Here is a 144,179-nt window from a genome sequence, read left to right as displayed (position 1 = left end):
AGGTGCTAGTAACTGAGTGATTATTAGTACCTGGGATTTTATCTTTCCTGTGTGGTTTATAAGAATTAATGAGTATTGCATATTTGATTTATATTTAGCGCTTTTTTTTCCTTTTTTTTTTAAAGACAGGATTGTTTATGTATGTACATAATTATTTGGATGGCTAAACAAGGTGTACTCGACTGTTTATAAATTTGGAAACAAAAGTCAGTTAGGCAGACATTAACGGTTCTAGCATAGGTTTCTCATTCCACTGAAATCAAATGATCTTGATTTTGTTTTCAATAGATGTTGGATAATTCCAGATAGTGCTGTTTTCTCTAGCATCTCCTACCGTCTGTTCATAAAGATACACTCATATGTCCATGAAATGCCATAGAAAAGCAATTCAACTTCTTATAAAGTTGCACATGATCTGAACTTGTCATGTCTTGTTCCTCTTTCCCTGCCCTTTTACTTGCAGCGACTTTTCAGCAAAGGTTATCTTTCTTGACTTTCTCTTAAGAAACACTTTCCTGCTGTTTCCATCCTCAGTGTCTCTGAAAGAGCCACTTCTGCCACAATCTGCTATGAATCAGCTGCATAATTATGTTCAGTAAAAAGATAATATATACACCTGCTATTTTCCATTTTCCCTAACTGTGTTGTACTCAGTGATGCTTAACCATCCTCCATTGCAGGCCTGCTAAGAAGTGTATATATTTTGTACGTACTGGGGCTGCTTAACACATTTCTAAATTGACCTGGAACTTTTCTGGTCTTCATAAACAGGAAATAACAATTTTTTACTTTTCTGCTCAGCTTCTGAAAGAGGACAGTTTGGCCTGGTAATTACAGACAGGAGAAATACAATGGGCCAATGTTCACAAAGTCTCTAATACATGCCTAACTTAACGTCGTTACAACTTCTGTCTGTCTAATGGATCACGATGAAGGGTTTAGTAATGCAGTATGTAGGTATGTAAAAGAGCATAAGACTGGTCTGCTGAGTAAGATCAAAACTTCATCTAGCTCAGGATTTGTCCCCTGACAGTTACCAATTATAGATGCACAGGGGAAGGCATAAGAACCTGCAAGCAGGTTGTGACATACTTCCCAGGAATGCTGAATGCTTGCAGCTTCAGGTCTTCCTGGGCCAAAAGTGCATCTTCGTGTTTAACAGTCACTGATTTACTCCTTCTTTTTCTTTATAACTCTAACCAGTAAACTTCCCAGAAACACGGGATTTTACATCTCAGCCCCATGTGGTCTGGAAACTCAGTTTCTTTTTTCATTTTGAAACTGTGCACTAGCTTCATTTGAAGTACCTTAATGCTTGTCTTGGAGGAGAAATAAAAAATAATTTCCTATTCATATTCTTCATACATTGTGATTCTGAAGATCTTCAGCAATTTATCCATCAGCTATTTTCCATGATAAAGCATACTGCCCTACTGAATTGCTTGAAATGCTCCATACCTTTGATCATACTTGTCATTCTCTTACTGCCTTCTTCTAGTTAGTCGTACTGAGCTGCCTGACCATTACTAATTATGAGTGTTATGCAGATGATGAGAAATGAAAAATAAAAGCAATCAAGATATTAAAAAAACGTAGAAATTATGGGAAAAATGCTCATCTTCTAAAGCCAATTACTGGCTATCCAATTTAAAAGTCAATGTTCATCTACTTCAACACTACCGAATAAACTTTACCCACATTAATAACAAGCAAGGATTGCTGCTTGGTGTATCTAGACCAACACAGAATATGGGGTCACCTTCCAAAGGTATTTGTCTACCAGCAATTTTATACTATACAGTAACTTGATGACTCATGATTACCTGACACATACTGTTTTATTACTTAATGTACCATGGGAATTAATTTGCTGAATAAGAAGATGCAGTTCTACAAATTCATTTTAACAGCACTCTTCATAAGGACTTTATATTATTCAAAAGGTTCATAAAGTTTTTGAAGTCTTCAGACAAACATGCATTTTACTACTGGCACTTCAAGCTTCAAAGAGTGGCTAATATAACTATTTTGTCTTTCCCCAGATAGGGCATGGAGAAAAACCTTAAGAATATTGTCGAGTTGTATTTCACTGGCTGCTACAAGGTTTCTATGCATGAAGCATGCCATTGACATCACTCACTCACAATATATGGTCTGAAGCAATCAGACTAAGAAAATCTGGAGATAAAAGTAGGAAAGCAGCAGGGGGACTAGAGTGAGTGAAGCAAAACATATCAATCTGTGGAAGATGCCTGACTGCTTCCAATTGTACTGTCATGATCTTCTGATTTATCCTCCAGGGAGGAAGGATTGCAATTATACTGTACCAACAGGTACAAAAATGGAAGGAAAAATACATCTTGAGCATAGCTAAAGATTTGTCAGTTTTATACAAAATCTCCTTTGGGGCCTTCTTAAACCTGTGTTAGAATCAAAATAAAATTCAACCAAGCTTGTTTTATATGGTTCACAAACGTTAAAAAGCACTGAGTTTGTATAGACTTAAAAGCCCAAATGCATATGGATGAATATGCACTGCTCTGGGCTCAAATATTAGGAACACAAACACTAACTGTAATTGGGAGGTTTGGGAGTGAATTAAATAATAAATACTGTAGTGTTTACCACTGAAGAGGTCTGATTCTTATCTGCGTTAGTAAAGAGTGTATCAAGAATAATGCCAAGAAACAAATATAATTGCATAAATTTTATGCTAGTGTTGGAGAAGTCATGCTCTCTGTGTTCTAAGTACCTAATAAATTTTCTTCAGAAATCTTCTCTGACCTAGGAAATTATTGCTATTTTACTAAGAAGATAATAAAGTAGAAGTAAGCTGAGTGATTTGCATAAGTAATAATAGCATGTCAATGGTGAGAGTTAGTAAAAAGGCACAAGGAATCCCAGTGCTGTAAGTGGCACTCAGAATCTGTTGCCAGGAAAAGGAGAAAAAAAAAAATCCTGCCAAAATTAGTCTGTGATAATTTTTAGAGAACTGTAATTCCAATCAAACTTATCAGTCTCTAGTCAAAAAGTGAAAATAATTTGAATGGACTTTTAGAAGAAATGAAAATTTGTATTTTGCTTAATCTTAAAAATTCATTCTACTTTTTCCGCTTGAACAAGAAAACACAGAAAAAATATCCAATTCAAAACCAGAGTGAAGGAAACCTCTTTGTTAGAAACATCAACTGAAAACACCTTTTAAAATTTGAAATGATTGAAAACTTCTAACCAAAAGAATAATTTGTTTTCAATCCAGATTTTTTTAATACATCTATTTGCCCAAAAAATCATGGGGGATTCCCATGGCAAATTTCTGAGCATTTCTACCTTTGAACAATTCACTAATTCGATTAAATCCATTTCCTCTACAGTTATCCAAAACATGTCTTTGTGTCTTCCACCAAGGGTATTTGAATTACACCATTTTCAGCTTTTCTATGTGGTCTGCTTCTGTGCACATTTTGAGCCAGACCTCCATCAACCCTCGGTCTTCGGTCTATTCTTAAACAAAGACATCATGCAAGACTGGGTGTCTCCTTGCTAAATCCCACGGCATATCTTTTCCATTCATATGGTAAATGGCCAGTTGCTGGTGAGTCTGACCTTAAGAGAACCCCATCCTGCCAGGAGGGATCACAGTCATGATTTCTACTGTTCCTTTTGGCTATACCTTGCTGTCTTCATCTGCAGCTTGATTTTCTGGATGGCAATAGTGAGGACATGGTCCTGCGATTACTTCTTGAATGTGTATGGGCTCTTCTGCTCAGAGCTTCAGCCCTCAGGCTTGCAGAGACGACTGAAGGTTTCCCAGTGACTGGTCGGTGAACCTGGTCGTGGCAGTCGGCTTGAACCCACACTTATCTGATTTATCTCTAATGTCACCCTATCAAAATGCCTCACAGAGCTGGATGGTTTCAGACTTTTAAAGACAAAACTACTTAGCTTTTCTTAAGGCATTTTGCTTATTTCTATCTTGTGAATAGGAGCAGGTATAAAACACAGATGAGTCTGAAGGTTTAAGGGGAGAAAGATGTGCCAGATCCTGATGATTTCAAAAGGAATGCCACTGGATCTGAAACAGCTTCAAATAATAACCAGAATAAGGGATTCAGAAGTAAACTGTGGTCCTTTTGAAAAGGAAGACCCATAAGAAACTAGGTATACAAAGAATGCACCTGAGAGGAAAGCCTTGCTGAAAGCAGTTCTTGCTGCAGCTACTAAGAATCTGTGATTATAATTATATCTTCTGTGGAACCTTGTGCTCCCGTTAATTGGACACACCAAGACATTTCTCAGAATGAGTTGTTTAAAGCACAGCTCCTATCTCTCAGTGTAGTGCAGTCAAAATAAAACCTTCCAAACAACCCTTTCAACTTTCACTGTCATCACCTGCCAATGTGACTCTTTGAAAGGGTTTTTGTTTTAGTAGCTGCTTGAGATGAAAGGAGCATAGTCATATCCACAGATAAAACTCCTGTGATGAATCTCTGTTGCCATTTGGGCAAGAAGGAGTGCTTTTCTTCCCAAGATTTTATTGATTGTTTGTGAACTCATTGATAAAACAGGCTGTGTGCCTTGCTGCAAAATGCTGCCAGCTCTGCATGCCGTCTGGTTTAACAATGAATCCAATACTAAATGTCCTATTTATGACAGGAGCCTTATGAAAAGCCATGATTTTAAAATAACAAATGGTACTTTTGTACATCATTTTACTGAGGAGATGTTATTCAAAGGAGACAGGAATTAGAGTAGTAATGCTATTTATTTTTTAAATCTAGCAAACATATTTTGTAAGTTCATCAGTGGGAAGTCAAAAAAGCAAATTAAGTTAAGCCTAAAATCATGGGGAAAAGGCAATCCAGGTTACACAGTCCTGCCTGGAAAGAGAATTATGTATTCTTTTATCTGATATCAAAGACAGAGAAATTAAAAATCTGAAACTTCATAAGATCCTAGCTGGAATTAATCAATAGGATTCCGAACATTCCAAGTATCACCTTGTATTAGTGAGGCTTAGCTATGTGCATTGGAGTACCGTTAATCTGGAAATACCAGCTAAATTTAGAGTTACCTGCAGTCACAAGCAGGAAAGTGCAGTGACTTGTGATCAGCATTTGTCCTCATGTTTGCTCTGAGTGATGGAGGCAAGTCAGCATAAGCATGCACACTCGGATAATCAGTTACCTGACAGGGCTTTGGATGATGAAAAGCCTTTTCTCTGTCTCCAGAGAGCACAATGCTTATTTCAGACATTTCCTGGAAGACAAAGGGATGGAAGAAGAGCCTCTAGATTACACTGGGATGACAGAGATCTGCTAATAAAAATGTAAAGGTCAAAAGGCTCCATCCTCCTCTGGTGTAAGCCAGCGTAACTTCAACTATGACACCCGCTTATACCTGCTGAGGATCTTGATTACCAAGGTAGTTTCTGTGTCTTTTTTGCTTTGCTTGTCACACAGCACAAAGGCCATGCAGAAGCCGCACAAGCAGAGTTAGGTTCTAGATAAAAGCATATGCTGTTCACACACCAAGTATAGTACTCAAGGTGTAGTTAGTAGGCATTTTTCTGGCAGTTTAGAGAAAAAAAACCCTAAACACCAACAACCCTCAAGCTCAACAACAACAGCAAGGACCACTGCATGGCTTACATAGCATTTGAAGGGCACTAACAGGTAAACATTGGTCACATATTTGGTTTTGAGTAGTTTAGACCATCACCACTTCTAAGGATGGGTGCAGGGGGGACCTGAAGGTGGAGCTGACACTTGTATGACATATCTAGAAGAAATAAGATAACATCCTTGTGAATTTGATAGTCTTTGGTAATTGATTATATATATAACCAAGTGAATCACACTTCTCTCAAGTATGTACTTTCATAATTTAAGTGGCGACAAAGCCTCCCTGAAGCTGTGTGTGACATTTCGTGGTTTCTCACTGACATTCACTCACATTTATGTTTTATTTCACATTTATTTTTCAAATTCTTGTAATGGAGAGCACCACTAAAGAGATGATATGTAAGAAAAGAAAAAGGAACAAAAAATAAAAACAAAAATGTGTCCTTCCATTGTTATGTGAATGACATTCAAATGTATTTTTTTCAAATCCTGGCATGCTGCTTTCTTGATAAATGATCAGAATTCATTCTGGAATGGACAGAAAGTCAATTGATTTTGCTCAAATCTGTCTTCAACTGAATTGCTGTTGATTGGTACATGACATAAGTACAGAAGGGGATTTCCCCATACTTGCATTATGATGGACTGAAACCCAAAACTTGCCTTGTTAAGGCTTGCTGCTGTTGTTTCAAAGTGGGGTTTTTTTATACTATTATTTGAAGGATGTAACAAATGAAGTGTTCATTAGCTGCAGGTGATTGGAGGTCATTACTCCTACTTTCATTACAAGCAGGTCTGATTAGTGCAGGGCTTTTTGTGTTGGCCTTCCTGCCAGTGGATGCCCTCTCCAGCAGCTTGGAATTCGCTGGCCAGACTAAATTGCTGATCGTATCACTGCTGTGCTGCCATCCTCATAGTGCCTCTGTGTTTGACAGTAACCAGTTGCCATGGAAATAATTGTGGTGTCACAAATTCAGTGTTATGATTTCAATAGACGATCATGTAAAGTGAAAGAAATGGTCTGCAAGAGTAGCTAACACAAACAGCAAAGGAAACAGTAAAAACATATCCAAGAGGACAATACTGTCTGGTAACTGTCTGTAAGGTTTTTCTGACTAGTCTTTCAGGTAGATTTTTCAGGTTAGATTCCTTTTCTTCAATATTTCTGTTGATGGGAACTCCTTGCTCTCTGCCACATTTTCTATTAATCCTTAGGCAGTTAGATATTCAGTGAAGTGACAGCAGCATTCCACAACAGCAGGTATCTAGGGCTAGACAAAGTGCACCAGACAGCATCTCATTTGTATTCTGCCCCACTTATGGTCGAGACACTGCTTACATGAAGCACTGGTACGTAGCCATGGCCCTTCTATCATTCAACACATGCTAAAAAGTCATGTGCATCAGACATGGAGGGAGGTGACAAGGTGTTTTTCCACCAGCCACTGCACCTGGCATTACTTGTTGGATCACAGAGATCTCATTTCTTTGTCTCTCTGTCCTTTTTTTGTTAGATTTATTGGAACATTCCTCATTTGAGCTATATTCATGGAAAAGCTCTGCACAGACATTGGTTGTTATATATGGAAAAGCTTCTCATCTACAAAGAGACCCAAAATATATGTTAATGCTGTAAATCAGTTTATGAAAATCTCCATATTCTGCAGCTAGACTTTGTCCATGTTTAAGGTTTCTCACCCAGCTTGAGCATATTGTTTCTGAGGGCATTTTCTGAGGTTTTGATCTTTAACTATGGTAGGGTAACCAGAAGTCCCAGGTTAGATGGGAAAGATCAAGAACGCTGGAAATTATCCATCCCTTTCAAAAACTCTGAAAATTTACATTTTGGCCCAGATTTTTGCTAAGAGAAACAGTACTTTCCTTGTTTCCACCCTTTGAGATGGTGAATAAATTGTTCCTAGAAAGTTGCAGTAGACAGAAACTTTGACTCTCTACTGGATCTAATATAGCTCAACATATTGCTGTTTTACTTGCCTGGTCGTAGGCGGGAGTTATCCCAATTTCCTGATGATGAATGCTTCCTGCCTGAGCCTGTCCTGATAGAATATTTGGAGTCAAGTAAGAGCCATAAACTTGCATGAAGGCATAAAGACATAAAACATATAGTATTTATAGCAGACCTATTATAGATTACTAGCCAGGAAGTCTATTAAGGGATACAAAATAGGTTTCCCCATGCTTTATTTAATAATCTGTAAAATGAGAGTATTAATATCTCCCTACCTCATAAACATATTGTGAGGGTAAATACATTCATGGCTTCAAGTTATTTACACGGGTGTCCTGGGACAACACAGTAACTATATAGTATTTAGGGGGGGATGGTGGTGGTGAGTTTTCTTCACTTTCACTAAACTAAACTAATTAATTCCTGGCTTAATGACATTGACTCCAAAGCAGCAAATTTTGCCACAGAATTTTAACAGTTTCAAAACAAGTCTTCGAAGGTTTCTCTTGTGCTGCTCACAATACCTCAAACCTATAGGTTAAGTTGCATTTGAAATGTGTCCAGGGTGTCCCCAGCACATACCAGCATACTCTGTTTTCCTCATGTTTGGGTCAGAGCCATTCTCTCCTGCTTTGTGGATCTGTTTGAAATAATCAACTTTCTCCTTGGGAGCATTTGCATGCAAGAATTAGTTTTCTCATGCATGGAGAGTGTTTTTCATTTCTGAGAGAAATTCAAGGAAAGAATGAGGAATGTTTTGATTTATGCAAAGCTGTGAATGTTTTTGGAATTAATTTTTAAATCTAGCTACAACCGGCTTACACTGATATAATTTGTTCTAGGCCTTGTCTACACAGAAATGTTAAACTAGTTTTAAAAAAGTGACTAAGTAACATTAGGATTCTAATCCCAACACTAATCTTGGGCATAATCACAAGAAAATTAATATGGGATACATAAAGATTTGCAGACTAGTACCACAATCAATGTAAATAAAACTGGGTGGGGGTTTTTGGTAGAAAATAGGCCTTGTCAGACCAACTAGATATTGGGGGTTTTTATGGTATTACAAGTATGGTTGTCAAAGATAAGTGTTGGTACAACAGCTGGGCTGTGATTCAAAACAAGATTTAGGAATGCTGTAGGACGGAAATGGCTGAAAGTTAGGGCCTTAGCTCTGTAAATCAAACTTTCAAGGCACAGGTACATCTATACCTTGCATGGGAAAGAGCTAAATTCTTACCAGTAGGAATCCCAAACTCCACACATTGATTTTGGGAATGTTAAAGAAAATTCTGTTGAAAAGTAAACACCTGAAACTCAAAGGAAGATATTGAAAAAGAGAGATCTCCAGTAGCCTTCTGAGGGCAAATGACATAAGGCTGCCTTTGGAGAAGGTGAGAGGCTTTACTGGGGTGAGTCAAGACAGGAATTCCTCTTGCCTTGGAATAGCCTTCTCAGTCCCCTGACGACAGGGAAAGAAAGGGAGGAAAAGAGCATCACTTGCGTTGGTTCCTCTGTGAGGCACGTTATGTACTTCAGGCCATGGCAAAGGACATCCGAGGCTGCTTCACGCTGAGAGTCATCTGGGATAGTGCTGGAGAACCATGTGCAGCAGAGTAAGGCATAGCGAGGGAGCCTGTCTCATCCATGTTGCCTTTGGAGAGCATGCTCTGGAGTGAATTATCACCATCTCTGTGCCTGGATATGGGAGAAAGCTAACTGGAGAGGTCCAAAACCGACGAGGAGTGAACTAAAAAATAAGCAGCGTAGACAGATGATAGGACATCCAAGTATCACACTCCCTCCCTCCTACTTTTTATTTAGTATTATAGATGTACCAATATAAACAATCTATAGTAACGCCTGAACAGATGCAGAAGCAATGACATTTCTGTCTCTCTCCTGTCTTCGTGACAAGAGTAGCTGTTTAGACTCCATCCAAGAAGCTGTCCACAAGGCACCACTATTTTGATAAGAATTCAGTGCAGTCCAAGCAAGTTAGTTACTGTCTGAACAGAAACCATTAGGGGTTTTTTGGCCAATTTAGGCAAAAGATTGCTTGCTGTTTTCACACCAAATGGCACGAGTTGGGCAAGGGGTGCATTTCAGAGGATCTTGGAGGACTTGGAAAAGTTGGCTGAATTCTAGGGGACTGCTGTCCTGAACTACAGGTTATAAATGACACATTAGGTATCTGATCATTTCACCGAACATCTATCTCCTTGCTGTGTCTCAGACATTTGATGTAGTCCTGTGTGACATTCTGATAACAAAATTATCACTATACAAAAATCAGTGAAGATCTCTTAAAGGGATTAAAACTAACTCAGTTTGGCAAGTGACAGCTTGCCAAAACTACAGCCTTTGTGCAAGGGAGAGATGCTTCTGATTATTTATTTTTAAGCTTTGATGTTATCTCTGCTTTTTCATGTATTTCACCATTTTTTAGTGGAAGATTCTGTTTTGCAGGCATTTTGGGGTTGTTGTTGTTCAGAAATGTAGGGGAAATATTTTTACAACAAAAATCCATGTAAGTATAAAAACTATCCAAGCCTTGAAACTAGAAGACTTTTATTCATCCAGTTTTCATCTTCTTTCTTTTTTTTTTTTCCCCCCTCTCTCCCCCCCCCCTCCCCCATGCCCCCCACCGCTCCCAAATTTGAGATTTCAGCATGTTGGTCTATTTCAGGAAAGGAGAAAAAAACCCATGAAATCCTGAAGGTTTTGCAATATGGAAGAATCATTTGCCATCCAGCTCTAATTAAAAACTTTCTCTAATTAAATCTTACTTAATTGACAGATCTCAAAAAAATGTAATAATGAATCATCATACTATGGAGCTAGTCCCAGTGCAATCTGTTCTTGAGCAAATGCTATACAACATCCTTATCTGCAGTCCTGAGAGAGTATAGTCATTGCTAGTAAAATTTACAGATGACAGGAATGGGTGGTGTAGTAAATAATGAGGATGATTAATTTCTATGAACAAATTTGGTAATTCCTTGAGCAGTTATTTTCATTGGAAACACATGAAAGATACACATTTAGGAAAGAAGTAGGTAGGTCATGAATGCAGACTGGCGGGCAGTACTTGAAATGCTGAAATAGTCAGAACTGTTGTGGTAGCAAAGCAGCTTAACGTGAGCTCTCTGTGTGATGCTGTAGCTAACAGGGCAAAACAGCTTTGGTGCGTGCATAAAGACAGAATATCAAATAGGCATGTGACATTGATATCTCCTCCTGAAGATATTGCAATGCAGTAGCTAGGCCTTGTGTCCATACTGCAGGCAAAGTGATGTAAACTTAGGTGGTTCAGAAAGGAGCCACAAAGATGCTACTAGTTCTGGAAAGATGATTGTATAATGAAAGACTGAAGAGTTTAAGGAGTTTACTAATCATTTATCCAAAAGCTGCTAAGTTGATTATTGATACAACTAAAAATCAAAGGATATCAGGCTGTAGCTCGTTCTTAGTCTAGCAGAAATAGGTGTAATGAGATTTCACTTTTGGAAGCTGAAGTAAGAAAAGTCTGGGCTAGAAAAAAAGTCACAATTTTTTAACACTGAATGCAAATTACAACTGGACTGATATTTCCTGGAGTATAGTGGCTTCTCTAGCTTTTAAAGTCTTTAACCCAAGGCCAGATGCTTGCTAAAATGTAACTGCAGAGAGGTTAATGTGGTGTATAAACAGTTTTAGGATGTGCTTTCAAAACACAATAAAATGTCTGTAGGACCTCTGTGTCCCAGGCAGGATGGGATCCATCAGGGGCCTTCCCCCTGCCCCCATTTTGTCCTCTCTAATTTTTCTTCCTTTTGTGTCATCAATACTGATCGTTTGGCTGCAGGGTGAGGCAGATGAGCTCACTGATCTGGCTGGAAACTAACCTAAAAACAACAAAAAAGCAAACCCAGTGACTGAAATGGCATGTTCAGAGAAGTGAGCAACCTGAGACAACATCTACCTACATAGGCCTTTCTAAACCGGCTCCTTTCCTTGCTCAAACGTCTCAAAGAGAGATGCTGTTTGGTCTTGTCCCTGCCGTCTCAGACAAAATGTCCCATGGAAAGGTTCACAGTCTGTGTCTCACTTAAGGCACAAAAAGAACAGGGCAACACAGTCCAGACAACAGCTGTAAGAGGATTTACTACCTTCCATTAGGCAGTGTGGAGCCCAGAGGGTAACTGGACCATGAAAGACCTGCATCCCAGAATACTTCCTTGCTAGAGGTTTCTACCATCTCTGGACTGGGACTTTTTTTTTCTTTTTCTGAAATGCAGCAGTTTGTCTTTGTATATTGTGTTGCTGAGGGCAGGGAGAAGAGAGAGGTCTTGCTGCTTTCCTGACTTAAGAAAAGATGATAGCCTCTGCTAAACAAGCACTTACAAACTCAGCCAAGCTGAAGTGCCTGTACTTCAGGCATGGAAGTAAACCTTTAACTCACTAGGGAATGTTTTTGCCAGAAAACTTAAATGAATGTGGTATTTATACAGCTAAGTGGGGTTTTTTTAGATCTCTTTCATGAAGTTAGGAAGATAGATTGATAGCTATGATATTATTTTGAATTTTACCCTAAATTGATTAGATCCAAACTAATATACCAATTTTGGATGTCTATGTACAGCAGCCATGGGGGATTAGGACAGAGGTCCAGAATCTGTCTTTTCTAATACAAGAACTGGGGGGTATCAGGTGAACTAACAGGTGGCAGGTTCAAAACAAAGACAGTGGTTCATCATGCAAGTTTACTAAAGATGTGGCACTCCTTCCTGCAGGTTACGAATGCCAAAGGTTGACATGGGTTCAGACAGATACATTTGTGTAATAAAATTCCAGTGAAGGCAATTTAGTATTAAGAAATCATTTCTGGTTCAGGAAGCCCCTAAGCAGCAAAGTGCTGGATGTTAGAGGAATACTAACATATTCCCAAGGCATACTCTTGGAAAACCATATGTTTGCCTCAGTCCTGTGCTCTTCTGTAGGCATCCCCTACTACGTCCTGCCAGAAGCAGAACGCTACACTTGGTGAAACTTTACTCTGACTCTTAAGCTCATCTGGTAAAAACTATGTGATTCTATGGATATACATTCAGCATCTTACCCTGACTGCAGGAATTTATCATTTGAGGAGGTGGTTCTTGATATCGGCCTATCATTTCTCACTATCATCTTTAATTTGACATTCCATCATAGTTCGTTTGCAACCAGCATCAGCTGTTCAAACTCCTCACATTCAACTACAAATTCCTTGCGACCACTTGTATCGAAAAGGCTTCCAAAAGTATACGTGGAATTTGCTACAAGAATTTTCTTCCCAAAGGAGTGGCTCTAAGTTTTTGGCTAGATTTTCCGAGACCTTGTGATGCCCTGCAGTTTGCCTTACAAGTGCAGCACACTTGTCACATGACAGTATTGCACAACTGAACTGGAAAGAGAAAAATACTGGCTCATTCATGTGGTCTGGAATTAAATCCATCAATGTTATTCAAAGTGATAAGCAGAGCTTACATGTACAGTAAATCAGCCAGCACAGCATGATAAATTCTGCTTCCCTCTCTGTCAAAGGATTTTTGAATCACAATTGAAATATTTTTCCATGTTCAAAGTCTGGATATGGAAGATAGATATGGAAGCTAAAAAACCCCAGGCTTGGCTTACACTCTAACTTAAGTGACAGTGTGGTTTTAAATGCATTAAGGGTTTTGTCTACTTGGGAATCTTTTATTCTAAAATAAGGTATTTCTAAACAACTTGAAGCACAGATCTCATTATTTAAGAGTGCATTAAACTGAACAAGGAAAAAAAAAACAAAACCAAACAGACATTTCTGGAATAGGAGTATCTACAAAGAGACAGTTTCTTACGAGAAAGCTATTCTGGTCAAATTTCCCATGTAGACAGACCTTTAATTAATTCACTGTAAAACCATGTGTGGAAACTCTCATTCTGATTTAAGCTCAAATTATATCAGTTTAATTTGTTTCCTTAAATTGACAAGTGTAAATGATATAAGTAATTTTAATCTGGATACTAGTACATTTCAACATTTCAGCTTACTTGGCTTTAACATCAATTTTGGGGCTTGTCAATATTTGCAGTTATACAGGTTTCATTTGAGGTATCAACATATTTAGGCAAACCAGTGCAAGAGATTATGCAGCAAGCTCTTATTCTCATCTGCCCAAGTATCACTTGATTGCAGCTACGTTTAAACTGAAGAAGAAAAAGGCACTTTTGCCAGAAAGAAAGTGTCCATGTAGGCATCTGTATTATTTTCAATAGAGCTGTGCAAGTCTGTATGTAGACTATCTCTCACTTACACTTGTTCATCTCTTATCTGTGGATAAAATACATGAAGGTCTAACCTCAGCTGTCTGCTTTTTCTTGGATTTAAGTGATACATATTCAAAAAAGATGTTCCATCAGATCTAGTGTAGGACAGGACTGGTTAGCAGGGCATGGACAGCTGAGGGCAGAAACTTCAAATGCTCCGTTTCACTAGGGGAGGTGAATGAGTAATGAGTAATTCTGCATTTTGTACATCTTTAGCAGAGCAAAATTCAGATCTACAGTTATGACAACAACATGCCAGCAACACATAAACCTTTCCACCTGGTTCTCACTCCACTTTAGATCAGTACACAGGGTAGTCCAGGCCACTCAGTACATCAGATGCTCTCCTTGCCGCATGAGGTAACTTTTTTAACACGGAAATCCTAATGCTTGATGTTATTTATGGGTCATCATGATAATTAGTATTTTCCTGCTGAACTGCTTCAAATGTACTCTATGAAACCCACGTAGTCAAAACATTGCTGTACACCTCTGATTTCAATGCAGACATGCAGGCTCATGCTCTAATATTCTGCTTGCTCCTCTCTTGTGTGAGGATGTTACAAATGAACCTTCTCCCCCGATAAGAAAAAAGATACTAGCAATTACAATGGGGTTTGAGTAGGGGAGTGAGGAATATAAATGAGCAGAAAGGTGCCAAGATATCAAGACTAAACCATCTGGCTTAGTGATAGTTGTAAAGTGAATTTTTAATGTGGTGGCTTGGGTTTTTTTGGTCCTGATTTGAATAGGATCTGTTTTCATGTCCTGTGTAGCATAAACCTCCTTCAAAAAGGTCAAGTCAGACTAAATGAAACATTATTAAGAGAGTCTGTATTTTTCTTCCTTGAAATTACTTTATCGCAAACACTTATACAATCCAATTGCTAGTTAAAAAGAGAGAGAGAAAGAGAGAAAAAGAAAAAGAGAGACAAGGCAGAAAGAAAGGACATTACTTTCTTTTCACACGTGGGTCTTTGCTTTTGTTTTGTAATGAATTCCTGCATTTCTGCAGTCGCACTCAGGAGAATGCTGGAAGGTTACTTCCCATAATGAACACAATCTGGTACGTGAAGGGCACATCTGCAAACGCTGCTGTGAATCTGAAAGGTGAAAGCCAAGTGAGAGGCATGAGGGATGGTGAATGAAGGGAAGGAGATGAAGGTGGGAGAGACAAGGCTTACCAAGTGAAAAAAGGCACAGGCTGCTAAAAAGGTAGTGGGACAGTAGGTTTCTCTATGAAAGATCAGTTGTATTGTTATACAGAAGGTTTTTATTATGGCTGTGCAGAGATTTGGTGCAAGAGCTTCTGGCTTCTTCTGCTTGCTTTCACTTAGAGCCATGTATCCTGCCTCCCTTGAGACTTTCTTCCAGCTCTGTATTGCAGCCAGTTCAATTACAATCCTGCTGAATGGTATTATTTATTTTTGAGAGTGCCACAATTATCAGCAGGAAATCACAGGAATAAGCAAGTGTCATTAATTGCTGTGATCTTGAGGCTGGATGGTCTTGGATGCAGACTGCATAACAAAGACAATGTAAGATGTTTAAGCACAGAGTTTTAGTTGCTTTCTCCTTCTGTGATATTGTCTATGACACAAGAAAATAACTTTTAAGGTTTGGTTACTCTAACGCCTTTGATAAACTCACAGTATACCTGGAGATTTTTCTTTTATTATTCAGATGAAGAAAGTCCTTTTTTTTCTTTTTTTGTGGCTGGGCTGATAAGTCTTGCTGTCTAGTCATGTTCTTACATTGCCATGAGGCATTAAAATAATCAGTGCATTTCTTCTATATGTGAGTTTATTCATTACATTTGTGCTCTACAAATATTTTAGCATGCAGTTTTTCCTAGAAGGAAAGGTAAATTGATAACTTTTAAGCAAATATCAGATAATAACAGCTAGTTTTCAACTCATAAATGTTACCATCTACAATATGCTTCCAGCAGTTACACTTATTCATCCAAAGACCAGAGACAATACCTTGTGACCCATCAGTCAACAAGAGAAACAATGCAGCATAACTGTCCTTTTTTTATTTCCACTACTGAATGTTGTCAAAAAACTGCCCATGATCCACCTATATGTGAGAAATTATTTGCCAGAAATACTTAGCAATAAATTAAGATAAATATATCTGAGAAACTCATAAACTGCTAATGAAAAATCCACCAGCAAAACCATAAGCTAACTGTGCCCCTATTAAAAACTAGATGCTTAACTTCAATGTAGAGTCCATGTGTGTGTAGATCTTCTACATTAGGAATGGCGGGTAGCCATAAACTGTCCCCCCTCTATAACTTCTATTAAGATTTTTTTTGAAGAAAGAAGAGTTTCTTTTTCTTCTCTCTACTATTTCAATGAAGATATCATTTAAGGAAACACATTTTTTTTTTCTTAAAATGTTATGTAAATCTTCATGTTTCGAAAGAAAACAACAATCAAGCTTCATAAGCAAAATGTTATATTAGCAGTAAACTTCACAGTAGTCTGCATAATAGTGAGTCAGGTGCTCAGTTTGATCCAGATTTTTAGAATTCAGTCTTCTTTTACTAAATGAAATATCTAAAATTATGGCCAAGATCAGTAAAAAGGAGATCTGCCTTTAAAGGTAAATGTCGTGGTAAAGCAAACTATCTGAAAGAGGAGAAATAAATTGAAATATTTTTGGTCAAAGAGACTAACTCAACCTATTTCCTTGGTATGGAAAGATAAATGCGATAGAGCATGTTACTGTAGTTTAATGGGTTACTGTGGTTTAGGGAGTTCAGTCTAATGCGTTTTACTTCAGCACAGTCAGGATGGGCTAAAACCATATACATTGTCAGTTGCCAGGGCTTGACTATTGAGTGACAATTTGCTGTGTAGTGATACCACAATCAGCTACTGTCATTAGCAATCACTAGCTATCAGTGCCTTCTATCTTTTAGTGTTTGCATTGAGAGAAATGGCAAAAACATTAATTGACTTAAATTAAATCAGATTTTTATTCTATAGGTGAAATTTGTCACTGGGCAGTCTGACAAATTCCAAGGTGTTGATATACCTCTGTGTATTAAAATGTCAAAATAAGTTTTATGATGTGTGCAGACCTTATTCTCAATTTTTGTACAAGAGCAAACTATATCCAAAGGCTGCGTTCTTCCACAGCCTTGAGAACTACGCTTACACTGAGACTCATGACACAAGTTCAGCAGTGTAAAAGTCAGGTGTTTATCTAAGCTCAATACTTCCGTCTCTAGTAGATGGAGAGCAAATAACTATTCCAGAAGCTGATTCATCCCCAGCTATCCTAAGAAATCAGTATGATGTGCAAAAGCATATCACAATACATGCTGTTGCTAACAATATTCTAATGCTGACATAAAGTGGTTAGCATTAAACAGAATAAAATCATTGCTTTTCCCCTTGTCTGAATATAAAAAATTACTGAGTTTTGAGACTTAAGGAAATTTCATGAGGATGAAACTTCTGCTTATATAGACTTTCATAAGCTTAGTTGTAATAAATTATCTTAAAGCTGGAATTGAACAACATTTTTCTTTCCCCAAAGGTTAGTGATTTGTAGTTGAGTCACAACAGTATTGGTGTTTAAAAAAACGGTTTTTAAAAAACAATGTATTAAGAATAATTTTTTCTGATGAAGCTGTTGTAATATTGGAGAGACTGTGTTTTCCGCTGTGCTTGGTCGCTTTTTTAAAATTGGCTTTTTCCATGAATGAAAACCTAATTTCTAAAATGCAGACAAACAATATAGTCCTTCTTCCTCCACTCTCACCCTGCTTTTCAATGCTGCCTTCATCTAAGAATCTTCTTTGTCAGGTCCTGTGTCAAATCACGGGCTGACACTACACCATGTCTTCCATTAACCTAATGCCTAACAACAGTACTCTAAATCTGAAAATAGACTGTAGCAGTAGCTGTTGCCTGCTGTTACACAGCTATCAACAGGAAAATTTTTCCATAAGACATGCGGTAGTGGGCTTTAGTATATTTCTGAGTTTTTATAGTACAGAAACACTGTCTACCCAAAATATAACCCAGCGTTTGAATGCATGGACCATGAAACAGTTCATGGTAAATTCACAACATAAAATCCTTTTGTATGCATGATTTACACCTTGGATCTCAATGTGTTTTTCAAAGGAGATTAGTAAAGAATTGATGCAGAGAAACTAAGGGAAAACCAGTCAAGTGCTCACTTATGCTTGATTTTTCTGATAACCCCACAGAGACACCTAGAACTGCAATTCCTGTTGTCTCTCAGCACAATGAGAATGGTACTGCCAGTATATCATATCAAACTTAAGTGTGAAAAATGACTGTTCTGAATGCCTTCGACTCAGGGCTAAGCACAAAAAAGGCCTCCATAGGAGAGGGTAATTCAGGTGCCTTCATCAAAAACATACCTCCTCAGATGATGAGCTGAGCTCTGGAAGTGTCCAGGCAGCAAGCTTTCTTTGGGAGTCAGCCCCATCTCAGTGGACTCAGCTGGAATCTTCCCATTTATAACAGGGTTGGGGTAAACCTTCAGGATGAAGAAATAACTATTAAAATGCAGAAGGGCCCAACTCTGCTGTCAGCAGTGTGTTTCTCTTACTACAAGCAGCATTCCTTTCCCAAAGTGAGAAAGTCCCCTGTTTACTCAAGTTTAGCAGTGATCCATGAACTAATCTGCCACTGATTTTATATAAAATACCCTTACAGATGGTTGTGTTTGGTAACATTTTAAATATACTTTATTAACTGTGAATTTAATTTAAATCCCTGCACAATGCAATAAATGACAAATAAAACTAATTTATAGAAAATATATTCTCTTTCCATCTGAAGGAGGATGTCACCTAATCGTTTTTACATTTAAGGTGAGTAAGGAGGGCAGACAGATAAAGAATAGTCAAATAAATATTCCTGCATTAAGACAGAAATGTTTCCACCTACATCTGTTAACTGTGAAAATGGCACCTAGGTGCTACAAAATAGCTTTTTCTCATCTGTATATTGTCTTTGCTGGCATCGGATATACCTCACCTCCCCTTCATTTCAGCTTAACATTACTTGCTTATGCATGCATAGCATGTGCAAGTGTGAAAAAAATAACTTCTTCTCTTGTAGAAGCTTAAGGTGGATAAATCTTTGATGTACACTGGTAAGCTATTCTAATCTTTGCAGGCACTGTATGAGATATCAACTCTTTAATATTCATTCCTCTTGGAAAGCTGCGCAATTGATCTCATGAAGATCTAAGTAAATCTGGGATTTACTGCTAGAATAAATTGATACACATCTTTTAAAAGATACTTATAATAATCAGAATGCCTCCATAATAGGCATAACTGCATTATGACATCTTAAAAAGTAGCATATTTATCATCAAATATTTTAAAATTAGTGTGCAGAATATTTCTGCGTTCTTCCAGTTTAGAGTACACCATCAAGGCAACAAACATGGAACAGATCCTCAATTGATGAAAACTGACAGACTTCCAGGACTTTGATACTATTATTTTTTTCATTTTGGAACTTTATTGGAATTTAAAATAACCATTAATGATACCATATTTCACTTATTATTTAACTGTAGAGACGGAGACTGAAATTCTAATGCATCTCATTATCTTTTAAGTTTCTTCTGCATTTTGCTCAATTAGGCGAAAGAAACAAACATATTTAGTAGCTTTCACCTTTACTGCTAAAGCGTTTGTACAAGAGCAATACTGAAACAATGTGCAAGCTTTAGTTTAATCAGAGCTACCAAAACATTATGAAAACATAACTCCCAAGATCATTTTTCTGATACAATTTTCCCCTCCCAAAATTAGACAAATACACTTCTTTAAGGAGTGCAACGCATCATCACAAATGGTTACAAACGGAGTAGCGAAATATGACTTAATATGCTGTCTTTTTCAATTACTATATGCAGATGATTTGGTCCATGTAATGGCATGTAACAACATTTTTACTACAAGCAAAACAAGCCTTTAGCCCTCCTTTATCAAAACCATTGGTGGCTGTTTTTCTCAAATGTTGTGTATAGTATATGTTACAGGAAATCAAAATGTCTGGTTAGGAACTTCTCTGATACATACTGATATACTGCCTAGCACAATGAGGTCTTCGATTCAGAAATGGGTACAACTATAATAGATAAGCAATGAAAGATAATAAACAGTAGGAACTGTAATTGTTAGTGTTTATTATTAATGCAGAAACTGCCTCAAAAATATTCAGCCATCTCACTTGCATCCTCTTGTACCAATTGATCCTCTGCCATTCTTTCTTTGACAATTAGGCAAGGGTATGTAACAAATTAGGATGAATTCCAGCTCTGCCCACATTATTTGATTGGTTCCTCCCATTCTCATTCAGTGTTTTATACACTCTTGATGAGGGAGTTGGAATTCATGCATCTGGCCCCGTAGCCTGGATAAATACAGCAGCAGCCCTCAAAGGCCTATTCTGAGTGAGAAAGACAGACATTTAAAAAAAAAAAAAACCAACAACAACAAAAAACCCCTCATGACAGTATGTGTTCAGTTTATACAGTAACTGTATGAGCGTAAATGTCAGGGATTTTTTTTCCTTTCTGACTTTGCTTTGCTTGTACTCACAAACCTTTCTGGCAGGGTGGGTCATTTCCTAAATAATCTCAGCAACCCAGAACCAATGGTATCCTCAACCAGATCACACCCTGCTGGTCCCTTTCACATCAAAACTTTGAGGCTTTCTGGTTCATTATCATTTACAGTTTCTCCACGACACATACAGCATTATTGCCAGTCAAGCCAGACTGTATGTCTTTTGATTTCGTTTGCATTCCTGGCTTGCTCAAGCTGGTCTTATTGAGATCACTGAAGAACATCATTTCCTTATTTAAATAGGATTTGCATTTCTCAGGCTTCTTAAACAGCCTCTCTTTTGAACATTGCTTTTTGAAGATTTGCCCTGACGTTCCTACCAAGCAAGCCTACAAAAGAGCATTGTGGGCTCCGAATGTCCTTTGCGCTGTTAGCCTAGTGGAGGGCATTATGACATGTGGGGTAAATAAAAGTTAACAGAGATAACAAGGACCTTAATACAGGGAAGCATTAAGATCTCTAGAGCAGCTCTACTGTAAAATCTCCATGACAGTCCTGGGTTTCTATCAAGCTAGAGCAGCTGCAGCACATTGCTGATGATGTTAGTTCAAAATACAGTAGTGGTAAGTCCAGGCAAACATACACCCAAACAAAGGTCAATTTATTAGTGCTTTTACATAAGCTCTCAAGGTGGTTAGACTCCAGCCCTGTGCTCTAGGATTTCCCTCTGAATTGAGTTTCCTTTCTATATAGGGCTGACTGATATGGCTGGGATCCAAAACACCTTGAAATCAATGTGAGTGAGTGAAACTTCACACAAAGGATTACTTATTAACTTAAACACAGTTTCAGAACACCAGGTGCTCAGATGAAGATACACAGTCAGATTCAAACTAACTGCTGCTTCCATCAGTAGATCTACCCAGATATAACCAGATATAAGCTGGAGTCCTGGGCCAAAACATTTAGAATTCTACATGAATTCTGTTCATTCAGAATATTGAGTTCCAGGAGTTGAATCAATCCACAGAAAGTAGGTCACCCCTGTAGCTGAAAGTGCTGGGAGCTCTGTGCTTAGCTCAGGTCTTGCCTAATTGCCCAAACTAGGAACTATAACTGTGTCTGATCCATCACATATGTCGTTATCTCTTCAAGCCTTATTTTCCCCATAGAGATAATTTGGGGAATGAAGTCCATAACTATTAGGCAATTCTTTATTTCCAGGACTGCATGACCCACTTTGATCTTGTAGGTTAGTAAGTGGTGGAAGAAGAGATGAGGTATTAACTTTATAGTTTCTCAGACAACCTCAGAAATTAAACTATTGTCTGGTATTATCATATATCTTTGTAATTCCTTTGTACTTGTGAACCCCAGGTCAGAAACTAGCACACTATGAAGTGTTCAGCAATTTCCATACCATAAATCCTGCTAAGGATGAAAGATTCTCTTCTGAGTATTACTGTCCAATTTCTGTAACATCAGGATTAGCTTATTTAGGTAAGCTACTAAGTCTGTGGCTGTTTAACCAAAAATTAACCTCAGAGTTTTGGGAAAAATCTCTGAGTAACAGCTATTTCCAGAAATGCAGGATTACTTGCTTTTTGTGGCAACGCTATCTGCACTGAAAATTCCTCCCATTACTACTTCTTTGGATAGCAGTGAACAATACTTGGACCAGATCCAAATCATATGCAGCACTGAGCATCAGTGATAATTTTTATGGGAAATACCTTTAAATATGGTATTTGATTCCTAATGAAAGAGCAAGTTCTTGGGGTTTGTCAGGTACTGATTTTTTTCTATGAAAAAGGACAAAAGTAAAAAAGCTGATTTTGAAAATAAAACACTGGATCAAGAAAACTTTGAAAACATGCGAGTTCATACACTAAAACATAGAAAAACAACCACCTGAATATTCTGAGTATATTGACAACCGAAGACAAAAAAAATTTGGTTGAGACCATAACATTTTCAGTAAAAATTTAATTTTATTAAAATAGGTATTTCTTGGGAACGTTCCTATCTGACAAAAACAAAAATGAGAACAAACCCAAAACAAACAAAAGCTTATAAAATACTTAAAATGCTATTTTAAGTCCCTAATCAAAAGTTGCATAAATACCACAAAAATAACTGTACTGTGTGGCTTATTCATACGTTGTCGGAAACCTACCTAGCCCTGTAGAGAAACTGGCCCCCTAAAAGACATTAAATAACAATCTACCAATTTACCAATCTCAAGTTGATGTTATGCACATTGTACCTGTATTTCCAAAAATAAAGGGGTCATGCACTTTCTTCTTTAAAAGGGCACATGGAGATTCTTAATGAAAAGCTGCTGAGAATCCAAAGCAGTTAAAGGCAACTGTGACTAGAGGAAACCAATTTGTAACCATTGGTTTCACAGCAGGCTGTCATCTCTCTGCCTCTATTCATTTGCTTGTTTTCTGGTTCAGTAAAAACTCTGTTCTACTATTATGATTTGATGGCATGGTAATCTTTATAAACCTACTAGATTTTTCTGGAATATATTTAAGAAAAATAAATGTATAGGGGCTGGTGGCATACTCCTTAATTAAGATTCCCCGCGCGTACGGGCAGGCACGTGTTTGGAATCCAAACCCATTCATGCTTCCTACTCATAAAAAAGGCTCTGGTTGGAGGTAAGAAGCTGATGATAATGTTTCCTAATACCCCACATTTTAATTAAAAAAAAAAAAATCCAAGCTGGAAGTATTTTAATACAGATTTTAAATCTCAGATGTGTCAGTGACTCTCAGAGTGATAATGAAGAGTTTTGCTGCTGCAATTGCATGGTCTGGAGCGAAACGCAGGGTGACTCGGGGTTGTGAATTCAGGCTACAGTAGCAAGGGGTGAGGGGATGTGGCTGGACCACTTCTCACAGCGGTTCCCCTGTAACCTTCAAGGAAGTTAACTTCTGGAAGTGAGAGCTCACAAAGACACACAGTCACAAGCCTAGAAATGCCACCAAAATTGGATTTGCCAGGAGAAATGTGCTGTTTTCCAGAGGTTAAGTGAAAGTGCTGTGACAGATATATACTCTAATTAACAAGGATGGTGCAGTTTCTACTTCTTTTTCTTTCTTCCATTCAGGATAAATACTATGCCAGGACAGAGATGAGAAAAAAGAAAAAGGAGCAGAAATGAAAACATCACAACTGCCCAGCAAAAGTAACTTTAGTAGCAAAACCTATGGCAAACTCCCATGAGTATAATTGTACATGAAAGGGAAAACAGTAAAAAACATTCTCTATGTCCTTATCCCTTCTTCTTTGACACAATAAAGCCAAAATTTTCCCTAAGAAGCTTCCAGTGGGATGGGGGGCATTAATCTAGATTAGTGACTACTGGATTTTGTTAGCATTTCTTAGGTACTGGGTGTTGTAAGTCGTTTAAAGTCCGTATTCTTACAGAATAAAGGAGATGCATTCAATTGTGAACAAGCCGACGGCTCAGGCTGGCACTCCGCTGGCTGTTTCAGCAGTGTTAGCTACCTTCCACCTTCTTTCCCAGGGAAAGGCCTTAGGTAAGTAGGCAGGAATATATAGAGAAGCTTTTCTCACACTTGTTCATGCTCTTCCTAAGTTGGAAGCCTAGGTCTGAGGAAGAAAGATAGTTAACAACATCACAAAATATTTCCTAAAATTTTTAATCTATCCTTGCAAGCCTATTAGCTTGTGAGAACATTTTATCGTGCCTTGCCCACATCTCCAGAAATCGCTGTTTGTGAAATCAAACAGATCACTTTGGCTGATTGCACAGTAAATCAGTGGCACAGCATTACTTACATACCATTCATTGCATACTTTAAAATGTCAACCTCATTTTCTCTATGAGACAAACAACACAATAGTCTCCAAAAATGTCAAGTTTGGCTTGTTTTTCATGCCTCTGCCTTCACAGTGAATGGACAAACAACCTGGTCACACACAAGCCCCTCCCTCAGAATGTCCTGAAAGTGTCAGCAGTTTTCCCAGAAATAATGTTAAAAGCTGCGTGATGTTATTGATCTACTTAGACAATGCCAAAAGCCATAAACATCAATTAAAAAAAACCCCTAGTCATGGTACATGAAAGCTAAAAGAAGAGAAAATAACATCTACATATTATTCCATATCAGCCATACAAGCACCCAATAAATTTTTGAAGCCTTATGTCAATCTCTGATCCACTGATTCCATTACTGTTTTGAATAACATGGACCTGTTGGTAAAAAGCAAGCATAAAGCCTGCGCAGCTCATAGGCCCATTGAAGTAAATTTTTACAGCAGTGAATATCACCAACTGAATGTTCAGCCTGTGAAAGCAACCAGAAAAAAACAAAATTGAAAACCTAAGCAGATTCCTACTTTATTTACAACATTACAAATGTCTTTTTTTCTTGCTATAATTCAATTTACAATTGGCCTTAGGGAGAAAATCAACATGACCAAATTACATCTGGCAATACTAAAACAAATTTTAAAGACATTTTCTGGATATATGCCAATCCATTCATAGAAGAAAAAGAGAAAACAGTGAAAGAAACAGATATGGAAGTAGCAAAAAGCTTTTGGGAGACACTATTGCTTGTACTCTGATCTTTGCTCACTCAGGCCAGATGCTGAAGGGAAGTTTTGGAGAATCTTCCCCTCCCAGAAAGGATTTTGCAGCTAAAAGACTCTGAACCACGCTCCAGAGGAGAAATCACCTGAAGCTTTATTTCAATGCCTTTCCCTACCTGCTAAGATACCAACCACAGCTTCAATACCAGTAGTAATAATTTGTCCCCAACCACCTTGACATTTCGTGTATGTAAAATCATCTGGACTGACTGTCACTGTACACTGAGCCACAAAAGGAAACTGAACATCAACATGAATGCTGAGGGTTTCATGTCATGGGTAATATCAGAATCTGCATCAGAAAAAATAGTTCTTCGGTCCTCTCTGTGCTTTATCCCTTTCCCTTTACTGTTTACTTTCCCTTTACTGTTTATTTAGCTACCTGCACTGGTGACGTCACTTTATTAATAGGGTTTCATCACTGAAAATTAACACAATATTAGGAAATGACTAAACATTTTTTCCAGGTACAACTCATTCCCTGTAAAAAGAGAAGGTCAAAATTCAGGAAACCTCAACCCATGTTCCTTTGACTGCCCTATTCCTTCTGAGCGTTGGGAGAACTGCTCCAACTGCAACTTTCTAACAGCTCTTCAGTTTTTTTGCTCCCTCATTTACCTTCTAGTCAGTAAATCTATTATTGGTAAAATGCATTGGCCTGGGATAAGCTTATTCCCGTTATCAACATTTGCCCTATTCTAAAAAGGATTTAAATGGTGACTAATAGCATTTGTCTTAATCATTTTTGCAATTAACTGTGCAAACCTATCTAGGCGAAAGATACAGAAATAATTAAAGTGGACATTTACATTCTTTTTCATTTTTCTTCTTTTCTTCCTTCCCGTTATCTTTGGCAAGGCATTCCAAGGCTGCAAATACTTTTTTCCTGAAAAAATTCAAAGGTAAAAAAACATTTTCAGAAAGTACTCTGGGAAAATTTTGCAGGCTATAAGCCTCTTTTCAGTTATGCTACAGCATCTTTGTGCAACTCAAGGCATCTTTATTAAGCCCAGTCTTTACTGTAAATAGGAATAAGATCCAAAGTCTCTTATATAGTCAATTATTAATCACTATTCAACTTTTTTATTTGTTTGCATTGCCTAAGTGTCTGAGTCACAGGTCAAGATCCCACTCTACTATGTTCTGTACAGACATGGGGATTTAGGCATATGCTTTTGGGTGCCTGCCAAATGGTTGATGATTCCTATAACCTAGAAACAGATAATGATTTTGCAAGAATAATGGAATGGCTTGTAGCTGTTCAGTCAGCCACACTTGCACTCCACAACCTACATAAGAGCGAAGATGAGTTGCTGGCTGAAATGTGCAAGGGCAGCCAGCTTGGCCCCACACCTGAGGATGCCCAGGTACGGCAAGGGCAGGGAGAAGGATGTCACGAGGCCACTCACCCAGGCGCCCTTCACGCTGCTGGCAGACCGGTAGGAATGAGGACCCACCCGAGGAGCTATAGGCAAAGCCTGTTTGGGAGGTCTTTGTTTCACCCTTTCCCACTGTGCAGCTGCAATGTGGAGACCGTGCCCTAGGTTTTTAGAGAATCAGTCATCAGTCACCAGAGAAGATGGTTGCTCTTCACATAAGATATTGGATGGAAACCTGGCTTTACCCTTTATGCCAAAGCCTGGATCAACGGCAGGGTAGTTTGGTTCTGCAAGGGGAATCCATGGGTGTATTCTCAAAGAGGAATTGAAGCCTATAACACCACGCTTCCCAGAGGTTTACCTGCACTGCTGAGATGAGAAAGAGGTCTCCAGCAGGGGGTTCAGGGAATAACACTGACTTGAACTCCTTCAGGCAACAGTCCAGACTACCTTTCTCTTTACTTATTATGGAAAGGAGCCTAGGGAGATTAACCTCACTGGGCTATCGTTAGCTTTTGTGTATCTCTCCCTAAAGCTTTACAACAGAAGTTAGCTTAAGCTAATAAATATTTTCCCTCTCCATTAACTGTGACACAGAATTACCAGATCCTCCTCTCCCGTACATTTTTGTTACTTACAGTCCTTTGTAGGAGGAAAGCTGTGCGTGTGAGCACATCTCTAGTCAAAAAGGGGCTTGATCTCTCAGCACACTAACAAAATTCTTGAAAGAGCTGTCTTCCACAGGTTGTGCTTTTGGGAACTGATGAATTAAATAATAAAAAAAAAAGTCTTCTCTCACCTTTCTTCTGGAGGTGTGAAGGTCTTGGCATACTTAGCTAGGACAGTTCTACTGTTTATCTCCTTGGCATTAATTTGTACAAATACATTAAAAATCAAACAAAAAAACCCCAACAAATCTCCTTTTTGTCCTATTAGAAAAGCTCATCTTCTCAATGCAGTCAATGTCAGCAGCAAATCCATAAAAAGTAACAATATATAAAACATGTCATAGATTTGGCTCCAACAGTTTAATTAATTTAGTCCATTTGGGAGTAGATGACAAGGCTTTTTCTTCAGAAACCTTCATTGATTCCTTTTAAACAGTGCTGACACAAGTGGAAGTAATTCAAATTAATGACAGACAAAGTTTACTTTGGGTCAAGATTCCTTAAGCAGTTCAGGCTATAATCAGTATTAATCCACACAGATGTAACACTTGTATTAAATATAAACAGAGTTGAGAGGTGGTTTTAGTGAGAAATTAAAATAATGAGGAAGAACTTCCATTCTTTCCTTCCACTTCTCTTAATGTTCACATGATCAGTTGTCTGACCTATTCTCTGTGTGATGATAGAAAAAAACTCCACAACTTTCCCAAAGATACTGCAGAGGAGTCTGTGAAGAGGAGATCAAAACTTGGAGGATATGTAAATAGCCTAAATTATTTATTAGAAACTGCTCTGTGCCTGGAATTGAGAAAGATAAGTCATTTCAGAGAAAATAAGAATCACACTTCCTTTGATTATGATGATAATTAATAGTTATTTGCATTATGGTAACAAAGTGGGTTTATTTGTGCACACACAAAAAATAGGTTTGCCCCAAATCTTAAGCCTCTATTAATAAATATATCAAATTACATTTGTTTGTTGACACAGAATTATTTCATTCGTTTTCCAAGGATGAAAATGAAAACAGCTCCTCAGCTGACATTTGACAGAAAACATTAGTAGATGGGAGAAAGACCAACTGCACTGCAGCCTATTTTATACCCTCATTCCTCACCAGCACCTAACAACCAAAGATAAGTGCCTTAGCATGACGCTCCTGCCCAGACTGGCAGAACTGAAGTCATTAGCAGCTTTGACACTTAACTGACCACCCACTTAAGCTCCGGAGTGGACCCTTCATTGAGACGAACAGGACAGGTCAGTGCTCCCTTGGACCTGTGGCCTTCCCTTATGCAGACCTAGGAGGACAGCACCCCCGCTGAGCGCGTTTGAGCAGGTACCACCACACGGATGTCAACTGCGACTGCAGTGATTTGGAAGAGACATTAAAAAAGTACTTTATAGTTTTAAGGATAGTTTGATAAACAGATTTCCTAAGAAAACTACAGTACCTTTGTTATTTGATGTTTTTTAAAAGTGCAAAAACTCTGTCAGGAGCTGAGCTTGAGCTGGGAGAGAAATTGGACTAGCTGACCTCTCAAGGTCCCTGAAATACTGTTTCTGATTCACAAACAGAGAAAAATGAATTCTGCCCATGGAAGGAAAGCTTAAATTGTGAAGAAATTTACATAGGAAGGAGAGGATTTAAAGCTTTGCAGAAGGATTAAAATTTGCTATGAGCTCCAGCATGAAAGTGGTACTGTTAAGTGAAAACCTTTATACAGTTAAACAGCACCCTTGTCCTTCAAAGAAATACCATTTACAGATAAGAGACACAGTCTTCCAGATCAGAGCAAAGGTCACTTTCATGGTGAATTTGAATGAAGATTTAGATTTGCCTTTGGATTTTCATTTCTTATTGTACCTACCTGTTTCTCCACTTTCATGGGGGATGATTTCTTTACAAGACTATTGCATTAAGAAAACGTGCTTGAAAAGGTTAAGGCAGGCCAGTGATAGTGCACAGAGCAATAGGAAGCACTCAGAATTTGAAGTGAGTCAGAGAAATCTCAGCTGTGCACCAAGAAGAATAACATATTGCTGAGATAAATTCCCTTGCTCACACCAGGTAGCACTATCATCCTTCATTACATACACGGGCCACAGTTTGCAAAGTGGGTAGCGATTCCAGTTGCCTGCATTTCTGTCACTTTGGCTGACCTAGATTTGAAAGAGGAAGGAGGGGGGAGTGAGGAGTGGATATCCAGACCTTAGAGTAAATGTCCTGGGATCAAACTTTTGCAAGTCTGGTGCAGAACTATTTTGGGTTGAACAACATAAAGCCGATGCATTAAAGAACACTGCCACCAGATAATTAAAGTTACATCTTTTTAGCTGGCCTAGAAGTTGGTCTTAGACTGACTTCACCTATTGTGATAGAAAAATAAAACCAAGGCCTGTACAAGAACAGATGACCCAACAGATTACCTCAGTTAAGCCACACCAGGATCTGAGGGAACAGCACATGTGAAAATAAGTTGGCTACCAAATACTTGTGTCACCTTTGTCTTCCAGGTTCAAATTACTTTTTTTCTCATTTATTAAGTCATATATAGCCATGTTTATTGGGAAAGCCTTCAGCATGACACTGGAGCAAGGCTAAACCGCCTCCATAATAAGATACCTTCCTCCACGAAGCTCTTGTCAGATAAATCATGTTGTCCCCAGTTCAAAACTGTAAAAGATGAATCTGCCTTATTGTTTGCCATAATTCAAAATGCAGACATGCCCTCAAATTATGCTAAAGCTTTAAGGCTTACCACAAAAGATTCATAGCATAATCTGAATATTCAAGTACTGGTACACCTCTCTCACAGACTTGCTGCATAGGAAATGTTAGGATCAGGGAACGTAGCCAACAATGCCAGCCATCACACACTCTCTTAAAGTGCTGCAGCAAGTCATGAGAATTCATGAGGAGAGCTGTTTAAAAAAATATATTCTCTCTCTCATGGGAAAATTTTTATTTGTCATCACCCCCCCCAATCTTTAAATATTTGTCCCAAATCAAGATGTTGCTCGTAAGATCTGTGACATTTTCTTTAACAAAACCACCAGTTTTTGCAAGGGTAATCAGTAATTTTGTTCCTTTAAAAAAACCCACAACATTTTGTTGGAATATGAATTTTCTGCATAGAATAGGTTTGGTAGGGGCAAAAAAAGAAGAATAGAACTAAGACTGACCCTTCCCCTTCTTCAGCTACAGCCAGGATTTGGAAGCTTCACACTCTCCTGTACTTCTTTAAAAGAAAGGATAAAAATAGCCCTAATGAGCAGCTCTGTAACTACAAACAGCAAGTATCTCAGTCAGAAAGAAATGTCACTGTTAAGCTTTCAGTGGTTGTTATATATAACAGCAATTTAAAAACATATAGTGTAAAAATGATGAAAGCTACCTTGACAGGGGTGCTTTTAAATCTGCAAGATTTATGGCAATATGAAATAAATATTTAGCATGTTGATTTTACATGCAAGAAGGAGTCAAATGCATGCTATTACCAACATCTTTCCTCCCTCCCCCACTACTGTCTTCGAGGCAGTGAAACACACCTCATCATTGTACATATTCTGTTATTCCTTTGTGCCTGGAGACACTCATATGAATCATTATTTAAGAATAAATAAATAAAATCTGGCGGATTAATTGTGTGGCATAGAAGAGTTCAAATAGAATTGAAAGACTATTCTCATCACCAGGTACGTTGTGTAGTAGGCAACGGTTTCAAATATTAAATAAAGCTGGAGACAAGGGAACAAATATTCCTTGTGAATAGGTACGGAGTTAATTGAAGGCTGCCCTATTGTTCTACCACTGTAATCCAAAACACACCTGCAAGGACTTCCTTCCTTTTTCGATTCACATACACAACCATTTGTGGGGAGGAAAAAAAAGAAGAAAAAAAATAAAAGAAAGTAAAATGAATGGAAGGGAGGAAAGATGAGAATAAGAGAAGAATCTTGTTTTTTCCCATCATCTAAAAAGAGTTAATCAAAGTAAAATGTGTGTTGCAATATCAAGGGGGGGAGGGGAAACGAGCTTAAGAGATTAAGTGCATAAATGGAATGGAATTTAGCCACATGCCATTACAGTCAGTAATAGAGATTTTTTTTTTCCTCCCCCAAACAAATATCACAAATAGAACCAAACAGTAAGGGATAATTTGGGGTGGTAGTTCTGAAGTCCTCTATTCAATGTCAAGAGAATGCATGAACAGTGATGCATGCTATCTGGCTGAGAAAAGGGAATTCTAAAGTAGGCTCCGTTCTTCATGGCCAGACAATTTCTTTTTTGTGTTCTGCCAGAACTCTAATTGTAAAGCCCTTTTCAATTGCACCAATCAGCCATGTCTTTCAAGTTGGCTCCCCCCATTCTATTATTCAGCTGACAAGCAGTTATAAAAAGAGAGGGTTTTTTCCACATAGGCAGAAGCTATAGGAAGATAAGTGATGCCAGCTACATTTAAATTTTAAAACCAGATTCTTTCATAAAATTGTAGGTTGCTGCCATTCACTTCTTATTTTATCAACTGGGAACTGGAAACACTTTCTCCCCTTAAACAATAATAAAAGGAGATAAGCTAGTGAAATACCTCTAAGTAGGAGTACAGACAAAACAGAATGCCATAAGAAAGGGACATATTTTAGCCAGCCCAGAATAAAAGGACTGTAGAATATTTCATGCCATGGAAAAAAATGAATGCCCAATTTTAGAGAACTAGATATCACACGTTTTCATGATTGATAAAAAGCTGAGGCTTCTGAGACTGGTATTGCAGGCAAATAATGGCACATAGTTCATATCTGAAAAAAAAAAAAAACATGGAGGAAAAAGAAGTGTTGTGTGGAACATGTTTATTTTAGTTACATGGAGTCATATCATACCTTTTTTGTTACAAAGGTGTCTGAATTTTCTGAAGCCAGATCCTTCTCTTATCCTGAATTAGTAAATGACTCGTTTGGTTTCAGTGGTCTTGAGATAGGCTCCAGCAAAGAGCAAAAAAAGCAAACAGAAACTGCCACTGTGATTTACAACTTCGTGTGTGTAATATTCTTCCACACAGTATTCCTGGATTATGGACTGTCCAGAGAGGTTTGCAAGACAGAGCTCCATGAGAATAAAATAAAAAGGAAGATTAAAGGAGTTATCTCCTGTTTTCAACCTTCCAAGGTAAGATCAGCTGCTTCAGACAACCTTTGGATACTTGAAAATTTTAGATTGGCCATTCTGCTGACATGAGAGAAAACATATTGGGTTTTCTGCATTAGTTTAATGGAGAAGAAAGGAAGTTCAATGGGAATGACTAAAGATATTCCATGATTAAGAAGTAGCATCAGAGTACATTGGAAAGGGTTTTCAGTAAAGGAATTAACAAAATGTAAGGAAATGCAACTGTTGGGCCCCATATGTGAAACAAGAAATGCATTGAAAGGAGACAAAAGGCCTTCTCCAGTCTGGAAAGAGAGCAGAATTCAGGCAGACCATCCAGGGAGACACATTCTAGACAGTATAGTTACCAACAAGCTATAGGTGTCATATGACCAGTCGTAGTACACAAACCAAAGGAGTAGACACAGTTGAGAAGTGATGAGGTATCGTGGAAACCAAAAGTCTGAATAAAAACAAAACTCAAAATAGAGACCAAGTTGTCAAGGAGCAGCTAGTAAAGACTGTACCCTAAGCAAAGAAAATCTTTGGATAAATGCTCTCAATATTTTCTTCACTTTCTTAAAAAAAAAAAAAAAATCAGTATAAGGGGGGAAAATCTAAAAGGTTCAAGGACCTTAGAGTTCCAGTACACCAGATGAATAGTTCAGTTACAAAATTCTCCAAACATAGTGTCAAATATTTTTTTTTATAATAAGAGTATGCAATACCAGTATGCATTCCCTCAAAGAAGAAAAACAAAACTAAAACAGCCAAACCCCTTAAAAACCCAAATGGACAAAAAAAAAAAAAGTTTACATTCTTGTATTTCCAGAGTTAGCTTGCTGAATGATGGTAAAGCCAAAGAGAAATTAATAATTCATCCAAGACTGAAGTAGGTCAGTGCAGACTCAAGAGCATAAGGTTCCTAGTGCATCCTTCAACCACTAGACATTAATTCTTTGACAAAGCTGTCACTATGCAATTAGCCAGAATAGTCTTACTTGCTACTTTTTATTAAAAATTGGTTTGAAATGTCTTCCTGCAACTCTCCCCTTTCATTTTATCCAAGCAGAATATGTGTCTATCACATAAGCTGTTATCGGACCAGACAGAGAAATAGAAAATTGTATTCTATGGGTAAAGAACTCAAGTCGGATACATTACAAATTTAGAAAACAGCCAGGCATGATTGATTGACTGGTTATTCATCTGAACCCCCTAGGAAATGCAACATCACTTTATCAGCATGCTCTCATTTCAGGAGTACTATGGCTCTTGGTTTAAGTGAGCTATTTTTCCTTGAGAGTTGTTTTTTTTTTTTTTTAAGCAGAATTTTCTTATACTGAGGCAGAGCCCCAGCAGAAATTAGCCTGCAGGACTCCATGGCTCTATTTTGCTTCTCAGCATTTCCCAGAGGGCTGTTTACATGGTTTCTAGTTAGCTTTCCATATTATTTTTAGGTGCTTAGAACAACTATTTATCTGTATGCATCAGTGAAGAGTCCAAGTATCTGATTGGACTTGTGGACTTCATTAAGCAGAGAAGCACCTGAAAAGTAGCTGGTTCAGCATGTCAGTCTCACCTTGCCCTTCCAGGACTAGAGACCCAACTGAGAACCTGTAGTGGCACAAAACATGAGCTCATAAAGAGCAAAAAGCCTACAGGAGAGAAGGTGTCTTTTCTCAAGGCTTTTCTTCACTTAACCATCCCACTCAGGACTGCAGCATCAGCTTAATGCCTGCCACGTTTTTTGAAGTTTTCTAAGATTGTGAAGCATCTTTCTTTGCATGTGTAGTTTTATGTACCTGTGATGGTTTGACACTCAGTATGTGCTGCACCACATCATGAAAGGTCCTTAACGGGACTGCTGAAATATAAAGGTAGTACAATAGATTAAATCTTGTCAGTACACCAGTTCAGGTACACGAGATATCTTATGCCAATTGACAGATGATAAGCACAAAAATTTTTTGTGTTTGTGAATGAAAAGCTACTAGGGAGAGGGATTAAAATCTGTCTGTTAAAGAAAATTAGACCAGAAATCAGAATATAAATCTCAAAAGATGGAAAACTGCTTAATGAACTGTCTATATGTCATTAAAATCCAATTTTCATTTCTCTAGCTGTGGCTTTCTAGGACCATCTTGCTAAAAAACACACAGCAAGGAAGGACACAGCACTGTCACAGTTTCTGAGACTCGTGTCCTAGCTCATCCTATACCTACTTGTGTGAGTGGCAGGTGAGGGACGCTCTGGAGGAGGGTTCTCACCATTTTTGCACCTGAGCCCCCTCAGTGCAGCTTCATACCACCCTGGAGCCAGCAGAGCCAAGCGACCACATCACAGAGCCAGGGAAACACATTGCCCCTCACTGTTAATAAACTCGTTCCTCATCTGAGAGGCTTCCTTCATGGCTTGGGAACAACAGCTACAACAGCTCCCAGACCAGCAATTCCCAGAAGAATTTTCACTTGTTAGTGGAAAAAGAAGGAATTCATAGGAGCTGGTAGGAGAGCAAACCTGACAAATTTTAACTTTATTTCACTATTGCTGTCAGACTGAAGGGGAGGTATGTTATAGTTGGAAAAGGACCAGAAAGCTTAAGAGAATAAGATACAAGCCATCCATCAATAGCAGATATGGAACAACCCATCCACAAGAGAAGTGATCAGTATAATTTGATTTGTTGTCTGAATGATATGGAAATATTTCCCCAGATACATTTAATGACGTAGATATTTTTGCTCCCTATAAAAACATGCAATGCTTTCTACAATCCCGCTTACGATCCACCATTGGCTGTAGCAATGACTTCCACAAGGAAATCACGAGCTGCGTGAAAAAGTATTTCTGTTAACTGCTTGTGAATGCCATTGGGTAACCTTTGCTTATACTTTGAAAAAAACCAGATGAGTAAAAGGTCAAGATCTGCCTTTTTACACTTACTTTGTATATATTATAGTGTTTCCTCATCCATTTCCTCTGACAGATTTTTAAAGTTCTCTCTTGACAGGCAAATCAGTATTTTCATACAATCTCAACAAAATTAGATTCACGACAGCCTTCTTAATACTGACTAACAAGCACGCTAACCATGCTAATGCATTTCAAGCAAGCGCATGTGACTATTTTGTAGTCCAGAAGCATTAAGACAGGGCCACAGATAGCATTATTTGCTATATCCTGGGCCCATTTTCTTCTTCACAGCCTATAAATACCGTGCCTGTCAAACCCTGGCAGTGTGGTAGCATGGTATCAGGATTTCTCTACAATGAGCAATTGAATGTCATTTGAAAGTGGTGTATTTTAATTAGCATGATTCTAGACACCACCAGCCATCTTAAAACTGCACAAAGTAGTTGTGACCAAATTGTGTTTGGTCAGTATTCAAGAAAAAAAAAAAAAAAAAGAAAATAAGTTTTGTAGGAACTATGTGCTCTACCTAAAATTAACATTTTGCTAGATTTTTTTTGTTATGAATTTGTCACGAATACTCAATGACATTTCTGTCATGTCTACAAACTTTTTTTTTTTTTTGAAAAACTGTACTAGCTGTTTATGCTTGTCCTTAGTGTTAATGTAACTATCTTTGTCTACACACAGTGCTATAAACTGTTTATAAACATGGAAAGGGAGCCAATAGGAGCCCTTACCATTTAGGTCACTGCTGCCGAGTTAAGCCAATGCTATGAACTTTTGAAGTTTCCAGCCTCAGAGTGGCACAGGCCATGTTTTAATGAGCATCCATAGTAATAACGGAATCTGATATATGCAAACAAATAATGCTTAATAAAACAATTGCATCATGCATGAGAAACAGCTGTGGCAGCAAATACTCTGTGGTTACTTGTGCAATAAGGAAGGTTTAAGAAAGAAGAATTAGGCACAAAATGTTCAGTAGGTCTCCATTATTTCTTCCTTTTTCTATAGCATAACTTGAATATTGTAAACCTAAAATCATTTCACAATGGCATCTGGTACATTTCAGTTTGTGGATGACATTTAAAAAAAGAAGTTAATTTGTACTGTACCACAGTAATACAGTACTGAGTATTCTTTTTGTGCGTGTATATACATACATATATGCATGAACAGTGGATGCTATCATTATGAATGCTTTCAGTCGATCTATTTTCTTTCAGTAAATTCTAAGCTAAACATATGGACACATATAAACACTATGAAAAGAAAAATTGCAGAGCAATATAAATCTCTGCCAACACTCATTGAAGGCAATGAAGGGGCTGTTTGGAAGCGCTTTATCCCAAGGCAGAGCAGCCTGTGCAGCAGACCCAGAACTCAGATTCACAGGGTAGCCAGGACTGCACACTGGGAAGATCCCCAATAAAACTAGGTCTTGGCTTCCAACTCTGTAGCACCACATGTGAATGCTTTCAGCAGTGAATGCCAACAGGTCATCTAACCCCCGAGATGGAGAAAACATTCAGTCTCGAAGAGCTAGCACAGGCTTTAAACATGCACCATGTGGAACAAAGTACACAACTGACACCCAGGAAGCCACAGGGTAGCTGCAGAGCCCAAGGAGTGTTTTTATTTTGGTGGCACATTGATATGGGGTGAGAAGTGCTTTGGTATCTCAGATTTTGACTTGTGGAGACTTTGAACTTTTGTGAGCATAAATCAATCTTAATTTAAAAAAGTATACATTCCATCAAATTAAATATCACATTCTTCCACCACTAAGTGGACTAAATTAACTGCAAATCTTTTCATATGAAGGAGAGAAATAGGGTATGAGCACCCAACCTATTTTAGCTATCTTCTCAACAGTACTGGTAACATTGATTGTATTGACTAGACTTCTAAGGTGACTACCTCAGATGAATATTACCCTCTATGTCTTTACCTCTTGACAAGCAGAATTGTAATTTCTTTACAGTTGTGATCTAAGTCATATAATAACATGCCACATAGTGCCAGGGACATGTTATAATGAAGGACTGTTAAAAATGTTTTAAAGTAATTTCCTGCTCAAATATATATAGTATTTGACTTGTCAAGGAGTTTTCTTTCAAAATTATTTTAAAAGGAAAATGCAGTTTCCGTCAAAATGTGCTGATACTCCAAAGGCAGGAAAATAGACCCAGTTCAGATGAAACAAAGACTTTGGTTTGTCAAACTGAACCAATGTGTGTTATATGTTCAACTTTGGACTCTGCCAATTTCTGGTGACAAGATGCTCTATGGAAGCTGCTGTTTGGATGCCTCATGCCTATGGTCTCTCCTGCAGCCTGACCTTGGCTGACCTGCATTTCCTATGGCATACCACACAATTGTTCTCCTGGGGCCCATTAGGAGACAGTAAGACTTCCCTTGATTCTGTTTTCACCTAGATTTGCCTACTCTCTCATTCGTCTCATTTGTCTGTGCCCCAAACTAGGAAAGCTCTCATCTTGATTGTGTAATTTTTTACACCATGATGAACAAAGCCATCTTTTCTGTTTCCTACTTTCTATAAATAAGAACTAATGTTCCTTCTTCTCAGTGTGCATTAGTTTACCTTTGCTTTTGCTGTCCTAATATTTCTCTCTGTAATCCTGATTTCAGCTTGTTGCTTCTCCAAACAGCTAATCAACCAAGCAGCAAGGGAAGAGCAGAGGTGGTATTGCTGGTCTCAGACGTTGATGAGCCTCTGCTGCATATTCAAGTTCTCCTGCGATCACAGCAAAGGACTCCCAGTCCCAATAACTCATAGCGGTTCCTAAGGATCAAGATGACCCATGGATGAGCTTAGAAAAGGGTTTCAGCATCAAGAATTTTCCATATGGCATCTTTTGAAGACCCTCCATACCCTGCCATTCATTAATTTATCTTCCTTTAGGGATAGGTGGGAAGCAGAATGAAGTCCTGGATCTCACATAATATAAGGCATGAAGTCATTCCTTTTGACATCATTTTTTCTGCAGTGGAGAAAAAACCCCATTCATTGCCTTCTCACACTGTGGCAGTAATATGGGGCAATATGCATGGCTCATTTCTTCCTCCTCTGGACAAGCTGTACCTTGCTTCGCAACACAAAGGCAAAGGGAAGTCTGTTCTTGAATTAAGAAATTAGAAATGTGGTAATTTAATCAAGCATCTCATTCAGGAAGAATGTTTCAACAAGGAAAGCAATCCTGGAAATGAAAATTTTGAAGATATTTCACAGAGCAACTACCAATGACTGGTAGGATCTCTGAAAACTGCTGTTGCACTCAAGTTAAGGGCTGCCATTTGTTGGTTTTTTCCTCCCACTCATGCAGTCAGCAGTAGTACTCTATAGCTGCATCACTATAGTACTGACATATGTAAAGCATGGAAAAAAAAATAGAATACAGAGAAGAGGAAGCTTGCCTTGAAATTATTTGGTAAATGAGATACCAAGGTAGAACAAAAAAATCATGTTTTCTTGACCTGTGCTTTGAACAATACATATACACACTTAATTAAGCAATTTATCCTCAATTGTCCTCCAAATTTCCTTAGTACAGCACACAAGTTCTATGCCTCAATTCCTCAACACATGGTAGGAGGAAACAAAAAATATTGTTACATCACAGGGTGCAGTTTATCAGTGCTTAAATGAGAGGATACAAGCTGTATTAGAAGTGAGCATTAGTATGTACTAGGTTACACAGCCCTGTATGGAATAAAAATCTTTCCATACACTTGAAAAGGCTTGAAAATTAAGATAAACAAAGTTTGAGTTAAAGTACTGTGCAAAGCTTAAGGTTTCAGGTCTAAATGACTTCGAGGCCAATACCTAGGAATGAGCCAAGAAAAAAGAACAGCTGACAGAGAGCTATTGGCAAAAGAGAGAATAACTTATGTTTTCTATGGCTAAGGAAAACTTCTCATGACATACAAGGCAAAAGAGAATATATGATAGATCCTTGAGGGATAACCTTTCCAAGACTTGTTGTGGAGAAAATAGGGTGAAAGTGTCACTGTTCTTGGGAACAGAAAAATTTACTGTTGTTCTCCAACTTTGCTTATAAAAGGCTTATGAGTCCCATACATTTTTTTTTTAGTCTAGTACTGGGGATCACTAGTCTAACCAAAGCAACATCTGACTGGGAGCAGTTTAGTACCCACTGCTGTAAAGCATCATATTACTAAAGCTAATTAGGAAGTAATTTTGTTTCAGAGAAAAATAAGTAAGGGTTTTTCTTCAATTTTATTTTAAAGCTTTGAAAGATATTTAAAAGGGAATAATGGGGTTTTATTTTTTAAAAGTGTCCTTCTTTCTTCTTAATTTGTTTTCCAGAAATTAAAAAAAATTAGTTTGATATTGAAAAAAGAATAGATTTCTCACAAGCTTCTGTGCAGTTGCAAAAATGTCTTTCTTTTAAAGAAAAACTTCAAGTAATTTAATTCTATGATTCAGACTATGGATGAGAAAAAAAAACAATACACCAAAATACTCAGTAATTTACATATTTCTTTTCATAGGAAGACTATCATTGGAATGCAAATAAATTAAATACATGTTTGATAATCACAACAAGAGTACTTTAAAATTCATTAATGCTTAGGGTCTAGAGAATTGGCATCAAGGCACTTTCCAAAGATTCACGTTACCAGAGCTCTTCCAAACTGGCACATCTTGCTTAGAACAAGGAAGTATTAAGATGAAATCACTGCTTAGTTTTGAAAAAAACCCCAAACTTGTATGTATAGGAGGGGCTGAGAGTGGGGAAAAAAAAGAATAGAGGTATGACCTTACCTTTTGTCATAGTGATGGGAGAATCTTAAATGTAATCACTTCATAATAAAAAAGGAAGAGAGCTTCATTTCAACCTTTAAGTTTTAATTTGCCCTTTTTTGTATGCAAGGCAAGAAGAAAAAAACCCTTTGCTCCCCAAAATGTAAAGTCAGCATAAATACACTGAGATTTGAAGATAAGATTCTCTCAGGCTTTGTCTAGGAAAATAAAAGGATTTTCTAAAACTTCACTTCACTGCAAAATTGAGTGCTTTGGACTTAGCTCTCTTCATGCTAAAAGAAGGTCCTAGCTTTTATGTGTGAAGTGAAGGCAAATCCCAGCTAAAGGGTATGAAAGTACAAAACTTGCTAGTCTCTTGTGTCTATTTTATTTCTCACCAAGAACTTTTTTCATTTTTACTTTTCCCTCCAAAAAACCCTAATTTCATTTTTTACCTCAAGAGTTCCACACATATGGATCCTAGTAGAGGAGGGCAACATATCTCTGAATACACCAAACTCAGCCTGATTTTATGTATTTTGCATTTTGAGATAAAGTTGAAATGTTGACTTACAGCTACAGTGCATTCATGTTAAACTAAATAGCTTTCTATTCCTGTTTTCCCTTGGCCATGAGGCATATTAAAAAAAATGAGAACTTTTGAAAAGAAAAATAGGAATATTTGTCTAAATATTTCTGGCATTGAATTCCGTTTCATCCCAGTTGGTGGAGCATTTCCAGCAGTTTTGCAGGACCTTTTGGAAACTGGATAGAAGTTCACAGTACTCCTCAGATGAAGGGGTAATGCCACTGCATTACTGCATTACTTCAGGGACCTAGTTGCTGTGAACCTGTGCCATGACTATGCACACATACTAAATTCATCCAGTCTGTTCAAAGGACAAGCATTTAAACTAAGCTGCATTTACCCCATTGGTTATCATCACCACCTACCTTAGTCACTTTTTCCAGACAACTTTGTTCTCTTTTAGATTAAAGAGATACCATTTTAAAAGCAATACTCCCTGGTACGTTATGCTGCAGTTCAGCTTCATTTTTCAGTGTGTCCTGACATTTCCCATGATTTTCATGTTTGTGATTAGAGCAATGCTATGAAGAATACAGGCAAGGGCAGGATATCCAACTAAAGTCAGAGTTATGATGTTTAAGGCGAAAGCAAAATTCAGAGGTCAATATAATCCAGGTGAAAATAGTAATTTCCATCCTTGATTCTAGAAGAGGAATATTACATGCTACTGGTCAAGTACTATATTGGTTAAACACATCTAGTGCATCAAGTACCTGGAGAACAGTAATGGGGTACAGAGATCTAAAAACTCAGGGAGAAATGAATTCGACAACTCTGAAACAAGGAACAAGTAGAATAGAAAAACATTTTGAAAAGCAAATTACAGACCAAGACAAACTGAAAGCAGAGTAAACCACAATATGGGTTTACCAAGAACTAGCCTGATTGCTTTCTAATAGCTGCCAGTGTAAGGAGCACTTTTCACCACTCACTCTGGCTGAGCAATGCCTCACTCCGCCTGGCACTGAAACTCTTCTGATCAATTAGTAAAGCACTTCAGCTCACTTAACTGGCACATAACTCCTTTTCTAGGGGATGAGGAAAAAAAATTAAGCTTTCTGAGAGTTTAGCAAACAGTCAGCTGGTTCTTCAGCCAGATGTATCAGAGCTGAAGTAAGCAGCAAGTATTTGCAACTGCAAAAGGAAAGCAAAGCAGGATGCCACCATTCCGTAGCCACAAACCTGAGATAAACCAACTGATTTCGGGGGGGGGGGGGGGGGGGGGGCGGGCGTGTGTGTGTAGAATAGATCTAATCTTGCTGGGTTTCAATAAAATATTTGATATGCAAAATTAGTTCAAAGGAAAAATAGCACAAGAGTTAACAGGCAGATAATGAAGAAGCAAGCGAGGAGACAGCAATGGTTGCAATTTAGCTCACTGGGCTAGTTTCAAACACACAAACAGGTAGGGGAAGGAGGTATCTTTTCATCACTGCATGCACAGCTCTTCAGGCTGTTCTTACAGTGGTGGTTGTTACTTCGCCCGAGGCAAATCTCCAGGTGACAAGGGAGGAGCTGCTCATAAAGGCAGTTGGCAAACCAGGAAGATGCGGAGCATTTCTCTTGGCCAGGATGATGTTTCTGTAGCTGCTACAGGAGTTAGAGAAAAAGAGTGTGCGGGGAGTCCCTGAGAGAGCCTATTTGTCTTTAAATGCATATGCTAAAAGAAGGGGCTGGACTAGCTTACAGTTCCTTTTCTATAATGCTGTGTCTATGCACTCTGAAACATCTCAATAATATGATTTGAGCCATTTACCTCAAGAGAACTCAACCTTAATAAACTTGGAGTATATTACTGTATCTGTTCTATTGATTTTTTTTTTTTAACTCCTATACCATGCATGTCTATTGTGCAACATGTGATGTTTAACTCCTATATTGCTGAAAATTTGTGGGCAGAGGGTAGAAACAAAGTAACAAGAAAAAATAAAAGAAAGAACAGTGAGACTGAGATGGCTCTCTCCAATACAGCTGTACAGTATAACCAGGTTTCTTAAGAGCAAGTCCAGTATGACTGTGAGCAGAGTCCTTCTACAACATTGAAGTTTAACTTATACAGTTCTTGACTGCAGAGAAAAGTCTCCTTCTCAGATGACCTTCCAGGTCTAGGAAGAGATGTTAGTGAGGTTTTTTGCATTAGCTGTGTTGGTGCTGTATTTGGCACCAGTAGCATTGCTTCAAAGGACGCAGTCCAGTTACTCCTGAGAGCACAAACACATGCCCCACCGAGAGTTCATCTCTATTTCTGCCAGTGCTCCTGCAGACGTGGAGGCCAATGCTTTGGGGAGGCCCTTTGCTTTTGTTTGCGCCGACACCATCTTAAACACATGCATCCAAAGATCCTCGTCTTGAAGAAAGTAACTGTATGAATCTCCCTGTAGAGCTCAAGTACTGAGCAGCAACACAGGAAGCTTGAAGTGACGCAGAGGGCAGGGAATGGAGGAGTCAGAAGTAGAATCGCTTAGTGATGTCAGCACCTTAATGGAAAGCTGATTGCAAAGCAGAAAAACTCCTGGTTAACAGAGCCAGATAACTTCATTTCAAGACAAGTAGCATATGAACGCAGTGAACTTTAGGGCAAACTAACCACTGTTAACACCTTGTCAATGAAGCCTTTACTTTGTAGGTGCCTTACATTAGGAAGAGAACTGTAATGCCTTGGCAAGCAGAGACCTGAAGGCAACAGAGGAATACATGAAGATAAGTATCCAGATGACACATGATTACATGAACTAAAGGCTAGATCCTTAACTGGAATAAGTCATCAAAACTATAACAGACTAGCCTAAAGACTTTAACCTTCTGGTTCCTGAAATAAGGGATTGCAATATGAAGCCATGGTGTTGCCATGGGCCTTAAAAAAATTTCTGTTGTGGGACTTGAGCCACAGAGTGGAGTCATGAGCCCAACAGCACCGCTGGCAAAAAAAAGTCAAAGGCATGGAAAGAAGCATCAGCAGGAGAAATATTTAAAAAAACTGTCTATACATAACACCAAGAATTAATATTCTTACCAAGGACTGAACTTCTCAGATAAACTGTGAGCTGCAACCTGTGTGAAAACAAGCTGCTTATGTAGCCTGATTCAAAAGTCTCAAACTAGGCAGACATTGACCATTGGCCCAACAAAATTTGACAGGCAATAAGACAGAGGCTTCAGTTACAGATCATAGAGCTGAACATTTTTTCAGTACTTAAAAGGCCAACACTAACATGGACTGCTTCATATATCAGCCAGCATGCTACAGCTTTTTATTCTGGATTTAATTATTTTTGCTTCCAAAATAAATAATAAAGTCTAGTAAAATTTAAAAAGTCTGTTTTTGCTCACAATTGTTAAGTGGGATAAGAAAAAAAGTGCTCATTCATGACTAATGCTGTTATTTCCATGTTATTTCTAGAGGTTCAGGCTTCAGTCCTGACTTTCAGTCAAGAGAAAGTTATCAGGCAGAATGTAGTATAATTCAGAGCTTAAATTCCCTGTAAAATATTTTTAAAGGAGATCTCAGATTTTCATATCTGAAGGTCTATCTTTAAATGCAATAAAGTCTTTTTTAGCCAGCCAAGTATCATAAATATTCAAAAGCTTCAGTTTGAACATTACACATAATTGACGTTACAGAAATCTGTTTCCACTGGCATGACATCAGAGAGTGTCAGATTGGGAAATCAAGAGGATGAGCTTCACACTTGCCAATTTGTGCTGTTAATCTGTGTTGAAAATTTTTCTTAAATTCCAGCAACACCACCCCTTCCCCCAATCCCATCACAATCTCTAGGATGAAAAAGAAAGGCTGTTGGCCCACATCTGTCTACTACCTAAGAACAGGCAGCTATTGTTAAAGCTTTTTTTTCATTGTTTATAATCTTGTTTCTTACATTCTGCTTTAGGGTCATCAGTTATGCCACAAGATTGTGGAAACAGGCATAATGCCAGTTGTATACAGCAGTATATGATTGTATAATTTCCACACCCTCCCGTCAAGGAGGAGAAACTTAAGGGAAGTTAGATGTTCTTCTCTAAGGCAATTTATTTTATGTCAGCTTAGTGACAGTCCTCATCACTGTTTCTTCTGTTTTGATGATTAATGTAGCAACAGAGCATTTCTATTAAATTAGCCAAAAAACCCAGAGAAGCTGAACCATCAGTCCCCATAATTTCCATGAGCAGCACCCATGATACCAAGACTGCAGTTGAAGATGTGCACACCAAACAGTACATGTACTGCGGCTCATAGTCAGTGATCTGGACTGCACAACTGATGGCTATAACCAGTTCAGCAAAAAATGAAGGCTTCCTTCCCACTGTTAAACAATACTTGAAGAAATGACAGAGATGTGCAGATCTGGTGCCCTAGTCCCCAGCCTCACAGCTCACTCCAAGGAGTCCAACTGTTTTCTTCCTCTCTTCTTCATTGTCTCCCACTAACCTCTGGGCACTGCAGTATTTCCATCACGCACCACACCATGGTACCAGTGCTCCTGCCCCCTTTCCCAGCATGACCCAGCTCTGCTCAGTCCCTCACAGGCACACAAGGAACCAGACAGTTTTGTCTGGCCCACCTGCAGCCCAGGGAAGCAGAGAGCAGGCAGAGGTGTGCCCCATCACGGCAAGGGCCAGAGTATCCCAGGGCAGATGCATTACTATCCTCTGGGGTCTTCCCCTCCTGAAAGCTGGGAGAAAGCCAGATAAAAGTAGTTTAACTGAGGGGTATATGAAGTGATGAATAGATTTATCTTTAAAAAATAAAAAACTTTTAAAAAATAAAAAAGCATCTGCTTAACCCCTAGCAGAAGCCAAATGCTATAACCTCTTGTATCAATATCCACGTAACCACTTTTTAAGCCCCCAAATCCTTGGCTGTGTTCCACACACTACAAGCACAGCTTGGGTACAAAAAGTTTGCAAACCAATGACAGTGAGTTCTCTCCACAAAAGTGGGCTAATACAGCCCAACCAGATGTGGTTGGAGGACAGAAAGCCTGCAAAGCAGATGACCTTCAGCAGACCTGCTTGGCTGAACTTGCTGCAATAGTGTTTCAGGACCACAGCAGGTATTTACTCACAGTAGCTTGAGCTCTCCCAACTCCAGAACGAGCAGAAGATGACTTAGTCACTTTGCCTTACAGCCTGGTCAAGTAGTCACACTTAGAGCACCATGCTGCTAAGCAGGATGACAAATAATTTAATACAGACCATTTCAACCACTGAGCTGAGAGACAATAAATAAGTGGGCCCTGAAAACAGTATTGATTTTTCTATACACTAAGTACAATTGATGAAAAAAAGCCTAGCTATATTTAAGTTTGTTTTAAATAATGTACTCCATACATTATTATAAAATACTTGCTTGTAGCTGTAATATTTATTTGAAATATTTCTTTTAAGATTCTCCAAAACACTTAGGACAAACAGAAAGTTCTCTTGAAGCCTGTCAGAAGTCAAGCTTTGTCTTTTGTACTGCCATAAAAAAAAAAATCTTTCCACATCATATGGTATAGTCCCCCAGACTGCATTAAAAAAAAATAAAAATCCCACAGGATCCAAAGCTGCCTACAGGAATTCTTACACCTACTACACTCTGCAGCCAACCCTATATACAGTACAGCAGCTGCATAAGGAAACACAGCAACATCACGCAGCAGGAGCACCAGACATGAAAAATGCCTTGCCCAAATTATGCTGAAAGGGGAAGAAAAAACCCAAACCCCAACAACTCACAACCAAAACCCCCCCACAAACACAAAATATTTGCTACTCCCTGTAACAGGTCTTTAGGCTGATCTCTAGCCCCAGACTACCACTACTACCTTAACTAACAATCATTCAAATTAGCTTAATTTTCACAAAATCAACCAAAAGTTTCAGGCAGTCTGAAAAAAACAGACAAAAAAATCCTACCATTCACATCGAGTGTGAACAAGAACAAATTCAAAGGACAAGAGACTCCACTCTCTCTACCTTTGCTTAGGCAAGACCATCTGCAATGTCTACTTCCCCCCACTGGCCTCTAAGCTCCTTAATTTGCTGTCAGTTGTTATTTAAGTCTTTCAGCTGGGTTTGTGCCTGGCAACTGATTCTTCACACCTGCATGCTGCTTCCCACATTATTAAGAGGCCACACTATTTTTCGTTGACTACTTACTCAACAAGGGTAAAAATATCAGAATATGGCCTAAAGCAAACACAGAGTAACCGAGTACTTACTCCTCATCTTGTTTACTAATGCTTATTGTGATGATTTCTGTTACATATTCATGAAATATTAGGCAGTGATAGTACACTCATTGTACTAACCACTACATAAAGACATAAAATGAAAACATCTTTACTGAAAAAAAAAAAAAAGAAACAACAACAAAGACAGCTGAAAAATCTTTGTCCTGGTTGGCACACTATCAGTGCCAAATCTCAAAGCATCAAGAATTGCTTAAATTCCCAGCTGTTACAGCAGAAAAGCACATGAGACAAGCAGAAGATTAATAGAAGTTAGAATAAAAGAACATAAAAGAGAAAATGCAAAGTCAGAATGTGGTATGTGCCAATACGAACAAAATTAGAGTAATAATTTGGATAGGTTATAGGCCAGAGATAAAAGCCCGATAAAATCCCAGAAAACCAGAATACTGAGAAAGCTATTTGAAATTAAAAAGCAACATGAATCAAAACTGGATGAATTACATTTGTATAATATTATCGGATTGATTAAATTTTTAGTACGTAGAATAGTGTGGTAAGAAAAAGAGATACAATAACTATAAAGCATTTGTACAGCCATAAACAAAACAACTGATGAGCCTGATGTGAATTTCTTCCTTTATTTGATCTGTTTATTATCACTATAATGATAAGGTTTTTTATACTGTTATTTAAGAAACTGTTCAGAAATTATTCCAGTTTTGATGGTAAATGTACTTATGCCTACGTCAATGTTGAAATTATTTGCCTAAGACAGTTCAGCTGAATATTGAATTAATTTACTCTACAATTGCTTTGCCTGAAATACCAGTATACTCCCAGTTATATTTGTTAGCAGTCAGGTTTGCAAGAAGTGTGGTTTTTAAATGAATTATAGAGAATATGAATAATCAGCAAATTTGGCTCTAATAAATGTAAATATTTGCATCCCAAACCATTTTCATTTATTCATATTAAAACAGTATCACATGATTTACCAATTCAACCAATGCCAACCACACACTTCAGATTCTGAATATGAAATAACCATAACTGTTCTTCAAACCTTCAGTAGCCTATCAATTATTTGCAAATTATTTTCATAGAATAAATATATTAAAACTAGTTGTAGAGTGTCCAGAGATAATTCACAAACATAAAAAAGAAGCCTAATTTGTCATTATCAATTATTTGCTCCAACTTTTTCTGTCAGCTTTAGCTAACATGAAGCAGTAATATTAGTAAGAATGAGATTTGTAATATTGTTTTCTTCCTGTGTAAATCAGGAAGCATCACAAGAAGCATCCTATATCAAAATGCTATAACTTTCCATTCACTTCTAATTCAGCTCTTTGATATGGTGGCACAAGTTCAGAATAATGCTGACTGTTAATGACCTCTGTGATATAAAACTTAGGCATAACTTGAGCAATCTTTTGGTTTAACCTAGGGAGGATAGGTATCTGAGTCACAGCCAGGGACCAGCAACTGACCACACTGGCAGGCAGCTTAACAAGAAAGCTCATGCTTCACTGTTAAGAAAAAGGACTGTAGTGGGAGATTTTCCCAAAATTGTCACAGCAGATACAAGATTCTGTATGACATAGTTCATCTGTCCTGATACTTCTATGCTTATCATCAATGTATGATGAGTTCTTTATTGTGACTGGTGTTTATATGGATGTGCATGGAGGAGTAGTACTGTGGCTATTTTTACTTTTATCAGTAATTTTTGAGGTGCTTAAAGAATTTTGGTTCCATTGCAGATAATGAAAGACAGCATGTTCCTGCCTGGAGGGATTTCAGGTCTTCGGATCAGACTTGTGAGGTTCACTACAGACTGGAGGTCACACAAGCAGTCCTCTCGTGGGCAAAGGGGAAGGTCAGTGTCAGTTCCTCATACTCAGGCAAGCAGAGGGACTGTGCTGCTGGCAACACTTCTCCAGGTGGGTGGGCTGGGCAAGGCAGGACGTGAGGGCACGTCTGCTTTCCCCTATGCACCCATTCTGGGCTGCTGCCCTGGGCTGATCTATCTATTTATCTATCTGCAAATATATAGTTAATAAATAGGAGGTACATGGATGACGGTTATGACCATGAAACAGTTTCAGCATTACATTATTGTGTGGTTCCTCCTTGACGGCAGTTCTCAACACAACAGTATTTGTGGTGCTAAGGAACAGATCACTGTGGACAGTCTTCCTTTTAAGGGAAGGCTAATGGATACAAAGCTGAAGACAACTGCTTATCAAGCTGATGCACAGTATGCAGCTATCTCAAACTGAGTCACTATTTGCTGCAAAGTGTGAAGACTCCAAGGATTATATAATAGAAGGAGTTAGAGTACAGTAGCTCTGAATATAAGCTCTGAATAAGAGCATTTTTGCTTTTACAGGAAGCATTTTCATCAACTAGCTATTAATGTTTAAATACAGTAATTGGAAAAAAAATCCCTCTTGGTTGATCTCCATTCATCTGGCTTTTTTCTTCAAGAAATAGTTCTTTTGGAATCTCATTAAGTCACATGAACAACTGCACCAAGTTGTTATGGCAACTGGAATTTTAAAAGTAAATTAATTTTGCCACAAGGTGTTACTAAGACCAGGTAAGGATGGCCTTGAATAATAATAGCTCCTTATTGTTTGGAGAGGATATTCTATCTCAAAATTTAACACTGGGCTTTGCTTAAGACAACACTCTTTTTTATTAGTACATCTACAATCTTTAGAACAAATGGACAAGAAATTATTTCAGTTTTGCTATAAATTCTTAATCTGGACTTTCTAGTCAGCAGAATCATCTTTTAATAACAGGGATTCTACACTTGATGCTTAAGTAATTTGTAGTGTGCTTAGTAAAAGCAGACAAGATCAGTTTTCCAAACTGGCATAAATCTAGAGCAACCCTGCTGATTTCACTGTTAGTGTAAATGTATAAATGAGAAACAAAAAAACCCCAAACTCAAGCTCGTAATATTTAAAGGAGGAGTTTATCTTGTAGTGTGAAAAAGCTTCCCAGTCCTTGATCTATTCCAGAGTGATGTCTGCTGTATCCACTTGCTGATATTGGACTTCCACTTCCCTTACTTGAGTAGTCTAATACTTTCTCCAAGCAATACTCTCTTAGGAAGTACTGGAATAAAATGAGGACAGAAATGTAATCACAGTTAACAATGCACTTAATAAAATAGGCCTTTTGTAAATTTTAATTTTGCAGGACATTGGAGCCTGCTGAGACACAGTAACTGTCTTCAGTAAGTGATAGTTCTGACTGTAGCATTTCTATCCCAGTGGACGTGCCACCAGAGAGGACGCAGCTTGCCTCTCAGATCCAGGCTGATGTCTTAGTTCTGCAGCTTGGTCTTGCAAACATTCTCCCTGGCAAAAAGAAGGTGACATCTCACACTGCATAGCAATCCTGGTTTGAGGCTCTCCTGCTCCCTGCCTCTTATTTCTGCCATTTTGTAATGACAGAGCATGCCAGCAATGGGATCATGAAACTGATTCTGTGAAATTTAAAAAAAAAAAAAAAAAGTATGTATATACATATATTTTTTTACATTTTTTTAAAAAGTGGGACTGCTATTTTGATTAGCCCTCTGCATAACTGTTATGGGGGTATTACAGAAAGAACTGACCTACCCCCAAAGGCCAGAGAAGCGTCTTGAGAGCCTTGTCTCTCTGTCAGTAAATGAGAGAAGCAGGCACCTCCAAACAGCAATTATGAATACTACATTATACAACTGACACTTCAATCAAGTGCTCCGAATCATCTCTTAAAAGCACCAATTTCCTTTCAATAAACATACAAAGCCATTGCCAAGACTTCCAGAGAGCAAATCTCACTTCATCCTCTCTGCTTATCAATTCCTCTTTGAGGTGTATAGCACTCTTGGGAGTGTTACAGGGACAAATATTTTAGGCATTGTGAGTTGCTGAGGTACTGCCATAGTGGAGAGAAAGTGCTGTGAGGTACGTCTACACTGACACTTGGGATTAGGCCTGAAGATCTCCCTCAGCCCATCTATGCGAATGACCAGTCTTGGCTCCACAGAGTGACAAAGATCTTACAAACACAGGAATCCACATTCAGATGGGGAATGTTTTTTTCCATCTTGCTTTGCAAATGGCTGAGGTAGACAATGGAGAAAAATGCTTCAAATCTGTCAAGATACAGGTTTCACTTAATTAGGAGAAAGGATGGCATTGTGCTTTCTCCACCCAGGAATACTCTGATATGGGTTCCTGCTAGATGTACTATTCGTAACTTTGGCCTCTTGGGTTTTAATTCTTTTCCTTCCCCACAGACTGAATAATTTAGCTTTTGGGGTTTTTTACTTTTTTTTTGGTCTTCTTCTGAAACATTGGAGATGAGCCACAGCTGGAAACAGGCTGTAGGTTCATGTCCTGGTGCTCCTATTAGAACGTCTCAGATCTTGGGATTAAAGCAATCACCACTTTGAGTGGAAGGAAAGAATGTCTCCCTGAGGTCAGATAGGTGGGGACTGCTGCTTTTCTCTTTTGGCCTCCATTGTAGCAGGGATATGACTTCCCTTTTAGCATCAGCTGGAAGGTTTCTTTAATAAAACATTTACTAGTAAGGTTCTTAATTCTGCCTCATCTTCTTCTGTGGCAAAGTTGTGGATTTTAGTCTTTTACTTCAGGACTAATGCTTCCTACAGGCTACAGGTGAATATTTTGAAGTCTAATGTGTTGGTGCTGTGTCACGTAAAAGAGGGTCCTTCTAAAGTAGGCATTTACTGAAATTATTTCTTCCCATCCCAAGGAAGCAGATTCAGTGACCTGCAAGGCTCTGTCTAGTCCAATGCTCATATGTCCCAGCTGGTGATAGAAAAATGTCCAATATCACTCTGAGTTCGTATTTTATCATTGGAAATGCTTATGTATTGTGATTTTCAACCAAGATGTTAACATTGATGCCCTGAATATTTTTGATGGGGACTTCAACATTGAGGGGCTCAATTTAATTTCAAGGTTTAGATGCTTATTCTAAATTGCTAGAAACTGAACCTGGAAATAATTGAAAATTAATACTTTGATATAAAGAAACTGTTAAGTTTATGCTGGTGTAGGGAATAAGTCTGCATAAATGATCAGCTTGATGTTTAATTTCATTTCAATCAATGAATGTTCACTAATGAAGTTTATGCACTTGAGAAGGAAGCCTGACATAAGGTAACCAGATTGTTGCAGCAGAAATGACTCCAGGTCTGGTCCAACTCTAGTTAAAACCAGTGGAAACTTTCCAAATGGGAGTTGGATGAGACCACTATAGTGTAAATCTAGACTGAAGTCAGCAGACTTATTTTGGGTTCACACAGTTAAAAGTTAGACTAGAACTTTGTCCCCAGTGTTTAAGAGCCACAGTGGAAGGCAGGCACTGATTATTCACTTTAGGTGGAGTTTTGCTCTGTAACAGTGATTCACAGATATCCTTCTTAGTCATTAGGGGACCTCAACATTGGTGCAAGCATACTTCCCTCAGTGCTTGCTTAGGCAGTCAGTGTGGCAGTGACTAATTTCCTTTGTGAGCCTGGGTCTTACTGCTGTCAGCAGGGAACTGTGGAAAAGCAGCAAAATTATAGAAGTTAACTTTTGTACAGATAACAAGTTATAAATGCAAAAGATTGAACTCCACAGAAAGCAGTCACTTGGGGAAGCTCTGGCCAGTCCCACTTTACCATAGGAAGAACAATCTATCAAAAAAAAACCCCAGCAAAACTATATGGGAGAAAATTTATTACATGTTTTAAGCAGGAAGTAATAAAGTAAACAATATAAATAGAGCAGATAAGCAAAGAACAGTCTCAGACTAACCACGGCACTTTAGTAAATCCCATTAGACAACTGTTTTCACCTTTAAGTAACTGAGTGTTTTAAAAGCCTGGCCCTCAAGCAGTCAAGTTTTATTGGAAGTGAATGGGACTTGGGCTTTTAGATTACTCAGGATTTCTCAGAAATTCCACCCACCATGCTTATCTTTGGAAAAAGTTTAAAGGTTTGCAGGAAGCCCTATAAATCAAGGAAAACTCAGAGTAACTAATGTGGAACTTCAGCACACAGCAAAAGAAATTGTATTAGATATCCCCAAAGGAAGAGACTTAGAGGAAAAGCTTAATGTATAAATGCTCTCAAAAACCTCTTAAGACATATATTTAACTGTGATGTTACAATTAAACTCATGAAACTTAACTTTATGCCTGTAAACAGCATGTTCAGCACTCAAGCATGAGAGGAGAAAGGCAAGTCAGTGCACTGTTTTGATTTTCTCTGGTATTCTTGGAAGTAAGCTGTTTCAGACCCAGCTTCATTCTTCCTAACTCCAGAAACTTAATGGGCTGCCTACATATGCAATCTTGTCACTATAGTTTCTCCTTAACATTAACAGAGTGGGGGTTAATTGCACATCTCCATCTTTTCCATTTGCTATACAAGCAAATGGCTATACAGCATAGCTGCACTATGCTCCTGTGATAGGTTCCACAAATAAGTAACCACAGGTGTGTTGGATGAGTTCATGCTGAAGTTAAATATATAAGGAAATATATTATTATATCATAAGAACTACCATCTGGAAGTCATCATTATAGGAATTTCAATTATTTGACATAGCAAATTTAAACATAATACTGTGTTTTGCTCATATACTTAATAGTTTACTAGAAGACCTAAAAATCTCTCTCTTAGTGGAGTGGAAAAACTCAGAAATTTGGAAGTCCCACTGTAAGACCCAACATAAGGGACTTTTGTAAATAACACAGACATGTTCATACACATATTTGAAATGAAATGCACTACAACAATGAATTTCAAATGTTGAATTTAACAGGCATTAATATAAACTTATCTACTAATAGTTAATATCTACTATTAACTTACTCTTAACTCATTTAGCCACTGAAATATTTTCCTCTGGGTTGGGTGTAATTGCTCTTTTAAGACCTAGTATTATCCAACACCTTTTATACACTACTTGCTCAACACTGATGTTGAAATTTCTGTAAGTTTTCATTTAAACACCTGAATATGGCCTTACACATGGTTTTCTATTGGGATAATACTTGCAGTCGTCTTTGGCTTTCCGTGGCTGGGTGGTTTATGTTCCTTCAGTATCCTACTGATCAAGTGTCCATGAGATTCATACTTTGCCAATTTTTGTAAGTTCTTGTCTTATGGTCATAAATGCATTATGCATGATATACCAAAGATTATAAGCTACAAAGAGGATTTCTTTATTCAGGACATGCATGTACTCCCAAGGACATGACTTTTTCAGAGAAAACAGTTTGAACCTGAGACAGTCTCTGGGTTATAATGTACTGGTCACAGGAGGTCTTAGCCTCTGCATGCCACTCTTTGTTGTTTATTCCACATACATAATCTTTCTAAATAGAGAATTTATTAGAATTAGACCTTAAGAAATTTAGACGCAAGGAAACTGCTTGCGTGCTGTAAAGCTCAGGTTGCAGGAGCAAAAATCATAAGGCTGACTTAGATGCCAGGCACTTACTATACACTGCATGCAGGGATGTCAAGATCTTCCACAGGGGTTCACAGCTGCTAACATGCTGAGTGCTAGTACTCTTCAGCCAGCCTGCTGGAAGACCTGAAGAAAGAATGTATTTCAAAAAACATTTCCTGCTTGGACCTTGTGCTTATCTGATAGTTGCAGCTGGCTGCCTTTAAGACACTGGGATTCAGTGTGATGGCAGGGCTTAGATATCATTTCTCTTAATACTCCACTAGCAGAAGTGTTGCCTAGGTTGCAACAGTGGCAAGAATACTTGCTAAAAAAATGCAACTCTCCCAGCTGAGTCCCCAAATTAAGGAATTAAATGAACATGCATCATCCCTTTTGAGGGTCTGGGTCATTGTGCAGCCTGGAATGCAAGAGTCAGGGACCCAGAATATCAGGCAGAAGGGAGTCTGACTTTATGCTGGCAGCTGATGTCCTCCGGATACTTTCAGAAGCTCACACTCCCTGGATGTGCACCACTGTTTTTCCTCAGCACTACAAACATCGACACCTAGAGATTTCTTATACTTCTATGTACAGAATTCCCGATTTCCCCCTAGAGGGCACTTCAGGATATATCTGAACTACAATCTCTTTAATGACTGCAGCTCATTTAGACCTCTCCAAATGGCTTCAAATTTGCTGTCTCAGATAATGGTGAGAGTGGAGCTACAGCAGCAGTAGGTAACTGTATGTGGGTTGTAAAATGATCCAGGGAGAAAGGCAGATAATAAGGAAGTTAGTCTAGTCTAAACCATGATTTATCAGTACTTGACCCACTAGTGCAAAGGACAGGTTCCAGCAGGGCTGTCCACAGCTGACGTCAATCCTAGACACCTGCATGTGGTCTGGGACATCTCCTGAGCTTCCAGGTGTTACCCCTACAGATAAGCCTAACGTGACACTCTTGTCAGGAGGACAGTAAGATCCCCTGTACCTCTTACGAGACTTAGATAATAAGATTCTGAAGTTAGGTAGATAAAAAGCAAATTTGGAAGAAAATAATTTTAAAAAGGAAGCAGAACACTAGGGGACCAGAAGGATCACAATTATAAATGTGTGCAGATGGGGCCAGGGAGACAGTACTTTAGACAGATATATCACAATCATTTGGTAAAACTGCAGAACAAAGAATATAGGACCTGCTACATTAACTGAATTAACAGAGGCCCCATTCTGCTCATCTGGAGAAAGCTGAAAAGTTCTTGACAAGAGTAGAAAAAAATAAGATGTGGCTAGAAATAGCTTTTTTACTTTCTTCTCAAATTTTTATCTGATTGACATAATTCACATGGGAATGATATCCATGCTTTATATATAAAATGACTGCAGAAATTATATCATTTTACCAGGATGTACAACACATACCCATTGAGCACTATACAACACCTAATGTAAATGGGAAGTGGGGACACTACACTACCAAAGATACTTCAAACCAATTCCTCAACCTGGAAAAGATATAGTAAATCACAACTGATTTACGTCAGCTGAAGAGTCAGCCGTTTGGAAGGGAAGAGAACAACAGGGTAATTAATGATGGCCCCAGCTGTGGGTTCTACATATTAATTGATGATAGCTTTTCACACCTTTTGGATGTTCTCATACCAGTGCTCTTTAATTAATTAGAAAATGGAGAGATGGAATCTTCTGGTTTGTTATCAGCTAAATTAATTCAGAAAGTCGTTTGTTTTGGTTGTTGGTTTTCTTTTTCTGAACACCCCCTTCCCCCTCCTTGCAAAATGTGTTTCTAAGACTGGTGGAACTACAGGTGGAGTTTTCAATGCTCTGTCCACTGCAGAATGTTTCTAATATACACCAGAAAACAAACTTGTAGAAAATGCAAGGTCATATGTGTTAGTAATTCAAGACGTTTAAGCAGTTTCAGTTGCTAAATAATTATCTGCCTTGGAAGAATTTGTGAATTATTGGAAATTGTTGCTTGATTGGATAATTGACTATTACCATTTAATTTTAGTGTACTCACACTGGAAGCAATCAAATACACTTCAGGTAGGGGGGTGGAAGAAAGGCAGGAAAAGAAGAATAATTTAAAAAACTCCCCACAAGCTGCTTAGTCTTAATATTGCATACAAGACTACTGCCTATGGGAGATAAAAATAGTACATGGTCATATTATTAAGAATTGTATTATAATGTGTTGGCACCAAAGAGTGTGCTTAACCTTGCCTGGACAACTTTAGTTTGTCATTTCTTGACTTTGGAGTATCTTACTTTTGCGTATGCATAGGATTGATGTGAATGTGGAAGGTTAAAGATAGTACCATCTCCCTGCCTGTTCTGCCCAATGAAATAAATAAAAACCAATGCAATGCAATTATGTCTTTCCCCTACGTGATGGGCTTTTGGGAGTTCTGTAAGGCAGTGTGTGATATAATGTATCCATGGAAAACCTCAGCCCTTGGGGACCTCACCTTGACTGGTCAGCAGGGAGAGTGAGGAAGAGTAAACAAAGATCTTCCACTCCCTGCTTTATAACTTAACAATAGCTAAGCTTATAGGCACTTGTGTGTTCAAAACACTTTGTAAGCAAGTTTTGCTAGGTAATGGAAATGTCTTATCCTCTATTTACCACTGGAAAATTATGAAGAAGAAAGACAAGGGGACTGGCTCAGGTATCTGAGTAAGCCAGTAGTACAAGCAGAAATGGAAACCAAACCCTAGTATAGTCCTCTATTCGCAAAGCCATATTTGCTTATCTAAATATTTGTATATACGTTTAACTAACCAGGATATCTTTTATTTTCTTTCTAGTTTGAGTTGTGTTCTTTTCCGTAACTTTGTTTAAATAAAATGACAGAGTCCTTTGTACCCTAAGAAATATCTAAAATAACAGGTTGGGGTTGGTTTGATATTAAAATGTATCTCATATTGTGCTGATTAGTCTTTGCATCTATATGTATATGAGTATCCATCATGCCAAAAATTTCCTTTTGTCTTTTCATATTAGAAGTTTTTTGAAACAGTTTGTGCTTTATGATGTGCATAACATGTTGCAGTAATTTAGCGTAACATTAATAAAGATAAGGACTTTATATGTAGAGATATAACAAATAACTCATATTTTACCGTTACCATTCAAAGCCTTGGACCTCAATGCAATTGTTCCTTTCCTCATTACTCTTCCCCCCCTTCAAAAAAAGATACCCTTAAAAACATCTTTTAACAGGATGGAACAAGGAACTTGTAAAAGGAATGAAGACAAAAGGTATTCACAATAAAGCTCTATTATATGCAGATGATGTACTTCTGTTGATAAAAGGCCTTGAAGAATCTATGACTATCAAAGCTGGTGAAAGAATTCAGTTGTATTTTATGATAATACATTAACCAACTATAATCAAGTGTTTCCTTTTTATTTTTCTTTTTGTTAGCTGTGTTAGCTGAGAAATGGGAATGTCCGCTAAAAAATACATGAAGTCATGAAAATAAAATCAAAGTTAACTTGATAGTTTAAAATTAATGTGGTACCATAATAAAAATACAGAAACACCTAAAGGATTATTTTGAACTTTTATGAAAGAGTAAACTGGTTCTCACAAATCAACTGAGTTGGGGGGTTTTTGGCCAGGATGATATTAATTCATTGCAATGTATGAATAAGAATTAAACATCAACTATAAAAAGAAATCAAAATCTCAGTGGCCCACACTGAGTTTATTTAAGCATTAGTACACTAGGTATTGCGCACAGGAGCCAGAAACATGGCTCAATAAGAGCAGAATTTTAGAGTTAATTCACATACAAAAAGATTATAGACTGATCACAACAATGGAATGAAGAACGACATATTAAGAAACAGAAAAGACGTGAATATCTTTCTGTGTTGCGAACAGCAGTTTTGTGCTGAGATCATTTAGACTGAGTTTGCAGTTTTATTGTATTTTCTAATCTATTATTTATTTGGGATTCATTTTGCAGCGTTCAGTTCCTCTACCCCTTGGGCTTCTCCCATCTAAATTAGATCTGTGTGACATGTCATCTGGTTAAAGCCTCCACTGCAACATGGAAATAACTTTTTTTTCCCATGACAGAAATTAAAATAATTTCCATTTAAGGAAAGTGAAATTAATGTCCCTTCCAGGCCTCTTCATAACAATATAAGAAAATGGACATTTTCAAATCTTGGAGTTGAATTTATACTTCAGAACCATAAAAGATTTGGACTTGAATTCACTATTCAGAATCCTCCAACTCTGACTACTTCAGATATGACTCTTACTCAGAGCTCTGTTAAATTTAAGGCTGGGAGATATCTGAAATAACTTTTTAGTCCAACTTCTGACTGACATGGTAACTGGAATGTCACCCAAGAATTTAATCGCTGAGTAAGGTTTTGTAGAGCGTAAAAGTAAGATGGTGACCAATCTTGTTTGCTCTGAGACATGTACACCTTTTCAGAGGTCCAAAGTGTGCACTTGCTACATTTTTACTTAAGGCTTAAAGAGATTTGATGAATGTTTGCATAGATCCCACCTCGCTATTTTGCATAGTATGAGGAAAGGCACACCCAACATTGTCCTATGGGAAACACTGAAGAAAAATGGACCAGAAAAAAAGAAGAAATTCCTAATATCACTACAGGAAGTTATTATTTCTTACAGATTACAGTCCTGGTAGGGGTGATGTTCCTTCTTAACAAGGTCACCACCATGATTTGAATATTTCCAGTGGCTGTTTCAGTAATATGGAAAGCGGGAAACAACCGTAGCTGTTGACGGCAAAGTAATGAGAATACTAATGAGCTTATTACTGAATTTTCTAAAGATCACAGAATCACAGAATTGTATAGGTTGGAAAAGACCTTTAAGATCATTGAGTCCAACCATAAACCTAATGCTACCAAGACCACCACTATACCATGTCCCTAAGCACCTCATCCAAACTTCTTTTAAATACTTCCAGGGATGGCGACTCAACCACTTCCCTGGGCAGCCTGCTCCAATGCTTGATAACCCTTTCAGTGAAGTAAAATTTCCTAATATCCAATCTAAACCTCCTCTGGTGCAACTTGAGGCCATTTCCTCTTGTCCTATCACTTGTTACCTGCAAGAAGAGACTGACCCCCACCTCGCTACAACCTCCTTTCAGGTAGTTGTAGAGAGCGATAAGGTCTCCCGTCAGCCTCCTTTTCTCCAGGCTAAACAACCTCAGTTCCCTCAGCCGCTCCTCATCAGACTTCTGCTCTAGACCCTTCACCAGCTTCGTTGCCCTTCTCTGGACACACTCCAGCACCTCAATGTCTCTCTTGTAGTGAGGGGCCCAACACTGAACACAGTATTCGAGGTGCGGCCTCACCAGTGCCGAGTACAGGGGCAGGATCACTTCCCTAGTCCTGCTGGCCACACTATTTTTGATACAAGCCAGGATGCCATTGGCTTTCTTGGCCACCTGGGCACACTGCTGGCTCATATTCAGGCGGCTGTCAACCAACACCTCCAGGTCTTTTTCCACCAGGCAGCTTTCCAGCCACTCTTCCCCAACCCTGTAGCATTGCATGGGGTTGCTGTGGCCCAAGTGCAGGACCTTGCACTTGGCCTTGTTAAACCTCATACAATTGACCTCGGCCCATCGATCCAGCCTGTCCAGGTCCCTCTGCAGAGCCTTCCTACCCTCAAGCAGATCAACACTGCTGCCCAGCTTAGTGTCATCTGCAAACTTACTGAGGGTGCACTTGATCCCTTCATCCAGATCATTGATAAAGATATTTAACAGGACTGGCCTCAACACAGAGCCCTGGGGAACACCACTTGTGACCAGCTGCCAACTGGAGTCAACTCCATTCACCACCACTCTTTGGGCCCGGCCATCCAGCCAGTTCTTTACCCAGCGAAGAGTACACCCGTCCAAGCCCTGAGCAGCCAGTTTCTCCAGGAGAATGCTGTGGGAAACCGTGTCAAAGGCTTTACTGAAGTCTAGACAGACAACATCCACAGCCTTTCCCTCATCCACTAGGTGGGTCACCTTGTTGTAGAAGAAGATCAGGTTGGTCAAGCAGGACCTGCCTTTCCTGAACCCATGCTGGCTGGGCTTGATCCCTTGGTTATTCTCTACATGCCATGTGATAGCACTCAGGATGATCTGCTCCATCAGCTTCCCCGGTACCAATGTGCCTAGGACTCCATTTTATGAGGCCAAGACAGTTATGAAAGAGGATCCATGCTGACATTTGTAAGCAATCTCCTTTGTCTGATTGAGTCGAATGCTTGACACAGGTACTGACCTTTTAGGAAGACCAGATTAAGAGTCCCTCAAGGCCGAGCACTTAGAGCATGCTCCCCATGCATGCTCATTCTCACTCTCTGTCACACTCATATTTGCTCCTTCCCTCTCAGCAGGACAGGGGATACCATGTAGTTGATTAAAATTAGAACAACATCCTCTAATCGCAGGTGATGCTGCTGTAGCCATTAATACCTTACAATACCCTGTTAGGTTTTCCTTGTCTTTTTGCATTTAGCGTAGTCTGTAGGACTATGTTCATTTTCACCGTGTGTCCCTAATGGCTGTGCTCCACCTCCGCCAAGGTGCGATGGAGTGACCCCATAGCCATTGCATGGCTCAGGCTGACGTCTCCTATCCGGGCAGATGCCACCTGATCCTGCCACCACACCACTGTGGGGCTCTGAACTCTTCAGATCGTATAAACCAAACAGCCCTGCCTACAGGGAGATGAAAGATTTTGTGCAGGCTATTTTTTTTTTTCCTTTTAATTTTTTGTATGAATATTTTCACACTTGAAAAACTAAGGGCTTGATCCGGAAAGATGCTGAACAGCCTGGCTGCGTGCCAGTAGAGCATGTGCCGTGGAGAGAGAGGAGAGAAATTTCCCACCTCTTCCTGCAAAGTGGCTGACCCCAATGGAAATGAAGGTTGCACAGTGCCTAACATGATCAGGCTTGAAATACTGAAAGGTTGACTGAAAAGTAAAAGAAACGGTGATTTGCCCACAGTGGATGTGTGAGTAGAGTACGGGCAGCTGAAGTTTTAGACATATTCAGTGTATGTCACTCGCATGTTGCAGCACATATATGTCACTGTCTTGCAAAAATTAAAACAAGCCACTGCCAACAACAACAGAAAGGAGATAATTTCCCAGAGGAAAATATTCCCTAAGCAAAGATGAAATATTGTTATTTATATAATACATAGGAATAAGAAGCAAAACATACTCCCATTTGATCTTTGGCAATACTTTATTAATTATTAACATACATGCACACATATACATCTTCCCAAGTTGGTGTTCTTTCCTTCTAATAATTTTTCACCTTTTCCTATGCCATTTTGCAAACAGGGAATTATTGCCCACAGCATATGCCTGGGGAGATGTTTATATTTTCCCATTATTCTGGTTATGGGTTGGAGCCAAAAGTATTTGTTGTTTTGAAGAGGAATCCCATGCATTTGAAGATGTGCATTACTATTACAGGAAAATTACAATAATGGTAACAGTACTTCCCTCAGTCTGTGTTTTTCCTGTGCCATGTGTGTGTGCCATTGACTCCCGCTACTGATCCCCACCATCCCCTCTGTCTCCCTTAGCTGTAACTGTCTCCCAGGGTCTCTCTCAGGAGTGAACCATGTCATGAGCAAAGATACATCTCAGCTGCGTGTTCCCAGACACAGTTTAACTCCCCCTTCCCACCCATACGTTGTGATCTGCTGTGCCCTGCGTGGGGACCAGCCACGTCTCCGTCTCACTCCCTAGGAGACAAGGCAGCTGCAGAATCTGCCTGAGGGGTTCCCCACTTACACTAACCTGGGCAGGGTTTGTCCACTCAGGAGTGATGATGTGAGATGCTCGATGTCACCTGTCAGCTCAGGGCTTTCAAAAGCAGCAATATTTCTGCTCTCTTCCACCTCTGCCCTTCTCCTTCGCCCAGCTTTCTTTCCAGTTCTGTAGCAGCCCTGGAGGTTTTCTGATCCCCTGCTGAGATAATTCAGCTTGCTAACCTTGCAAACAGCTATTTCCTTCCATTTTTTGCAGCTCCAGCTGCCCGCCAGCGCAGTGATGGGAACCCATTCCCTGCTGGGTCAGACAGACACCAGTGCTGGGGTGCAAAGGGGAGAGATCCTGCAGCAGAGAGCAGGGGCAGCGGGTGACCTGAGAAAGAGGCAGAGGCGTTGCACCCGTTCAGCAGCAGCGAGCTGCTGTGTTTTCCACCCTGTCCCATCTGGCCTAGATACGCATTCTGCACACCATCCTGTGGGATCTGCATCTCATTCAGGGTGTCCAGATCTTAAATTAAAATTCCAAATGAGGTTGCACTTTGGAATTTAAACATGAAGATGGAAGATTGTGTCACCTTAGTGGAAATGGCAGGGGCCTTCTTTCTGTTTTATATTGCTTCTCTTACACTAATTGGAGGAAAATCTGGGTGCCTTCCAGAAGAGCAATAAGCAACGGAACTAATATTTGTCATGTTCTCATCCTCTCCACAGGGAGAAATCTATGTGCAAGGGAATGGTTTGTCTGAATTTTTAAAAACTATTTATACATGAACTCATATCCAGGCATACAAACATGTATTTATTTTCTCTTAAGGGAGACAAGGTCAAAAAAAAAGAAGCTTGGGATAATTACAATGCAAAGTGATGAAGCTGACAATGATGCTGCGTATGCCTCTGAAAGTTTTTCTGCTGCCTTGGGATAGTTCTCCTGGAGCATCCTTCACTGAAGCTGCAGGAAAGAACATGTGCTGTAGAACAAACTCATTTGAAAGTCACCAGAAACTCCAGTCTGCATGTACTGCATGGCTGCTGTGCCAGCTGCAATTACTTTACCTCTTTAAATAGTTCGCTTACTGAGAAGTTGATTTTTACAAGCACAGGCCTTCCACGCTACTATTAGGACTACCAGACATCCTACATAATAGGGGGTTTCCCATATTCCAGTTGGAAGACCCATATCCTTTACTGAAATAATTTCGGATATCACTTTACTCATATTTTTGGCAGATCCAAGCAGTGATACATAGGAGTAATTCAGGTCACAGTGTCGTGGGGCTGACTGTGGGCATGACAGCTTGGCCTCCTCCCCAGCAGCAGGATGATGTTAATGGAGAGCAGCAGCATCTTGCTGGTCCTCCTCCTTTCTCCCAACACCACTGCTCTCCAGGCCAGGTTCCCCCAACCCTGATTCTCTCCACCTGTGCAAGCTTTCATTCTCCTCTAGTTTCTCATCCAAGGACTTGTAATGGTGTGTCAGCAAGCTTCTGAGTGCAGGAGGCAGTAAGCAATAGGTGGGGGCAAACAGGAGGAGGGTCCTGAAAAAGTCTTGTTATGGCCAGACAAAGCTTAGTGACAACCCTGCAGGTGAGGAGCTGGAACAGTCGCCATTGATCAAAATCTGATTTTATCACATTCTCCAAATCTTCTTTTTTTTCAGGTTGTTTTTTTGTTTTTTTTAATAGAGGTAGCAAACTGTGGATCATGTGCCATTGATGGTATGAGACTTATCTTCAAAGTAATGAATATCCCAGCACACAGACAGGACCTGTCATTCCCAACAGAGTTATCTGCTAACAGAGCTATTCTTGGTGCAGCCCGGTACCTGGCAGAGTCTGTGAATCCCTGCTTTGCATTTCTGGATGCACCTGTCCACCCCGGTGGAGATCAGTATTCTGTAGCTGCAGGCGTTGCATGGGTGAACAGTGAGAGACACTGCTGGAAACTTTTGCAGTCTCAGCTGCTAATATCTGTTGATGGTGGGAGCTCATGAAAACTTTGTCTCGGCTTAGTCATGCCCAAGAAGATGTGGCCACTTTTCAATAAAGTTGTAATGTGTTCATACCTGAAAAATAGCTAAAGACCTTTATTATTTTTATATTACAGCAACAAATGGCTAAAAAATTGTATCTTTTTTAAAAACAGAAAGCCACCTTTGGCCAAAGACCAAGCATGGGAAGTTTCATGCCAAAGGGTAAATGATCTGGAGATTTATTATACAGCACGGCCAGCTCTTGTGGTTCTTTATTGCATATTATCCAATATTAATGTTTTTCTCTTAAATTCTTAGATCAGTAAGTGAAAAATTCTGCTCTCATTTTTAAAATAAGTTTGTACTCCTTGGCTAAACAGAAAACATCAACGGAGTAGATAAAGCCCAAAGGTTATTACTACATTAGTAACTCATACTTCTTCAGTTTCATTTTGATCCATTGCTTTAGGCTGGTATTAAAATATTTTTTACTGAAATGGAATGAAAAAGTAAGGACTGTATACTGAAGTCTCAAAAGTAAGAGAAATGCAGGTTACTTGCATTCCTTTCTTCTAGACTTGCTTTATTTCCAAAGTCAAAACATGAAGACAATGCAACTGCTGTTCTTGTACACTAACTGTAACACTCAAAAGCTACGGAGGAGACAAAACAAGTCTTTTTCTTTTTATAACCCAGTCCAGCTAAGCCATAACAGGAAAAAAATAACACCTTACATGCTGGATGCCTTACATCTTGCTACTGGGGGTATTACAAAATAAGCTCTGTCTGGAAACCACTCCACTCTACATTGGTATGTTCATGCTTTGGGGATAAATATTTTTAAACATGAAAAACACTGCACTTTAAATGAAATTGTTTTCAGGTCATTATTTCTTGTTCTTTTTTTACACAGGTATTTAACTTTTGAAATCAGATGGGATGTAAAAACTTTTTCTCCCACAAATATAATTGAAGCACACCAATAAACACCTTGGGTTTGGCCTTTTTTCTAGAGCTACTGAATGTTCAATAAACTGAACAACAAATGCTATTAGTATTAAGTGGCTAATAAAGTCTGATTTATGTACTCATGTTAATAATAATCTGCTTGTGGAGTATGCATACTTCCCTATTAGCAACTTACTTAGAACATGATTTCCAAGAATATTGCATTGCTTTAAAGAAATAATAGCCTGGCTGTGGTTTAGGCTTTACTGGTAAATGGATAAAGTGATCAGTGGCTTAATTAGCATGAACATCATCTATTTCACTGCTTAAAAGCTGCAGAGGAAGAGGAAGCTCCAGAGATTTTTCCACTGTGAAGTAAGTCAAAACCAAACATGAAGGGATTTTTATACATATGCTTTACCTGTATTTCTTTTTCTTGGAAGAGTTCAACAAGGAGATCATATATAAATTATTCTGAAACTGCTTTGAGAAATGTACTCATAAGTTGAGAGTCACTATGAACATATTTGAAAACACTGTCAAAATGGATAAATTAACCCTTAAAACTCCTACGTAACGAGAAGGCAGTCTGATCTTCATGATGAGTTCTTAGGTTGCACTGCTCCCTGGAAACTTTATGGGAATCCTATCATAATATCCTACCACAAGCCCAGGCTATTGAAGGTACATTGCCATTTTTGTAAGGACAATGAATGGCTTCTGTAGCAAGTGGTGAAAATCGTGCGGTTCCACAGTCAGCAAACAACCCTGCCAACTCCTGCTACGAATGCTGCAACTGGGCGGCTCTCATGAGCAGGCAGAGGACAAATGGTGTTTTAAAATGAGCCCACACCAGAGATGAGGCTTCACTAGCAAGGACTGGTACAACTCTTCTCAGGACAGTGTAAACTTGTGTCATCTGAGATAACTTCAACCATGTCATTGTTTTGGCCTTTGACTGGTATTATTATTTATAGTTGTCTATTGTGCAGGCAATGTCATGTTCTATTTAGTCATGTCCATCTTTTGTCTTTTTCCTCACAGTTAGACTTGCCTATACTTGCAAATCAGCCTGGAAGAACGTATGCTAGTTTAGACAAGGTTTTATTCACTTAGACACCCTTCAGTATATAATAATCTGCCAAGTTCCTGTGTGTACATGTTGTAAAAGTATGACTTAGTTACATTCCACTTTAACAATAGTTTAGAACTTCTTTCAGACTTTTGCCATAACAAAAAAATTTTTGGTCCATGAGCATTGGAGTGAATGAAACCTGGATTCCTAGACTTCCTAAATACAAGGATTACCATGGTTTTTGCTCTTGTTATTGATCAAAAACTGGTTGAAATTTTTTTCCCAGGTAGGACCAAATTTCTCTTCTGCCTGAGCACTGTTCAACCTAATAGAACAAGAGTTCATGCTCTATCATTTCCCTCCAACATGAAACTCAGTAATGAGTTCCCATTCCTTTTCTTGGTTATTGTACGCTGCCATGCTACTTGATATTGGACACCATATTAAGAAATTAAGGACAATAAATAGACAGACAGGCAGCACACTCTTAACCTGTTTTCCTTAAGAAATTAAGAAAAAAATATAGCATTTCTATCTTGTAAGAAATCCTAATATTTTGATTCACCAGTTTCTGGCTGTGACTCCCTCCCTTCTCTGCAGCAACCTTGAGTTTGGCTTGTTTTCGCTCTTGCTCATCCTCAGTTTCTTCCCAGGGGCAGCCCAAACCAGACTTCCCACCCGACCCTGGCCTTTTTGTCTAAAAGAAACGTAACATGTAAAAAAGGTACAAATATATCAAAGAGATTATTTCCTTCCCAGGACCAAAGGAGTTTGCAGTGCTGGGATGCATGCAGTGTCATTTTGTGGTTTGGGTCCTGACCTAGTTTGCAGTCTCCCAAACTGGGAGGAACGTTGTATACAGCAACTCCATCTCTGAAAACTCCCAAAGTGCATGTGAAAACTGAGGAAGGCACCAGTGCAGACAGGAGGCACCAGTTTCCTTACTAATAGGCAACCATGATATTGGATATAGAGGTAACAGTAGCCCCAGAAAACATGCTTGGTTTGTGGTTTCTAAACCCTACTGAAATGCTATGCTTGAGTAAGTCCCAACCAAAACATTTTCAAATGATGTCTTTGAAAACCACTTGCACTACAAGTTCTTTCTATTTTAACAAAACTGTCTTCTGATAGGAAAGTGTTTCATATGCAATTTTTTAAGTAACCCTAGTAAACACATTATATGCTTACATACTGTATTTACTCCGATAGCTATTTTATACATCCTGGGACATATCTCTATCTTTTTATCTTCTTATGCTTTAAAAATAGTTTCTTGTTTTCTATTTCTGTTTAAAAGAAGGTAAGTTTAAATCTTTCTGAAGCAAAACTGCTTGACTTTAATATTGATTCAGTAGTCAAAAGAGGAAAAATGAAACTAATCATTCATACTGATATTAATCTAACCAGATGTATTCTCCATGAACTAGCTTTGATTAACAATTATTTGAAAAATTTCTGTTCATTTCTATATTGCCTCAATTCCCAGGTTCTTGGGAAATGTGCAGTTTTATTGGCTCATACATTTTATGGTATATGAGAGAATTATCTTTCCTTTTTCACAGTTTCCAGTTTTATTACTGCAAAGTCAGTTTATTACCTGTTAGCATGTTCCTAAAAAGAAAAAGAAAAAACAAGTATCTCTGTAGAGGATATTAAAGCTCTCTTTTTCAGGAGCCTATGCTGCAGCTTCTCCTAATGTCCAGATCCCATTCAACAATGTACATTTGGCAAAGACCAAAGACCATTTGGCAAAAGCATCTCAAAATTGATGAAAGATATTATATCATTTGAGAACCAGTTATGAAAATAATTTTTCATTAAAGCCTTCAAATAAAGAGAATCACCTATTCTTAAAACAGAGATAATCTGAATTTAAGAAATTTGTTTGAAAACAAAAAATTCCTCAAGACAAGATGCTGTTGACTTCATGGCATTTACCTGTGATAAAATATTTGGGGTTGAATTTCAGGAAGCAGGAGACATGGAAGCAGAGACACAGGAAGCAGAGACATGCCTAATAATGTCATACATAGCCCTTATGCTGGATTTCAAAGCAGGGCTGAATTTTATCCCCCCTCTCTCCCCCTTTTTTTTTTAAATTCAAAATCACACAGTACACAGATCTTTTTAGAAAGCTCTCAGTGATCTTGAGCATCTCTCTGACAGGAAGCCTTTTTTAAATGAGCAGGAGGAGAGTTGTTGGGGTTTTTTTAGTTACATAGTACAGGTTATTAAAATGAATAGGAAAATACATTTCCAAGAGAAAACTGGTAGGATGGGACCAGGTATTCAGCTGAATTCTGCTGAACTAGGGAGAGTTAAGCTAGCTTCCACTAGCTGAGTTTCTGACCTGCTGGTGTTTTGTTTGGGATTACACACATTTGTCTGAGAGGCAGACACATAGCTTGATTTAACAGCTTCTCATGCTTCTTCTTTCTATATTTGTACTAAACATCAGTTGGGTTCTTTGAATATTCATACTGAGTTTACATGCCCTTACTTTTCACATTCAGCTTTTGAATAATTATGTTCTGAGAACTTCAACAAAGGCAGCAAAATAATTTGCAAATCTGAGGGGCCTTGTGTACTCTCTGTTACCTTGAGGCCCTAGTCCTTCAGTTCATCATTTCTGAAGCTTTTCCGCTGGCAGAAGGTAAGAGTTTAAATAGCTTCATGTTGTGACTTGTTTTCTTGTGGAGCTTAATCAAGCTTCCTATAACTCATATGATACCTAGATTATTTTTTTTTAATTTTTTTTTTTGTTAAACATATATTCTGAGTAATGTTCACCATTATACATAAAAAAAGCACCTGGGCCTGCCATGGTAGATCTCAGGTAACCAATTAATACAGGGTTGAATGTACATTTTTGCAAATGACTTAGGTGTTGTCACAGTATGGTTTGCCATGCCTAAAATTTAGGCACTGTGCTCTGGGAATTAAACGTTGAGGTGCTAGTTCCCTGGAGGAAGTTCAGGTTTTGAGTTTGTGCCAGTCTAGATGTATTTGGGAGTTTCAGTGGGGAATCTCCCAAAACATTTGGCATCTGAACTATTCCTTTGGATGTGGACCACTTAATCATATCTAGCCCAACCAAAGCAGTCCCCTGAGGAAAGAGCTTACTTCTGTGCTCTAGACCCTCTTGAACCTCTAGACCATAGGTTTGTGAGTCTTAGATGGACCCCAAGATGTCCAGCTCAGCTAAAATGTTGTAGATTTGGGGCAGCATCATAATACAGGGAACAGCTAACGAAGACCTGAAAGGAGCCAAATATGCCCCAACACAATCGGTTGTGGTCTAGAAAAAGGGGCTGCAGATCTACGCACAGATAAAGGTTACTGGGTCTTGAAAGGGAGGACTGGAGGTATGGAAATACCTTGGGAGTGAAGGAGACCTCAGCACAACAGAGTAAATGCTGCTGGGTGTGGACAGGAGGACTGACAGAAAGAGGGTTGTGAGCAGCTGGATGAGATCTCCTAGAGCTGGATTAGATGATCTCCAAGAGTGCGATGGGTTTATGAGGAGGCTCTCATCCCTGGCTACTCATTCTTGACCCCACCGAGTACACTAACACCATTGTGGGGCTGACGTGAAAAACAACTGACTGAGTCTGGGTTAAAATCCCTTCTTAGGAATTGTCAGTGATATGAAACTAGGGGAAAAATGACAACTTTCTAAAGCTTACTTTATTTCTGAAAGCAACATCTTGTTCAGCTACATTTTGCTCCTACCCAAAGAGAAATTTAAGTCCCAGGGCCCAGCTTAGCAAAGAGAAATAAATTCATAAGCTTTATTCTGACTGCCTGAAAAAACAACAAATTTCCTGCCTTCTGAAAAGCATTAAACCAGCATTACATTGAAGAGTTTCCTGAGGCTTGCTCATTGAAAAGGAGTGCAATCTTGTTCCAAATTCTGACTCCACATTTTTACACTCCTGTCTCCCATCAGCCCCATAGTATTTTAAGTAGGCCCTGTCTACTAATCAAACTCCAGAACAAACCTGAAAGTCAAACATTTCAGTTCGACTCTGTGATTGACATTCTGCCAAATGCAAATGATGATTCCTTGGAAAACCCATCAACTAACTGAGGGACTGAAAACAAATTGCGTGTTACCCTAAGAGACCGTGGTTCTGGTATCGGCTCGTATACGAACTGTCTGCTCCTGTTCTGGCAGAAGCGCTGCCGACTCTTTAGTGGAGCTTTTCCCACCAGGAACACAGTATGGTTTAGACCCTCAGGTGTTAATTCAGCATAACTGCTTTCCTGTGTGACAGCTTTGCCACTATGCACCAATTTTATGATCTGGTTTTGGACCTTTAAGAACTGGAGGTCTAGGTAACCCTTGGAAAAACTTTATTTTTTGGTGCCAATTTTGGTGTGTTGAACATGAGTAGAAGGAGTAATCATAGTGACTTCCAACCTCCAAGAGTACAAGTAGCTCTAGGAGGGAAGACAGGCAATACAGAGCAAAAATATTATTTCATATGCCAGTCACAGATTAATTGAGATGGAGCAGAAATACTTGCAAGCAGATAAGGCACTTGCTGTAGTCTGTGGATGCAGCAGTCACTTTTATGTTTACATTTATGAAGCTCATCTCCATGTAGTTACAGATCACAAAGCTTTGAATTTGCTGTTTGGAAAGCCAAAGATAAAATACCCAGGATGGAGAGATAGGGCTGAAGATTGCGAGCCTTCCAAAGACAGTATCTTTGTATGTAATTTGTCTAGATGACTGCTGCACAATGCAACAAGTAAAACCTTTCATAGCAGAAAAATATGCAAGTCATTTTGTCTTAAAAACTAAATCAGAAACTGATTTAGCGTCTGCTCCAAAGGCTGTGAAACCAGCGAGAGTTTTTCCATTGATTCCAATGGGACCAAACTTTAAAGAGGATATATACGGTAACAAAGGCAGTGAAATACGCAGTAGCAGTGTGATCAATAAGGGTCCCAAATATGCACAGAAGAAGAAGAAGTCTGTGTGGTAATTACTGTAAGACAAAAGACAGTATGAATGGATATTTTAGTGGATATTGACTAGAAATCCATCTGATTTCAAGAGGGTGCCAGGTTCATGAAACAAGTGAAAGAGAAATGGGCACATACCAGCTTCAAGGGAGGAAGTTTGCTCAGCTTCTCTTAAAGTGATCATCCAAACGGCTCAGAGGCACAAACTATCAGAGACAATCACAGAAGACAGAAAAAAATATATGAGAGTCTGGAAGAAAAGGTGTGTTTTAAAAAGTGTACTCATTTGGTTCTGTCTGTGGATGACAGTTATACTGCTGAGCCCTGACTGACTTCATGGCTATGTATAAACCAAAATGAATGAGTGCAACGTGGCTACTCAGACATCCCTTACCTGGGGACTCTCACAATGAATCTTCGCAATGATCTGGAAAGAACATTGTAGGACTGTATTCAACTTTCCTCCCAGTCTGTCCTGCTGATCCCAGACTACTGTCAATTACAGTGCTACCTTACACTTCTCATGTTAAAAAGGACCTTTTCTCTCAATGTAAACTCTTTTGGCAAGGACTATTTGGTGAGTATTCATGCAGCCCCAAAATGCTTTGAGAGTACAAATAAAAAATACCAACTATTTGCCTCCTCTCTCATTGGCACACCCATGTGTGAATGGCTCCTCTTTGTCCTTTAATATCATTTACTGAATCATGATGAGTAACTGTGATATTATTTGATGTGCTTGGTAACATTGCAAGACCAGAGAGATGACTTTGTACAGAATAATCTACTGGAAAAGGTGCTTGAAGAGCAGGTTATTGAATCCTTTAAGTCATCCCTTTATGTAAGAAAGGTAATGACACAGGGTTTTTTAAGGCAGGAATCTAATACAATATAATATCTTCATATAAGTATCTTAAGGAATTCATAATCTGAGTGAAAAGAAAATGTAACTTCCAGCTGACAAAAGATCTTCCATCACTGAATTAGCAGCTCAAAACAACCTACTCTTTCAGCAAATCCCGAATAACATTTCCTTGTTTGATAATGTACAAATGATGTGAACCTTGGCTGTACTGCACGATGGGCTGACGTACAGCTCTGCAGCCTTTTTCACAGATACGCTTTGGGATCAATTGTGCGTGACCGTGTCACTAGCTGTATATGAAGCACCGTACCCTGGTGTGGTGGCCTGGGACACACATTGAGCCTGGCAGCCTGTCCATGGGGTCTATCACAGCAGCAGGGCTGAGGAGGCCTCCTCCCCACTGCAAGCTGGGAACAGCTCCAGGAGCATTTTGGTGTCACCTGTTCTCAAAGCTTGTCAGTGAAGGAGGTCCCCCAGCATCCTCAGTTAATTATTCCTGACAATATACATATGAGAATTAGTGTGTTTAATGCAGCTGGGACATGCCAGGCTTGCTGAGCACGGGTTTCATAGATGATATATACACAGGCAGTAACTCATCTGTACTGAACACAACCATGTGTCCTACTTGACACAGACTCCTCCGCAAACTTCACGCTAAGATGTGAGTGTGTCCAATGTGTGTGTTTGCAGGTGTGACACAGTTTATTGTCCTGGCCAGCAGACTTTTCATTTTTCCTCAATGACTTTTCTGAGAAAAAGAGAGGGAGAGAGAGAGTGTCCAGGCAAAGCAGGAAAATAAGCAATATGCATAGTATTGTATTTGTGCTTTTTGGAATAAGGAGGGCACCAGAGACTCTGAAGGTCTCCCAGTCTAGTCACATATTTTAAAGAATATTATAACGTTACTTTGGAAACCAAACAAGGCTGGAATCTGACTGCACCAAGTTTATGGCAATAGATATTGTTTGAAAGGTCCAGGTGGACTAAAGATATATACTTGGTAAACTGCAAGGGGGGGGGGGGGGGGGAAGTGTATTATACAATATAGCTATAATCATAAAGCACAAGATGTACTTTACGACCTTTTTCTTCTCTAGTGAAGAAAGCCCTAATAAGTCACTCCTAGCTGTGCCAGTCATGAATTATTGCTGTCTGCACAAAGGAAGATAAATATCGTAACACCTCATAGAACATCTCTCCCTTTAAATACTGTAAATGGATAAAGATATGAAATCCAGGGAGATACAAGCGGGACCTGAAGTCAGAAGTGAAAAACTAAGCCAAAGGATAAGAGCTGAATTAATCCAGAGTGTATCACTGTGAAAGCAAACCTTTGATATAAAATTTCTCCTATCCTAATGATGGACAGGGAAAAGAGTAGAAGCACATCTATAGTTGTCCATGGCTAACAGTGAGTTTTCCTATCAGACCTACAAAGGAGATTTTGTGGTACCCTTCAAGGTTTGCAGCTACCAGCCTATTCTCCTTGACCAAGCATTTTTTTACTGTCTTGGCTGAAGACTTTACCACCCCTCGCTGCTCAGCCCCACTCTCCAGCAGAAACTGTCTCCAGCAGAACAGGCAGAAGAGCTGCTTGTATGAGTAATCCCCTAACCTGTTTTACTAGTCCACTCCTTTTGAAATCAACCAGGTTCACAAAGAGCTATTTAAGCTGTTTAAGCAAATACATGGCTTGTGTTCACTGAAAGGGATTAGGAAGAGCAGCAGGGACAAGGGGCAGGTTTGAGGAGTTAATAAATTGTAGTAGGAACAATGACAAGCATCTGAGGGGACAGTCCCCTTCTCAGCCAGCAAAGCTGCAGCTGCAGAGAACATCTGGGCAAATACTTCCTCTCGCTTTGCTCAGCAGAAGCAATGCTAATGCTAGTGTATATCACAAAACTGGAACAGAAACAGCAGGGACCCTAAAAAAAAATCTAGAAAGTAGAAATAATGGTTATTTCTGATTTCTGTGAAAACTCCATCTAATTGCTCTCCTGAAACAATAGTTAGGAAAGAATCTCATTCAGGGACAGAACATGGGGTGAATATCTGTATATCAAAAAAACCCCAAAGCATCAGTAATATGAACCTGCTTACAAATTGGTGAGTTTTGGTATTGTGTCAGGTAGAAGATTGTCAAATACAGAGAGAAAAACGGGTATGATTATGAGGTTAAGATTAAAATACGATTGAAAGATAGTAGGAGTGAGCTTTGAAATGGCACAAGACTATTTTAGAAATAAAAGTTATTATTTATTAATATTATTTAGAAATAAAAGTTATTATCTAATGTTTTTGAAATGTGTCCAATTTATACAGTACAACAGTGCTATTCAGATGAATGTTTAATAGGAGTCAGGCATCTGATCTGAAGAAAGAAGGTTTGTGTTTAGTTTCATAGGTAGAGGGAAGTTTCACGGAAGTCTTGTAGGGGTATATGCTCATACATATTCTTAACTGAACTTTTGGTCTGTTAGTATTACTTATGACAGATTAATGGCCTTCATTTTAAAAGATGTTTGGGAGTTTTTGAAATTTTAGAGGCATAATAAAACTGATTTCCTGAAACTCAAACTGTAAAGTGAAACTCAAGGTAACTTCTGTTTACTTTGTTTACTTTGTAAACTCTGTAACTTTTGTTTACTAACTGTTTACTTTGAGTAGGGCGTTGGACCAGATGATTTCCAGAGATCCTTTCCGTATCATTCTATGATTTTACAGCATAAAATACTGAAAAACTTCATAAGGTAACCAGTTTTTCATTTTTTTTGCAAGGATTGTGTGAGGAAAGCAGGAAAACCCTAAAATTACAGGTTTTTTAAGTGACTCTGTATGAAGACGTTGATTTCTCCTTTTCACTGTGGTGCAGTGAGACCTCATCTGCTGTACACTGACAAAGTCTCATGCTCTCCCCTTTGAGGGGGCAAAGGTTCCTGCTAGCCTGGTGGGTGGGCAGACCTGGAGCAAACATCCTGTCCTGCAAAGCCCTGTCCTCTCTGTAGCTGGGGCCCGAAGGAACTGCAAAGAAATGGAAAGATATTCCCCAAATAGGCATGCAGACATATGCCTGTGACGTATGCCTCAAGGTACGCCCTGGGAAATTTTCAGAGCAGTTGAGTTTGTTGGCTAATTTAATCAAAGGGTTTAAGCCTTGAAAACAGACAAAAATGTGTAAGAACTTTCCTGGTTTCATGTTTTCCTTGCTAATCCTTTTTTCTTTTATCATTAACTGTTTCGATTTTATAAATAACCATTCCTTTTTGACTCGGTTTGTTCCATGATTGGTATTAATTATATATGCAAAATACTCGATTTTTTAAAATGTTGTCTCCATCAAGCTGTTTCATTCATTCCCATACCAAAACAATAGGAAAACCACTTACTCTATATAACCTAGAGGGAGTGGTAATCTATTATGCTTCCAGCTGTTGTTTATCCCGGCCAGCTCCAAGCCTGAGCAAATACACGTAGGTATGGGACCATCAATTTCCTTGCACATCCATGAATAATATCACTGCAGGTTGATAATCCATGATTTCTTTGACAAGTCTACAGTAACAACAAGGACAGTGTTGCATCATAATAGCTTTGAAATTTCAAATAGCATATTTCTGTTTCAGAGTGTATCAAAGAAAATTTGGAGATATCAGTATAAATTTTCTGACCTTTAAAACAACAAAATTTTCTGATCTTTAAACAATAAAATAAGATATTTAAAAAAAAATTTGTACATTACAATGAAACATGTGGTTGGCATAATGCAAGATATATCAATGTTATTTCCATTATGGAAATTCCCGGAGGCAGGTTTCATTCTGTTTTGTCCTGGAATCACCACAGGTATGTTCTTAATTTGAATGGCTAGTTTATTCAGAATATAATGGAAACTGGCACCATGTGGCTAAATCTATTCAAGAAAATGATTTCATCATTATGGTTTAGAAAAACATCTTCCTGATCTATTAAGAATACTTCACTGTTTGTAAGGACAACTTCAATGACCCAACTCAGGAATCACCTCTTTAGTCACCTCTTTAGAAAGTGATTAATTAGGATAAAAGGAACCTGCTGAGACAGTGGTCTCCCACAATTTATGAATCACTGTCTACATTTCTCTTTAGATCTATTGCTTCATGTTAAAGCTTAGTTTACCCAAAGGTAAACTTTAATATTTGTAGCTTTACTAATTTTTCATATCTTCTGTTGTTTGTTTTTTTTTTCTTACTTGGTTACTTTTCACCCTTTTTAAAATGTACACAATTACACTACATTAGCCAGTTCCACCTTTTTTCTTACATTCCTAGTTAGCTTCATTGTGAAGTTTTTGTGAACCAGGTGGGGAAGCTATAGACATACCAGAAGCATTTGGATGTTTAAAAAGACAAGACCACATTCACTAACTCCTTATGGTCCTTTGCACTAATCCAATGTGGCAAAAAAATAATAAATTCAGTTTAAATAGATTTTTAAGGAAAGCATCTCTCTAGTGAATCTGGTCCATAGTATCTACTGAAATCTTGGGACTGCTGTAACGCCACTGAAAATTGTTACTTTTCTGGCACCTAAAACCAATGGAAATTCCAGACAGTGATTTAGTTTGCCTATTTTTCAGGCCTGAAATGCCTAACTCTGTAGGGTATCTAATTTTGTTACATGCCAGAAGAATTCTCTGAGTACTTAATTTTATTCAACTATACATACTCTAGGGAAATCTGTATTTATCCCTCAACTAGAGCCCTCCTATGATCAGGATTAAGTTGAGAAACACTTGATTCCTCAAAAATAACTCCAAGAAATGCAAAAAGTTAGATGTCACTCTACAACTATGGTTCACTTAGTTTAATATCATCATAGTAATAATGGTGCTACTCAGGTTTTGTGTAATAATCCCACCGTCAGAACACTCACCCAGGAAATGATACATTTTGTTATTCAATTTTAACGGGATTGACTGCATATTCTTTGGAAAATGTCTTAACCACAAGCCATGAGATATCCTGATTAAAACTGCTCTTCACCTTTATACCTGAAGCTAACCTATTGTGCAACAGATGTGCAAGAGTTCTTGCTCCATTAGAAAGAGGGAAAGAGGAAAGGTGATTTTAACTCAGATGCTGGGACACTCATTTGAAACCATGGTCTTTGTTGGAACATTTATGCATTTTACATTATATTGTCTCCAGAAAGAAATAAAAGCAATCCTAGAGATAGGCACCAAAGGTGTACGAGCCTTTGCAACTGAGAGCTGTAGGCAAGGATCAGGCACCCCCTTGCCTGTAGTCTTTTGGGGCACATTGTTCTTGTACATCTACCAGAAGAGTGGCCCAGCTTTGATCAGATGGCTGGAGACATTCTCCCTAGGGATACTACATAGCTCAGTTGTGAGAGCCCTTTTGAAGGTTATATAGATTTAATTCTCCTCAGTGCCTAGCATCTGTATCCTCCCAGGTCATGGGTGAGCATGCAAAACCACTCAGCCATTGTGGAAAAGCAAGTACCAGAAAGAAAAGTGTTAATAGAGATAATTAGCATATCTTATAGTTTCTCTTTAGAGTAGAGAAAGATCGCTACTATTTTGGTCAATGGTGTGAAGGAGGAATTTAAAGCAAGAAAACTAGATTGCCTCCTTCAGATCTTCAGAAGCACTTCTGTCTCCTTTGGTTTAGGACAGCATGTAGGCTGCTCTGTTACACTGCAATTGCCCTGGGAGCTGGGTATTTAAAAGTTTTGTGGGGCTTTGCCCAAGTCAGGCACCAAACTTTGGTGGATAGCAATCTACCCTTTGCAAAAAGGGAGAAGAAATATTTAATTTGCCAACTGTATTGTAGAATATTCTCACAAGCCTAAACAGTGAGCCAAAATTATATCAACTGATGATTTTTTAAAGTTCCAGCATAGAGCATCTGACACCAAAGGATGATATTTATTTAGTTCAAAGATTTGAATTGTACTGAATATTAACTGAAATACGACCACAACACTGAAGTAATACTTTAATGACAGTCATAATACAAGTAAAGCAATATTTTCCACACAAATATGATACTACTGCTTTAAAAAATAACTGATCAAAACAATGTGCAGAAAAGGTCTCAACAAGTATTCAAGATAGTTCTGTTTCTGGCTCTCACTAGATCTAAGAGACCATGAATGTGACTGAATGTCATTCATGCATGTCTGTATGAAAATATATACATATACATATATTTTCTCTTTAGCTCCTGTGGAAAAACAGGTAGGATCGCTCAAATCACTCTATACGTAGTGAGATCAGAGTCCAGCTGTGAACCACAGCCTGCTGTCGTTCTGATGTGGTTAGTGGGTCCAGTGGATGAAGTCTGTTCGTGCATAGCAAGACTTGATGAAAACTAAAGTGTTTACAAGTGATCGTCCAGTCAACCTAAACAGTTTTATGACTACATAGGATGTTGAAGGTTAAAACCATTTCAGTATTGTATTTTGGTAGAAATATGCTATTGATGTCATGGTTTTTAATAATCAACCTAAACAGTTTTATGACTACATAGGATGTTGAAGGTTAAAACCATTTCAGTATTGTATTTTGGTAGAAATATGCTATTGATGTCATGGTTTTTAATAATCTCAGAAGGATTTCTATTAGATGATCAATTTATTCTTTTCACTTCAAATTGCCACTTGAGGTGACCCAGGGGCTAAAGGAACCAAGACTAATTTGGCTGTTTGCTTTCAGACAAGCAAAAATCATGATGTCTGAAAGATTTGCCAAGGAAAGAGTTTAATTTTAGACAGTGAGCATCAGAAGCCTTAAGTTATTCTTCTAATTTTGATACATTTTGTAGCTAAAAAAATCCCAGAAAGAATGGAAATGGAAGGAAGGCAGGAAGGAAAGAAAAAGAAAACGAAAGTCCAAATACTTGGGTTAAAGTCCTGCTATAAGATTTTCTATTGACTTGAAATTTGTTTTATTGTTATTGAACACAGATGGAGAGTGGTCTGTACCCAGACTAGAGTCTGAAAGTGGATAATTTTATGAAGGGGAAAAAAAAAAAAAAGGCTTTTATTCTTATTGATAATTTACAGAGCTTTAAAGGGCTTTTCTTACTTTCACATGAAGTTGATGGGATAACTCTCCAGAAATCAGTTGTCTGGGGCCAAGTGTGTGTGGTATAAGGCCAGAAATGTTGCTTGACGTGTGGCTTCTCACAGTTCACAGAACTATCCACTTTGTTTCCAGATCATAAGCAATCCCATTCTGAATCTCCTATAGTTGTTTTCCCCAATGTAATTGGGTATAACTTTTAAAAAAATCTTGTGTGTCCTGCTTATCATCATATTTCTGCCTTGTTTTCTTTGTGTAAAGCAAATGAAAAAACATCTTGCCCATGAAGAGTAAATTCCAAACTAAGTCAAGGCATAAGCTTCATGGATGGATTAAATCCACCAGAAACTTAAATTTTAGTGAATGACCATGTTCCTGTGTGGTGGAACAAATTGTATAACAGATTCTGGAGCTGCCACCTACAAGACAGGCTGGATAAATGAGAAGAAATCACACTGTATTATTTCCTGTTGGTTTATACTGGAGTGTTGAACATACCTGGATTTGGACTGTAGCCTGTTGGCAGATCAAAATATCGGACTGCTCCTGAAAAAGTGTTCCTTTAAATAGAGCCTTAGTTCAGATCTGTGTGATTAGCCTTGAGCATATCATGCCTGCTGATTTCAGCAAACCTTTTCTATATTGCCTGGAAATGAGGAGTTAGAATAAGGAAGGTAGGGTCACAACGATGTCTCTTCCTTAGTTTACTCAACCTTCTCTCCTGTCCTCTCCTCCTTGACTGAAGCCCTGAGAGGTCTACCTTTTTCTTCAGTCTTCTTTAACTGTTTAGAGAATGAAATTTGACCTATAACAGTACACAAAAGAAACATTCTGCTCTACACGGTAAATTGCACACAGATTCCCACATACTGACAGATGAAAACACTCGCAAATTCGCTTAAGGAATAAGGAATAGCTAAATACCTGGCTGTGAATTTACTCCCTTTTCTTGGAAACAATTTCATATTGACTGTTTAAACTGTGGTAATATTTTGGGATGTAAAAAATTGCATTAAAAATCAGCTGCCTCTCTGTTTACTAACATTCAGACTAAATTTATATTATTTGTTTGTACTTGTTCCTGGATAAATGCACAGAAATTATTTGTTGTTTCAGATCACTAGCAATAAAACCCTGCAGTTGATCAGCTTTGTCATTACCCTGCAGCTACATGGAGAGGTTGGCTGCTGGCCATATTTTAATATAGTAATAATAATACTTAGCACTGTTCATCTCAAAAGCAATTTACACGCATTAACTAATTAGGCCTCAGAACATTTACATGATAGGTGAACAGCATTCGTCCTACTTTAAAGAGGGGTAAGTGGAGAAACAGAAAATAAAACCACACTTTCAGCAAGAGTCACTAACTCTGAATGTCCAGGTTGTGACACACTCACTTGATTTTCTGAAATGCTAAGCACCTTCAGCTCCAGGTGAAGTCAAAAGAGGCAGTCAGTGTTCTTCATCTCTGTGTATCAGGATAAAGGTGCATTTCTGCTGGAATTTGCAAATGGAAGCTTTCAGTGAGTGCTTTGGAAAGTATTAGTTTTCATGCAGATTCTCTCTGATCTGTTGCAACTTTCTGATTACTGATCTCCTAGGTACCCAAAAGATTGCTTCTTTCCCTGTCTTTTTGCACATCTGCACCCTGGGTCATTTGAGACGTAGGTGCCAGAGCTTAGGACAAAGTCTGGTATGAGCCAGCAATGAATAACGGAGGGTAGAAGTTGCCAGCTATAAAATTCTTGTTTAGAAAAAAGAGTAAAAAGTACCTCTAGTTGCATAAAGATGAGCTAACCTGATTTGTGCATTTATTTATTTATTTATTTAGGCAAGCATTTCCCTCCCCCCTTGTTTATTTCTGCAATGGGACCAAGATGGATTCCTGAGGAAGAGCCTGGGGTCTTAGGCTTATGGTAATAAACAATAAATGAAAATGCAACAAAGTCAATATTCCATACCTTAAGAATTTCCAATCCAGAGTAAAGATGGGAAAGACAAGACATTACAGCAAAAAGAAAGTGAAAAAAAGATACCAAATATTTTTTTTGCATTCCTTCATACAGGTCTTGCACTCCAAAACAAAATAACGAAAAAACTATACCCAAGAACTGGATGAAGAACAGAATTGCTAATTCTTTGGGGCTGACACAGAGATGTTCATTCTTGTCTGTGGAGTTCAGACACCAAGGAGACTGGTACTTAGGTAGACTCTTAGAAGTTGGCCTTGCTCTGCACTTTGGTCCTCCTGTCACACTTCCCTGCCTGATGTAAACTGATTTTGAGACTATAATACTTGCTGCTTGCTCTTTTCAGAGTGTTTACATTCTCCTTCTCTGCTCTGCATTCAGCAAAAACATCCTTCTTCTGTCATGGGGGATGCTTCAGCATTTTTGATAGATGGACATTCATGATGCCAGTGTGCTACTTACACACCACAGATAAATCTCCCATAAACGGAGTTCCACATGGAGAACCACCAGCCTCTACGGGCAATAAATAAAAATGAGGAGATAAGAGCTCACCTGATGCTGCTCCACCATTGTCAATGTGTTGTGCCAAGAACTGGCTGCCAGTACATCCCACCACATAGCAAGCAGCTTTTACTTTTTGTTTGTTGGTTGTTTTTTTTTTAATGAATCTTGTGGAACTCTTAATCTGTGCTTAATTACACATTCTCTGCCCTTTCATTACCTGACAGATAGATAACACAAATGTTTTGACCCTTCAGCTTTTATCAAGGTAAACACAATAATGTCCTGAGGTGGGAAACTAGGAGGTGGGTGTCAGTCTCCTATTGTAAATAATTAAAAAAAGAGAAGATTATTTAATTAACCAAGATCTAAGTCTTCTTCATTCGCTTTTAAAGGAAGCATTACTCATTGTAATGGGGTGTGCTGGCAGAAATCCTTTGGAGTGCTATAGAGACAACATAAATACACCTTGTGAACACTTGTTCTATTGAAGCTCACTGGCAGTTTGCAGACTTTAAAGAACGTCTTTTGAATTCTCAGCAAAAGAAGCCATTTGTTGCAACCCCTGCCTTGGTTTAAAGAACTGCTGACACCTCCTGGAAAACATTAAGAGTCATCTTATTAAAATATCCCGACAACTATCTTCTTTTGTCATGCTGGGCCTGCATCTTGTATCACTCTTCAATTAAATTATTAAAGGCTTACAAAACACAAACAGTTCTAAAGCGCTGAAAATAGCCTGCTGGGGGTTTGCCTGTTTACTTGGATGTTGGTTTTAGGAAAGATTTGTATCCTGTCTCCAGGGTGTATTGTGTGATTTGTACAAAGTCCTGGGTTGCAGGTGCCCTTCAGGGAATCCACGGGAGGAGGCGGTGCTATCAGAGACTGTTGGTGCGGCGAGTGGGATTTTATTGATTTGCCAAGGCCAAACAAGAAGCTCATGCCACGACCCCAGAGGTCCTTCCTGGTTTCTGGAATTTACTGTGTGTCTGGAGAGATGGCAAGAAAAACGGGAGGAATCTGTCCTGTGTTTGTCAGGGCTATAAACATCCTTAAAGGTACACACTGTTTATTCAAAAATGTACATTTGTGGGTTTATTTCCAGACCGTTTAGTTCCTGCCTGTGGCGGTGGTACCCCCTCTGGCAGCCTGGCTGCTTTTCTGATTGCCAGTCATGGAGGAAATAAATTTTTGGACAGAAGAAGAACCAGTGCAACGAACAGGATGATAACACTAATACAAAGAAGGATTAAAAGACTAGACTTTATTCACCACCATTATTGTAGAAAGCATTAGTTCCTCCCAGTCACAGCCGAAAAAAAATCCACGTTCCAGGTGAAAAAAAATCCAAAATTTTAGGCCTTATTTCTGCTATGCTCTTCCTTTAGTGGTGGATCCTTGCACTTGCATCCATCCCCCCTGCGTGCAACTGGCACCAACCCTAGTGTATTGGTCTAACCACGCAGAACATACAGGAGGACTGAAACCTAATGCTGGACACGGAAGGTTGCAACCCTGCAGTGGTGCAGTGCCAAGCAGGAGTGGGGAGAAAACTCCTTAAAAAGATGTGTATATGTCATTGAAGAGAAAATCTCTTTCCCTCTCATACTCTCAAGACGATCAGAGGGAATACAGTAAAACGTAGGACTGAAATGGCCTACCTGGGTTATTCAGTGCAATACCCTCCAATTATGGGCACCCCTGAATAAGTGCTCAGTGTCCAGTAATAGCAAAATCTCCACTCTACACAACACATACCATTGGCCACAAAGAACTTGTTAACAATCTATAAAAAATTTAAGTGATTATGTAAAAAGATGAAAATCCACAAAAAACCCCACCACCCTAGTATGTGCAATGGGAAGAAAGGAGGAAAACTCACAAGTCCACTTGTCAGGCCCACTGCCTCCAGCAGCAGAGCACTGGTTTGGTGAAAATCCTCAAAGGAATAGGGCCCATGGCATCTCCCTAAAACAGTGGTTACCAATACGATTTTGGGAGACATTTCTTATGCCAGGTGAATGAGACACAGCATGCAGAGCACCACAAGACTGCCCAGAATTCTTGGGAGTGTCAGCACTGCCCATTCAACATGTCATCTCACACATCGCTTAGTTCTCCAGGACTCACTGGCAGAAAGCCCTGAAGCATCCATTAATGAAATAGAAAGATAGTGCAACAAATTCAATTAGCAGATGACAACCAAGACTTCTGTCAGGCCACAAAGGGAGCGCCAGCAAACTGACTACCCAAAAGCTCTGTCACAGGTTTTAATTTCTGTCTCCCTGCAGTTTAAAACAGTTTCGTTCCTTAACCCCTCTAGCCTGCTCAGAAGCAGAAGACTTCAAACTGTGAGACTCATATGGACTCCACACCAGGGGTACAAAGAGGAGGAGAGAATGGAGTTCCACCTCATCTGAAGGAAAATATGCTGTGAGTAGGGGAGAGCAGGAAAAGTAAAGACTGAAGCAGGACAAACAGGGAAATAGCAGGGGGATGCTAGAGATGTTATCAATGACAAAGGGCAGTGTGATAATAACAAGGTCATAGAAGTAGGTCACAGAGTATGGATCTACCTCCTGGATACTGCTGCTGCACTGCCAGTGCAGGGCATTTCTGAGGCGGTGTCACTGAGAGCCCAAAACACCACCTACCTGGCTCCTGTCCTCGCCCCTCTCTGTAAGCTGAGTTTTCGAGCTGTGTGGCTGAGTGCCACCCAGCACAGGGTCCCACAGTCTGAATTGTGCCATGAGTTTTGTTGTTGCTGTTGTTGTTGTTGTTGTTGTTTTAAGAAGTGCCTCTGCTATCAGAGCATCATGTACAAGTTTGACCTATATAACAGACCAAGTAGGTCACTGAGTGCACATTGGACCATGACAAACTGATTTTGAATCATCACTTAACTGGCTCTGTTGCTGTCAAGGAGGATACATCAGTGTGATTAATAAATTATTTACCAAATAGATAAAAGCATGCTTCCCCCACCAGAGATTCTGGAGGGTTTATTGTTTTAAGCTGCTGCACTAATTGGGCTGTATGTTCACTTGCAGTTCCAAGAGGGATGAACATTAGAGGAACAATGCTCTTTACTGCACACAGTGGTGACACAGCAGAGGCATCCCATGAATGCCTACAACAAATGATGCTCAGTTTAGTGTTTTCCTGGCGCAGCTCCCAGCACCCCCCTCCTTGCACCGGTCTCCATCCAGAGCTGCCTTCAGCACAGCGGGGAGGCACGGAGGCACTGAAACGTTTTACCTCAAGCTTCACTAAGACCTGAGGGACAGCTTTGAGACTCCACTCTGTAGCCTTCCTCTCTTTATCTCAGCAATGATCCTAGATTGCTTCCCCTGGGATCTAAACCATCACAGTCGAAAAAAGCACCCTAACAGGTAGGAGAAAGAAAGGGATGTCAGAGCCTTTTCCCCAACTAAGAAGCCTTTGCTCTATCCCCCTCTGAACTAAAAAAACCCAAAAAACCAAAAAACCAAAAAAAGACAAAATAAAATAAATATAATATATTCTGCAGACAGTCGGGAGGAAAAAAAAAACAAACCAGGAATCCCTTCCACTCTTAAGGTATATATCATCTGGCTGTAGGGTGCCAGTTAGTAATACTGACTCCTGCGGGGTTATTTGTACCCTTGTGTAAAATAACAGATCTCCAAAGAGGCTTAAAGCAAATGAAGCTCTTAGCAACTTAATGATTTTTTGAGGAGGAGTAAGGAGAAAAGGCAGAAGAGAGGGGGAAAAAAAAAGGAAAAAAACAGGGAAACTAGTTTTCTAATTGTAGCAGAGAGCTAGATGTAGAATGTCTGCCCTTGCCAGAAACTATTTGCAGCATCCAAGCATTTAGCTTTTTCTTTCTGCAGTGCCTTGAAAACCCCTACAAAGGAATCCTGGCTGTGTCAAATTCTCACAGGAGAGAGAGTCTGCCTGGATTTTGGGTTATTGAAGAAAAGTGCTTGAGAACCACAGTCCTAGATAAAGATGTATAATGTCTTGGCACTTGAATCTATTTATTAGCCTCTTTCCTGTGGGGTATCCACTAATCCTGATTACTAGAGAAAAAGACTATATTATAATGATTCTTAATTAGATACAGATGCAACAGATTGATTCATTGTTTCCATGTGCTGCTGTCAGTGTTTCGCGCAGTGTTTTCAGTTTCATTAAGCTAGTATGCTAAATTCCTGCATGAGCTGTCTCTGTCATCTGAGACAGCCCCTCTGCCCCCAGCAACACTTTTTGCCCAAGCATCTCTACTTCTGATTTCTTTTATAAGCCTTATGTGTGGCATTCCTCTTTGGTGCTATTGTTTTATACTGGAGGACATTTGTTCACCTTCAGAACTTGAGTTTGTCCTCAGTGAAAAAAACTTTTAAGGAAGGGAAACTGCAGTGTAATCTAAAATGCATTTTAATCACTGCAACTAATTATGAAGAGTGGTAAATCAGTAAGGGTCAGAGCTCTAGCACCTTACTCCAAATGACAAACAGTAGTGCAGCTGATTGTAATGGGATTACTCCTGTGAGTAGCTGCCCATTACTTTCACTGGAAGATTCATAGTCTCTTTGAAAAACTATCTGAAAGATCATTAATAAAAGAATAATTAACAAGGAAACTGAAGCCATTATTTCAAGAATTTCTGCAAACAATGGAAAAACTTCATTTATGGTGGAGACAATGAATCAGGGCAGTGAAAATCTGGGTAGCTCTGTATTGCTGATTGATACCAACAGGCATAATCTCATTTTGGGGCCAGGCAGGGTAGGAGGAAAAAGAGATCTGTTTATGGATACATGCACTAAACTGATTGTTAAATCAGAGGAGAAAACAAACATTAAGACAAGGAATGACCCTTTATACGTATTAAGTGCTTTGATGCTCAGGAATTTTGAAAGGCACCAGATTTTCTCAACCCTCATTGCTTTTGTGAAATAACATCTGAGATTTTTTCCATTGAAATAAATGAAATGTTTCTGAGAAGCTTATATTAATTAAACTGTCATTGAACCTAAGGTAGGTAACCGTCAAAACCCGACCTGACTCATCAGTTCGTCTGGGAGGCTCCTCAGAAGATAGGAGGGTAGCTCTGAGGCAAACTAGTCAAGTGAAGTGCCCCGGGCAAGCAATTCTGAGCTTCCCAGACTGCTGGGCTCCATGCAGCGCTACCAGCGTGGAACTGGATGTCTCATGGCTGTGGTTTATCAGCTCCTGGGCAATGCTGTGAGAATGCAATTGCTCCGTGCATGCCTGAAGTCCTTCCACCGGTGGACGGACAGGGATTTTCTGCTCTGCGCTTGGGGCTGTCACGTTACCCTGAGCAGAACCAGACCACTGCTGCCTGCATTCGCTCATGTAGACCTGCCTGTGATTTCTGTCTTTCAGCCTGTCTGTATTATCTCTTTACAGCATTAATGTACCAAAATCTAGGAAGACAGACATGAGAAGGCCTCCTTTACACATGCCAGTTCTTATACTCTTCCCTAAGGTTTGTAGTTAGAGATGGGATAGGGGGCTGGATGGACCACCTGATAGCTGGGCCACTCCTGCTGTTGGAACACCCTACCTGTTTAAGGAAACAAAAGGCACAGGTTTGATTTGTTCAGCAGGCTCCATGCAAGCTGTCGGGAAGACAAGTTGAGCAAGGTTGTGAGGATGTCTGTTCAAGACGTAATTAAAATTCACCACACCTTGCAAAACAAAAATCAGTAGAGGTTCCCTTTGAATCCCTGACTAAACATCCTCAGGGCTCTGCATTTTAGATGGTCATTTCAAAGAGTGAACCAGATCGAAAAATTACATATGAAGACCTAGTCACTTCTTTGGCTTCTCCCACACTCACTTATTTTTCTCAGCAACGTTACTCTGCCTCCTACATTTTACCAGAACATTTCTTGCTGGAAAAGTGGGAAAGGAAAGTAGTTCTCCATCAGCAGAGAAAAATCCAAAGTGTGTGATTCCCTCAGCCCTGAGGCTTTGCTACAAACACGTGTGGAGATCTGAAACACGTATTGCTGCCACCAACAACTGCTACTTTCTTGTGGCATGACCCAGACGTGTGTTCACACATTTAAAATAGTGAGATTGCATAATGTATGTGATCTTGCAGCCTTACTGGTTAACAAAACGCCTGAGACACCTGATCTGCAGCCCTGAATCTGTCTGATATGCCAGAGTCTATTAGTACCCCTGAAGGCTGCATGAAATACAGACCATGTTCTCCCAAAATCTCTGCACAATGTTATCTTCAGACATACAGGACAGAAAGAAAACATAAGGTAATGCAAAGGTAAATTCATGTTTTATTCTATAAAAAACTTCAGTCAATACATATGGAAAACCTCTGGACAGGCTTCACATCTAGATCACTCAAGATATTTGTCTGTCTATTAGAACATACTACATGGATACTGTGTACAAGTACTCGGCTATAGCGGAAAGGAGAAACTCATTATACTATGAACTTTTGTTACTAATTTCTGTTGCTTCTTTTTTAACATGACAATCCAAGTTAAAAAACCACAAGACAAATGGCATTTGAAACATTTGCAAAGAAACACCTATTTCTAAAAAAATCCAGGAAAACTGTAATTAGGAAAAGGCATCTTGTAAAAACAGAAAAAGAAGGCAGTGTACTTGATTTTAAATCATGTCTGTTAAAAATGTCAAGCATATTGGTTGTCGTAGTGAAATGGGCTTTTGTCTCTTAAAGACTTGATCTATAATTAAGAGTTTTTGTGGTAGATGATGTTACTGCATTCAGTTCCCATGAATCCCAGTGCTGTTTTCCCTAAAGCTACTGCATCAAGACAAAGGCATGGAAAAAGTGAGCAGCAAGGGGGGGGAAAAAAAAGGGCCATTAGATCTCTTCTTTTGTTTATTATGTTTGACCAGGGAGTTTACCTTTCTTCTTTTTTTAATCTTTATTTTTTTTTTCTTTCATTAAAATGCAATGTCCTCTAGTTGATAGCATTTGGGCATCTTTCCCAAGTCTGCCTGACAACATCAATGGTTAGCTGTTGAGCTGCAGTGACCCCGTAAGCAAGCTGTCCTCTGGTATTCTGGCTGCACCTACTATTACTCAAGCAGTGGGAGCCAAACAAATACGACATTTGGATCTTTCCTACTTGTTCTGCAAAGCGCTCCACCAAGCCTGGTGTACGGACATGCTGTATAAGGAATCGACAATTCCCTACATTACACAGCAGGACACGAGCACTGGCAGCAGAGCTGAGAACTTAACTCTGGGGTATACGGGGCTGACAAATGCAGAGACATATTGATCCTCGGCAGTCTGTCTCATCAGCAAAGTAGTAATGGTCTGCATATTAACACAACAGCTTATGAGGTTACAAAAGACAAGAAAGGACACTGGAGCTTAGTGCCTAGAGGATGAGCATGCTGTGCTAGCTCCACATGTAATGCAGAAGGTTAACCAGCCACCATTGCTTGGCTCAGAGGCCAACCTCACCAATGTTTATTTAAGCAGAAGGATTAAAAATGACCAGTTTTGCTGAAATGTTTGTGCCAGGCTGGAAATCGTCAGGCAGAGCAAGTAAATTGCAAACTGTCAAGAGGTAGCAAATTAAGCAAAAGGAAAATGAGTTCCACAGATGTTGGACAAAAGTGTTGGTTAACAAGTACTGATTACAAAGCTACTATTGATTAATGAATGCACATGTCTTCAGCTGGCATCAAGGAGAGAATCCGCTCTTGCTTGGTTCCTAGACATGCAGGTGACAGATGATAATTCTCTGCCTTCTAAGTACAAGCTGGACATATCATTGTAATCACCAGTCCAGTGCCAGCCCAGTGCCAGGGAAGTGCTTCAGTGACACTGAGGAATGATGCTGCCGTGTTTGCTGATTTTGAGTGATTAATACTGCAAAATGGCTCTTGCACTCATCCTCCCTGTATAGAATCTGTGCAGGTCTGGAAGCTGTGCAAGAATCAGGCTGCACAAATAAAACTTCAGAGAAGAGAAGTTCAATTACTTCATCAGTGTACACATCTGTCTATTACCTGTAAAAAGAGGATTGTAAAAACACTCAATGGAACATCATGATATCCTGTGAAATTTCAGGTTTCTATCAAAAATCCTGAGTGGGCTTGAAACAAGGCATTGTGGAAGACTGTGGGTTTTGACAGATTATTGTTAGAAAAATGTGAACACTGAAGTACTATTTTAGCAGTACTATTGCAAAAAATTAATATTATTTTAAAATAGAAACACTGTAATACTGTTATTAAATGATGAATTTTGTCATGTGTATATCTCATATATTATAAAACTATTAAGATAAATACCATGGTTAATGATCAAATAACACTACAGAATTATTTTAATTTTTTATTATCAGTATCTTTTTTAATATCACTGGGTGGGTACTGTTAACATTTTCCATTACAATTTCAGGATGCACATTCATTATGTCAAAATTTCTTATGAAACAGAAATTCTGTTTCCCAGGAAACCCTACAGTCTTTTTCTGTATGTTTTTTTTACTTTTTCTATTCACTTTTGTTTACAATTTTTCTAGAGATTTGTAGGCAGATTCTCATGTAAGTTGTCTTGACTCCAGGGTAAAGAGGTCTTCAGGCTATTTGCAGGGTGTCTGAAAATATGGTTTACATTTGTTGGAGAGATATTTGTTCTTTCACCAAACAAAATAGGGATTTGAAAATTAGGAAAAACTGAAAAAATTATTTTGTAGCTCACAGTAATCCTGGCTGATGGTTAGGGCTCTTAGTCACCACACTCACATAAATACAACCTATCTGCCTCAACAGCCAGGTACACCTGCGATCTAAATTAACTGCTAAGTAAGTACTTTGTGAGGACATTCTGCACTGGATGATGAAGACAAAAGAAGATTAATTCAATGATTTCACAATAATTTTAGTATCATGGTGCATCACTGATATTCTTGCACTTCTGAATGCCAGGGATAATGGAAAGAAACTAAAAATATATAAAAAATACTATATTTAGGCCTACTGAATACCATTTAACCTCATCATACTCCTTACTGTCTCTGCTGTCTTCTGAACTGGTGAAACTCAACTTTACCTGTCATCAGGAAGGGAAAAGCCATTGAAAAAAGTGGGGAGGGAGGAGGGAGAACAGCTTGACACCAAGCCATCACACCCATTTGCAGACGTCTGCAGAATGAGTAGAGGAAGATGAACATGGTCAGCCAGGTTTAGGGTAGAGCTTTTTTCAGGGTAGGAAAGGTACCACTGCATCAGTACAGTAGGCAGTGTCAGTCTGCCCACACAGGATCTAGGAATGTCTTCCTGATCCAAAGCCCTTGGGGGCTGAATTCAGTCCATTTTTGATAGAGGTTGTTTACACAGCCCAGTAAGAAATGTCTTCTAGCCCCTATCTGCTGGTTTGGTATGTTGATTTCAATGGCAACATCTCAATATAACTGAGATCAAAATCTGCCCTCGTGGGATAAAGCAGATTTTTAAATTGCATTTCTATTATGGGCTTTAATCATAGTCTTGACATTTTCTCTATGCATTCTTGTGTCTGAATGAAATATTTTCATTTTTTTTACAGAAGCAAGGAACACTGCAGAGTCAGTTGGATAAATTACTGCATTATAGCCAATAATATTGATTCTACTATATTCAGTAAGGTAATATCCGGCACTGAAAATGTTAATGTTCAACATTTATGAGATTATTAGACATATTGATAGTAGCCAAAAAATAATTAGTAATTTAAAGTTAAGTTATATTGCCAATGAAGTAGGTTAGTTGCACATTCTTAGATTAAATCAAGGCTCAGACAGCATTGCATTTCACAGCTTTAGCAAAGGACACACTGGAATAATCATAAAACATATACTCCTGTTTGCTTGCTAAAAGTCTGAAGAGCGGTTATAGCCCAGTTATAATTCAAAAGTCTTTTAAAAATCTTCCTTTTTTTAAAAAAAAAAAAATATGAAAACCAAATTGATCCCCAGGTGTAGGAACAGAAACTCATAGAATCATAGAATTTTGGGGGTTGGAAAGGACCTTTAAAGGTCATCTAGTCTGACCCCCTGCAATGAGCAGGGACATCTTCAACTAGATCAGGTGGCTCCTGTCCAACCTGACCTTGAATGTTTCCAGGGATGAGGCATCTACCACCTCTCTGGGCAACCTGTTCCAGTGCTTTACCACAGTTATTGTAAAAAATGTCTTCTTTATATCTAGTCTAAATCTACCCTCTTTTAGTTTAAAACCATTGCTCCTTGTCCTGTCACAACAGGCCTTGCTAAAAAGTCTGTCCCCGTCTTTCTTATAGGCCCCCTTTAAGCACTGAAAGGCCACAATAAGGTCTCCCCGCAGCCTTCTCTTCTCCAGGCTGAACAACCCCAACCTCTCCGCCTGTCCTCATAGGAGAGGCGTTCCATCCCTCTGATCTTTTTCATGGCCCTCCTCTGGACCCGCTCCAACAGCTCCACGTCCTTCTTGTGCTGAGGACCCCAGAGCTGGACGCAGAACTGCAGGTGGGGTCTCACCAGAGTGGAGTAGAGGGACAGAATCCCCTCCCTCGACCTGCTGGCCACGCTTCTTTTGATGCAGCCCAGGATACGGTTGGCCTTCCAGGCTGCGAGTGCACATTGCTGGCTCATGTCCAGCTTTTCATCCACCATCCCAGTTATAAATGGCATTTATGGTGCAGAGCAGCTCTTTGAACCTCAGGCATTCCTTCCACACCTCATGTCAGGGTGGCTCTTTCCTTGGGGATGGTGGGGTCTGTCCTCAACAGCTATTTATATCCCTTGGTAAAATCTCTGTAGTATTTTGCTCTTACATAAAGTGCAGACACTGTGCACGCTGACACCAAGCCCCGCAGCACAGGACACTGGACCAGGAAGGGTACACCCGAATATGCAATGCACTGATCCCGTGCAGTAGCCATCAGTGGGGTGAACCCAGATTTACAGGGACAGACAATGAGGTCTGAGATCAAAAGGGGCACGCAGAAGAAAGTCACAAGATCTTTTGTAAGTAGCTATTTACTTAGCATTTTTTCTTTTCCACATGTGTAACAACAAAATATTCTCATTTTGTTTCTATTTCTTGATGATGAATAACCTGTGCTGTTCTTGCTTTGTACAATATTGTTCTTTTAAGCTGCTGCATGCCAGTACACATCAAATACATACATATTGAATTATAGGTACTTGAACACACACACACAGAAAGTTTACCACAAAATTTTCTATCAAGATCTCCAGCAGCTAAGGAGCATTAAACCTGTCACTGATTCAGGTGACAGCTCTAAACACAAGGTTACAGGCTCGACTGAAACTGAATTATACTTTTTTTTTTCCATGTCCTCATTTTTAATTATCTGTACAAAGGAGACCGGCTACAACAGTGCCCTCACCTCAAAAAAGCCTCAAAGCCAAACCAAATATAGAAACATCAGTCGTTTTTGCAAAACGCAGGAGGTTTATGCCGTTTTTCATTCCTCTGCCAGTCCTGTCTGTAACTTGCCCTTTGGCTTTGCAGAGGTTTAAAGTGGCCATTTGCGAGCTAACAGGCAGTAGACATTTCTCTCCCTGAAAAAGCTGCCTGTAACTGCAGAGTTGTTTAAATGTGAATGTGTAGCTGGTCTCTTGCATGCAAAATAAAGCAGGTGCTAAAATATTAAACTCTACCACTGTCCACTATTCATTGCATCCAACTGGTGCTGTCAGAAGCAAGCTGCTTGACTAACCAGGGCCTGTGATTTAGTATGACATCTCAACTCTAATTACTCCCTCCTCCTGACTCATTTTCTCAGCCTCCGATTCTCAAATTCAGATAGCCTGGATTCAAGGCGTTGTGGGTATGGTTTTGTGCAAGAGAGCTGGAAATGCACTTGCCTCTGAATGCTGAAGATAGTGAGTCACCTTGGGGCCCCTGAAATGATTTGCTACAAAGCTAGGTCGTTCAAGGCGCAGTTTAACCTGCTCTTGGGTGTCTTTGTGGTGTCCTGGCAGATTTGTCAAGTCTCATGTACTAAGCATGGGTGTCACGCAGTTGGCTCCTACCCTAACTGTCCGCACAGGCTGCTGTCACCCACATAGCCTCTCTGCTGCTCTGCCCCATCTGCCAGGCACAGATATGCCTTTTTCTGGCATGAAGGATCACAAAAGTGATGGCACTGGTATTATTCCCCCGTGCAACGCTGCGTTCAGATTTGTGACAGGGGATGGATCAGGTCATGCGGCAGGGCAGCCCCAGACTTCCCCACTGCACATCTGGACCATAAGCAAACCACAGATAACAAATTGCAAAGAGAACCATCTGAAGCATTTTGAATAAATATACTCTGCTGCAGGGTAAACCTGCCCATATACCTTACATTTCACCAAGAATAGTCCCCAACATCCTATGAATCAACAGCACAGGCAATAAGAAACAACAACATCTTTAAAGCTCTCTGCAAGCCGCTATTTTCTCTAGCAATACGTTTTTCTGTGTTGAAGGAAGTGAACATTTTGTTGACCTTACTAAAACATTATGTTCTTTTCTTTTGAAATTTGACAGTGACATCAGAAATAACAGAGACTTTCTTTTTGGAAAGAAGAGGTGAAATAAACCCCCTACTTTCTTCTATTTTTTCTTTTTTTTCAGAGGAGAAAGTCAAAACTTGAAAGTGTTCCACAACAAAATGAAAACAAAATTTTCCAGACTATCTAGAAGTGTTCTACCAATTTTTTTATAGCCTCCACACACTTTAGAATGTTAAAATACAAACTCTAAGGGTATTCAGGGTTGATTTTGGCCAGCTAACTTGTATTAATTACATTTTGCCAACATTTTTAGGTTAGGTTGATTTCAGTGTTAGCAGTGCAGGAAGAGCATACGTTTTTCCTAGGAAAATACGTCCCATAGAGCATTAAAGCTGCCAGTTATTAAACGGAGAGGTATGAGACCTAGAGAGTGTTTCCCCAAAGTCCACATTTCAGGTTATGTGACAGGAGCGTGCCCCACGTCAGGTAATGTAACACAATGCAGGTGGTGTGCCACTGCTGTGTGGGTTGATCGTATGAAATACTTTCCTTGCTATCTGTGAGTTGTCTGTTCATGGCAAATGCCTCTTGATACCAAAGTATCTCATTTAACTTTCACAGTTAAATTCACAGTCCTCTTCCCAAGAACTACTGCCCTTCTGAGGGGGGCAGTAGTTGAAGCACTCAGTCTGAAGCACTGAGCACCTGCCTTCTACTTCCTAAGTAAACCAACCTGCCTTCCCTCCTGCTAGAAATATTTTTTGGTTCATGCAGCAAATTTCTCACCAAATAATAAAAGAAAGGTCATGAAGCTGCAATGGCAAAATCTGATATTAAGAATTTTATCTGTAGAGCGCAACAATCAGGCTTGCCTTACTGCAGCTCCCAAGCAGCTCTGGACACCCTCTGCTCGCTCTTTCTTCAGATACAAGTGGGTCTTCTTTGTAACCCATAAATTATTATGCCACATGCACTGGGCTTACTAAGGAGCATATGCAAGATGGAGAATTTCTCAGAGAACAGTGAATCCCTCCTGGTATCAACAACAATTCCTATCAACAGGGCCATTGAAAGCGTCTGAAGTAAAACTGGACAAATCAGGTCTATACCGTTTATCACTCATGATGGACACCTAAGCCTTCACAGCTCTTTTCTATGAAAATTTTCTTTGGTAATCCATGATCGCAATCCATGGATGGATGATTTGCACACAATCTGCAAATTAATTGTCTCTAATAATAGTCCCAAACTAGAAACACAAAATAACAGGTCAGCATTTCCCCAAAGCCAAGACTGCAGATTTCCAGTATTTCCGCTCCTACGTGGGACAACTCACAGGACATTCTTTCTCCTTTTCTGTTCTTTTTTTTCATTCTTTATTTCCTTATTGTCTTTCTCTGTGAACTCATTGGTCCTGTTTACCATTGCAAAACACTGATTTCACAAAAAAATATTGCCAGTAACTTCAGTTTGAATGGGTCAAATTTTCATTTGGTGTAAATAAAAATAATTCTTCTACATTGAATTAATTTGTTATCATTATTTATTAAGTTCAATCTGCTACTTCTGAGGATCCAGTTAAGATAAGGGCCCTTTTCTGCTGTGCATTTTACAAATATACAACAATATATTGTTCCTGCTCCAGACTATTTATTGTCCAGATAGACAAAGGACAAGGCAAAAGCGAATAACATACAAGGAAGTCAAAAAGAAAGAAAGAAAAAAATGCCATCAGTTGTGGTTCTGGCTATTTGTATTGTTTAGGAACAGGATTGCATTTTTGCTACCAGATCGGAATGTACAAGCTTCTCTCTTGGTGTTTAGTCCTATTAAGAAGAGTAAGAGAGACATCTATACCCATTTTCTGCTACATATTTATTTTGTGCAATGGCTTGTGAAAGAAAATGCTGACTGTTTTTTCTAGCTCTGAAGACTTTTGACAGTGTGTGGGGGAAAGAAAAGAGACTGAAATTTAATGCTGCTGTTGAATTTATCAACACCTTTAGATCTCAAACTATAGAGCCATTTTAAACCTTGGGCAGTGAGTGGGGGCTGGGCAGCTTTATACAGCCTTCTCCCTGGTGTCAGTCCTAGGATCCAGTTTTTGGATGCCTCTGATGTGTACTCACCAGCCCCTGGTGCCCATGGGAGGAATGGGGCCATGGCTGTTTCAGCAGCTGAGGTGCCGTGGGTTCGGCATGGGGCGTGGGGATAGTGCATGGCTGTTAAACCCCCAGAAGAAGAGAAACCATCTTCCTCAGACAAGGCAGAGGTCTCCTGGGTGACCCTTGATGGCTCTGCCACTCTGTTGTGAATCATATGAGAGCTCACAAGATGCTTTGCACTTACATTTCTGGCTGGAAATACTGGAGGAGAGAGATAGCTTTTCCTTTTTTTGCTCCAAAATCCATCTGTAATATACATCAGGGAAGTGCCCTGGTGTATGAGACCACGACTGACTTAAGATCAAATCTAAAAACAAAAAATTGGAGTTCTGTTCATTGTAAGCTGCCTGTTCTTTGTTACTGTGTATCAGCCTGTATGTATATAAGCTTCATTAAAGACCATAATACAAATAACTTAAACATTTCTATTTCTTCCTTTTTCAAGACCATCATACAATATAATTATATTATTTCTAGAGGGTACTTAAAAATTAATTATAGGGTGTTTTCTTCACATTCTTGGTTGCAAGTGAACTACCTAACTTAGTATTGCCTTTTGTAAATACCATTCCAGGTAATCATGAAACATCCTCTAATTCGATTATAAATAACCTCTGAGAACCATAAAATGATATATTCTAGGCTGGTGACATGAACAGATGTATTCACCATCCTGAATGTAAAATTAAACCTAAAATGAACCCAGCATTTTCGCTTGCTTTTGATCCGCAACGTGCCTCTGTGCATGAAAAATACAATGGAGCCTATACAGCCTGTAACGCTCTCCTTGGAATTAGTACTTCTCACAAAAACAAAGTTAAAATAAAAACAAAACAAAAAATCAGTATGTTTCCCATTAAAAAAATAAATAATAAAGGCCTGTACTCAGCAGTGGTTGAGATACAGATACGCAGGAAGAATTAACAACCATTGCAGGAAAAGGTGCATTTTTCTGACACTTATTACAAAAATCATGATGTGACATTTTTAAGGACAGTGTTTTACTGTTACTTATGTGTTAACTTCTGAGGCCTCCCCATCTTGATGCTTGGTGCAAGAAGCCCTCTTTGTACTACCAAAAGGCAAAACAGGATTTTAGAATAAATGAAAATTGGGCAAATCAATGGGGCAAACCTAACTTGGGGAGAAGGACTGTTCTTCACCAGGTGACCAAAAGCTCAATAAATCTGTGTTTAACACAGACATCTATCAAATTTTGTCCTAAAAAGCAAGATAAGAAATCATAGACAGCAGAGTAAGCAGACACTGAAAATACAAAGGCACTGTTGTTGCTGTTGTTTAGCTCAACATTTGGATTGCTCAGATGAAAAAAAACATGCAGTATTTAGGTCACACAGGACCAGGACAGCAATAGAATTTTATACTGTAATGCAAAGCTTAAAAAGGAGCCAATAAGTAGCACCCAGGGTTGCAGGAGGTTAAAGGTGGTGAGAGAAATTAAACAAGGTGGGAAGGTGTATTTTGGCAGAGTCCCCCCATTACATGGCGTGGAGCATACACAATGCTAACCCCCAGGCTCCTGCCCCTTGCAGCATCACCTCCACCATGACCTGAGGCTCCTACAACTGGAAGCCTGAGCTTGTGGGCATCTACTTGAAGACTGCTCACGAGTGTGAGTCTCACAAGGATGGGTGGCCATGCAGTGGTCAGGGTTGAAGCCATCTGACGCTACTTGTGTCATCAGAGCAGAACAGAGCTGTACACATTTTGATAAGATGTGTAAAAAAGATCAGTTGATTAAGCACAGGATAGCATGCCGGGCTTGGTGGGTCTGATTCCTAAAAAGCCTGGGTAAAGCCTCACAAATGTGTCATCTTGGGTGTCACTGTGGCACCCAACACCACTGTTTTTTTAGCTCTATCGCCGAGTGGGAGGAATAAAATTGATGATTTCCTTGCATCTTTGATAAATAAGTGCTACTGTTTTCCTGAAAGCACCTGTTTCTTTCCTACACCTCTTCTTGGGAGATTTTTAAAAGATTTTTTTGCCTGAAGAGCAGCTGAATTCCAAATCCCAGGTCACCCCCCATCTGTTTGCAGAAAACAAGCTAGTTAATTTTGGGAATGCTAAAAAAGAGTTCTAAAAAGCCTCTTTCACATTGATGCTCCCCAACATTGCAAGCCAAGGCATATGGGGGAGCAGCAGTTGGTAGAACAATTTTATTTGTGGTATGAGAAACTGGATAAAAGTGGTTTTGTGAGAACATGTGATAAATGTTAAAGGCAGATTCAATGATCGCCTTTTTCCTCTTGGGCTATTATTACCTACATATTGCGCAGCTGGTACTGACTACCAGTAATGTGTGTTTAGCTCTTTTAATATTCACTTTTGGAATAGGGTGGCAGAGACTCCCCATTTTGTGGTTTGTAGCTCTGTAGGTGTTTGTAACTTTGCAGCTTTCCATCTGCAAGCAAACTGATGCTCACTTCTGGGCACAGTGTTGCCAGGAAGACACAGATAAGCTAAAGGGAGCTTGGAGAAAACGAACAAAAGTTATTGTGAGGCTGGAAGGAATGATATATAAAAGAGATAAGTATGCACAACTCGACTAAACAATGACTAATTGCTAGGGCATAATAACAATTCTGAAAGGAGTCCTAATTGATTTATCTGAAGAATGCTCAAGGCTTCTTTTAAGACGCTTTACTATTAGAATTATTTATCTGTCTAGGTTAAGGGTACAATTGGAGACTTCTGTCCTCATTCAATGGTTGAAATTAGGGAAAGCTAAACACACACAGAACCATGAGCATCACAGGTTATTCAGATGCCAGTGGCTTCTAAAATATTCTTTCATGAACAGTCCTGTGTGTCACCAGTGGAAGCTAATGGGTGTCCTAGAGTGTCAGATGGTGATAAACAAAGACATTAAATAATAATGGCTACAGGAGTCTTAACAGTGAATTAGTCTAATCCAACAGACAGAACGACATGGCCTGTGAATTGCTGAGTACTGAGGAGCACCACCCATGAATTCTGAGTAAGGTGGCTAGCATAAAACGTGCAATGAAACTTGTTAAATGTGGGGAGAAAGGATATGGTATTCCTTCCAAAAAGTTAAAAATATTAGTTCATAATACTCAGATGGTATAAAATGTCATAGCTGCATTGACTTCAGCGGCACTGTGTTGATTTGCATTAGCTGAAGTTCTGTCCCTAAATTCTTTAAGAAAACCCAGAATGAAACTATAATGAATTTATTTTTGGAAGGACACCATCTGGTGTTTTATTGCTAGCTGACAAGAAGTAGGAAAGGATAGTCTGTCTGCTGGTTGCAAGAGCAGTGCAGGATTTGCTTTTAACAGGGGCCAGTGAGGATGCGGTTAACCAAATATCTCTTTTTAACAGGTCCCCTCACAATCAGCTACAAGCTGGAGATGAGTTCAAACCAAATCCAGTGACCTGGATATCATAAATTGTCTCTTCCTAAAAGTAGTGTAAACTAGGAATAATGGCACAATTCTGTCACGCTTCAGAAACAAATTAACCCCCTGTCTAGATCTCTGTTGTGCCTAACCAATCATCTCCATTTAATGGCTTCAATATTTCTGTTGATTTTAAAGCTGGCTCTGAATATAAGCTAAGCCACCTTTCAGGATTCATAACCCAGTGTAAAACTGAGGAACTTGAATCCTTGCCTGAATGTTGATTTCATTGCATTCTCTGATTCCCTTCATTTTCTCTTCTGTGACTCTTCTTCTGCACTATAAATATTTTTTTCAGTTGTTCCAGCACATAATTCTCTATAGCACTGTCCCTCATACCACATTACACCACAAGCAAGGTAAAGGTAGCTTTTCTGCAATGTTGTTGATTAATTTTGGGAAAAGAACATTTAAGGTGTGATTTTTGTTTTTTCAATATTGTAACTGTGTCAGATGTACCTCCTTTTGATTCCTGTTCAATGATAATTTTAGCATGAGCCTTTAGGTAGAGACATCAGATAAAGGAACAGCAGAACCTTTCTGAGAAAGATTAAATTATGGTGCTCGGAGAGGCAGCCAGTTTGTTCTTCACTTTGAGCAACAGCCAGCCACAAAGCAAGTGCCAAAACAGTGTCTGAGGACATAAGGACAAGTGTGAGATATGTAGTAAGGAAGAGCTAAGAAAACAAAACAATTGTTTTATTTGCCTATCTTTATCATGAAATGCAGACATGACTGAGTTGTGAGACTACAACAGAAAGTGAGGGCACAACTTCTCTTATGGAAATGCACATGTTAGGTAGAGGCTCAGCAAAAGAACCTTTATTTCAAGGCATTTGTATTAATTTGCGTGATTAGTAAGCACCAGTTGTAGGACATAGTAAGAATAAAAGCCACTGCGAGAGCTGATCTGAAGTCTCCTCATTTGCTTGTGAAGTACCTGTTTCCCAGATGAGGCAAGCATTGTGCTGTTCTCCACCAGCAAGGGTTGGGTAGCTGGTCTTTCTGCTGCTGGAGCCCATCTCTGCTCATCCCAGGCTGCAGTTTGGTGCAAGAGCCCTCAGTGAGGACTGGCAGCAGGGAGCAGCTGTTCCGAGGTTTGAGCTGTGACATAGTGGCTATGTCACACTGGAGTCGCTGACCTCTGTGGAGCTGTTCTCAGCTGAGATTGTGGAGGGGGATGTGGGGGTCTAAGCTGGATTTGAAGGCTTTTGCTCTGCAGGAGCCCCTGAAATCATGGCTACCTCAGCTGACTACAAGTACTGCTATAAAAAATTAGATGTTCTTCTTTCCACTAGACACTAGTCTCAGGCTGTTTGGAGTTGAATTGTGATCAGTCGCCAAAGAAATGCCAGACCACAGGAGTTATACGCAGCCAGCGGACTGTGTATAACTTCTGGTTTCTAAGGAACACTACATAAGGATAATCCCATAGCTTCCAGCATTAAGACAGCTAATACTTTTATTACCTTTACTTCTATTAATGCTGCTTGGAAAATATAATGCTAATATATAACTGTAATGACACTAGGTCTGCAATTATAAATAAGGCCATAAATATTTCCCATTAGTCAGATTCAAGAATACAGAAAGCAATGTGCTTGCCCTTCTGTATTACTGTACTTAAAAGGAGATAGTCCTGATGGAAAGCAGCCACACAGAGACTGAAGTGAATAAGGTAGGCAGAGCCTCATGTGTGCCTCTCAATGTCATATGAATCCAAAATTCACAGCCAAGAAACAGAGGACACAAAGAACATCTTCCTAAAGGCAGACACAGAGAGATGCAAGCTCCTCTGTCTGTGTGAACACTGAAACAGGAGCTGTGGGCAAGTGCAGCCGGGAGGCACTCGAGGTGGCTGCTCGTCAGGCAGCTAGGCTACGATCACAGCCCCACACCTTCACGCGGCTGTGGTCCCAGCTCATGAGCCCTGCTGAAACCAAGGTGTATCAGCTCGGGCACCACACAGGGCCAACAAACTGAAGTCAAACTGGAAAATGAGCCGGTGAGAACACATTGCACTGCTCTGTGTTAGTAGATTAACTGGTTCAAGTTTCCACTGCTCTGCACTCCACTCACTTCTGTGCATGCGTCCCCATTTAAATAGCAGGTTAATTAAATAATTGATGTGCTTTAGTGTCTCCACAGAATGCCACAGAATTCCTGTGTGTCCTTGGGCAATTCATTTCCCCCCCTTTGGTGTTCAGTTCACCATTTGCAAAATAACTGTGCAGTCAGAGCTCAATTAGCAGAGATAACAGAGAGGTGGGATAACCCAGAGAAAGTGAAAATATGGATAATTGAAGACATGTGCTGCAACAACTGTACAGTGAGAGGATGGAGACATGAAAGATCCATGACAATGTTGATTGTGGAGTGCAGGGAACCCTGAGCTAACCCGGAGCTGAGGTGTTCAGTCCACCCTGCATGCTCCTGCTCAAACACAGCTACATTGGTGCATGCTTACACAGACCTACCCTGGGTGTTGTGCACCCAATGCACAGGCAATCTGTCATGTGGATAAGCAACCTAGGGACACTGTGCTGAAGGGTGTTATAAAGTACTCAAATACACATAAATGATGGATGGTATCTTACTGTACTGAGCAGTATTGTGATTGAGATGGCTCAATATGTGATGCTTAACCTTGAGTGATAAAATGTTCTTGTGCTGCAAGAACCTTATAAGAAGCAGTAGATGCAGCAAATAAGGCAGACCTCTTGCTTTTTATTTTTTTTAATATATCAAACATTGGGTTTTGTGAAGGAGCCTGAAGGTACCTAAATTAAGTCCAGTTAGACACTAAGCATAGTGTTTCTCCATGTAAGAGTGATGACCTGTAACAGAAAGACTTCCCTAGAAGTGCTTTTTTTACTTTGTATCTGAGTACATATGTAAGTCACAGCCTTTGCAAAAAAGGCAAAAGTGGGATATACTGTCAACCCTGGATAAATGATTGAAGTGAAAACATTTTCCAAGCCCTTGGTGGTTTAGGAGCTTATATATAACTTAAATCTGGGATTTATGATCATACATCGTTATACATTATATGCACAAAACAAAAATGTTATCCAAAAGCCAAAGTCAGAGAAAGAATTGGTGATTAAGAGAGAGAATTCCCAATATCCTGAACTATGATTAGGCTGGTGGGAGTGCTGCTGTGAGAATTAAATTCACAACAAAAGTAACTCGGTTTTATCTCTTCTGAGTAATTCAGTACATTCTCACTTTGCTGTTACAGCTAGCTGTAACTTCTTTTTCTCTATAATTTATTCAAATATCCCAAAGGGTCAGATAAGAAAATTGCACTTGCTTTCTTGGAATCAATAACGAAGATGGGGTCAGACAATGCAAAACAATAAGGTATTTTACCAACAAATATTCTGCATATCTAAACAATGGTTGTCTCTAAATTATGTTTTTAACCATTCCTTCCAAAACTGGAGAATCTGGACCACATATAGGCTTTCTATTACAGATGTAACACGTCTGCTTAGCCTCCTCATTCAGCCTGACAGTCTGCTTTGCTGTGGAACATTCTTCTTTCCTTCTTTGAAACACAGGACATAATCCCACAGACATACTAGAAACCCCCCAATTTGTAGCTGGACAGTTCCCAAACTCCCAAACATTCTTCTGAAACTCCACCTTCTTGGCCTCTTTGGTGACAAGGTGACAGAATAGCATGGAAAGGAAACTTAGCAAAGACATTTCCAAATCACTTTGAGACTGCCTGCAGTCTTAAAACAAACAAGACTTAGAGATTTTTGAAAATAAAAGTTCCTAATGTCTTCTCTTACCCTTACTGTGATATCAGGAAAACCTCATTTTTCAGGTCAAGTGAATCCTCCAGCAAGTTCTCCTCATGTATCAGTGTCTCCTTACACAGCACAGCACCCTGCTTTTAAGCCACTTTTGTCCACTGTGCTTGTACTCATATAGACAGTGACTTCAGCCTAGATCAGATCTTTCCCAGATCCTTCCCATACTCTCTATTAGCATCTGTATAGAAAGAATATTTTTCTACAGGGGTGGGCCAGCAAGTGAGAGGCGGTCAAAAGCTCTTTTCATGCCTTCTCAGTGTTGACCTTCAATGAGGCTTCAAGAATCTTCCCTGCGTAGAGCAGCTGCCTTAGCTGAATTCAGTGCAAAATGTTAATTCAATATAGAGAGATGCCAGTCTGTCACAGCAGTCGGTTCAGTGCTAGTGGAAGGGAAGGATTGAGGAGTCTGATTTGTATTCTACTCTGCTGCAAGCTGCTTTTCCAATTGCACCATCTCCTATTTCTGATTTCTCTTACAAGAACAGAATCAGGGTATTTCAGCTGAAGTCAGTAATCACTTGATATGAAATCCCCACCAAATCTACTGTTTCCAGTGGATTCTGGATTCTGACTTTTCCAAATTAATCTTGCTGTGTGGAAATTCTGTTTGGCGTCTCTGGGTCTGGCTTGTGAATATCACGTAAGAGAGAAGGGTTATGCAAGTGTAAGCACTCCGTTAACTTCCTTAATTCTGCTTTTTTGTGCTTGTGATTATTGCAAAAAGCATATAGCCCAATGGAAGAAACATAACAAGAAAATACATTATCAACTATACAAATGAGATTTAGTACAGAAGCAGTTCCTTGGCACTGGGCAAATACAATCGTTCTTTCTACATCGTAATGTTTCAATAGGAGAAAGAATAGACAGATCTAAAGTAAAACAACTGATTAAAAAGTATCTTTCATTTGACCTTTTTCAAGGTGCACTACCATCATACTGTCATGTGATGGTGATCTTTGATTTTCTTTTCATGGTGTTTTATTTGACATAGTTGATGAAAAAAAGAATCCATATTTATTGAATATTGCACTGCAGTTGATTCTGATGTCAAGCCGCAGCCATCATCTCAAATTTTGTCTCCCTAAGTATAAATGCCCATAAACAATGTTTGATGTTTAAATCTTCAGACTCAATTTGATCTTGCAAATCAAGAAAAACCCTCGGGTGCTACTGACTTCAGTTAAAAAAGAATGGGCATTTTTTTTCTTTTTAGAAAAAAAAAAAAAGTGGAAAACAGATTACTGTGGGCTTCCACCCAAGGATGGAAATATTCCTTAGCTTTCCTTGCAGAAATAGTAGTTGAGCACCTCAGAGAACTCTCAGCACTAATGAATAAATTCCAAGGATGGTCTTATATCAGAGGAGTGCCCAAATGGTGATGCATGATTCCCAGGTGGCTTTCCAGCAGTCATGACTGTGACACAATGACTGTGTCATTCGATTAGCAGTAGGACTGCACTGGCTGAGGAAGGAACGAGCTGGCAGGTGGTGCTGTCACTGAAATTTCAGGGTTGCTCTGGGATTCCTGTTCATATTCACGCTGTACAAACTGAAAACATTGAAACCTCCAGCAAATTCTTGTCATCACCTTCTCCAGATTTTCTCTCCAAGCTCTTCCTTCCCTTGTCTTGCAGTTCTTGGTGAGATGAGCATTTTATCAGCTCATTTAGTAAGGGAAATTTGCCAGCTCTGATATGATAGTATATATCTCCCATGTTATGGATGCAGAAACTGGAGAGAAATGAAATGACTTGCCTAAAATCAAACAGACAGTCAGTGGCAGAATCAGGAAGCAAAATAAAGACAGGGGTCACCTATCAAGTTGAAGTCTCAGAAATCTTTATCCTTCACTGTAAATGGCATATCATCTTTCCTGTCCTTTAAATCCAGTTTTCTCACAATGGTTTTTCCCAGAGGTCATCTATTAATTTTCAGTAACATGACTGTGGGTCCTTAGAAGGAAAGTACAGGAAGGTCCTGGAGGATGGAGATGACCTGTAAGCTCACCTTATACAGTATCCTAAGGATAGATGCCATTCACCACAATCCTAGCAACGCAATACTGAGACTTCAAATTTTACCCCCATCAAACTGTTCTGTTTTATTTGTCATTATTCATGCAATCAATGTCTTTTACCAGGTCTGTGCTTTCAGTGTTATTAGCTCTTCTCAGGTCTTGGGTTTGTTAAAAGACAGGGGAAATAAATATAATTCATGGTATTGACTGCAGGTAACTTGGCCGTTCTGTGCATAATTATATTATGATTATCTTAATAATTAATGGGTCCATCTATGTTCCATAATAGCATCACTGAGAATCTTCATGATCAGACAGTCATGTTGTCTCCTTACCCTCGTGTATACGATGCATAACAATTAGTGCTTGGAACACCAAGGGTCAAATCTTCAGTTTTTGTAAACTGCCATAATTTCACCGAGTAAATGTAAATAAAAAACCAAAACCAATTCTTCTCATTTGCATAAGGGTAAATCAAGCCTATGCTATCTGTAGCTGACTTGACATGCTTGGCTAAATGCTGATCTTGCGTACAGCAAATTAAGCTAGGAACAGCTCCACTATGGAGGAAGAGTTATAGGAACAACTCTTATAGAAGTACAGTGTAAATGATGAAGAGGGGAGAACAAGGAAGAAAAAGACCAGCAAGACAATATAATTTGCTCAACAACCCTGTGGCAAAATCAGGAATGGAAAACAAAGGACAGATCGACACTGAATGAGAACTGCCATGGCTCCCTTCACAAAGAGGCTGGGATCTTGCACTGCTTCACCATGCACAATCTTAAGAATTGATCTTGCAAATATCCATAGCAAGCACAGGCCTTACTACCACACGTCTGTCAGCTGTATTATTGTGAGCAGCAAGCTAAGAATTATTTGCAGAATTATTTGAGAAATTAGGTGGAAAAGTCTAAATATCAATGAATTGTAAAGGAAAAAAGGATTAAAAGATTTCAGAGGAAAAAGCATTACTGGATAGCAGCATCTATACAATTTGAGATAAAGTTATTGCTGGTGTTTTGTATTATTTTTATATATTTTTTTAATTTTTTACATGCACATGTTATTCTTCTCCTATATTAGATATTTGATGATAATCCACTGAATATGGGAATGTCAAACTTGCCATCATGGACCAAATCAGTGGCTTAGAGCTTAAGATCTGATCTGACACTGGATAGTTGATTCAGGGTGTACTAATCACAATCAGTGCCTAAAGACAGAGTATACAGAAACATAAAACAAGGGAATCCAGAGAGAATAAGAGGAAAGGCCATTAGGCAATACCCTATACAAGTCAATTCCTCCATCTCAGAAAGTGCTATCACAGAAATGTTATTGTTCCCATTTAGGACTCACTTATTGCTTGCACTTAGGACTAATTCAGCAAATCACTGACGTGCATTAAGTCAATGGGGTTTAAATATAAGTTTGAGTGTTTTTCTGATTTAAGTCTTCATGTCCTTCCAAATTATTGTGGAATTCCAATACTGAAGTACAGAGCAAATCCATCAACATAATGGACAGCAGAACTGGACTGAACACAGAACAAAACCTGGTAATCCTGAAACCAACAAATGAGAAAAGAAACAAATCTACTATGGATAGAGAGCAAGAAGATTTCTGAACCCAAGAAATAACCTTCAGAGAATGGAAATGCAGTCCCAGTGATCCCCCTGGAGAGACATCTAAACAAGGGCAACCAAATTATGGCATAAAATTTATGACATAATTTAAAGAGCAAAAGGACTTAAAGAACAAACCAGAAGAACTAATCTAAATATATATATTTTTAGAGGATAAACCATGGAACTGTGAGGGAGCTAAGGAGCAATTAAGGAGGAAAATATATATATCTAAGAAAGAACCTAAGTGGATTCTTGGCACTGGTCTCCTTTTACTCCAAAGGATGCCTGCATGTAACAGGCCTACTCTTTCAGATAGTAATGATGAGGCACTCTCAGAGACTGTAGTGTCAACAAAAAATGCTGGAACAAGCTGATAGAACAAAAAGCAGCAAGTCGTCAACACTGGCGTGTAAGAGGAACCATAGAGAAATATTCAAGATAGTGGAAAAGCCAGCACTGTTTAACAGGTTATCCTTTCTGCCATTAATACAGGGATATTCAATTACAATGGTAGGCTAAAAACTCAGAATATTAGAATTAAATCCTTTTTTATCACAGCATCTAGTAAAGATTAGGCATTTTCAGAGATGTTATTATCACACATTTGCAACAGCTCTTCATACAGTCATACGATGATCATAATGATCCATCTTGACGTTAAAAATTACAGAAAATATTAGTGATATAAACCTTTGAAAGGATCTGATAGTGGCTATTGTTAGTAACAGGATATTGGACTAAGTAAACCACTGGTCTGTCTTTTAGGACAATTCCTAAATGTTTAAATTATCACTCATCTTGTGTGTCATGTTGGTATTCTTAATGTCAACTATATAAAAAAATAAAAAATAATTCAGAAATAACAACATAATGTTGTAAAACCATAAAGAGCAAATAAGATTAGAAAAGCCATTTCCTTTACTGGGATTTGTGAGCTAAAGGTTAACTTCCAATTAGAGTTTAAAAGGAAGAACTTTTATTCTGCTTTGGTTGAGGCTTTTAGCAAATCACATTTATATGTGCAGAACATTTGTATATTTCCTAATAACTTTCCATTGCATTAAAGGCTGTAAGCATGCCTCTAGAACTTGTATAGCCAATTCGGACATAAGATATGCAGCGATAAGATTTGTTAATATTGCATTATCAGATGCTATTGCTTTGCAATTGATTGCAATCATGTTACTGTTCAGTTGCCAGGTAAATCCTATTCACCAACCTTGTGTCGCTAAGTGTAAATAATATTCAGCAGAGGAAGGTTAATTCCTGCATCACATTCATACAGTAGTAAACCAGCAATAATAGTATTGTATTAAAAATAACATAAAGGAAAAAGATAAATAGTGCAAAACAATAACCGACATATTTAAATAATAGCAGGCCCAGGGGATTAAGTAATACTTTGCATTTTTATAGTGCTTTCAATATAAGGATCTCAAAACACTTCGCAAACATTAGCAAAATAAGCCTCCCAACACTCTTTAGGTAGGGAAATATTATTATCCTCATTTTACAGATGAATAAGCTTCTTTATGAGGAAGATAAAGGCAAGTGAAGTTCCCAAAGCCACAAAGCATGTCAGAAGCAGAATTACTAAATAGGCTCTGTGCTTAGATTACACAGAGACAGAGACCTTGACAGATAGAACCGAATCCACATATTCCCTTGAAAGCCAGGTCACGTGTTATGCAGTCACCATCTTAATGACAATTACAAACATGAAAAAGCTAAATTTTCATTTCTGAAGTCAAAACTAGACTGTAGTGAGAACCTCCCATCACAATGCCTGCAAAGACTGCCCATGGAGTCTCAAGGCAAAGCTTTGCTCGTTGTATGCTTCACAGCACACGTATCCCGGGGGTCCTAGCTTGAATTCACTGAAGGCTGGTCCCACACTACCCACACTGCTTTAATCTGCCTTATATGAACCCAAATCCCTTTTCTGTCAGCCTGCAGAACTTTTTTCCTATTTTCAATTGATAAGAAATGTTTTTTTCCTGTCAACGATGCACATTTCAGAGTGGGTGCAAGCAGGCCATGGAGGAGGTGTTTTTTTCTTCCTGTACATGCCCTTCTCTTAACTGATCTGGTTATTACAGAAATGTATTTTACAGGTGTAACTACAGTATGATTCACTATGAAATTTGCATGATATCTGATCTAGTAGGCAAGACAGGAAGCAGACAGTTCATGTCAGATATCAAGAGCCCAATTCTGGCAGAGCAGTTTTACAGGAAAATTTAGAGTTATCTTAGGTTTTCACAGCTGTAACAAAGTACAGAACCTAACTGCTGGCATAAATAATAGAATAAAATTGCCAAAAATGAAACAAAAAAAATCAGATGCAGTTTTACTTTTTTTTTGCAGGGTGACAAAGTAAGAAGAGGCGGCTGGGGCAATTCCTTTGGGGTCTGCCAGTTTTAGGGGCAGGAGAATCTGGAGAAATTAAGAAATAACCCACTTCCCTTCCACTTTTTTTCTGATTTCTACAGATCCCACTCTCACTTCTGCTCAGTCACTGCCAGGGCAGCAGAAGCTTTAGTAATGCCATCAGAAGGAAGGGGGGGTATATATATCTATTTATACATACATACATGTAGGTATACACACATATATGTATGTATCTACGGGCGACCTAAGCTTTCCAGGCAGAATCACAGCAGCTCCCATCCTCTTCTCTGATGGCAAGCTTCTACTCGCCTTTCACAGTAGGGCAAGCCTGCCCCTTCCATGCATAGTTGCAGAGGAACTCCTGAAAACTCTTGTTTGTAGGAAATGTGCTCATGTCACCGGTTCATATGAGGAACTGGGTTTTTACAACAGATTTAAGCAAATCTAACAAACCTCATTAAAAAGAAATATCAAAAGAACAGACTGCTTTTCAGTTGGATCCATACCTGCTGCACGGTCATCAGTTATGGACAAAAGGGAACACATGGCTGGGAGCAGAGATGGGGATGGCAACGTCCCTTCACAAAGCAGTTCACAGTTATTTCATCATAACATGACTGCAAAGCCACAGCCTCCATCTTTGAAGGGTTGTAAGACTTTTTCTCAGTCATTCACTGGCAATTTTTGATATCTAGGAAAATTTGATATCTAGGAAAAATACTTAGAGCTGTCTTCAGTACAGACATACCTATATTCCTCTGCAGGACTACTTCACTGGCCTAGCTTCAAAATCCCTTGAGAATGTTTTTCCTTCCTCTGAATGAAATGAGGGACAAAGGCAATAATAAATTTCTCATGACATAATGTTTTCATTAAGTAGCACAAATGTCAAACACTTGGTTCACCAACTATTTTTGACTCATGCAGAAATAGACCTACTGTGACAACAACAACAAAAGCTGATCTTTAAAAAACAGTGTGACAAAACAGATCTATTGATATTTTACTATTTTTACAGAAGGACACTTTTTTCAAATTGTCAAAAAATGTGCAGTATTCTTATGCTGCAGAACACTAGGCATGGAAGAGCTTCCTAAATCAAAGTTTCTTGATAGAAATACTGTTTTGAATAATCCATTGTTTTCTTAGTAAGTCACTACTTCCAGTAAGAAGCCCCCAAAACTGAAGTTTACAGCAGAAAGGAAGCAGGAGCAGTACCATCATTAGTGACTTATGTTCCTGCAACAGTGAAGAATTATAGCATTAAATTTTCCATATAAACCTGAATGAATAAATGAATACATGTATATATATCGAAATATTCAATATACATATTGAAAACAAACAAGCTCTGAGTCATGTTAAAGGAAGGAAATCAAGGAATCCTAAGTCTGATGATGAACAAAATGGTTTAAAGAAAACCTTCCTGTTGCATCTTCTGATGCTCATTCAAACATGAAACATGTTTCCTTCTTCTCTAGGCACAAGGTTTGATTCTGTTCATCAATACCCACTGCAAGACTTCAGCAGGTGTGAGAGACTCAGTTATCCAATCCTACATGCTATAAAGTTTCTCCAAGGTCAGGGATAGAAAATACTGTTGAGGTCACCAGGGAACTAGTGTAAGAAGCTCTCTAACATTGAAGAAACAACCTGTAATCCCAAGAAACTGTCATATCCATTTCAGGTCTAGCAGGAAAGTATTTGGATTAAAAAGTCAGAAGGAGGTTTCTAAATGGAGGGAGAGCAGCTGGATCCAGCTTTTCAGGGAAAAGTGTTTCTAAAATGGGGATTCCTAATGTTCCACGGTGAACATACCTCTGCCCTCAGCATGCCACAAGCTCAACATGACTCCAGCTGCTGATGGTGCCATGACCCCAGCTCACAGCTGGACGTAGAGTGCAAACAAACAAACCAGAACAATGGGAAACGTTATTCTAGAGGTTTGTCTGGAGTTTACTGAATTTAATGAAAAGAGGACCAAGTAACTTGTTGTAAAAAGTATAGCTGAATACTGGTAGTGGAATAGCAGCAATGGGAAAGAAAGAAGGTGAAAAGAGTAAGAAAGAAGTGTTTAGACTAGAACCAGTTGTTCAGCCACCCTGAATTCCAGAACCAAGCATGGTTTAGAGTCTCCTATTACCACTAAAATATAAAAATATGTATGTGTATGCATATATATACACACATATATATGATAGATAGATAGATAGATAGATAGATAGACAGATAAAAATTGAAAAAAATTATGAATATGTAGTCAAGAAAAAATACAATCTGCCAGGTTAGGATTGGACCTTCATTGACAAAGAGTTTCACCTAATGCCCCCAGAAATGTAGTTTCAAGAGATCAAAGAAGTTGGCTTTTTCCTTTTGCTATTTGAATCTATTAGTCCTTTAGGTGTATGTGTTGAGCATGTGGCTTATTTTCAAGACAGAAGACATTTCCCTAACTTGTTTTGGAAGAATGGCTGTCTGAAAATGCCTGGCTCTAACAAAGATGGGGAAAAGGATGTTGGACCATCTGTTTACACGTTGTTTGTGCTTATTTTGCACCTGCAAAAAGAACTTGTTTCCCACGCTTGCCCAAAAAAGAACCAGCTCATAAACAAACAATAGGCTTACATGTGGAAGAGTTTAAAAATGTCCTAAAGTCTCCCTATATCCTTAGGAGACTAACAAACATTAGCCCAACAGCCAATGAATTGCAAGGATTTCAGATACTGGAGGAAACCCCTAGCTGCATCTAGACCACATCACTGTTAAACAGGTATCAAGTCAATAACCAGAAATCATTACTGTATAACAAATACAGAGCATTTAAGCTAGAAATTCATTAGTTTCACCAAGCAAGTGTGGTCTGAGGAAAAGATGCACCTAGGGACAATCACCCAGGGTGAAGAGGTGAAGCTTCACTGACCCAGGCAGGGCTTTTTCCATTTACAATAGTGAAGTTTCTGATCTGGTTTTACCCAGTCAAAACTCCAGTACTTGCTTCATCCAGAGTCCGTTCAGTGATTTTGGCATTCACAGGAGCTAACCGTGGGGGAAGGGGCAGTATTTATGAGCCACCTGAATTATAGAGAGAGGCTGATATAGTTATAGGACATCTGAGTCTTCAATAAAGCCAGCACAACCTGCTAAGATTCATTTATGAATGGCCATTCGTCGTGTATGAAAGAGAAACATTTGAAGACTGTCAGTGTTGTATTCACATGGCCACAAGGGCAGGGAGACGTATGGCTTTTAGGCCTTACCTTGACTGTAGGAACTCTTAAATAACACTGACTCTCATCGATTTTGGCTTTTTAATGGCACAGTATTTCATACGATCAAATTCGGAAAATGGTCTTGTCATTTTTTGTTGGACCGAGTCTCATGCTCTACATACATAGAGATATTTTGCTGGGATATTTGGCTAGTTTCTATCAGGCAGACATAAAAATGACTGGTGCAAGCCACTCCATCCTAGAAGCAGCTGCATAAAATCTCAAATCTTGTCTTCTTTGCTTAAAAGGTATAGGATTATTACCTGTGGGCAATTAATATATTTGGACTAATTGGAGATAAAATAAAACAATGAATAGAAGACATGTTAGGATTACTGTGGGGTAAGCTATGTGCAATCAAGACACGATCACCAACCCTATGTATTTTACCTTGCAGTAAAACTACACTGTCCTGTGTTTGCTGCGGCACCTCTTGGCAACACAACTCTTGGAGGAAACAACACAAGGCCTTGGAGGAAAAAACTAACAACAACCCAGACAAAAAACTTGCTGTATCTAGACTATTTGTGAATTAATTAGAATATTAACTAATGATGGAATTTAGCAACTTAAATGACAAATAATATCCCAGGGCTCCCTCCCCCAAGCATCTGATGTGTACATCCATCTCTAATACCATTTCATTGTTTCAGCCTCCAAGAAAAACAGGATGCAATATGCCTTCTGTCTATGATAAAGTTTCCTAATACAGTACAGTAATGCAATTTATTTTCATACAGCATCCTGCATATAAAATATTACATAACCCTTTATGAGAAGATAATGCATTACAGACTCAGGCACATTACTGTCTCGCAGGAAGAAATTGAAGGATAATGTTGTGGGAAGGGATGGAGGAAATAGGAGCTGAGGTACAAAAGTAGTTAAAAAAGAAAGTAGTAAACATGTAAGTATTCTTCTTGTGCCCTTATTATCTGCATGAGTCTAGCTTTAGCAGAGGGCAGGTCAGCGTTGTTGCAGATGCAGTGTAACACAAAATGTTACGTACACATAGGAAGTGACGGTTCCTATCCCATGGGTTTATGCTATAAATAGATAAGAAGGATGACAAGGTGAGTCACAGAAGTATCATGTGAATTCCTCGAGATCAAACAGGGAGCTTGTGGTTCAAGTGAAGAATGAACATGAATGTCAAAAGTTCCAGACGGTGCATTGTCAAAAAAATGCTTTCCATGATAGATGGACCAAAACTGCAGACCCAAACATCTTATGAGTTCTGGGGAGACTCACCCTGGATTCAGATTATTGCAGCTTGGAGCCACCTCTGAGTGCTGCAATGCGAAGGCCTAAAGCAGATGGAGAAAGAAGGCCTTTGTGCAACCTCCAGACTAAAGTAGGGAGACTTCAGATCTGAAAAACAAAATTACTTGCAGGAGCAGTTGCTTATTATTTGGACCGCTGGAGTGAGAGTTATTCCTGATTCCTTTGCAGGAAATATGAGTGAGCCAAAGCTGACGCTGTGGCTAATCTGAAAGTACACAGGTGGGGTGGGGAGCAGAGTGTGAGGTGAAGCAAGTCTTTGGGGGATTGTAAGGAGAGAAAATATGCACACACTCCAAATGAGGGGAAGGATATTTAGTGTTGGCACCTCTGATCAAAGCAATTTATATTTATAAAGCATAAGTATAAAACCTCAAAATCCCACTATTTCAGTTTAAGAGACAACAAAGGGAAACTCTCACAAACCTTGCCCAGAGGGCTCAATACTACTTTGGGCCATGCAAATGTGTAAATAACTTCTAGAGAAAAGGAGTTCCAAGGGAATTTGAACTCTCCATTGAAACTGTTGTCCTTCCCACCATTCAGAATTCAACCGTAGGAGAAAAACAGGGATATAAAGGATGGGGAAAATACAGGGCTGCGTACAGCTACAGTGTGATTGGCTTCACTACCATATGGATACACAAGCCACTGAACATATGTATACCAACAGGGGAGAGAGGGGATCTTAAACACAACTGTTGTCCTCCTCTAAATCCATCCCTTCAGTGTGGTCTTTTTTCAGAAGCTCAAGGACTTCTCGAAACTGGGATGATTAGAGCTGGGTTTCTGCCATGGCTTCCTGTGTCACCTTGGACAATTTATCTAGGTGTGTTCAAGAGGACAGAAGCAGGCAAACAGGAGCTCCCCTGCCTGTGCTCTGAGCCTGTGGACATGAGCCAGCTCCCATCTGGGACACATATGCCCAAATGTCCCCATGCTGACAGACATGCTCTGCTTCAGGAGTCTCCAGATATTACTGTGTCTCTCTCACTCCTCCAGTGGAAGTCACTGCCCCAGTAGTAAGCTGGATAGGCACAGATGCATACCTGTGTCTTGGCCACTCCAGCTTGCATTTCCATATCTTAGTATACGCCTACCTTTGGTGAGGTTGAAGCTAAGATGCTGAACTGTGAGATGGAGCAGCTGATGCACGAGCACATCTGCTGAGCCAGATGTAGGGGCAGTAATCTCTGGTAGAAGTGTAAAGCAGACAGCTGGTGGCAGTAAAGTTTGAAGAGGCCACAACTAGATTCACCCAAGAAAGACTGTCAAAATCCTAATTAGCTCACTCACAATGAACTAATGCAGCAATAAGGCTTCTGCACCACAGCTGATTCTGGCTGCACCCATCTGTGTAAACATGTATAAATCTCTCTTTGATTTTTCCCCTATCTGTGAAATGGGAGTGTATCACTTTTTTTTTAATATTTTCTCTCTCTACAATTTTAGCTCTTCAGGACTGGGCTCTTACTTATTGTAGCCTTGTTCATTACTATAACAGTGGGAGAGACACTTAATAGCTGTCATAGCTGGGCATTCTCATTGAATTCAAAGGCAAAACTGACATTGACTTTAATGGGAATCAGAAAGGACATTCAGAAAACCATGAATTACCCAGTTTATTAGAACTATATGAATTGTTAATATGATAATGATTCAAAGCGCTGTAAGACTGGGACAGTTTTCAAAGGTGCAGATTTACCCAAGCCTAATCTCTGGATGTTTACAGATGTTTTATGTGCTTATGAAAATCCAAGCAGTTCCCGTACTCTTAGGATAGAAATATATATAGCACAGCCTGCACTTTAAAGAAATCATAGCTTGCGGAGTCTTATGAACATTAACCCTCGACCCTTTTCTCATGATCCCTCCCACTTTTTCCCCCCTCTCTGTCTTCAGAAGTCAAAGATAAGTAGTCAAAAAGGATAAAAGCATGAATCAAAAGCTGAAAAAGAACATCAGAGTTTTGCTGGCTTTCTGTACAGCTGCTGCTGTTTGAGGTAGGGTTAGGGCAAGGTTTGGGGATAAGGAAAAGGGACATCACAGGACTGCAGCTGGAAAGGAGATGCCAAAGCAAAAGGTGAGGAGGAAGCGGAATGTGGTTACAATAATTTTTTGGTGTGGATATTGTCTGGGGGTCCTGGACATAGGGATTACTGTTAGATTGAGGCTTAAATTTATCATTTAGAGAAAGATGGAGCCATGAGCTCCCATTGGAGCTGGAGTGAAAAGTTGGCTGTCAAAGCAAAATTATAGGACAACAGGACAACTTTTCCATGAGGCCTTTATGGTCTCAGCAGTAGTTTCTTGGGCTTTTCTGAAGCTCAGGTTAAGGTTAGGCTTACTTTTAAGGTTAAAATTGAGAAGAAAAAGGAGCCCAGAGCTTGGAGGGGGATGGCAAAGAGCCTGCCAAAAGAAAGTGTAGGCTGTAAAGACTGAGAGACTTGGCTGGGAGACTTTTTCAATGTGGGCAATGACCACATGACCCCATCGAAGGCTCAGCTTACCTTCATAGTTATTACTAGAGCCAAGGATGAAAGAAAGAGAGAGCTTGTTGCTGCAGTTGGAGTGGGGCTGAGAAGGGGTTTCAAAGAGAAGGAATAGATTGCCAAAAGAACTTGTGTGGAAAAAAAATTCATCTGGATACGTGTTCGAGGACCCAGTCTAAAGCCCAGCATCCACGTGGGATTACTGGCGGGGTAAGAATTAGGGTGGGGGAAAGAGAACTGAGAAATCCAATTGTCATGGGATTGGAAAGGGGTGCCAAAATAAAGGATAGGATACAGAGATAACTCTTCTGTGAGAAATTTTTTGGGTGGGCACTGGCTGGGAAGCTTTGTGTAAGGCTCAGCCTATAGTTAGGGCTAGAATTAAGGTTACTGCCAGATTTGAGAGAAAGAGAGCTCTAGCTGGAGGCTGTCTTCAAAGTAACTGCCAAATGAAAACATAGGCTGCAAGGAGAACTCTTTTGCAAGAAACTTCCAGTTAGGTGTATTGTTAGAGTTAGGATTAGGGTGGATAAAAAGAAAGAGCCTAAAGGGGCAGTGTTAGGGGGACTAGAAAGGAGATGGCAGAGGGCAGGGTGGAGTACAGAGAGAACTTATTTGTGAGAATGTCTTGGTGTGGCCATCAGCTTGGAGTCAGGTCGAAGACTCGGACTAAGGTGAGCTGAGAGCTCCAGGTGGATGGGGGCTGGAAAGGGTTCATCAAGGAGAGGCTGTGGTGCAAAGACAACTTGACTGTGAGAACTTTTTCATCATAATACTGGCTGGGGACCCTTGTTTTAGGCTCAGCCTCTAGCTAAAGTTCAGTTTAGGTTAGAGAAAGTCACCTATTACACCATGAAGAAGCAAGAATAATTGCTTCACAGAAACTAGCTTTTCCTTCTAAGTTTGAGATAAATAATTATATTGATGTAAAATTTTAATGGATTGAAAGTTATGTTAAAAAGTAAGGGAAATGTGGATTTATTACTAGCATCATCAGATCTTCTAGGCCATGGGATGCTATCCTCTCTCCTACAAGTCTAAGTCATTTACCCCTGTATTTTGTAGAGAATTAACCTCAGAATAAACATCTAAGATTTTCTTTTTTCTGCAAGTTTTACTATTCTAAAGTAGAAAGTGGAAAAATATTTTATAGCTCCTTATGTCAATTAGTGAAGAAATAAAGTTTTGGATAATACTTTTTGACTGCCATGTAGTAAAGAAAAACAGCAATCCCTGGCCTGATTCAGGAAAAGGGAAAGCCCTGGAACCCGCTGCCATTTATGGATTAGTTAAAAGTGAATTTTTTATACTTGTTAAAGATCTGTTTAGAGATGAGTGATAGCTAATCTAAAAATAATCCACTCCACTCTAATACGGATTAATCAAAGTCTAAGCTTGCTTACATTCATCACTCAGCCTTTTTTTTTTGCCCTCACAGGGCACCTGAGGACCAAAAAATCACACTCTTAACACCTTGTGAGGTAGATAGGCATTTCATTCCTTTTATGAAAGAAAGCAGAGGCTAGGAGGAAGCCACAATACTTGCGGTTAAAAGGCTTCAAAGCACATGCTTCCAATCCAGTTTCTAATTTCAAACCTTGCTTAGATGTGGCCTGGGACTTTCAACTACTCATTTCACTGCTTGGTTTTACAGTTTTCCTTGCTGGAAGATTAGACAGCAACTTTAATAACAGCCTAGTGGTATTATGAGGCAACATTAATATATGAAGCACAGTAGGTACTACCAGGATGGTGAGTGCTCAGTGTGGGTATGGAGCAGATTGGTGATGGAAATGGGAATGGACTGACCTCCTAGTATTGCTATTGCTGGACCATTTGCACAAAACAGGATTAGACTCCAACATGGCATAGGGATGTTTCTGACAGAGAGGTGGTCTCTCTTTAATCAAACGTTTCTACATTGGCGGGACACTCTGCCTGAAAGTAATATCTGCTCCTTATTTTACGGTTACACCTTTTTCCTATTCTGAATGCAGCCCTGAGTTCATGCTCTGGTTCAGCTCACTGCAGGACATGCAGGGTGAAACACCTGCAGGGTGGAAGGACTGGTACACTGCAACGCACCTGAGGTTTTGCTGTGGCACTGCCATGCAGTTGTCATTGGGCTGACAAGTCACCCTCCTGGAGGAATCCTGATGGATGTTATGTGCCCCAGAAGCCAATAAGATGTACAGGTGGTGTAAGCTTGGACTGTCTCAAAAAAGCCTTTTTTGAGCAAAAGGTGAGGAAGGTTTCTTCACTAAGTACTGTCAATTTTTCAGGATATTGGGCCACCTGCATGAACACATAATGATTCTGCAACAGCACCGAACACAGTAACTTCAGCTGTGCTAGCAGTCCCCAGTCTTATTTACTCCAGGATGTTGTAGCAATTACGAACAGACCACTCAAGCACTGACAACGATCCTTTTTTACTCAGTGCAGTCCAACGTGAAAACTGATCGCCCAAGCAGTTCTGATCAGATAATTAATTTTGTGTTGCAATGCCTGCATCCTGGCTCAGAATTCAAGTTAGCACATCTCTTATTTGGTTCTAATCACTATGTTTACTCTGTAATATTTATTTATGTTTGTATCATTTATACATTATTTTACTTGTATAGCCAGCTGTTTTACAGTCAAGGACCTCATCACAATGAGATATAAATCCATGCTGCTGGCCCTTGGGAAAACCGGTAAATTAAACTATGTGTGCATAGACTTTAAAATGCTGAAATCTATTATACCTTCCCTTCCCACTGATAAATGACAATGGGTTTTACTTGCTGAATACTTACTTATGAAAGGCCACTGTTTATTAATACCTCCCTGTATAAATATTAACATAGCAAACCTATAGGAAAAATATGTGAAGGGTCATCTTTAAATTGTGAAAAGTCAGACTATTCAGCACAGATGTCCATGCTTCATTCTGTCTGGAGACTTAAACAGCCTCATCACCATAGTATCTAGAAGGTGCACACAAGTGTGACATGATTAGCATCTGTCATGTGTAGGTCTTTCTATTCCTTCTGCACTCCCTGGGGAAAACTGTGCAAGGATTTTTTAAAATATACGATACGTACACTCTGCTGTATGTTTATATTAGCAAAGGCAAGGTCAAAAATATGTACTTTACTCCCATCTTTCACTCACCTCATTTTAAAAGATATGAATACAGAAAGCAGTGTTATCTGTGCCAGATATATATGCTCAGATACTCTGGCATATTTCTTTAATTGCTCCTATTAAGAATGTGAACAGGGACTGAATAGAAAGTGGTTCAAATGTCTTTTACTTCTTAACATGCTGAATATGGCTGCTCTCTTCTCATTTCATCTCCTTTTCATGGTACTTAAAAGAATAGTAAAGATTTCCGTGGAAAGAAATAAACGTTTCCATAGTCTATGGGTCATTGGTATAATAATAAATGTAATGGTTCCCACACAGCCATTGTAGGCTGTTGTGTCAATGCATATTATTAGGCACCTTTTGTCTGTGAGTTATTGACATGATAGATTGCAACAGCTCTTTTGAACATTTTCTCACATAAAGCAAAACCAGCAAAATTGCCTCAGGTCTCCTTTAGAGGAGGCACTAAACCTAGGATTCTCCTGTCCCTTTCAGTTTTGTGTGAAATTAAAGATTTGATGACAACTGCTAAATGTATTCGAGGATGACACTGTCACCCTGGACTGTGTTTTTCCCTTCTCCGTGTCTCTCCTTGCCCCACGGAAGGGACCAAACCTTTGCTGTTGGAGCAAGGCTGTCCTTGGCTGTTTCCATGACTACTCCCTCGGCTGAGGGAAGGATGCGGGGACAGATGCCAAGATTTAAGGAAATAAATATGCTCCCACCTTCATTCACTCTCTGCTGAAGTGTTGCTGCCTGGTGCAAAGGACACCCCCAAGCTCACAGCGCAAAAGCAGCTACAAGATGTGCTCCCTCTCTTTTCCCAATTCACCAGTTCCAGGCACACTGGGACCTTTACTAAGAGCTTTATAATCTTTCTATTCCTAATTTAATAATAATTAAAAAGCTATTCTTATTCAGGCAGGGGATATTTGGTTTTGATCCTTACTATTCTTCATCAGGGAAAAAAATTTGCACTGGGGAAAAAATCAACATTTGCAGAAAATCTTGGTGAGGATCCACAGCACAGGTACTACAGCCCTGAGGACTCCTTAGTCCCGGTAGTTCATAAGAGCTTTGTGACTAGAACAATTTAACCACCACCCATGATCTATCAACTTTTCAGTGCAGAGGGTACACATTTGCACTCCTGCAGCTGCCACTGTCCCCATAATCTCGCCAAGGAGAGGAGTCACAGTGAATGAAACGACCTTGGGCCGTGCTGTCATCTACAACTCAGTACAGGTTTCCTCAGTCCTCCATATTCAGCTCTGCCTCTGTCCTGCTTTTCCTCACAGTGTGGCTTTTCCATGATGCTAGAGGTAGTGGTGATGCTACGAAGGTTACCGAGCCCCTTGCTCCAAACAGCGAGGAGAGAATATGGAAATCTGTGCATGGACAGAGTGTGATGCAGTTAATGCATTTTCACCACCTATTAGGGAATGCCTGGATAGTGCTTTAGAGACCAGCTTTAATTGATTCTTTGGCCAGCCTGAGGAATGGAGGGGAAACATTTCTATGGGGTAGTTTCTGTTGTTCATTTCAATTGCCTGAAGAATTCTGCATTGGGCTGTCTCTAAATGCCAGATGAATGCGAAGTGTCTGTCTTCTTCCATCTCTCCTCATGGCCCTGCTAATGCATTTTGGCCTTTTGCTGTCCATTCTCTTTGTGCCCTTTGTTTTCTGAGATAAGCAGGCCAAACCTGTATGCAGTATTCAAAATGACGGTATCACTGATTTGTGGACATATTTTCCTTATTATCCTTTTTTTCTTTTCTCAGCCAGTCAGCCATTGCCCTTGCCTGTTTTCAATATGAAGTGAGCAGACATCTTCATTGAGCTGTCCAAGGAGACTGAATTCTTATTCCTGAAAGGGCATGACTAATTCAGAGCCAGTCACTACGCTCAAGACACTAAACGCACCTCTCTCACAGTGCATTACTGTTTACCTTGCCCCTGCCTAGACTGACTTTTCTCTGGTAGAAATAGAAAGTCAGTCTTCAAAAGAGAAACTAGGGAAACAACGGTCAAGAGATGAGTGATAAGTGGTTACATCACGCTCGCTGCCTACCATGCAAGTCCTATGTGTAAGCAACTCAGGAGGGGAAGGAGCTGGGGAGGGGAAAGCACTGACTACTCATAAAATAGAGAGTGAGTTCAATGGATGAGATACCTTCCTACTTGTCCTGTCTTATACGCTCTTTGGGTTGCTACCAGCTTTTCTCTTCCACAAACAAGATCAGTGGTAACTTATCCCTGATGACGTTTCGCAGTATGCACTTTCACGCCCCTTTCCCCTCTTCACTATAAAAAGCTCCCTGTAAATTTATGCAAAAGCTTTATCATTCACTGGGTCATAAAACTGAAAGGAATCTCCCTGCAGGTCATCAAATCCAGGCTCCTTTCAGCTTTTGCATATTACACACAGCCTTTCACAAGCTGCTCAAATTCCATATTGTTACTAATGTGTACTTTTGCTCCCATGGCTCTTATCAGAAGGCTGGTTTTGCAGTTTCACACCTGTGAACAGGTAAGAAACCTTCCTACTGCCTATCAGTGTTTAGTCTCAGCCTGGCGATAGGCAGACCTGCACACCTGCTTGCCAGTCAATTTCCCTGCCAACACGACAGGAGGAAGACTTTTGGACGCATTTAAGGAGCTGATGACGCCTCCATGCCTGTGTCTAATGCCAGGTCTTTCTAATACTTCGATATAGGTAGCTTTAGGGGTCATCAGTAAACCAGCAGCAGAGCTAGAAACTGGTATTTCTGAGCCATGGTACAGTGCTTTGCCCAGTTGTACCTGTCTATAAAAGGCTTACAAAGTAAGACATAGTCTTGACCTCTAGGAATAAGTATGAGATAAATAATAGTAATTCCATGCTCTAAATTTCAAGGAGTGCAGTGCTTAGGGAGTGTAAGGGAGTGCAGTGGTCTACATTACCACTGTGTTGTCAGGGCATTGTGGATATTTCCTGTTTGAAACCTTCCCAGGCTCCTTGTGCTCCCTGGGCAGCACAGCAATGAAGGGACAGAGTCTGTGACACCATATATCCTTGGTCTCTTGCTATACAAAGCATCTGTGATTTTTCTATGTCTTTTTCCAGCCAGGGACAGGTGGAGGTGAGGGACAGACTGAAATCAGAGTTCCCTAACATTTAAAAAGGTCAGAGGGAGAGAGAAGGAAGGATAAAATAAGAAGAGGAAATAAGAATAATTAATGCCTAATGCAGTTCCCTTTCCAAAGACCAGGCAGCAAGGGCAGCTATGACAGCTGTAACATTTCCATTTCCTCCTGCTCTAAGTAGTGCCACTGGGGCAAGTGAAGGACAGTAGTGGTCCTGGAAACTGTGGCATGTAAATTCAGTTAGCATGACTGCAAGAAATAACAGCAGTGAGCTACAAGGGCAATGACAGAGATGTCACAGGCAGCCAGCATAGACACAAAGAGGCAGCAGATTTTTGTGCATGATATTTTTGAGCTGGCATTTCCAGTCACATTTCCCTTATGAATAAAGCGGTAGGATGTGCTGAGAAGCAAAAGACTGCAGGAAGGAAGCAGAAAGCAACCTGTCGACTGTGCAAGGACTGAAAAGCAAAGTTGCAGACTCCTGCCACCACCTTTACCACTGCTAAACACTGTTGTGTCTGTCACTGAAATGGCCCTCTCCCTTTTCCCCACTCACTGGCCAGCTCAAGAGAAACAAGATGATGCTTTGGGCAGGGGTATAACCTTAGTGGGGAAAATGAAAAAAAGCAGAAGAAGATTGACCTACTGTGACTTAGCTAACTTTCTCACATGCTTGTGTTCAGCATAACTCTCAGTTCCCTTTACAGACAGTGGATAAAAGTAGGCCCCCAAGACAGGGCAAGTAAATACCCGCTACAGAACCTCATTTCTCTCCAATAACTATGAAGAAAGTCTGCAATGAGTATCTCAGACTTTCATGTTCAATTTTTAAATGTTTGGTGCTTAAGGGAGAGGAGTCTGACCCCATAAACAAAAAACGTGGAAGCCACCCACTCCTTGGATTGCCACAGCTGAAACACAGCTTCTTTGCCATGTTCCCAATCCCGCCCACAATGAATAGTAACTTGTGAGAGCAATATGATAGCAAAGAAAACAAGCAGGAAAGTCATATGTCAGGCCAGCTGAACCTTATCACTGAAGTAACCACAGGGCATAAGCAGTTCTGCAGGAAAAAAACAAGGCAGAATTCATATGTGCATCACATGCACTGCAGGAAGAAGCAAAGAAAGAAAGAAAGAAAGAAAGAAAGAAAGAAAGAAAGAAAGAAATTGTGTGTTTTAATACAGGTATCCACCTTCTCTCTACATCTTGCATCTTATTCTCCACAGCAGAGTGCCCTGTGTGTTCATTTACACTTGAGCTATGGGAGATCCTGAATGAGGACTTGTGAAATCCGGGTTCACTCCCTGTCTTTAAAAGAGATTTGCTGGGTGACCTCGAGCGCGCTGGGTGATCTTGTCTCTGCGCCTCAGTTTCTCTCCCAGAATGGTGAAGTGTGTTCTGATATAAGCACTATAAAAATTTTGAATATTGCTTGCATCTTTCTGTAGTGACAATATTCTGTACCGTGTATATAGTCATACTGCATAAGAATTAATAAGTAACCAGTTACATGGTTCAAAAGTTCCTACAACACACTACTCATTGTGATATAATTTAATGGCCTCAAATAGCAGGGAAAAAGGGCTCCAATCTCTGCAACAATCATCTTTATAACCAGGTCTTCTCCTCAGATCTCTTTTGCCAAAAATATCTTCAGATTTTTCTGTGAACACTTTGAGAAATTCCTTGTAAAAGATTGAGGAAAGGAAGACAAATAGGTGGTTGATACGCTCTTAATCTCAAGAAAGTAGTAGAAACACCTCAAACAAAAGTGTACCTGCTTTGCTTCCTTAAAGCAAAACACTCGAGGAGGTGAACAAAGGCAAAGATGAGCAATGACACCCTTCCTCTCAAGTTCCCCCTGCAACAGCCGAAATTCCATGAATCATCCTATCAACCACCATAAAGCAGACAACACAGCCACTGAATGCCAGCATCCAGCATCCACACAATGCAAGCAAAGGGCAAAAACCCAAACTGAACACAGAAGCAGACCAAGAAGTAAAACAGATCTTGGCTCTGTGATTGCACATCAGCCCTCTAAAACTTCAAGTTCAGGAGAAAATAACAATTAACAAAATTTTTTAAAATCAGGAAACAGGCAGCAACTGCCAAGCTGGAAATTCCATATCTGATGCAACATCCTTCAATGTTACAATGCCATTCAAGACCCTAATGCATAGATATTCACTAATGAAAAAGCTTGTGGATTGCTTAGATCCAAATAGGGGAAATGACTGATTTCCTCTCCCCTTCCTCCAAACTATGCAGTGTATAGGACTGTAGCATCCTGGTTCTTGACTGAAATTCCCAGAAACTGAGCAGTATATAAATAAAAGGCCCGATGATTTCCCCACGATCTGAGAACTATCCATGCAGAAGTTACCTGTGTCACAGCATCATTTCATATGAGGGTTTGGCTCAATCCTTTTTTCTTTAGCTTTAGAGCACAGCAGGGGAAACACAAACCCATAATAGGAAAAAAAACCCAAACCCAACCCCCTCCCCAAAAAGCACAAAAAAAAGCTAAGCCTCTTTTACCTTATGTATGATCTCTCCTGAGCTTGAATATTATTCCCGTAGGGAGCCATGGTTGGGAGCAAGGTTCCAGTAGACACACACGGAATGGGAAAAAGCATCTGTAGGGCGGTTCTTCAGACGACTGTGAGCTGCCACTGCTCACAAGGATGCTGCAGCACCAAGGACTCAAAAAGGGAGAAAAAGGAATCACATGTGATCTGCTGAAAGGTCGCCAAGGAAGATGCAGGAGGTTTGTAGGGGTCTGATGAGTACTCAGAGAGCAGGAGAAAAACTTAGTTATGGATTCTCCTGCATTGTAGGGTTAGCAAGATGGGCTTTCTACTGAGGGACTGCTGCTACCCAAGTTGCGCTTAGACTACTGGGGGCCAGAGAATTAGTGTTTATTCAAAAGGAGAGGATAAACAGGGCTGAGGGCTGTAGACTCTTCCCCTTATGGAAGGTCCACTGAGAGGATATATCAAATGTAAGTGGGTGGGATAGTGAAGTAAAAAGCAGATTATCCCCCTTGTGAGAAGGGGATAATCGAAATTCCTTGGAATTGGGATATGTGTGATGCAGTAAAGGATTTAGGAAATTTAAGGACCAGTGTCTCTGGTCTGATATAAAATTAGCTCAAACTAGATAATGACTGCTTACCTTAACATAAAATAAAGATAGGCCATAGAAATAACAGATCTTTAATTAGATTTATTCTTCTAAAGAGCTGCATTAAAGCTAGTGTTGGAAATATGGTTTTCTTTCCTGTTAAAACCAACAGGCTGCAAATTTGTCTTTCTCGTTCTAAGCATATGCACAAGTATTCTAAGCAAATCTTAACAGCTTGTTATCACAAAGTTGCCCTGGCTTAGTAGGAGCAAATGAAGACAAGTTACCAGAGTTTTCTTTTCAGGGCCACAGATCCTTCTCCTCCAAATCCTCAAATATGTTGGTTTCCTTATCCACAAAGTATCTCGCTCACATACACATTTGGAAGCCATACCCCTTGACTGTGTGCCCACCTTACACAACACTTACTTAACAGATCTTATTGGGTAACTAAACAATTACATCATGCATATTCTACACTGTCATTAAATGCCATGCTGTCAAATATTAACTTGTCAAATGCCCTACAAAATATAGCTTCACAGATGTCTTTCAAGGACGCTTGCTGCTACAACTTCCTTATTATCTACTTTAGAAACCTTTCCAACACAACTCATTAATTAATTACAAAGTTAACTGCTTTTGTTACTTCATAAACTTGAAGTATGAATACTGCATACTTGAAACAACATCATTTTTCTTGTGCTTTAATAGAAGATTTAATGTAATAATTTAATACAATTTATTTCATTCATAATCCCGGACACAGATACTCCTATATCTGTTATCAAATCTAAAATATTTTCAGCAAAGCTAATCAAAATTGTTTTCTGTTTGTACAGTCTTTATGTTACAAAGCTTTATTACAAGCAACAAATATTTTAGTATAGTCAATGCAGGAATAATACTTGACCTACAACAGTCTGCGGAGGAAAACATTAGAGGAGAAAGGGGATTAGAGAGATATGACTCTGTTGCATAGGGTCTTGTTGCTAAATTCATCAGATGTTTTAGAGAGAGCCTACCCTTATTTTCCTGCAAGAAAATATTAAGGCAAGCCTTTCTCCTTTGTGTTTGTAATATGAGATACTCTGCTGGTAGTGTTCACTTTATAGACAATATAAACCTGAGGATATCTGAAATCAGTGAAGTTTCATGTGCAGCGAATAGAACTAATATCATATGAAGTTCTTGGTTTTTTGCCCAGAGTTCTTCAGGTATGTGGTAACCCTAGGAATCAACATCAGCAATAAAACTTCATGATGTAAAACTCATGGGAACATATTCTCTATTGCTGTAAGCTGGCAAAGCTCCATTTAAATCGCTACAACAGGAGAAAATTTGACCCAGGGAGTAGCAGTACCATACAATAACTCTCTCCAAGGATTCCTAGAAAAAGATTTCTATTAAAAGAATTCACAAAATAAAAAGCAAGATTTCATTTCAACCTCAGAAAAAAGTCTGAAAAATGAAAACGCTCTGAAAGTTAATGCTGCAGAGAACATATTTGATCTCTGTGGCCAAGGTGGACTTGACTTATGCTTTTATGGCCTGAGAGGGGGAAATTTAAAACTGAAGCAGGGAGAAAGGCAATCATAGTACCTTTCTGGGGGCTATTAGTACATTCCCCTGACAGCTTACACCAATGCTGTGTCTATGGGGACCTTGGAGCTGCTTAAATGCTCTTCCCACTCCTGTTCAAAGGATTGCTTTTAAAAGTACTCTTTAAGCTGGTAATTTGTACTGTAAAGAGGGATTCAAGGTCAAAAATGCATCCATGGAATAAGAACTCGAAGCAATAATGTTATCTGACCCCTTGGTTGCCACCATTAGATGCTGTTGTTTAATGCACAGTGAGTGCTTTATTTTGGGCTGGTTTGGCATTCAGCAAAGAACATTTACAATGGTTATTAACCCCGTGTTCTACACTTCCACTGCAGTAAATATTTTTTCTAGATATTATATAATGGTAATGATACATTGTGGATGTAAATCGTTCTTAGGAGCTGACCTCTTACTCGATTAAACAAGTGGTTGGAGGTTATTTGCATGTGCTGTTCCAAGATCATCTTCCTATTCTAATTCTGTGTGAAAGATTGTTTCCTCTCCTACAGTGAAGGATATTAGGGAGCAGATAATTTAGATTCAAGGTCAGCGTCCTTCAAAGCAAGTAGCCCGAGCTATTGCAAGTAATCCTATGACATGCAAGGGAATTGCCTAACATGAGTAAGATTGCAAAATCAGGTCATGCCTGAACTGACGATGTTGGGAAACATGAGGTATTTCCTTCCCTTAAATGACCTTGTGGGATGTTACACACTCAACCTTAGCCAAGAATGCAACTGGGGAACTAGCATCAATTTTCAAAACTAGGCTCCCACTTAATGGTACAGACTGTGGAAAATACCACTACTTGCAGGCAGGATTAATTACTCTAAATAAAGGAACTGTCTAGTTACTGTTCATGCCAAACAACATGACATACTCACCTGTGAATTTTCCCAGTGCAGGAGAACCACAGTGGTTAAAGTAACTCTGTTGCATTGCATGAGAATGTGAAAATGAGTCATGGAGCAAACCTACTGAGAACTTTGATTTTAAAAAAACCCAAAAACACAGTACATTCCATGAATGGTGATGTATTCAATGCGACACGAACTTTATTAGAAGCTGGTATAACCCAAGGGCTGTAACCTCAGTTTAGTGAACTGCCTGAGCTATACTGAATATGCATCAATCCTTTGAGGTTTACAGTATTCAGTTTAAATAAAATGAAATATTTCTGTAAGACAGTCCATCAGATGCTCATCACACTGCTCCAAACTTCAGAACTCAGGTCAGAGCTGTACACTTGGTACATATACAACAAATCACAGGCTGGTCTGTATTCCTAATTTCTCAAATCGTATCCTTTAAAATTTGCTAATCCAGCTGTGAAACCTGCTGGATTATTTTTGTCTGTATTCATGCCCCATCTCAGTGCTCCATGTTTTGTCATATCTGGTGGGATTTTTGCAGTGACTGTTTCCAGCAAGGATAGCTCTGTCCTGTCCAGGAGAGCCCACGTACAGATCCCCACAGCTAGCACTGAATCAGTAGCAGCATAAGCTTGTCTCCATGATGCTTAGCATGAGCTGCTTAGCTTTGTTTCTACGACTCAGATACTTCTTGGTAGTACAATAGTGTGCAAAAAGCTAACTCAGAGATCTTTCACACCACACAACAAATAGGCACAGGCTGACTGTGGAGGCAGTGTTTGATGGCAGGCTTCCTGGCTCAGGTATGCCTCTCTCCTGAGCTAGAGGGAGGCTCATCCTGCACTACCAGAACCACATTACTTAGATTTTCCTCACAAATCTGAAGTCCGATTATTAATAAACCTACTGCATGTCTCAAATGGCAAAGAACTTGTAGCCTAATTGTAATGCCTCCTTGCATATAGTTTAAAATGTTGAAGCGGTGAAGGACTTACACTTCTTTGTGTATATTTTGCAGTGCCAGGGCATTACGCTTTGCAACCAAATTGCAGCTATGCTGTGCACAAGCTGCCTGCACACACCCTGAAGCAAGGCAGCAAGGCTTGAAAGCAGCCTTGGATCAAGACGTGACTACTATGCACCTTCTGCGTTATTGGCCCGAGGCTTGCATAGAGAACAGGCCCTCACTTTGGTAAGATCAGGACTTCTCCCTTTGTTATTTAGAATCCAGTCCAGCAGTTCCTCCATTGTACAATTCCCATGGCTCTCCATGACTAGTCCTTGCATTAATTGGCCCCAATCCTTCTGTATTCAAAAATTGCATCCTATTAAGACCAAGGCTTGCTGCTTTCTTGTTGAAGTCCTGATTTTGCAACCTCTTTACACGCGGCATTCTCACTGAATTTGATGAAGATAAACCTGCACTCTCTAGTCATTTCTCAGGCCCTGCAGAAAGCACAGCTAAATATACAAAACATATATTCACAGAAGAAATGGTCTTTTTTTTAAAAAAAAGTCACCACATGTCCACACTATCAGTGCTGAGTCAGAAAGTTCCTCAGAGGTGCAAAAGCCATGTGTCATAATAATGTTTTAGTTACTTTAAAATCCATGTAGCAGGAGTGTTAGTATAATATATATTTTTTTACTGAGACAACTGAGACTGCAAACCTGATTTTTCAATGAGGAGGGGAGCAAAGAAGGGCAAAAAAAGGAGAATGGCATTTCATTAAATTAACAGTGACTTAAATCAATAGTATCTCTGACTACAGAGGGTTTTTGAATGAAAGTTGCACACTGTATTTTAGTTATATTCCATTAGAGAAGTAGAAGAGCATTTTAGATCTGATATTTTTAACACCACACCCTATTGTTTCAAGACTACAGCTCCAAATTTGATGCCTTTTGAAAGAATAGCATGAAATTATCTTAAAATGAAATATGAGTGTAATTACAAAGTGCTAAGCACTCTCCTAATGCACTTGTTGAATATACTATGCCAGTAGCATAAAATATGTCACAATTGATAAAATTTAGAACATGTTGCAGTAATTTCACTTAATTCTTAAGAGCAGGATAGAATAAAAGAGCTTCTGTGCACCTTTCTCACTACAGTTATAAATGTTTCATTGTTACTTTGGGAAACTAGATTGATCTGGAGTATTTTAATTTTCTTTGCATCAGCAATACTAAAGCAGATAGGGAATTTAGTGAAGTTAAAAATAAATGGTAATATTCTCAGATAGTGTAAATCAGCACTGAGATCAATACAATTATGTCACTTTACATCGGATTAAAATCTAAAGACATAGGTACTAAATCGCAGCACCTCCCTGCCCAATTAGCTGCTCTGCCTGTGGACAGACAAGGTCACCATTGCTTCGGCTGTGTGATAAACTATTTGACTCGTCTTTGATTCCCTTTTGTTTTGCTCACTAATTTGAGAATAGAAGCAATGCAATGATTTCCCTATAATACCCTGTAAAGAAAAAAAATAATCTAAGCTTTCCTTTGTTGATACATGAGGGTAGTAGAGCAGCAAATGGCACAGCAGCTGAGCTGAGGGGTGAAAGGTTGGAGTTTTCTGGTCAGAAGCTGTTAATCAGGAGGAACATTGCCAGGGCTCTCCTGCAAGGCACCCGCAAGAGCACCAGCTGGAAGGGAAAGCTGCCGATGTTCCTCTCTAGCATATGATCTCTCCTGTGTCCATAGCATGACTGTCATTTTAGAGTTTTCAAATTTACAATAGGTTTTGAAATGAAGTCTAATGAGCCACCTTGGCCTGATTAAGGACTTCCTTTCCACACACCTTACAGCTGGTGGTGCTGTGTTCTCAAACCAGCGCCTGAATAGGAGTGCTTTGAGAAGCATGAGCAAAACCTACATTTATACAATGAACCTGAACAAAGCAACATCTAGATTGGATTACCAATTATTTCATTTGGGTTCTCTCCAATGTTTTCAAGCAGAATGTATTTACAAACAATATATTTAACAATGCAATAAACCAAAATATATATGGGCTCTTTAATATGACTATCAAAAGTCTTCATGACATGTAATTTTGTCTTTGATCACGTCCAGGAAAAAGTCGTACTGCCTATCCATTGTTCAGACAGATAAAAACAGGACATCACTAGAAGACAGAGTCCATCTGAAGACTCTGGAATTCTTTATAAATGCAAGTGTCATCAAATGTCATCAGCATCTTGCACATCAGGAAAACTGCAGAACTGTAGAAAATTTCATGCTGGACTGCACCTCTGGAAATCATCTAGTCCAATCTCCTACTGAAGGAGGTGCTAATTTCAAAATTAGACCAGGCTGTTCAGGGAATTTTCCAGCTGAGTTTTGAGTCTCTACGGGTGGAGATTCCCTGATTTCTTGGCAGCCGGTCCCAGTGCTTAGCCATTCACATTGTGGGGTTTTTTTCCTTTATATTCATGAGAAATTGCATTCTCCTTCCAAAGTCAGAGAGTCTCTCAGAAATGGAATCTAAAGCCACAGATCTCTGCTCCGACCTTTGAAGCACAATGTTGGCCCTTAAGTCTCACCCACTTATTCCAGTATTAGTGTCAAAACTTTATTTGTCCAAATCATTTCTTTCAGAAAAAGATCCAGTCTTTATCTGCAGACATCAAAGCTTCCCCTGCTTTACTTGCCAAACAATTCCAACAGCTAATCATCCTCTTTCTTAAGATTGTGTTTCTTACTTCCCATTTGAATTTGTCTGATTCCCTCTTCTAACTACTGGTCTCTTTCATTTCTCCCACCTCTAAATTAAAAGGCCCTTTAGTTTTCAGCATTTGCCCATGCCCTGTGATGGTATGACTTAGAGGCATATTCTGCAATACAGGCGTGGCTACAACCACCTTTTAACCATGCAAATATAAAAGGCTTGAGGAATATGAGCTCTGGAAAACAAGTGGTGATTTTTGACTTCTGTCTTGTTCACCTGCAAGGTGTGAGAGAAATGATGAGGGTTTTTAGGTGGTGTAATCAAGTTTCCTTTCAGTATGCTCTTTGTTCAATTAAACAGACTATCTTCTTTGTGTCTCTCAGGGTAAGGCATCTATCTGTATCCTCTCTAATTTTTCAATTGCTGTTTTAACATGTGGCTGCCAGAACTGTACAGGATCAGCTTTACTACACATCAAGGAAAAATTGTGTCCCTCCTCCCCCTCATTCCTGTTTATCAGCCAAAGATCATATAAACCTCCTCTTTTTTCTTTCTTTTTTTTTTTTAGCACATTATTCCAGAGTTTATACCGAGTTGCTTGCAAACTATATGCCTATAGCTTTTACAGAGGCACTGATTTCCAGCATGTAGTCCTTTGTTGTAAATATATGGTCTGCCATCTTTATTCCCAGAAATAAGTTGTTTCATTTGGCGTATTAGAATGCATATCTGTGAAAGGGAACTTCTCCCTTCATCTGTCTGTTCTTATTATTCACTATTCTTTCCAATGTTGTCCCATTCATATATTTTTCAGCAACAGCTTTATATTTATTCCCAGATCATCAACTGAAACGTTAAACAGCACTGGACATAATACAGACACCTGTCAAACATAACTAGAGCATTAAATTATGATTCCCCATAGATGACTATTATTTGAGACCTGCCAGTTAATTAGCGGTTAACTTATTTAAAGCATGATTTACTTGAAATCAGAGTATCTTATGGAACTAAGTCAAAGTATATGGGCCAAAATTACCATTGAATATCAGGTAGGAACAATCATACTAAAGACTAATAATGATGAGCTTATAAATATGTATAGCCACATTATTATTATTATTTTGGAGCATTTCATTCTGCTGCTCTGAGAGAAATCAGTTCCCTGCTTTACTTCCAGATGATTGACAGTTCAAGGGTCATACATTGGCCTGTTTCTCTTCCTAAAGGAGGAAATCTAATTTTAGTCTGAAAGAGACTTTAAAAATCCTAGAGCAAGAGGTCATCCAGCTTTATTAACTGCTCTTTGGGCTAAAAACTTTGATGGAGAACTATGAATTTGGAGGTGTAAAAAAAGATTCTTGTAAAATGTTGATGCCTACCCAGATAGCATGTTAGATCTTAAGAGAACTATGAGTCACATTAAAAAAAAAAGAGCACTGGTTTTAGCAGAGAGTCCTTCAGGCAGCAGGAGGAAGGGGAGGGATTTTGAGCATTTGTTCTTGTGAACAAACACACAACATGTGGCACCAGGAATATTTCTTTTGTTTCCCTCCTTTAAGTACTGAAGGCAAGGAGGGGATTCCTAGAGATGGAAACTGATTTAGAAAAATCTTCAAGTGTAAAAAGTCAGCAATCAACCCCCACAGAAACAAAACGAAGCCAAATAAAAGCATAATGAATGTATAGGCAGAACTTACTCACATTTTACTGCTGTAAGTGGATTTTGTATTTTTATTGTCACAGTGAAGAAACCAGCAATATACATTATCCCAGAGTAACGGACATGTATGTAGGCATGTTCAAAGCTTACTGGAGTTATTGGAAGGATTCCCATTGGTTTCAGATGGATTAGGCTACTTCTGTGTGATCTGTGAAATTTCATTGATCGGTACCTGTTACATAGAAGTTCACAGTCTGACATCCTGCAGAAACCCAGCCATTGAATTGCACCTGAGTTCCTGAGCCAGTTAACATGTTAATCTGAGTTTAGATTCTAAAACAAAACTAAAATATTTCATGAGTATCTCTCCTTATTTTCAGGAGCCTGGTGGTTAAAGGATTCTCTTAAGATAGGGGAGGCTTAAATTAAAATCTTATCTTTTTCTGATTTCAGAAATAGAGATTTAGGGTTAAACAATCATTGAGAAAATAAGTCTGCAGCCTAGTGAGATAAAATTCCAGTCTCTCTTTCAATTAGTATTTTCTTAATTTATATAGAATGGAGCATTTCCAGTTGGATACTGAATTTCAGCACCATTTCAGAATACTCCAAGGAGAGCAATTGCTTTTCTGAACTGTGGAAAACGTTGGTGCAATTTCTTGCCCCAAAATGGGTTTCAAAGATATATGAACACAGATCTCACACATACCAAGAGAGTATCACTTCTGCTGTTTGCAAGAAAAGATGAAGCTGACAGATGAAACTAATTCAAGAGTCATTTGTAGCTGCAAATCCGAAATGGGAGAAGGTGTTTTCCTCTAACCCCATATTCATTTAACAACCTTTGATGGCAGAGCAGAAGTCTGAACATTTCTTTGTCATTTCCTACTGTTTAATACTTCACACAAAGCACTGGCTTCTTTGAACCCCATTTTTAGGTGTCTTGTTCTGCCCATAAATGATAGAGAGAGCTCTGATTTCTCTAGGGAAAAGGCCACCTGAAAAATGTTCCAAACCTCTTTAGACTTTATCATTTTTCCTCCTTCAACCTATTTCACCTTAACAATAACTTTAAAAAGATCACAGACTAAGATTCAAATATAGCATAAATTGATGCGTCTACTGAGCTACCCTGGTTCACATTAGCTGAAAATAGAACTCCAGTCTGGAAGTGACAGTCCAGTATCATAGAATCGGACAAGGTTGTAGGAAAATACTATTGCAGGGCCAACGGCCTGATACCTACTGTGCAAATTAAGCCTGTAAAGTAAATTAACCTACAAAATTAATAAAGTGTGGTTTGGTGTTGTTTTTTTTTAATGAGAATTAGATTCTCAGCAGGTAGTTGAACTGTCATGTTTGGAGATGTGCTGATTTAAACAAGGTGAAGACATAACTGAGATGATTTTTAAAATTATCCTCCTTTCTTAGCTGTTGCATCTTGGGGTGGAAATGGAGAATAAGCAGAATTCTCACTGAAAGGAAAAAAAATCAGTAGAGGTTGAAGAAGATTCTTCATGCATTTTGGAGAGATTTTACTGACCATCTTTAACTTGTGTTTTCACATTCTTCTCAAGGGAAATAAAAATATATACTTTTATGATACTTATGAAAGAGTTTAGAAGCATGTTCTTTTACTTTTCTTGCCTAAATTTCAACCTTTAAAATTGACAATATGTTGTAAGTCCACCTCTGGGAGGAGAAAATGTAATTTCCTAAGGGTGAGTTTGTCAATGGCACGGCCAACTCAGCAAAAGCTGAGTCACTTTTATCAAATGAGTCTGGCATCAGGTTAAGGAAAAATAACATGTGGAGACAGAAAGGTATGCAATATATATTTTTACTCACCCATAGACTAATTACCCATTGTCTTAAATCCTGCCTACAGTCAGCTGACTCATTTGACCCACCAGTAAAAATAAAATATTGTGAAACAACTAAGGTGCCACATAGTGACTCATTTAGTATCTTCAGCAACCTGAATTATCAAACAGGAAATTTTTTGCTTTTTTGTTTAAGTCAATAATAATCTTCCTATTTATTTTAAATCTACTTTTCTTAAGTCAATGACAGCGAGCTACATAGCTTAAAATGCAACATATATATACATATATGTACATATACTTGTATATATACATTCAGGCAGACAGATAGTCCTCACGACATTGACTATCCAAGACTGAGATTTTTGAGGAAAATGTGTTAGGAGTGAGTATAAGGAAGGACCTGAACATCTACAAAGCTGTGTGTTGGAGTTTTAGGTAACTGACCTCAGAGTGGTATCCAAACCCTGGCTTATGAAAATATGTTGCCTGTATCATGTATAGGCAGACTTCAGACCATCATACTGAAACCCAAACCAGTCATCGACAGTTGGCATCCTCAGCTGGTGGCTGCTCAGAAGCAGCCGGAGCTGCCCTGCTGCCAGTCCTGCCCTAACTCCTCCCCAGGTGGGTACCTGGCAGTGGGGTGAGCCCGAGCCCGAGCCTCCAGGACTGGTGGTCTGAGTGCAGAGCACTGGCGTGTGGGAAGTGCACCTCCTGCTCCTCAAAGAAAGCCCAAATTTGTATTTGTAGGCAGCTTAGTCTTTCTGTGTGTGAGACATGCTCTAAGACTGCTGCAGTGATGGCATATTGCAGAGGATCTGGGTGGACTAACATTTAGATCAACACTAAGCTCCCAGATATTTTTCAAGTATAGCTCTTTGGCAGCTATGTCTTCCCCAGAAAGCAATATAAGTCTGTTTATTATATGTGTGGCCCAAGTTCAATCTCTGAATTGATGAAGATGGCAGATGTTACACAGGCAGGCAGGATCACATCCTACTATCGTGTCAGTTTTACATGGTTCTGACTCCACTGACTTTGATGGAGATATCCCAAATTTAAACTGGCATAAGGGGAAAGAGCCCATGATATTTCTAAGGAGCTGATGTCCTTAGACACTTGGTTGTATGCTCATCTGACATATTATTCACATAAGTATTCTAATGGTTAGATTTAATACAGAAGTTCTAGCTTTAGTATAGAAAATATATGTCTGTCCCTGCTTTAGCCTATAGGTCTAGCAGCTGTGACTGACAAAATATTTTTGCTTGCCAGAAATACAGGTTTCTGTGTGCAGCTATTTCTCACAACAATGCAAAAAAGAAATCTGCGTCACTTCAGTTATTTGCTTCCATTAATAGTTGTGTGAGTTATTGCTATTTAATGTATTCTAAAAACATGGATTTTCATTTTTTCTTCATCTCACAAGGAAACAAACAAAAAAGGGATCCTTACTCAAAATAGTTAAGAAATCCTTTATTAACCAAAACTTAAATTTGCCATGAATTTTTTGTGGAAACACACTGCTTCTGATTTTATGTTAATACAGCATTTTTACACAAAGCTCTTTCCCCAAAATATCTGCTTTAAGGAGAGTCAGGGTTCCCTGTACTGCAAAAAGAGCAGGGGGAAGAAGGGTTCTTTAATGTATTTGCAAGCTATTTCAAACCTAGTAAGCCGAAGAAAAGGGTTTGTGACAAGAGAGAACTTTGAAATCTAGTTGCTCCTGCTGTTCCAGTTAGATTCCTTGCCACCTGCTTTTGCTGAACCAGCATTTCTAGAAAGCTGGACCAGATTCAGCACAGTGGGGCACAGGTAGGCTAATTTATTTCCCTCATTCCTTAGCAGGTCTGACTGTTTGACATTCTTTGTTTTCAAGCCTTAACAACAAATATACACCTTTTGTGCAATTCTTTCTTAAGCTGTGGCCTGTCATTAGGAATCCACAGCAAAGAAGCTGGGACTGACAAAATCACCAGGAAACGCTGATGCAATAGTGATGCAGATGATGTTACAGTAATGTTAATCTGGAAGAGCACATATATATCTGCCAGAGTGGCAAACGTCCACCCACCGTAGCTGTGAAAGCAAATGCAGGTGAAGCGATGGGGGAGCAGGGCAGTGGGTTCCTGCGAGTCATCCCCCACTGCCATGGCCACGGGGCAGCTGCTGAGCCCGCCCCGCTGCAGCGGCACCCCTCCACGCCCAAAGCTTGTCCTGCTGTCAACTGCTCCCACATAGGAGTGCCACCACCAGTGAATGCTGTTTTCAGGGACACCACTACCCCAATCTTCCCTGTGCTGAGGATGAGGCGGGAGCCACCTTCCACACTGTGCTTCTACCTTCATATCCCCCAGGACCCCCATTTCCACAACATTCCTACACAGCAAAGGGGACATAAGGAAGGACTTCCCCTTGTAGATAGTAGAACTGACTGACTTATTTAACACAGTGTTAATTTATTGTTGTTGCTGGGTGTGTCTGTGTCTCCCCCCCCCCGCCCCGAGATTTTATTGAAAGCAAAATTATTTTGCCAAAGTAAGAACTTAAGTCTTGGCTAATATTTTACTAGTTGCACAGCTTGAAATCATAAACAGACATAATTTCCATTTGAAGAAGTGGCAGACTGGAAAAGGTGAAAGATAGCAGGGCAAAACCCTGAGGACAGATTTTTCCTACTCTTCCTTTCTGAGGAATTGAGAAAGGAGGAGGCAGGACGAAAGATAACTAGAGAAAAAACACATACACTCTGCGTTTAAATCTTGAATTTAGAAGTGAAGAATATAATGTTTAAAAGTATTATTTGTCACTTTTTATGATCCATCTTCTCTTCTATTCCTTCCTCCAACACTCCATCCCCCACGTCAGCTCAATCTCTTTGTGTATGTGTAATAGTAGATATCCCAGCAAGGTACCATCATTGTTAGCATGGTTCTGAAGCTCTTCTAAGCTGCTGTTTTCAGTGGAAAACTCTGCAGCTTTATGATATGATAGCTTTCAGTATCATTCCCTTAAATGATTCATATAAAGATTGTGGCTACTCGCAGTCAAAAAAAATCATCCATTATGCCCTCAAGAATTGCACGACAAACCCTACTGACACTAAACACACATGCCACTCTGTGTCCCATACACTGTTTGACTCACTCACATTTTGGACTGACTTCTGAGCAGTGATTCAGCTAAGTCCTGCCCAGCTTTCCATGCTGATAACATAGGAAAAAATGAGAAAGCAGCAACATTAGACTCATTGTATTCTCTCAAAGCCAAGAAAAAGCCTCACTGTTTTCCTGTTGCGGTTTTGTTGACACTTCCTTGTTGTGTCCATAGTATTGGAATATGCTCATTATTCACAGCCTTGATGACTGGTTTTAAGTACACTTTCCTCAAAAGTGAATTAAATGATAGTGAAATTTTCAGCACCTGCAACTCTTTCCCAGGGTGCTGAGTTTATTGTTCTTATTCTTGAGAGGTTCCTGTAGACCGAAGCCAGAGGCGAATGCACACAGTGATATGCTCACGGAAAATGAGACATGGGAAAATAGCATCTGCTTGGCAGGAAGATCATCCTGAAGGATGACAGGATCACCGGAGCTGCCCTCCCTTCCCAGGGGCAGAAGCCCCCACATTCAACAGCTGGGAGGGAGCCAGTGTCCCCCACCGCTGCCGAAATTGCATCTGTGTAACTTCTCGACATAAAAAGACTTGCCCCTTTGAAACTGAACAACCTCCGGTGGCCTTTTATTGTCTCAAGCCCATCCACCTTGAACATAATTACTTAATTATATCCCAAACTGGGCAGACTCAAATCTCATTTATGACATGATCCTTTTGGTGTATAATAGTCTTAACAAGCCTTAATTTTCCACTCTGTCTTCCTGTCATAGTTACTTACGACTGCTAAGAATAATGAGATAAAAATGTTAGGTGGAAGAGCAGAAAGGAAAAAAAAGTCAGTTCGGAGCAGTGCTTGTGTGGACTTCCCACAGAGGAATCCTTAATGACTTTCCTTAGGCACTTCTACGGACCCAGCTCCTTCTCTGGACTTTAGGTGAAGAAGGACCACGTTGTCAGATTTTGGGGGTGGTTTTGCTTCAATAGCTTTTTTCCAGACATTATCAGCCTGAAAGATATCGCTCATTCCTTCTGGCCCATGAAACCAAGGAAAGTCTACCGATTTACTCTAGCAAAGGATTTTATTTGCATACACTTGCCTCAGCGTGACCAATTCACACCATTGAGTGTGTGTGACCTTGGGTATCTATTGCCTTCTTTATGTTTTAGTTTCTTAACTTTAATTTTTAAAACAGAAGTTTCTAACTTTCATTGTAAAGAATATTGTGAAAATGTGTTCTGAATGCACCCTGCTGGATCCAAAATACAGAATTTCAATTTTAAAAAAAGTGTCATATTACCATTATTTTAATTTTCAGACTTTTAAGACAATCTTGCACTATTAATTTTTTTTTTTTTTAAGACCTGGTTCCTAACTTGTGGAAGCTCGGATCTATGATTCATTGAATAAAACCATCAAAAACTTCAGTGTTGATGTGCTTAGGTTACTCATATTCTCACAAAGTGTTAAGTTCAAAAGAACTTTGAAAGTTGGCTTTATTTTTTGCCTTTAATGTTTTTTTATTTTTTGCATCTGTTTCACTAGCACAGACTGTTTGATTTCGTTCAGTGTTTTCAGATGGTTTCATCTTACACCCTAGTTTAAGGCCGATATATTATTATCAGTCCCACAGATGACTCTTGAAGGACACTGTTTTATTGGAATGTAACAGCATATAGAAAATAGAAAACCTAGACAAGAAAATCTGTTTCCATTTATGTGTGTATGTGCATATGTATATAAATTGTAACAAAATATATGAAGCTTCTTGGGCTCCTTATAGTCTGTCATGATTTGTTCTTTGTTAATGCCTTCATATTAAGAACTTAACTTTAGCCTTAAAATGTAAACTCATACTTACATGTCATGGATTGAAAGAACTCAGTAAAATGTATGGGGGATAAGGGGGTACTGCCTTTTCCTTTTCTGGTAAGGGATACCTAGGCAGGCACAAAGCTGAGGGTCTCTCACCAAACACTGAAAAAAGCAAAGTGCTACAGTATGAAGGCTGAAGATTTTGTCTCTTAGCACCTTTGCTCTGATTTGTGTTTTCAAACACCAATATCACAAAGAGCTGCATCCTTCCTGAAACTTGGCCCACTCTCCCCACCTACGTTTATCACCTTCAGGGTCCTGGTGCGCCCCGGACCTTGGCTGCACAGCTCCAGGAGGCATGAGGACATCTCCTTCTGGGGCCCCGCGACCCTTGTCAGGGATGGTCCCTGTCCTCTGCTTGCTCAAAAGAAGTCCTGTACAGTTTTTGGTGTCTCAGGGGACAGGAGGTGAGGGCCACAAGGCTGTTTGCATGGGCCTTATTTCAGAATCAAGGTTTAAATCTGCTTTGCATTAAACTATCTGCACACACAAATATTTGCCTGAGCAGACTTTGGGTGCTACCCTTTGTGCCAAACGGAGCCGTATCCCACAGCTCTTTATTCTGTAAGAAGATCCATAAAATATGGATCTTCTTCTCTCTCCTGGCCAAACACATTAGTCTTTTATGACCTCATCATTATCCCAAGATACTTAATGTCTAATGAAAAAGATATTTTTTAATATTGAATTACGCAGTTACGTTTGTTTGATGACTAGCAGTTTTAGCCTCTCAGACAGATACTCAAACTGTAGTGCCTAATCTGTTTGGATAAATGAAAGCATACACGCTCTTTTTTTTTTTTTTTTTTTTTTAAGTTGTCCATGGTAGTTAAGATAAATAATGTCCTGTCACAGAACACAGAGACCAGAGTCTGGGCAGATCCCATCTGTGTAAGTGCTGGAAACCTTATTGCAGAAATCTCCTTTAGTCAGCTTCTTTGTTGCGTGTTACCACATAATTTTTACCTACAGGCATCCAGGCTGGTTTTGCCGTATGAAGCATCTGTGGTCTGGACTTTGGGGATGGAAATTAGAAGAAGCTACAGAGGGCTTCACAGGCGCTGTATAAACACTGCATCCCTTTGTCTCTTTGCTGCCCTTTCCTTTGCCAGCGGAGTGGGGGGCGGCTGGCAGCACACATATAGCGGGAAGCACAGCACTATACGTTTCACCTGCAGTGCCTTGTTATACAGATCCACTGTGGCGTTCAATGCCTCCCTCTTCTGCTTGATTAAAGAAAATAAGGGACAAGACACTGTCAACCCTTTGAGGCAGGGTGGTTTCTGCTGATAACTAGGGGATGGATTTGTATCATCATATTTATATTTAGGATTTGATTAGTTTTTGCTTTATAATTCTAGCGATATTTTTAGTTTAGCTTATTGAGCATTAGAGCAACCCTCTCTCCAGTGACCAGTCTAATACCTCCAAAGCCCCACAAGGGGCTGTTGGGACACTAAAGACCATCAATCCTTATGAATAATGCATCTATTTCCTACTGAGGCTCAAATCCCATTAATACTATAACATTATTACATCTCTTATTTACTCTTTTCTATCTGCGGGATTAAAGATTAATTCTTAACAATTTTTTCAAATTAAGAAGAAATCTCAGTAGGTCCAAAGCATTTCACATAGAATGTATCAAAGTTATTGCCAGAAGAAGGTTGTTAGAAATAGAAAACAAAATCATGAAATGATAAGAAATATCCCAATCGTGTGAGACAGGGATGGGCATTACAAGGTCCCACCTAAAAATGCTCACTGAAATGCATTGAAACCCAGCGTTCTGCATGGTGATTTCTCATCCTGGTGTCCAGAATGAGTCCATCTGTGACAGGCAGATGGGACTGAATGGAATTATGGTAAAATATCAACAGCATTATCTGTCTGACCAGGAAAAGGAAAACTGCTGAGATCATCAGAACAGTTTGCAAAACTACTTTCTCTGTCTTTGGATGTGGGTAATTCCAAATGTGCCATGGTCTAATTAGGCACAACCTGGATGGAAGAGCCTCTCTCCCTGTAGGTTCACCACGGTAAGATCTCAGCCTCCTCTGCATGTCTGACTACTACTGCTAATACTTCTACTGCTGATGAATAATTAATTACAGTGAGGATCTATTAAAATCCAGTTGCCCTCAATGTCTTCTTCATAGTTAGCAAAACAAATAAAGGAAAACCCAAAAGACTGAGTAACTTGCCTAGCGAAGCTTGGAAATGAACAATAGTCTTTGACTATCATTGCATGTTCAAAGATAAATCTTATAAATGAAATAACATACAGTAAGGTGAAGCACATAAAATTCAGAAAAATACAGCTTTGCATGCATAACTAGATTTTTGATATATTCAGTATCAAATCCGAAAGGTAGCACGTTACAGGAAAAATATATTACTGTATCCAGTGCAGACCTACCTTCCTGAATTATTACTGAGGTGTTTGTTATGTTACAGAATTCAGCAAATTCAGCCTTCCCCAGCCCTGTTAGATAATTTGCCTTTGTCCAGAACTGACCACACACTCTGCTTCTGAAATGCACAGAGGCAATAAAAAGAATATGGAGGTTTAGCAAGTGAGGCACTGAGGGACTAATACTCAGCAATGCTAATTCCAGCTAAATTTATATTGTATTGAAAGAAAGTGCTGTTAAAGAACAGCTTGGCTTACATCAAGACATGTGGTTACCAGATTACTTTCTATCTCCGCTCAAAAACATTTAGAGAATTTCTCATTAAAATTATTTAAAGTGAAACAAGTCAAATAAATCTACTTAAGCGTGTTGTTGCATTGCCTCATTTGTGCTGAAAAAATGTTGCTTGTTTTTTACATTCTATTTTAACTGTACGTATGAGGCTTTACTCGCCCATTAACAAAATACATCACCTCCCAATTGCTTTCTATACCTCCTTAAATGTTAAACATAAACACATATACCATCTGTTTCCTATCATGACACCAATCCAAAATGGCTGCACTAGACACCTCCGTATAATAGATCATCTTAAAACACCTTAGCGGTTTTGCTTTATGGAGTTATTTTTCCTGTGACCAATTATAAACCTATATTTCAAGAACATGACCAATCTGTAGCCTCAATTGCAAATTCTGAATACTTTCGCTTTATTTTAACAGAATGTGCTGGCTTGTATCTGACGCAGCACTTTTTTTAAAGCAACAGGCCACCTTTGTTGCTATGGTATCCTACAAATCCAGTTAATTTCTTCAGTTAATAATTTCTCAGCTAATAATTTGTGAAGCATTCAGATTGAAAACATTACAGTTCAATATAGTCACTGCTATAACTTACAAAATTATTATGTAGCTGTTGTGTAACTGAAACTGCAGAACAAATTACAAGGTTTATCATCAGTCTGCGATCAAAAATGAATTTCAGGAAAAAATCACATTTCTGTTAAAAAATATCAGCTTTGCAATGCTTGCGCTTGTAAACTCCAGCTATCAAATGCTCAATGGGAAATGGAGAAAATATAGTCATAAATGTCAATGAATGAAAATTTGGTTCTGAATGGATTTCAAATGTACTTCCTCCTCAGGTTCAGCTCTATGAAAAAATGACTGTGTCTGGAGCAAGTTGAATTCAGTGAGGAATTTCTCCTTGACTTAAA

The 144,179-nt window shown here is 39.3% G+C and overlaps 1 long non-coding RNA gene across 2 annotated transcripts; it reads right to left on the bottom strand.

Annotated features, from left to right (window-relative positions):
• Positions 1 to 62,932: 62,932 nt before the first annotated feature.
• LOC140647169 (uncharacterized) lies at positions 62,933 to 125,457 on the bottom strand. Of its 2 annotated transcripts, none has more exons than XR_012040685.1 (3): positions 125,330 to 125,457; positions 71,206 to 71,273; positions 62,933 to 64,160 (listed from the first exon to the last, which is right to left on the bottom strand). It is a non-coding gene; the product is annotated as an uncharacterized lncRNA (long non-coding RNA). The 2 variants fall into 2 exon arrangements; XR_012040686.1 differs by lacking the exon at positions 125,330 to 125,457 and adding an exon at positions 75,322 to 75,426.
• Between the last annotated feature and the right edge of the window lie 18,722 nt (positions 125,458 to 144,179).

Source organism: Ciconia boyciana, chromosome 2, assembly GCF_034638445.1.
Source record: "Ciconia boyciana chromosome 2, ASM3463844v1, whole genome shotgun sequence".
Taxonomy (NCBI): domain Eukaryota; kingdom Metazoa; phylum Chordata; class Aves; order Ciconiiformes; family Ciconiidae; genus Ciconia; species Ciconia boyciana.
The sequence above is the reverse complement of the archived record's forward strand: the minus strand, read 5'-3'. Positions and strand labels throughout refer to the sequence as shown.